Here is a 111100-nt window from a genome sequence, read left to right on the forward strand (position 1 = left end):
TATATACTTCCTGGATTACCGCTCCGGATAAAATGTCCTTCACAGCCCATGCTTACAGTAGGGCGTGAATAGATCGGGTTATCAGGCATGTACATGTATCCTAGTTGTTCGGTGTTCATCATTATTCCGTCATGTAGCTGTAGACAGCGTTAAACAAGGAACACACAAAGTCCTTGGCTATCACACCTTGTTTTATAACATATGACGTCACTTGTGTCGGTCGCCATTTCGTCTAGGTGGCAGGATCAAGGTTACCCCGAATCAATAAGCAAATGTTACAGCCCCTGTATGTAGGAATGTTTGAGCTACATTCGTGTGTTTCGCCCTCAATATAACAGGTACTTCTTACACAACATCAGAAAACTGCCACATTGCTGATTCCTTACCTGTCTCTGAGATGTATGTCGGATCAAACGAAATAGTGCTCAAAGCTCTGTAGCTAAGTACAGAACTGCGCATGTCCGTTTCACCCCGCAGTATTTACTAACAGCATGCATATGACACATATGATATGTCTGGGTAGCCGACCTTGCCTTTTGTATATATTTGTATAGCACGGTGGGGTGTTTTACCTTCGAAAAGATGAATGGGATTTTACGCCAGTGGGATTTTACGTGGCGTTGCAGTATCGTTTTAGCTACATAGCAACGGGAAGTCACCTATGTGTCTGGCAACGCCCCTTTGTCTGGCAACCGGTCTTTGTCCGGACTTATGTATTTGTGCTTGTCAACCGAATTTAACATTAATAATGCACTCCAAATTTGTCAATTCCTGTGTTATTCCCTTCCCCCGAATGATAACGGGGTAATAGGTAGACTCTTTTAAGACGACCCAGACAGATCTTTGAATAGTATTCTGATTGTCATTGACCAGATCAGGGTCCCGATTCACAGAGCGTTCGTAAAGTCACGACAGGTGAACCAGATGAAGCCATTTTGTAAACAAACATTCTTTGCACAATGTTTAGCAGTGTCATCTATGGCCGCGAACCTTCAAACTGTCATTCTTTGAGCTGAAAAAACAAACGAATTATGTTGTCTTTACTTGTGTGTTCTGAACTTCTGCACATAGTACATAACAAGTCGAAGCTAGTGATTTTGCGATTCCGAGCCAAAACCCATGCTCCGTAACGCTAACTTACTTGTTTAATGCATCATGTACTAAAAGCCAATATCATTATGGTTTTGCTTATTCATTAATTATTAAACGAAGTTTGTCGGACTCAGCAGTTATATTTGAAGTTCTTCTTTTCCAGTTTTTATTGGCATCATGGACTTCTGTTAGACTACAAACAATACGTACTCTGTTGGTCTTTCAAGTCTTTGACTTTTCATCATCATTCGAATTTGCCTCTGTATTTCTAATGCAAAGTTCCAAAATGTTCAATTTATTAGTTTTTTGGTCAATATGGACAAGACGTACTATGATGGGTGGGGCTGAATATCGTTGTCAGGATTAGCTGTAGTTGCGTTGCGTTAACGGTCGGGTTGCCAGCGCTGGGGTCTGTAGTGTCATGTTTGCCATCGTCTCGGGTCGGATGTCGATTGAAGCTCGTGGTTTTCCCAACTCCGGTGATATTGTTGCCTTGGTGTTTTCAGAATTGTTCATTACCGCTGGACAGCTCCTTTAATTTTGTATCCATGAACAACTTGAGGATACAATTTGGAACCCTGACAGCAGTAACACATACTTATCTGCAACCCTCATGAAGATAAGTATTCTAACATGTAGAATATGGGTGTCATGAAAGAAATGGGCATTTTTTAGAACCACAACATCACTAGACGTATATACCCATAAATGTACTACCGTGTAACTGCATTTTGTGGTTTAAATACTTGATTGTCTGGTTTGTTTACATTCCGCCGTCATATGGTAAAGGAGGGGGGCGGATGGAGTACGTTTGGCAATAAATACTTACTCCATTATGCCAATTGTGTGAATGACAGGACATGACAATGCAGGACATGCTTACCATTCCATGAACACCTGGTGTCATCACTAATTTTCAGTAGTCCATACATGACTACTACTGCCATGGTTTGTGCGGCGTCGAGCATATGTAACTTTGTGGATGGTAGTCTGTCTCACTGTTCCTGAACCACAGTATTTTCCCTGCTGCCAAACCCTCTCTGCAGTGTTAAATCTCTACATAAAGCAAGTCTAGATTTCCTCAGGTTCTGAATCTCTGGTCTCCCTAGGACTCTTTTTCAATATAAATGGGCTTCTTTGTTACTATCAAAATTATATATATTCAGAGACTAAGCCTTAGTCTATTAGGAGGCATCATCACTCATTTTCAGTTCTCCTTTCATATACTTGTCAGCGCCATTTACCTTTCATATTCCCTATGGCCCCTGTTTCGGCAGACAACCGAAACAAGTAACCTTTATTCTCAAGCGTTGACGTTTTAAATTTGAAAACGAAATCTAACACGTTTCATAATCTTTCATATCCTTTATTCAATAAAACGAAGAAGACACCATTTTAAAAGGGTATTACAAAACATACTTCTATTTTTAAAAAAAGCTCGCATCAACAGAATATTTCTGTGAATTCATTTTGGCAAAATAGTGTTTGGGTCTTGTCGGTGGTCATAGTGATATCTTCGTCAGCCATCATCACCATTGTATGACAAGGGGAAGCAATAATACATGGGTTCTAGGGCTGGGACGGGTAGGAATAAATGGAATCGAGTACCCGCATGTGCTTACCCGAATCGGAATCGAGTACCCGGAAATGTAAGGAATACAGCGCTTCTGTCAACTGTCTGAATATTCAATCACGGGTTGACAGAGATTATTATAGAAACTTGAAAGGTTGGCAATAAGACATTAAAACAGATCTTAGGCTAATTACTTTTCGTCTATTTAACCAATATAAAGAGTATCAGCATTACTTACATTCCTCGTTAAAACACAGAACTTTTCGTTCCCGCCGCTCATGCGTAGATAAATTACAGTCGTTAATAATAACCTTCGGACAATACTAATGTTGTAAATGTGTGTTACGTCAATTATGAAAAAGACAAGTTATTATCTGCCCTTGTCATTACAGAGTTCTCTCCCTTTCCGGGTACTCGATTCCTAGAAATAGGACTCGATTCCAGGTGTACCCGACCCGGATTCGAGTACCCGAGTACCCGTCCCAGCCCTAATGGGTTCAAGGTATTAACTACAAAATACTCATGGAGTAAGTAATACTGGAGTAAGTACAGTAATGCTGGGTGTATTATTACCATAATGCCTTAGCATATACCTAAATAGAGTATACGCGTTCTTGTACATATCCGGGTATATCTACACAACACACACTGCTCGGGTCGTTGCCTGGTGTATTAGTAACAACAAACAACAGGACTTAACGTGGTGTGTTTCCATCACTTCCGGAAGAAGCATGGGCGCTCAGCTGATTGAAGGTGAAAGGCCAAACTGTCATGTTTCGGGAGCGTGACAATGAGGACCTTACGTGTGACACACATTGTCCTGCAGCAGACTTCATAATTTGGTCAGACAGTTCCACAGTATATGCTTACACTATGACTAAGATTTAAAGTTCGGCGTTACCTGTATACACGCTTACATATCGAACAAGGCATACACAAAGCAGTGTATAAATGTACAATAGTACCTCTCCTACGATCACATAAAACACTTTGGCTTGCTCATCAAAGAACAAAGAAACGTACGTGTAAATGTATTAAAACACTCTTGGTTTGTCAATATAGATGTGAGGAAGTATAATGCTGTATTGTCTATTTCAAATGTACGAGAATTGTATTCTCATAAAATGAAATCTAAATATCTACCAACAATGGTGTCTTTGGTTCATCAAGGTCTTTGATACATGCGGTTCGTTCTGACTGGGAGTCTGTCTAAGACGGATTGGGCACAAACTGGGTTTACAATTCTGATACAGGCTTCCTGGAACTATTCTACAACGCACGTTGGGGGTTCATAAGTATTCTAGTCATGTCACTACTTGTCATTGCTTTCAACAAACTGAACAATTTTATCTACAAGTCAGCAGTAAGGTCTAGACAGGAGATTCCCTGCGGTCAAGGTACTCGATGATGGGGTAGGGTTGGTGGCCAATCAGGATGCAGCAGGAAGTCACCGCGACCAGAATCAGCCAATACCCGCACTCGTCTAGTCGTCTCGATATCACGTGACCTCATGTCCCCGCTGTAGCCAATGATAGCGTGTGGAGGTCTCAGAAGAGGAGCCATTGAGCTAGATTCTGAAATGAAAGGTTTTTCTACATACATTTATAGGCAGGCTGTTGTTTTCTGTGCAGCTGAAGTTTTGACAGAAATCACGTTTTCACGGATTACTAAAAATGAATGTACGCGTTGCAATATGTAATTTTAAGCATATATCTTGGGATGAAGTTGCAGTACATATGTAACTATAATTGTAAAAGGGAATTTTAGAAAAATGATGACTCTTTTTTGTTCTCTGATCAGTGACTTGTCAGTCTGTCCGAACACCATACCCGTGGCTCCGGCGTACTTCAGGAACCTGTTGAGTGACGGGTAGGCTGTGTTGGGTCGTGGGGCCATGGACGGTGATGGCTGCAACATTGGTAGATTAACGTAGAATGCGCTTACGTGATATATATCAACATGGAATACAAATAACGTAGAACATCGTGGAGTGTTAGTGAGTGGGGTATTGCGCTGCTTTTAGCAATATTCCAGCAATATCGCGGCGGGAGACACCAGAAATGGGCTTCACACATTGTACCCACCTGCAGAATCGAACACTAGTATTCTGTATAATAGCATAACGCCTTCACCACTACACTACCTTATCTACTATGAAACAGGGTTGAAAAATCACGTAACATATGTCAAGAGTTGTAAAACCTGTGAGCACGGGTATAGGCAGACATACATGTACAACTCTGGATCAGATTGTCTGCCAAGGGAGTACCGTTTAAACCCGTTCAGCATTAATTACAGAAGTGTCACCGTGAAATGTCACACACCTACATACACCTGCAATTATGCAACTCAGTACTGATCAATCATGGGCTGAATTTAAAGCCACTGGAACTGTTTCCATTTTTCAGCAGTGAAATTCTATCAATGTATGACATTCACAGATACTACAAGTACACACAGATATAAGTACAGTGCTACCTGTCTGAGGGCGTCTCTGTTCGCCTGCAAGACTTCCTGTTGACGGTTTCCCTGTACCGCCATCATGACGTCATCCTTGTCTGTCAACACACCGAACCAAAGTCAAATACGAAGTTGTTTTAATGTGTGATTAGTTTTGGTGTTTAATGCCGCACGGAATTGAACATGTATCAGACAAAACTGTGATTGACGTAATCAGCATGAATCTACGCAACTCGTATACGATAACATAAACCAAGTCATAAGCCTCTTACGACCTTCAGGGAATCGTGTGGAATAGCTTGACGTATATATGATATTAAATGGTGTTGACCACAATTGCAGAGTGGCTTCAATATCACCAAATACTGGATAGAGGACGAACAAGACATGATGGTCATTGGAACATCGCCGATTACTTTGTATCAGATTACTGACAGTCAGTAATCAAAGCATGAGTAATACAATAAACATCGGTTATAACGAACTCTGAGGGACCACTAATTTCAGTTCGGTATGTTATTGAAAGAGATTAGAATACTTTAATTCCGTGTATATTACAAACTGGGTTTACTTTACTGTTGCGTTCCTGATACAACCAAAACCTACAGCAAGTGGGTTGGACTAGAAAGTAGTTCGTTATATCCGTCAGTTCGGTATATGCGTGTTCGTTACAAACGTAGGTGATAGTATATAACAATTTATATCCCACCTTTATCATCCGCTATCTTGAGCCACGCCTCCGCTCCCTGGGCGGTAACGGGATCCAGGAAATTCTTCATTCCCTGTGGGATAGAGTGATGGGGTCGTAGAAATTAACAGACTTGCTCATGGAACACTCAACAGCAAAGAGTTTAAGGCGCTGGCAGAGATCACAACAGGCGAAACCACAAAATGTGAAAATGATTCAGAATAGACTATTACACACCCTGGCTGGCATGTACGTACATATTGATCCTTGTATGTGTTGATCAGTGACGTGGATGGGCGGTCGGCGACGTATTTACGCCGTGTCTGACGTCGTTGATACTGCTCTTCCGGCGGGAGACTAGCGTCGACTGCAACACACATTGTACGACTGAAACGCATTTGAATGTAAACATATCTGCAGCATCTGTTACTTAATTATAAAAACAAATTAAAAACCATTGAAACACCATGAAATACGTTTCGATAGCCATTTATCGAAGGCTGTTAGGCAACATCAATGCCTTGACACGTGGTTATTTAAGCTAATGTCGACGTTACTTTGTATTAAACATATGTTAATTTTGTAAAAGATGTACATGTATATGCCACACAGTACCGTGGAATACGTTAATGACACTACATGTAAATGACAACACGCGTTTATGATACCTACCTTAATGACACCACACATTAATGACATCATACGTTAGTGACGCCGTACGTTAATGATGCCGTAAATTAATAGCACCGCACGTTAATGACATCATACGTTATTGACGCCACACGTCAATGGCACCACATGTTAATGACATGATACGTTAGTGACGCCACACGTTAATGGCACCACATGTTAATGACATCATACATTATTGACGCCACACGTTAATGGCATCACATGTTAATGACATCATACGTTAGTGACGCCACACGTCAATGGCACCACATGTTAATGACATCATACGTTAGTGACGCCACACGTCAATGACACCGTAAGTTGATAGCACCACACGTTAATGACATCATACGTTAGTGACGCCACACGTCAATGGCACCACAAGTTAATGCACCACACGTAATGGCACCACATGTTAATGACATCATATGTTAATGACACCACAGATTATTGACGCCGTACGTTAAAGACACCGTATGTTAATAGCACCACACGTTTACTGACACCATACGGTAATGACGTGTTAATGGCAGCTTACTTCTGTAGCACTGTTTCCCCAGCGTCGTGTCCGGGTTGTGGTAGCCTTCAATGTAATGGAGTCGGTTGGTGAGGAAAACTCTGCAACAGTAAAGTAAACTCAAGTTATAATATGCATGGACATAAGATATATGACAGTATTACATCCCCACTTCAATACAACTTTCTGAATAGAGGCTTGAATAAATTGCGAAAGTCTATATAAAAAAGTACCAATACTACCACAAATCACTACATTACCTTATTCATATGAGGCGTCACCCTCCCATACTTCGATTGCCATAATTAATGTAAGTTTGAGTTTATTAGGGTGTAAAGAGTCAGCTACAGTTTTCATTTTAAATTCAACAAGGTTAACCATAGGGTATCAATACCAAAGGGATACAAATACTCTCAAACCGAAGGTAAGCCGAATAAGTAAGTATTCATGCTACTTCATGTTATTATCATTTTCTATGTAGTCAACTCATGAACTTCTAAAAATTACACCACTTCGTATACACGTATGTACTCTGGCACTAGATGTACAGTCGTACACATGCGAGATTCCGGTACAGCATGATCGGCTGTGTGGGGTTTCAAGGCTCTACCTATCACAGACGTTGTGTGTCATTCTCATTCTGATCGGGGGCAAGATATATTAGCCATAATATACCCTCTGTACTATTTGCTAATCCCTCGAGTGTTCTAACAACGGTATCACCCTACTTATCAGGCAGCCGAACAGAGTCTGTGTGTGTTAACACCAGTGATAGAAGATTAACTCAGGGGACGACTTCACGTGAATATAATACAGGTAATATCAACACGCACTGGGCGCTATCTAGAAATACACACCTCTCACGTACAGTTATAGGTTGAAACTTAATATAACTCCATTTCTTCATGGTTAAATAAACAAGCGTTGTCTTTGATTGGCATCTAGATATTGGAAGAACACGAGTTGCGACACATCTATTGATAACGACTTACCATTTCGGGGCTACTTCTGAAAGAGTTATTTATTTAGGACTGTCATTGATCAGTCCTTTTAATTCAAAATATAAATCTGAGTTCACGCATTACAGACCAATAACTCTGAAGATCGCTGTTTTAGCATGAGCATATCCTTTACTATGGAACACTCTGCCGCCGCTTAACCAGAGAATTTCAAAATTTACCTAATTCCAATAACAATTATGTTTTATAGTCTCCAAAAGCGATTGCGAACAGTTAATCTTAGTTAACTAATTACTAGTGCTATATTCATATCTTGATTGTGATTATGATCATTTAATACTTTTATTAATGCTATAATTACCTGCAGATTAAATAGAGGAATGCACCAAAGAGTTTTCGAGTGATCCTAGGCCTAATGTTAAGTGTCAGCTCAGGATCTTTGTCACCTTTACACAGCACAGACACCAAATGGTACTGTCGAGTCGAACCCATCAACAATTATTTCATGGCATATTTCTTTAGCAGTAAATGTTAGTAGACTTACGACGGTGGATGCGGCTTGTTCCTCCTTGTTGGCGATGTAGGTCTGGATCTTGTCTGTTCCTCTGGAGGCAGTTCCTGGCCTGAATGGAAGTGGTTGTAGGTTGTCGGTTCCCTATCCCTCCTCGACCACATATGACGCGCCTGTGCCCGAATTCTGTCGAAATCAAGGTCCCTGAGTTTGTAATTAGCCTCCATCTGCAGCAGAGTGTTACTGTCAAGGGGGTACCCCGTCGAATTCACGCGCCTCAGTCTTGAGACTGGGTCCCCATAGCCGGGCAGAATATGCCCCGTCGCCATTGTCAGTCAGTATCTGTCAAATGTCTCTCGTTAAACCCGTAATGTGATCCACTCCACAGACAAGATCACGGCTGGTTGGTTCAAACAATGACCAACTAACCGCTCTTCAATACGATTTGTTTACAATCGCCAGGCAACGATCGGAAGGAAGCAGGTACGCGAAAGTGTATGGTGCGTGCGCATCGAACACTGAAAGGGGAGTAATCCTGCTTCCGCATTAGATTGAGAACATTATTAATCATGTTTGTTCCGGATTATCGATGAGAAATGAGTAAGTTTGGTCGCTTACATGACGATATTTAATGTTCAACATGTTGAATTGTAGGTATTGTTTTTCGCATTTGTCATGCAGCGAGACCGAATGATAGGATAACAATTACGCATACACTTGAAAAATCGTCTGCAAGTTCGGATGACACTATTGACAGTGCAATGCACTGAGTGGAGTATCGTACTTTAAACAAGATTCATTGTCCAACATGAATTTATGAAAACAACGTACAGGTTCTGTTATAATGGTGTCTTAATGTGATCAGAGCAGGGCTACCGTGTACTGCCATTACTCTCAATCTGTTTAATATTTTAACAGAAACGATCATTCGGCGACAGTCGTGTCTATCTTATTTGCCTTGGCCCAAAGTTTAGGTTTGTTTTCCTGAGGTAAATTAGGTGTTTTCTACAGTCTTGTATAAAACAACATTTATTCACTATTTGGATTTTTGGTGCAGTGTTATGCAAGCTTTAAATGTAAGCTCGGATATAGAGAAAATGGTTTTTATTTATCAATGTGTACATACCATTTGTATACGTACCGTTGGCAAATATGATGCAGTCATGTTCCTTCGAGACACAAGAATGGGTTTCTTGTGTTGCAGTGGTTTGATGATTTTTATGGCTTATGTCTTTGGTGTGGTCTTAATGTTACTAAGCAAGATAGAAAAGAAAAACAAATGATGAATTGACTCTTTGCTAAAATATTTTCAGACGACTATATTTTAGATTTCTGATGAATTGTATGAAACATATGGTATTATCCTGATATAAACCATGTTTGTTCTGATGCAGGTTGATGACACCTGACAATGGCAGCCATTAAACACACACTGAACCGTGACCTTTTCCTTCCAAATGATGAACGGTTGATTGGGCTGATTTACGTGTTTAAAGCCCCAAAGAAAAAGAAAGGGAGTTTCCTCTGTGCTGTCTGTAAGTTGTAGATGATCAGAGATACAGATCAGTGATTGACAGATCATGGAAATGTCTGTGATCCATAATGAGAATGATGCTTTGGAGTCATTCTAAAACTTTCAGCTTGACCTAAATGTTTGTTAAATACATTGAAACTGTGAGTCAGTAATTGTACTAGTCGAGGTGTTTTCAGACTAACTTAGTCCACTGTTTTGACTGAATTTTTTCATTCAGACATTTATGTTCTTAGATTCACTAAACAACATATTTTGTAATAGATTCCACAACATAAGTGTGGACATGTTCCATTGTTTGGTTTCTGTCTAATGTGATAGAGTTTGTTCCTGCAGTGTATGTTGATTTCAGTGAACACCACAGAGAGCCCTGTGCAGGCCCGTGTGTATCAGGTGAAGAAGGCTGACAGAGGAGAGTCGTACAAGAAGAAGCTGTCATGGCTCCTCAGAGACCTCAAGGTGGTTGATGGGAAGAATGCCAACAAAGTAAGGATCTCATTTGGAAAAGCACTGCTTTCTGCTGGGAATACAATTGCTTATACATCATGAAATATGATGTTATAATTATTATAAGTATATCTCTTTCTTTGTAGTAAATGATAGCTACTATGCATTTTATGCACTAAAAAATTCTAATTAACAAGTGATAAGTTTGCCTCCAAACCACAACTTGCTGATATTCAAACATGTTAGATGGTATCTTTTGTTCAGTAGAATATTTAAACTTAAGATTAATATTCTTGTGATGTCATGTCATTTCACTCTTTTGGGAGAAATTATATGTGAACAATTATATTGTAAAGTCTTTGCCTTTAGAGTCACCACAACTTATGCATCTGAATTTGTTCATACATACACATGTTAGTATGTTTAAAACAATTGTTCTGATTCTGTGTGATAACTGATCATCCTCTAGATGACTGATATCTATTTCAGGAGACCGCTGAATTTGACCTGAACTTTGAGAAGCTGTATAAGTGGGTGGCCAGCAGCATAGATGAAAAGGAGTCATTTATTGCCTGCTTGTGGAGGGTACGTAATGACACAGTACGACAGCCGCAGTAGCAGGGAAATAAATTTAACACCTGGGTCTTGTGGGTTTTGCAGAGGTTCTTGATTTTGATGAAATCATTGCAGTTTATTTCACCAAAGTATCACAGTACCACAGCCACAGTACCACAGTATCACAGTACCACAGCCACAGTACCACAGTATCACAGTACCACAGCCACAGTATCACAGTTCCACAGTACCACAGTATCACAGTACCACAGTATCACAGTACCACAGCCACAGTAGCAGGGGAAACATTTAACAGCTGGGTCTTGTGGGTTTTGCAGAGATTCTTGATTTTGATGAAATCATTGCAATTTATTTCACCAAACAGTCAGTAAATGCATTGTAACATACACAGCTGTACATAATTGATCATCACTTCATTCAGTTTTGGTGGTGAGTTTGTTCATCCAATGAAATTTAAAAGATAAGTTATTATTCTGAAATTTGTACATCATGCAGATGGTGAGGTGACTCATTTGTGAGGAAAACAATCTGTTATAGACACCAATAATTCCAGTTATAGTATTCCTAATTGCTTCAACTCTTAAGTTGACATCTCCTGTTAGGTTTTATGCTGGGACAATTCACTGATGCACCGATACATCTAGATAATTTAAGTTTGATACAGCTATCGTATCGTCGACTGGTGTATCGATACAAAATGATACATGACTTTTTTTCAAAACAGTATTATCTTAAACATGTTAACAGTACTTATTTAGAGAAAAATATGCAAGTATGATAGAGTTACTTGTTTGTTTATTACAATAGTGCTATTGTTATACACAAATACCTTGAAATAAATCATTTTAAATCTTAATACTGTGTCATTCTTTCAAGGTGTATGTATTGTGATACATATCGTATCACAGGTAAAATATCGCGATATGTATCGTATCGTGACATAGTGCATCACTCCAGCCCTAATTTTAAAAAAGATTGATTATTCCTTGACCCTCCTGTGAATATTGGGGCGGTGGAGTAGCCTAGTGGTTAAAAAGTTCGTTTTTTGAAGGCCCAGGTTTGATTCTCCACATGGGTACACTGTATGAAGCCCGTTTCTATTGCCCCCTGCCATGATATTGCAGGAATATTGTTAAAAGCAGCGTAAAACTAAACTCACTCACTCTTATGAATATTCCTATTTCAGCTGAGTCAGCGATATCTGATACAGAAGCCAGAGTTTGTCAATGTCCCACCAGGACTGCTTGAAGGTACGCCATTAACAGGAGTAGGTTGATTCATTGTAGAACTGATGCACTGTGGTACCACGTGTGAGCATTATTCTTCTGGGCCAAGCACTGTAATGATTGCATTCATTTCTAAATGGCTAGGATATATGCTGGTACTTAAACTTATTTTTCACTCAAGCGATATAGCTTATGTTAACTTTAATTGCTAAAGTGTTGTGCAATGGAATGGGATACTGATATGGCTTTCCTAGTAGTTATTTTGATGCGATGAGAATTTTGATGTTCACTTATTGAATGAGACCTCAGTTTTACTGCCTTTACTTCTGCAGACATCACCGCCCCTCATGACCAGAACCAGAAGTCTGAGGGTGGGGACGACATCTCCATTGAGGACGAGGACTATCAGGCTCTGTCCTCCAAGGAGGAGTCCGACCTAGAGCTCCTCATGTCCGAGTGCAAGGTGGCCATCAGCAACGCAGAGACCTTCACTGACCAGCTCTCCAGACAGCTGTCCGTCCTGGATGGGGTGAGGTCAACACGTTTCTATTTAAGGGTTTAGAGGAAAATATTCAGCTCCAGATCTATAGCTGATGACAGAATTCCTAAATTTCAACATTTTTCAAATTGGGTTATTGGGTTAACAATGAATGCATCAGTTATGTTATGTGAGTGTGTTCTCTGTCATCATATCCCAACTGGGGCGGTGGGGTAGCCTAGTGGTTAAAGCGTTGGCTCGTCACGCTGAAGACTCGGGTTTGAATCCCCACATGGGTACAATGTGTGAAGCCCATTTCTGGTGTCCCCCGCCGTGATGTTGCTGGAATATTGCTAAAAGCGTCATAAAACCAAACTCAGTCAGTCATATCCCAACTGTAATCCATGCTGTTGACTGCTAGAGTGTCTGGTCCAGACTCAGTTACTAACAGACCTCCAACATATAGCTGGAGTGTTGCATGAAACAACAAACTAATCCTTATTTCCACTTGCACAACAAGTTTCAGATAAAGTGCACATATTTGTAAGTTATGAATTGGCTGTATATGAAGACATTTGAAAAATGTCATTTGACAAATATCTTGACGACATAATTATATCTACATCCGTTTCCCTCCCCTAGGCCAACATCCACTCCATCATGGGGTCGGAGGACCAAGTGCTCAATCTGATGAGGCTGCTTGACGAGGGAATCCAACAGGCCGAGCGGATAGAGCGCAAGCTGGACTCGTATGACAACATACTGCTGGTAGGCTCTGTACCATACAAGATACTGTAGGCAGGAACATTTCAAACATGTGGGAGGCTGTTTAACGAATGAATTTTAAATTCCAAAGTTTTCCGTATAATAAGTCTTCGTGCACCATACTCATGGACTCACCAAAGTAAACATCTAGTAGTTCTACGTACCTACATAACACGATGGTATCTTCCCACTGGAAGGGGGCGGTGGGGTAGCCTAGTGGTTAAAGCGTTGGCTCGTCACGCCGAAGGCCCGGGTTCGATTCCCCACATGGGTACAATTTGTGACGCCCATTTCTGGTGTCCCCCGCCGTGATGTTGCTGGAATATTGCTAAAACGGCGTAAAACCAAACTCAGTCAGTCCCACTGGAAGCTGGTGTGTCATGTATAACTAAATGAAAAAGCACCTCTCCCACTCATCTATGTCAGTCAGACACAGAGACAAAAGTCAAGGAATTATTTGATGTGCAGCTAATATTAACTGTTCTCACCGTATTTGTTGCATTGGTAGGTGTAGAAATACCAGCATGCTAATGAACTATAGATGCAGTTCTCATTTTATGCTTGCTGATATGGCTCGTCACGCCGAAGACCCGGGTTTCGAATCCCCACATGGGTACAATGTGTGAAGCCCATTTCTGGTGTCCCCTGCCGTGATGTTGCTGGAATATTGCTAAAAGCGGCGTAAAACCAAACTCAGTCAGTCAGTGCTTGCTGATAATGTAACCATGTTGCAGAAAGCAAATATCACGTGATAATGATTTCCTGGAACAGACTGATGGTGATGATCTCCTATTCATCTCCATGATTGTATAATAAATTATGCAAGAGAACAGATTGTTTATGGACATATATTATGGCTTCATTACTTGTACAGCATTTATTCAGAAGTGCCAGTTGTAAGAAATTCTTCTCAAATTTATCTATACATAAATAAATACCCTTCCTGAAGAACCAGCTGGGATTGGTTGATGTTGCAGAATGTGAAGGAGCAGATGGAGGTGATGCGGGACAAGGACATGCTGGTGAAGATCAGGAACATCAACCATCAGCAGCTGCTGGAGGAACTGGAGAAAGTGGTGGTGTGTATAGCTTGTATAGCCTGTCTGGAGGGTATAGTGGTGTGTATAGCTTGTATAGCCTGTCTGGAGAGTATAGTGGTGTGTATAGCTTGTATAGCCTGTCTGGAGGGTATAGTGGTGTGTATAGCTTGTATAGCCTGTCTGGAGGGTATAGTGGTGTGTATAGCTTGTATAGCCTGTCTGGAGGGTATAGTGGTGTGTATAGCTTGTATAGCCTGTCTGGAGGGTATAGTGGTGTGTATAGCTTGTATAGCCTGTCTGGGGGGTATAGTGGTGTGTATGTGTATAGCCTGTCTGGAGGGTATAGTGGTGTGTATAGCTTGTATAGCCTGTCTGGAGGGTATAGTGGTGTGTATAGCTTGTATAGCCTGTCTGGAGGGTATAGTGGTGTGTGTTAGCTTGTATAGCCTGTCTGGAGGGTATAGTGGTGTGCATAGCTTGTATAGCCTCTCTGGAGAATATAGTGGTGTGTATAGCTTGTATAGCCTGTCTGGAGGGTATAGTGGTGTGTATAGCTTGTATAGCCTGTCTGGAGGGTATATGTGGTGTGTATAGCTTGTATAGCCTGTCTGGAGAGTATGGTAGTGTGTATAGCTTGTATAGCCTGTCTGGAGAGTATGGTAGTGTGTATAGCTTGTATAGCCTGTCTGGAGAGAATATGGTGGTGTGTATAGCTTGTATAGCCTGTCTGGAGAGTATGGTAGTGTGTATAACTTATATATAGCCTGTCTGGAGGGGTATAATGGTGTGTAGCTTGTATAGCCTGTCTGGAGAATGGTGGTGTGTAGAGCTTGTATAGCCTGTCTGGAGAGTATGGTGGTGTGTATAGCTTGTATATCCTGTCTGTATGGCAGTGTGTATAGCTTGTATAGCCTGTCAATGAGGAGAATATGGTGGTGTGTATAGCTTGTATAGCCTGTCTGGAGAATATGGTAGTGTGTATAGCTTGTATAGCCTGTCTGGAGAGTATGGTGGGGTGTATAGCTTGTATGTGTAGAATATGGTAGTGTGTATAGCTTGTATAGCCTGTCTGGAGAATATGGTAGTGTGTATAGCTTGTATAGCCTGTCTGGAGAATATGGTAGTGTGTATAGCTTGTATAGCCTGTCTGGAGAATATGGTAGTGTGTATAGCTTGTATAGCCTGTCTGGAGAGTATGGTGGTGTGTATAGCTTGTATAGCCTGTCTGGAGAATATGGTAGTGTGTATAGCTTGTATAGCCTGTCTGGAGAGTATAGTTAAGGTAGTCTATGTCTCTGGTTATTTACAGACTGCCATGGTACACATGAACACTGCTGAGTTAGGTAGTCGACAGTAGTACTCTCTGATAGACATTTATGCTGGTGAGGTGGTAGTGTTCATAGAAACATATGAAACACATGTCTGTTACAGAATCAGCTTGACCTTGACGTGAAGCATGTGGACGCCTTAGTGAATGGTGACCTGGCGACACCCACTGGGATCTACGAGTGTACACGGGCAGCACAGGCGTTACTCAAGTGCATGAATGCAGACATACACCAAGGTATGTTTCATGTTGTCAGCCCTGAGTTATGAAGACACCATCTAAAGAGTTGATTTACCAGTGGCGCTTGTTTAAAGCTTGAGCTGTTAATTACAGTATTGTGGTTCAAGATCTCAGCCTGTGTACAAATTGCAACAATCTGTCCACATTTTGTTTGATATTATGTACAGGGGAAATTGATCTATTACAACAAGCTTCAGGTACTGAGAATTCCGAATTCTACACAATACTCAAACACTTTTAAGAGAGGCGTGAACCATAACTCAGTTTCTCAATTGCTTGGTTGTAACTTGTTTTAAGTCATAAGCAGACAGACAAATCAGGTTGCATTTGTCACCAAACGTGTCCTGCCAACCCAGAGTGTGTTATAATGCCTGGTTTTGTCCCTGCCAGCCTTGAAGAGGATGGGTGCAGTGGAGGAACAACAGAAAAGGTTCAGCAAGCTGTCTGTGAGTTTCTCCAAGAGGGTGGCACACCACCTCAACAATCTCTTCATACACCAGGTCAGTCTGCATTATAGTGTACTGTCAAATTTACTTGTAAAATATTGCCATGCAGTTTGGATTTCCATGGATAGGCATTTAAGAAAATGTCAGCTTGATTCAGCTCTGTTTGTATTTAAATATGTCCACTGTGATTTTTCATAGTAAATACTCATGGTCCATGTGACATGTCTAACCCCAGGGTAACGAATTGGGAGAGACACTGAGTCGTTTCTCGGGGGAGCTGAAGATGCCAATCCACGACACGATGCAGAGGGAGTTGGTTGTCTACGCAGACCTGATGCTGTGGTTGAAGAACACTGACATCGCAGTGTTTGAAGAACTGGCCAAGGTAGGTCCACTTGTTTCAGGTGTGGGGAGAGGGCATGAAGAGATCAGGACCCCGATCCTCAAAGCGATCATAGCACTACAACTGTCGTAAGTCAATGTTAAAAAGAGGGAGTTACGATCACCTTAGCGCTACGATCGCTTTGAGGAACAGGGCCCCAGATTAATAAAACCAGACTGTTTTCTAAACAATTTCAGAAAGCAATTTTCTTTCAGTGATTCCATGTAACAGCTTTGTCTTATGACACTCAATGATTGTTCAATGTATGTATGGACATATTCACATGGATTTTAATGAATGCTGTGAGCATACTCATTCGAATAACTATGACTAGAAGAGAAAACAGTTTGCTTCTTGATTCAGAGGTACAGATAAGCTGTGTATCTACGTAAATTGCGCAAATATTTATGCGATAACTATTTATGCGGGTACAATTTATTTGGTTACTCAAAGGAAAATTAGGATACCCAATTAAGATAGACACAAGTGAGTACATAACTCATATTGACCAGGTGTACATGTGTTGTATAACTACTTATAACCCATATTGACCAGGTGACACATGTGTTGTATAACTACCTATAACCCATATTGACCAGGTGACACATGTGTTGTATAACTACCTATAACCCATATTGACCAGGTGTACATGTGTTGTATAACTACCTATAACCCATATTGACCAGGTGATACATGTGTTGTATAACTACTTATAACCCATATTGACCAGGTGACACATGTGTTGTATAACTACCTATAACCCATATTGACCAGGTGACACGTGTTGTATAACTACCTATAACCCATATTGACCAGGTGTACATGTGTTGTATAACTACCTATAACCCATATTGACCAGGTGATACATGTGTTGTATAACTACCTATAACCCATGTTGACCAGGTGTACATGTGTTGTATAACTACCTATAACCCATGTTGACCAGGTGATACATATGTTGTATAACTACCTATAACCCATGTTGACCAGGTGTACATGTGTTGTATAACTACCTATAACCCATATTGACCAGGTGTACATATGTTGTATAACTACCTATAACTCATATTGACCAGGTGATACATATGTTGTATAACTACCTATAACCCATATTGACCAGGTGTACATATGTTGTATAACTACCTATAACCCATATTGACCAGGTGTACATGTGTTGTATAACTACCTATAACCCATATTGACCAGGTGTACATGTGTTGTATAACTACCTATAACTCATATTGACCAGGTGATACATATGTTGTATAATTACCGATAACCCATATTGACCAGGTGTACATGTGTTGTATAACTACCTATAACCCATGTTGACCAGGTGTACATGTGTTGTATAACTACCTATAACTCATATTGACCAGGTCATACATATGTTGTATAATTACCGATCACCCATATTGACCAAGTGTACATGTGTTGTATAACTACCTATAACCCATATTGACCAGGTGTACATGTGCTGTATAACTACCTATAACCCATATTGACCAGGTGTACATGTGTTGTATAACTACCTATAACCCATATTGACCAGGTGATACATGTGTTGTATAACTACCTATAACCCATGTTGACCAGGTGATACATATGTTGTATAACTACCTATAACCCATATTGACCAGGTGCACATGTGTTGTATAACTACCTATAACCCATATTGACCAGGTGATACATATGTTGTATAACTACTTATAACCCATATTGACCAGGTGTACATATGTTGTATAACTACCTATAACTCATATTGACCAGGTGATACATATGTTGTATAATTACCGATAACCCATATTGACCAGGTGTACATGTGTTGTATAACTACCTATAACCCATATTGACCAGGTGTACATGTGCTGTATAACTACCTATAGCCCATATTGACCAGGTGTACATGTGTTGTATAACTACCTATAACCCATATTGACCAGGTGATACATGTGTTGTATAACTACCTATAACCCATATTGACCAGGTGTACATGTGTTGTATAACTACCTATAACCCATATTGACCAGGTGTACATGTGTTGTATAACTACCTATAACCCATATTGACCAGGTGTACATGTGTTGTATAACTACCTATAACCCATATTGACAAGGTGTACATGTGTTGTATAACTACCTATAACCCATGTTGACCAGGTGATACATATGTTGTATAACTACCTATAACCCATGTTGACCAGGTGTACATGTGTTGTATAACTACCTATAACCCATATTGACCAGGTGTACATGTGTTGTATAACTACCTATAACTCATATTGACCAGGTGTACATGTGTTGTATAACTAGCTATAACCCATATTGACCAGGTGTACATGTGTTGTATAACTACCTATAACCCATATTGACCAGGTGTACATGTGTTGTATAACTACCTATAACCCATATTGACCAGGTGTACACAGTCAACATGCAGAAGATGTACACACGGGAATTACAAGACTTCTTGGAGAACGCCAAGCAGAGACTTATGGGAAAATCGGAAAAGGGAAATAAATATGGTTAGTAGTTTATGTTGCATACTATTGTAGGTGTCCACTGCTAAAGACCAGATAGTATCAAGTTTGCAGCTAGGGCTAGACTGGGTATTTGATCATAACACACAACGCTGGTCTTCTGGTAATTTGAGATGTAATGTGAGATAAGAGATAATAGCAAGGTCTCATGGTGTACACAAAAATATCAGGTGAAGTTAAGGAATGTTGAGTGCAGAGGGTCCTGGGATGGGTGACCGTGTTTGGCAGCTTGACTCCTGAGAGTTTCTAGGACTTCAGTCCTGCCCCACAACCAAGCACATGTGATACATGTGTTCTCCCTTTAGGCAAGTGAGTTTGTTCAAAATTGTATCTGTTCACCCAGCATAAATTGGGTAACCGGTGGGATAAAGTCATGTGACTATAACCCTCTAACGGGGTAATAATAATCAAATTGTTTGGGCACTTCGAGCAAGCATTACAGTCAATGGACTACAGTCAGGCCTCGTTAATACGAACACTTCGGTTTCTGTAAAAAAACGTTCGGATAGTGAAACGTTCGTACTGCTGAAACCACAGTATATGCACCGAGTTACTTCCCCTTGATATCAAAGAAATCAAAACAAAACATCAAAGACAATCACTGGATTTATTACACATTGTTTCACTCACACATTTTACTTACGAAAGTAGTCTTTAATGGTGGGCTGCGTCAAAGGTTTTTTTAACGAATTGAGCATGTCCATTGCTTTATCTGCATTTTCGATGTCACCCTGGCACTCGTAGTACGTAATGATGTTGCCGAGGTACAGTCTCATGTCTGTTAAAGACGGAATGGTGACATTGTCTTCTGCTTCCTCTTCTTCACTTTCCAACTGATCATCTGTAGCTGTCACCATCTCTATGATGTTTTCTGAAGTCAGTGAATCACACGTTTCTTCGTTGGCATCGGCATCGATGAAATCATCAGGCGACATGTTTTCATCATCAGACGGGAGGCGTTGAAGTAGCCTTTTCAAGTCGGCAAGCACGATATCATCTTCGAGATCACCAGTTTCATCAATCTGGGATTCTTGACTTGGCAGAATTTCGACATGCTTGAAACAGTTCTTGATCGTCTGACAAGAAACATCTGCCCATGCACTGAGGTTTGTCGTCTTCTGCACATGCGATGAAATGTCTCACTAACGATCGCTTGTAATAAGCTTTAAATGTCCGAATAATACCAGCATCAAGTGGCTGAATCCTGGATGTTGTGTTGGGAGGAAGAAAATGAACTTTGACATTTGTCAATTTCACATGTTTGCAATTGTGGCTGGCTGCATTGTCCATGAGAAGTATCACGCTACGGCCACGTGACCTACACTGTCTGTCAAAAGTTCTCAGCCAATCACTGAACATTTCAGAGGTCATCCACGCCTTCTTGTTAAAACGGTACCGAGCATAGATTTCTGGATTGAAATCTTTACCAAAGCAGCGTGGTCGTCGATATTTCCCTATCATGAAGGGTTTCACTTTGATGGTACCTGTTGCATTGCAGCATAATGCAACTGTCACTCTTTCTTTCGACTTCTTTACACCAGGTGTTTTCTTAGAGGCAAGTGTGTGATTGGGTCCGAGCTTATAAAACAAGCCGGTCTCGTCAGGATTGAAGATGTCGTCTTCGTCGTAGTTTTTCAAGACAGATTTCAATTCTTCTCTACCTTTAATTACTGCATTCTTATCAGCACTGGCAGCTTCTCAGTTAACATTTGGTCATTCACTGAAGCATTTTTTGTGTTCATTTCTGTCATCCAAACATAAAGTGCTTCCTCTAATTTGGCATGTTTAGCATTTCGTTCTCTTGTGAGAGATAGAGAATCTTCCGAAATATTTAGCCACTTGTCCTTACTTTTCCAAATGTCCGAAACAGTAGTTTTGCCGACAGAATGACCGAATTCTTCGCCAAAATGTTTACTTAAGAAATCGAAACTGGCCTTAGGATTTCTTTCTTTGTATAGGCAAATTTCCCTCTTTTGAGACGCAGTAATTTCGAGTTTTACGCATTTAGCAGGTTGGCAAGCCATAGTGAAAATGCATTGATTTGTGAAATGTTTACCCGTACATATTTATAGCGGAAGATTTTAACAACACACATTGACACTTCTCACTCAATATATTTGGAGTAAAAGTTGTTAAAGTGTTAACTGGACTGGTTAAGCTTTGTGATAAAGGGATCAAGGGATCAAAGGGATGAATCGCTAAGTCGCTAAACAAACCACGTGTCACTTGGGGCGGGCCAGTCGGCAGCGCGGTCAACTTCAATCGTTCGGATTAACGCAGCTGTTTACAACTTAATTAGTCCAATCCGTTCCGACTGACCAGCGTTCGGAGGCGGAAGCTGAATCATCGGACTAACGAGGTGTCAATTGTATACAATATATAGGGAGATGGTTTGGTGCCCAGTGAGTATCGTTCGGAAGTCGGGGGATTCGGATTAACGAGGACCGGATTACCGCGGCCTGACTGTATATTTATTTAAATATGTTGCTAGAAAATCTATACTAATGCAGATCTTTCTACAATATTCTCAGGATCAGTACGATGCCTACCACAAATTCTTAATATAGGTACCACTGCATCTGACTGACTCAACAGGGACAATGTATAACAGGTGATACATTGTTGCACAACACTGCCTCATAACACTTTACGTGTTTCTCACCTCTGAATTCTGCTTAAACTGGTGGAGACATCAGTAGACATGTATCCTTCGACTGGAACCATGTCCAGCTCCCACCTTGAACCAAGGTAATGTTGTATGTTCAACTGTGAGCCCCCTCTGCTCTACAGCCACACTTAACATGGGCTCCAAGCTGTCCGGGTCATCCACCAGTCTGGGGAAGATCTCAGAACTCCGGGGCAGATCGTCCTCTATGCAGAGTGTGGACAGAGCATCGCTCGGATCGGATCAGGATCTAGCTCAACGTGGACCCTTTGAACAAGTGAGACTCTGGTGTAGAATAGTGGGAATAGGGATGTGGGATCCCATGGGTCCAACGTAGGGGTCCAACGTGGACCCTTGAATAAGTGAGACTGGTGAAGAATAGTGGGAATAGGGATGTGGGATCCCATGGGTCCAACGTAGGGGTCCAACGTGGACCCTTTGAACAAGTGAGACACTGGTGTAGAATAGTGGGAATAGGGATGTGTGATCCCATGGGTCCAACGTAGGGGTCCAACGTGGACCCTTGAATAAGTGAGACTGGTGTAGAATAGTGGGAATAGGGATGTGGGATCCCATGGGTCCAACGTAGGGGTCCAACGTGGACCCTTGAATAAGTGAGACTGGTGTAGAATAGTGGGAATAGGGATGTCCAAGCGTGAGGGGATGGACCCTTGAATGTGAGATAGAAATAAGGATCCTGTTAAGGAGTTGGAACAGAACTGTGTATCATAGCTGTTCTATTACATTATCTGAGCTGTTCTATTACAGTATCAGAATTGTTCTATTACATTATCTGAGCTGTTCTATTACAGTATCAGAATTGTTCTATTACATTATCAGAATTGTTCTATTACATTATCTGAGCTGTTCTATTACATTATCTGAGCTGTTCTATTACATTATCTGAGCTGTTCTATTACATTAGCTGAGCTGTTCTATTACATTATCTGAGCTCAGACTGAGCTGTTCTATTACATTATCTGAGCTGTTCTATTACATTATCTGAGCTGTTCTATTACATTATCTGAGCTGTTCTATTACATTATCTGAGCTGTCCTATTACATTAGCTGAGCTGTTCTATTACATTACCTGAGCTGTTCTATTACATTATCAGAATTGTTCTATTACATTAGCTGAGCTGTTCTATTACAGTATGTGTTCTATTATCAGAACATTATTAGCTGAGCCGCTTCTATTACATTATCAGAGCTGTTCTATTACATTATCTGAGCTGTTCTATTACAGTATCAGAATTGTTCTATTACATTATCTGAGCTGTTCTATTACAGTATCAGAATTGTTCTATTACATTATCAGAATTGTTCTATTACATTAGCTGAGCTGTTCTATTACATTATCAGAGCTGTTCGATTACATTATCTGAGCTGTTCTATTACAGTATCAGAATTGTTCTATTACATTATCTGAGCTGTTCTATTACAGTATCAGAATTGTTCTATTACATTATCAGAATTGTTCTATTACATTATCTGAGCTGTTCTATTACATTTTCATTATTACATTATCTGAGCTGTTCTATTACATTGTTCCCATTATCAGAATTGTTCTATTACATTATCTGAGCTGTTCTATTACAGTATCAGAATTGTTCTATTCTATTACTATTATCTGAGCTGTTCTATTACAGCTGTATCTGAGCTGTTCTATTAATTGAATTGTTCTATTACATTATCAGAATTGTTCTATTACATTATCTGAGCTGTTCTATTACATTATCTGAGCTGTTCTATTACATTATCTGAGTTCTATTACATTATCTGAGCTGTTCTATCAGAATTGTTCTACATATACATTACATTATCTGAGCTGTTCTATTACATTATCTGAGCTGTTCTATTACATTATCAGAATTGTTCTATTACATTATCTGAATTGTTCTATTACATTATCTGAGCTGTTCTATTACATTATCTGAGCTGTTCTATTACATTATCAGAATTGTTCTATTACAGTATCAGAATTGTTCTATTACATTATCTGAGCTGTTCTATTACATTATCAGAATTGTTCTATTACATTATCTGAATTGTTCTATTACATTATCTGAGCTGTTCTATTACATTATCTGAGCTGTTCTATTACATTATCTGAGCTGTTCTATTACAGTATCAGAACGGAACTACTACATTATGAGAACTGAACTATCACAGTATCAGAAAGGTACTATTGCATCATGCTCACAGATAATGGAATATGTCTTTAAGTGGATAACCTAAGACATACATCTCTCACTAAGTGGTGTTGTTGTAGACCCTGGAGAAAGTGCTGAGTGAGTTGGAGCGTGTGTGTGTAGCGGAGCAGGACTTCTGCTTCAAGTTCTTCCAGCTGGTGGAGAAGACTCCATCAGTGTCAGATGCAAAGGTAAGGCTGTTACTTGATACCTTGATGCACATAGGACTGTCATAGGGCATGTATTGTTATCACAGGTGCTGTCAGATGTGTGTCAGTGTGTGTGATATAACACACCTGAAACCTAGGGTAACACACATGTGATGTAATGTACCTATGACCTACCACTACTGTAATTTTGTTTAACACACCTCACAACCTGTGTAACACCTGATATTCCTTTTGCCACACTTTAGATTCTGTGTAACACACATGAGATTCTGTAACACCCCTGTGATCTAAGTCACAAACCTGTGATCTAAGTCACACAACTGTGATCTAAGTCACACAACTGTGATCTAAGTCACACACCTGTGATCTAAGTCACACACCAGTGATCTAAGTCACACACCAGTGATCTAAGTCGCACAACTGTGATCTAAGTCGCACACCTGTGATCTAAGTCACACCCCTGTGATCTAAGTCACACACCTGTGATCTAAGTCACACCTGTGATCTAAGTCACACACCTGTGATCTAAGTCACACACCTGTGATCTAAATCACACACCAGTGATCTAAGTCGCACACCAGTGATCTAAGCACACCTGTGATCTAAGTCACACCCCTGTGATCTAAGTCACACCCCTGTGATCTAAGTCACACACCTGTGATCTAAGTCACACACCTGTGATCTAAGTCACACACCTGTGATCTAAGTCACACACCTGTGATCTAAGTCGCACACCAGTGATCTAAGTCGCACACCAGTGATCTAAGTCGCACAACTGTGATCTAAGTCGCACACCTGTGATCTAAGTCACACCCCTGTGATCTAAGTCACACACCTGTGATCTAAGTCACACCCCTAAGTCACACACCTGTGATCTAAGTCACACACCAGTGATCTAAGTCACACACCTTAGATTCTATGTAACACACATGGGATTCTGACTACCAGACCTGTGATGTAAGTCACATACCCGAGATTCCATGTGACACACCTTAAATTCTGTTAAATACATGAAATTCTGTAACACACCTGAGATCTAACTTACACACCTGATATTCCGAGTACTAGAGTTACCTGCTTGTGTTCCAGGGATCCCCAGGTCAGCACAATGTAAGTGCTGATGATGACAGTGAGGTGTGGACTCTCAGAAACCCAACTAATGTGGCAGAGTAAGTATGAAGAAGCGGCTGCTGCTTTCTTTAACTGACAGTGTTCTTCTTTCTTCAGACTGATGGATGCCTGCATGTTTACAGCATGGGAATGCCGGGAATGGTTGGCTATGTATAGGTCGAGATAACAGTCATAGTATATGTAGTGGATGACATGGAGGTGCTGTGTGGGGTGGGGTGACATGGAGGTACTGTGTGGGGTGGGGTGACATGGAGGTACTGTGTGGGGTGACATGGAGGTACTGTGTGGGGTGGGGTGACATGGAGGTGCTGTGTGGGGTGGGGTGACATGGAGGTGCTGTGTGGGGTGGGGTGACATGGAGGTACTGTGTGGGGTGGGGTGTGGGGCTGTGTGGGGTGGGGTGACATGGAGGTACTGTGTGGGGTGGGGTGACATGGAGGTGCTGTGTGTGTGGGGTGGGGTGACATGGGAGGTACTGTGTGGGGTGACATGGAGGTGCTGTGTGGGATGGGGTGACATGGAGGTACTGTGTTGGGTGGGGTGACATGGAGGTGCTGTGTGGGGTGACATGGAGGTGCTGTGTGGGGTGACATGGACGTGCTGTGTGGGGTGACATGGAGGTGCTGTGTGGGGTGACATGGAGGTGCTGTGTGGGATGGGGTGACATGGAGGTACTGTGTTGGGTGGGGTGACATGGAGGTGCTGTGTGGGGTGGGGTGACATGGAGGTACTGTGTTGGGTGGGGTGACATGGAGGTACTGTGTGGGGTGGGGTGACATGGAGGTACTGTGTGGGGGGTGACATGGAGGTGCTGTGTGGGATGGGGTGACATGGAGGTACTGTGTTGGGTGGGGTGACATGGAGGTGCTGTGTGGGGGTGGGGTGACATGGAGGTACTGTGTGGGGTGGGGTGACATTGAGGTACTGTGTGGGGTGGGATGACATGAGAGGTACTGTGTGGGGTGGGGTGACATTGAGGTACTGTGTGGGGGTGGGAGTGACTTGGAGGTACTGTGTGGGGTGACATGGAGGTACTGTGTGGGGTGGGGTGGGGTGACATGGAGGTACTGTGTGGGGGTGGGGTGACATGGAGAAGGTACTGTGTGGGGTGGGGGTAACATTGAGGTTCTGTGTGGGGTGACATGGAGGTACTGTGTAGGGTGGGGTGACTTGGAGGTACTGTGTGGGGGTGGGGTGACATTGAGGTACTGTGTGGGGTGGGAGTAACTTGGAGGTACTGTGTGGGGTGACATGGAGGTAATGTTGGGTGGGGTGACATGGAGAGTACTGTGTGGGGTGACATGGAGGTACTGTGTGGGGTGGGGTGACATGGAGGTACTGTGTGGGGTGGGGTGACTTGGAGGTACTGTGTGGGGTGTGGGGTGACATGGAGGTACTGTGTGGGGTGACATGGAGAGTACTGTGTTGGGTGGGGTGACATGGAGGTACTGTGTGGGGTGACATGGAGGTACTGTGTAGGGTGGGGTGACTTGGAGGTACTGTGTGGGGTGGGGTGACATTGAGGTACTGTGTGGGGTGGGGTGACATTGAGGTACTGTGTGTGGGGTGGGGTGACTTGGAGGTACTGTGTGGGGAGTAACATGGAGGTACTGTGTTGGGTGGGGTGACATGGAGTACTGTGTGGGGGTGACATGGAGGTGCTGTGTGTGGGCTGTGACATGGGTACTGTGTGGGTGTGGGGTGACATGGAGGTACTGTGTGTGGGGTGGGGTGACTTGGATAAGTACTGTGGGGTAGGGGTGACATGGAAGTACTGTGTGGGGTGACATGGAGGTACTGTGTGTGGGGTAGAGGTGACATGGAGGTACTGTGTGGGAGGTACTGTATGTTTGACATGGAGAGTACTGTGTGGGGTGGGGTGACATGGAGGGTACTGTGTTGGGTGACTTGGAAGGTACTGTGTGGGGTGGGAGTGACATGGAGGTACTGTGTGGGGGTGAAGGTGACATGGAAAGTACTGTGTGGGGTAGAGGTGACATGGAGGTACTGTGTGGGGTGGGGTGACATGGAGGTGCTGTGTGGGGGTGGGGTGACATGGAGTACTGTGTGTGGGGAGTGTGGGGTGGGGTGACATGGAGATACTGTTAAGGGGTGATATGGAGGTACTGTGTGGGGTGGGGTGACATGGAGGTACTGTGTGGGGTGACATGGAGAGTACTGTGTGGGGAGGGTGACATGGAGGTACTGTGTGTGGGGTGACATGGAGGTACTGTGTGGGGTAGGGTGACATGGAGGTACTGTGTGGGGTGGGGTGACTTGGAGGTACTGTGTGGGGTGGGGTGACATGGAGGTACTGTGTGGGGTGACATGGAGGTACTGTGTTAGGTGAGGGTGACATGGAGGTACTGTGTGGGGTGACATGGAGTACTGTAATGGGGTGGGGGTGACATGGAGGTACTGTGTGGGGTGACTTGGAAGTACTACAAGTGTGGGGTAGGAGTGACATGGAGAGTACTGTGTGGGGTGGGGTGACATGGAAGTACTGTGTGGGGTGGGGGGTGACATGGAAGGTACTGTGTGTGGGGTGGGGGTGACATGGTAGACACTGTGTGGAGTGGGGTGGGGTGACATGTGGAGTGTGGAGTGGGGTGACATGAAGGTACTGTGTGGGGTGGGGTGACATGGAGGTACTGTGTGGGGTGACATGGAGGTACTGTGTGGGAGTATGGGTGGGGTGACATGGAGGTACTGTGTGTGGGGGTGACTTGGAGGTACTGTGTGGGGGTGGGGTGACATGGAGGTACTGTGTGGGGTGGGGTGACATGGAGGTACTGTGTGGGGTGGGGTGACATGGAGGTACTGTGTGGGGGAGTGGGGTGACATGGAGATACTGTGACATGGAGGTGGGGGTGACATGGAGGTACTGTGTGGGGTGACATGGAGGGTACTGTGTGGGGTGAGGGTGACATGGAGGTACTGTGTGGGGTGGGGTGACATGGAGGTACTGTGTGGGGGTGGGGTGACATGGAGGTACTGTGTGGGGTGGATACTGTGTGGGGTGGGGTGACATATGGAGGTACTGTGTAAGGGTGACATGTGTGGGGTGGGGTGACATGGAGGTACTGTGTGGGGTGGGGTGACATGGAGAGGTACTGTGTGGGGGGGGGTGACATGGAGGTACTGTGTGTAGGGTGACATGGAGATTACTGTGTGGGAGTGAGGTGACATGGAGGTACTGTGTGGGGTGGGGTGACATGGAGGTACTGTTGTGGGGTGGGGTGACATGGAGGTACTGTGTGGGGTGGGGTGACATTGAGGTACTGTGTGTGGGGTGGGGTGACATGGAGAGATACACTGTGTGTGGAGTGTGATGGGAATGAGTGACATGGAGGTACTGTGTGGGGTGGGGTGACATGTAGGTACTGTGTGTGGGATGGGGGTACTATGTGGGGTGACATGAAAGGTACTGTGTGTGGTGTGGGGTGGGGTGACATGGGGGTACTGTGTAGGGTGGGGTTGGGTGACATGAAGGTACTGTGTTGGGTGGGGTGGGGTGACATGGTTGTACTGTGTGGAGTGGGTGGGGTGACATGAAGGTACTGTGTGGGGTGGGGTGACATGGAGGTTCTGTGTTGGGTAGGGTGACATGGAGGTACTGTGTGGGGTGGAGGAATGTTTGGCATGGCATGACGATGAGGGTTTTGGACAATTTGTTGCATGTAAGGATGGACATGCTATGAAGTGGTGGAGGTGCATTCATTCAACACACCATATGTACTTTCTGTGTTCAATCATTTAAATATTTGCATAAATCTGGCATAAAACTGTTTTTGTCAGTTTTACTAAACACATTTTCTACTTATAATTTATTTGATTGTGTGCATATGGTGTGTGTGCTGAGGGAATTTGCACAGGGATGAAATAACTCAAGGGTCACAACAATCTGATCAAGTTGTTCAAGAATTATGTTTTCAGTCGGATGTAATTTTAAACATTGCTAAAGTTATTTTCTGCTGAAGTAGGTAAAACATAAAACAGTAGACATGATGAAGTGTTTGAGGAATCAACAACACATATTCACTACAGCGTAATGTCTCGATAAGATCTCAGTTCCAGAATGCAATATTTGCATATTATTGCAAAATCATAACTTGACACTGAATCTTTATGCCATTAAGCATCTAACTCCGTGATTGCCTCTGAGTGAACATGTTATCAAGTTGCTGTGACCCACGGCATGCATAGTTGACATGGTAGTAGGTGAAGGTCTCCAGGCTGTCTTGTGCTAACAAATCACTATTCCAGGGAAGTAGGAAATGTTTTATGTTCAAATATAATTGAATTGGAATGACTTGGAATTCCATCCCATGAAAACCTTTTTTTTTTAATACAATGTTAACACAGAGGTCCTGATAAATTCACTTGCAATATATAAATCTATAAATATTTCACATCTGTAACTACTTGTGAAGAAACCATCACAAAGTTTATTCATTTGGCTCGTTGCTAGTTTCCATGGGTAATGTGACTTCAAGGACAACATGGGTACCATTACAACAGTATTTCTTAAACTAGCTTGGGAAAATATGTTATCGAATATGTGTGAACGTTATGCATTTGACAAGTGCATGAAGATCAGAGTGTGGGACAGACTACTGTTGAAATATTTTAGTTGCATGCCAGTTATGTGCGCTGATGATGTTTGATGTATAACATTGTGTGATGCAAGAATGATCATTCTACTTTATGCATGCATGCATGCAAGCCTCGGGGCAGCTGTACTTTTTCTCCTGTGGTTATGTTACTCATGAAAGCTTTCATAATCCAACTGACCACTGTAATCTTGTGATGTATTTTCTCTGCTTTCTTTAACATCATGAACATCTCTGATAAATATTAATTTAATGTTTATAATCATGATTATAGAAGACTAGTTTGGAAACTGCTTAATTTTCTAACTAATCTTGAAATGTGTTGTTCTGTTAACCATTATTAACATAAGGATTCATATCAATCAGGGCCTAGATTTTCAGTGCTCTCTTAGAGCTAAGGAAGTCGTAAGTTAATGTTAATGTATGGCACTAACAAATATCTTAGAGCTAAGAGAGCTTCGAAAGTCTAGGCCGAGCAGCTTAAAGACAGTTTAGGAGACGTACGTAGTTAAAAATGTTACACATGGTTTATTACGATGCTCCTGATTGATATGGGTTCTGCGAGTACAGTGACACCATGTTGGGAGAACTTTACAAGGAACAACAGCGTGCAACTACAGGAAATATTTCTACAGCCATATTGGGAGTAATCTTCATCAACAAATTCAAATCTTTTTTGTTTAGAGATTGTACTGGTGAATATTTTGTCATTTTTGCCGAACAGAGAAAAAAATAGATTTAGAAGGCTCTTTTTCAACAGTGAAAATCATTTTTGAAAATTTAGGTTTTGGTCCTGTGAAATATTGTACGTCTCAAATATGAAAGTGGGATTTCATTGTCATTTTTATTGTCAAAGCAATCCTTATTATTGCAGACAGAGAAATTGTTTTTGTCACCCTGACATATTTTTTTCTTATTTTTGTATTTTTAAGTTTGGCACACACCTAGCAAAATAAAATGTAATGCAAAGTTCTTTTTTTTTTAAATTCTTTTTATTGTACCGTAAAGGCAAACTTGACAGGTATCTGTTTAGATTACCTGGTACTAACAGTAAAGTGATATTCCCCAGTCAACTGCTCATCGTCTACTGCTGTAAACCATATGGTGTCACTGAACTGTAAGCCTTGATTGTTCCTATCATAAACAATAACATCATTTAACATTGTTACACATTGACTCAATCATGCTGAAGTTGCCTGTTGGTCACGCAGTGTGACAGTTCAGGTCGTCCAAGGTCAAGGTCGTGGTTGTCGTTTTGTAATAAGGGAACTTGGTCATTCTTTTTAGGGATTACTTTATGGAGAATCTAGGGGAAGGGTTGCTGCAAAAACGATCCACAACGCAATTGTAAGTACTGTGTTGTCAGCCTATCTGGTTACCATGGTTACAGTTTGTCCTCCATTTGCTTTTTGGGTGGATTAGAAACATGCAACCCAAACCTCCTACCCAGATTTCAGCAGCACATGTTGTGAGTGTATTCTGTATGAGACTGTGCACAGTGACGAGGGTTTGCCAGCTTTCTTTCATTTTTCGCTTCTTTGTATTTTCCCATTGCAACACAGTTGTGGAGATCCATAAACTTGTCCTTGCATCATACTGACTTTTGTCTGACATTGGCAGATACAGGGGGATTGGAATCACCACCCAACCCATCTTCATACCCCTTGTAGGGCAGTGGAACAGATACACTTAACTGAACAGGACTTTCCTATAGACTAGCTTGGAACTAAACATTAATCTCTGTTAATCTTTTTTAAGGAGGTTGCATACTAAATATCAAGAAATTGCTAAATTTGGTATCATTTTGTAGAAAAATGTGTCCCGAATCTAATTATGTAATAAAAATAGCAAGTCACCATGGTATTTGTTTGACAAGTGGAGCCCCCTTGTGGCACCGTCTGTAAAAAGTGATATGTCAATAAAAGTTCTCTTAAAAGTAAATTGTTTACTTTTATTATTCAATATGTGTTTTTTATAAAGATTTTTCAGTATTGATATGAAATAAAGCTGGAAAATCAATTTTCAAGGCAGTATGTAGGATTTGACACATTAATTAACTTCTGAAAAAACAGGAATTTAAACAAAATATTAAATCATTAATGAAAAAGAGATTTATTTATAATAACACATTTTTTTAAAAAAATTATATAGTAAATTCACACTAGATTAATATTCAAAAATAAAAAAATTATGTTACCAGAGGGTATCAACATTATCTCCAATTAAAACAGCATACCCGAATTAAATTTGATAAGGGGAGATAACTCTTGCCCAGGTTTACATCAGAGGCGTGTTCAGAACCGCGAGCCAGCGCTGAACGCTAGCGAAGCCGATCCTGAACGCTTAGCTGTGCTCGAAGCCGCACAAGACGCGAACCATCCTCACAGGTGCCTCGCCAAGCGAACCAACATGGCGATCATGTTTAATGTCATTCGTCACCACTCGCCCCTTTCCGTAACCTCCAAAAAGAAGGCATGGAGGATATTTTGTTAGGTAATGTTGTCAAATAACATGTATATTTCATCGAAAGTGGTCTGACAAAGTTGATATGTTCACGAAAGTGGCGTAACTATTGACAACATTAACAAAATATATTCTATTTATTATATTTTGATCAATGTTTATAAATGATCGAGACATCGATTTCAGTAGTTAGCGTTTTAGTAGTTCCAGGCAAAAGTGATATTCTACTCAGTGAAAATGAAAATACCATTTTTCTTTTCACCAATGTCAGTAGTTCACCCTTAAGAATATAATAAAGAAGCTATTCGGCTTGTCCCGAACAAGACGAAGTTGGTCACGCGAATGGTTTATTGTAACCAAAGCTCAGTCCGTTCAGGCCAATGCGAAGCGCTTCAGGGAGGCAATCGCGCGGGCGCTCGCGGTTCTGAACACGCCTCAGAATAATGCTTGTGTGGCCAAAATATCATGAAGTATGATTAGATGCAAGATAAAGGGAAATAACTGCGTAACATAAATACACACTCCTACTGTCACATCCCGACGGCATGCGCACAAACCACGGTATCCAACCTCTTTAAATGGATGAATAAATTTGAATGTGTCACCAGAAAGTAGACATTTGTTTGAAAAAGTGGTAAACTATATCTACAAAAGAAAGCCAACAAGAATATGTGTTTTAAAATAACAAGTGATTTGAAGTCCAGATTCTTAGTTTTCATGTCTAAACAGTCTCAAGGCTAGTGCTATTATAGCTAGCCTAATCGGAGATTGTATGTCCTATTGCCATGAGCAATAAGTCAAATTTGACCTGTCATTAGGTTTTGATTTACATGTGTTTTTATGTGTTCAGACTGTACTGAATGCTCATACTCAGATGTTTGTTCCATGCCCCAAGTCTTAAGTTCACCATTGAAAACTAACACCTGGACCCAAATAAAAGAATGAGGTCCCAAATCCACCCTGGATCTGCCTGTACGTGAATGCTGAGTCAGCAATAATCTTCATCACCTCATCATCACACTGCTGACTTGCAATTTCCTATATGTCTTTGTGTCTGTGATAAGTGTAATGTCTGCTTGCTGATATTACTAATATGTATGTATTAACGATGTACATGACCCGTGTGTAGTGTCTGGGGTTATGGATATAGTGTCTGTGCTGGGATTTGATGTGTGTATTGTATACATGAGTATTGCGATGTATGGACATTGTCATCTTTAAAACCTACTCCAGTTTGTACAAACACTAAGCCATGAACACTTGCCCTCTTGTGTCGAAAATATGGTTTGTACTTGCCACATAGATGCATGTAATATGGCTACCTTACCATTGTATAAAGCTACGACATATGTACAATGAACATCAAGGTGTGTTATGGCTGTTTGGTGCTAGAATCATCTGCTATACACCAAGAAGACTTGATGGGTAGAAGTCTGCAAGGCTTCGGGGCCTTTGATGCTGCATGTCTGCCTTGTGTGTTGGGGAAGGGGAGGGGGTATCACTCATATACTTTATGAATTTCTTACATTATGACTTGTGATGCATGTTGATGATACATCTTTGTTCGCCACACTTCCAGCACCGTGCTGCTGATGCTGATTTGTTTTTTCTCTCCATAGTTACCGTTGCTTTAATACTTGGAGGAATAGCTTGTCAATGTTATCAGTATTTGTTGATTGTTATTTTCATTTCTGATTTCTCTTTTTAGTATTTTTTATTTGCTTTTCACTTGTTTAGCTATTTCACTTCCTGCCCAGCATTTATCCACTACACATAGCCTTGCCCTTGTAGCATCAGTTGATTCTCATTGTCAGATTGTTGAATTCTCTTTAAATTTTAGCTTTTGAGATTTGTTTTGAGCAAGAGGATTTTGTTTATTGAACTGTAATGTTATGAGTGTACTGGCCTGGCTGTTGTAGTCTAATGCAGCACGTGGAGGCATTGATTGCCCCACACTGATGGGTGAGGAGACAAGGTAAACCAAGAGTGTGATAGCATGTGGATTCAGTTAATGTCAAGTATTAATGGTATGGTTAAATATGTCAGCCAAATAATATTGATAAATCTTGCGGTGTTAATTAGTGTGATGATCAACTGCTTTGAATTCAAATAAATCCATTTGGGCTGATAATGAATGTTTAAAATGGTGTTATCACTCCGTGATAGTATAGTTGAATATGTCAGCCAAATAATTTTAGTAAATCCTGCGATGTTAATTAATGTGATGATCAACTGCTTTGAATTGAAATAGATCCATTTGGGCTGATAATGAATGTTTAAAATGGAGTTAACTCTCCATTTGCTGAGTGTTCAATACTAAGTTCTGTTTCTGTAATATGAAAGAGATTGTGAAAGATAACATTGCTCTGTGACCAGAATACACACAGACTCTTTTTATTTTTCCAGGAGGCAGATCAATGATGCAGTAAGGTAACTAGTTTATCTTGTTATGGTGTTATCATATAATGATAGTGTTATCACATGGCAGCAGTCTGTAAATAGGACCAGACAGTTCAGTGATCAACAGCATGAGCATCGATCTACACAATCGGGATAGTATGACCTGCCAACCAAGTGATCTATTCTAACCCAAGTTCTTCACGGTTGTAATGGATAGTGGTATCATAAAATGGATAGTGTTATCACATAGTGGATGGCGGTATAAAAGGGACAATGGTATAAAGTGGACTGTATTGTCATACCTTGGATAGTGGTGTTGATAGAATAAGCTAATAAATTTGATATGAAGATAATATGTAAAGTAGTTCATGGGGCAGAGACTATATCTTATATCTGAGCTGCATTCATTGATTCAGTGTCTGTTTGCTCACTAAAATAATGACGTTTCTAATAATTTTTCTAACAATCCAAACTGTGTGGATGATTATGTAAAGATACATGTCCGCTAACTATTTGACACTGTATTATAATTTGTCCGATCTGCTCTAACACTGTATTCATAAGAGGTACTAGTATCTGAAGTCACTTCTTAGAATGACATTATGTCTTAATTGTTGTATTGTATTAATATTCATACTGTTATTTCTGTGACATCTGATGTTGTAGGAGCATGATGGCTGCCCTGTTCCCCACTCTGGAGACGGACCTTGACAACTTCTTCGTCTTCGCTGACCAGAGGGATGGACTGTAAGTGATCTCTGGACACCCTTTAGATACAGCTAAACTTGCTTTTTGTGTCCACAATATCTTCTTTTGTTGCATCGATGATTTCCTTAAAACTGACTTTCGACACACACACCCAATATGACTCACTCACTCACTCACCCCCGTGCCAATATCACTCATGACTATGCCTATGACTCCCTTACCCCATGCCATTATGACTCCCTCGCTCACCCCCATGCCAATATATCACTCACTCACTCATTTCCACATGGCTCTCTCACTCACCCACATGTCCATATGACTCCAGAAACTCCATGTACATGCTGGTGAAACTGAGCGCCCACGTCAACCACTCGCAGGACATGGGGTCCTTCCTCAGCAAGACTTTCGGCAACTGCCTTGTGAAGGTCAAGCGCAACTTCGACAAGTACATTGTAAGTAAAAACAAAGCCTGTTAACAGTTAATCAGTTGTATCTACAGCCATCAAGTGTGGACAGGTTGGTTGATGGAATGCCTGAATTGGCATCTATTGTCAACAGATTAATGAGGATAGGATGATGGCAGGAAGTGAATATTTGTGAATATTTTATGAAATATTGAAAGACTACATGAAGGGTCCACATGTTGTTGTCTGTGTGGAGAGATCGGCCATGTTGACTATGTATGTCATGTGTTTTGGTTTTCAGCAAGTCCAGATTCGGGGAGTGGAGGAGACGAAAGTGTCCAAGAAGAACAGATGTGGGATCATCAGCTTTGTCCACAACTTTGAGGTAGGTCCTGGAGGCTGGTCTGAAAAAGCATGCAGAGAGTCCCTGGGTAGATTCTCAGAAAGACTGATTTGTCTGAAGCCTGAAGTATGAAGTATGTACTCATGCTGCCATAAACTTGTTGGTTCATTGTATGACCTGGCTGGGTGTGTTTCATACTCCCAGATGACGTGGGTCACAGTGATGATATTATTGCTTGATGCATACTCCACGGTAACCTGTTGGTTGCTTGGTTCATTGGTTTGATGTTTAACACCACATTCTAGCTATATATGGCGGCGGTTGGGAAATAATCGAGTCTGGACCAGACAATCCAGTGATCAACAGCAAGAGTATCGATCTACGCAATTGGGATACGATGACATGTGTCAACCAAGTCAGTGCACCTGACCACCCTATCCTGTTAGTTGCGTTTTACAACAAGCATGGATTGCTGAAGACCAATTCTAACTCGGATCTTCACGGTCTAATGGTTTACTGGCTGCCATGAACTAAATGTGTTATGATTCATTGCTGTTATCTACATTAAAGGATTGGTGAATTGGTTGGTTTTGGCACTGCCTTAAAGAATACATTTCAGTTTCACTATGGCGTGTCAGAATGCCAAAGAAATGGGGGAACACTCAAAGACATTCATTTATCTTGTGGCACTTTGTCAGACATGTAGACCTGAGGCTACTACTGTGTTGCAGGACTTTGCCAACCTGGCTGAGCGAATCTTCAAGGGCTCAGATCGCCATGCAGATCTGGAGAAGGCCTACGCTAAACTGGTGCAGGTTATATTTGAGCAGATCGTCCGAGTGGCAACAGAGCAACAGAAGAATCCGAGGGAGGTTGTCATGATGGGTAGGTGTCATCTCATCTGTATCGACAAGACCACAACATGCTACGCATATTGTCAGGGGACCTGGCAGCTTCTCTTTCTTAACCAATGGCTCAGGTCATTTTGAGATTCTTAACTTTTCCCAAAGTGTAAAGAAAAATCTTTGAAGGTTCCGTATAATTTATGCCAATTTGTTTTGTTGATCGTTTTGATTCATCATTTATTCTTTATATTTTCCAGAAAACTTCCACAGAATGTATTGTAAGTATGATAGATTTTGATTTAGTTTTAATCAGATTGGGAGAGATGTTATTGTTATTTGCAGTACCTTCAGTAATGTTAATTAATTTATCAACACAACGATGAACGAAGTGATGACATGGGTGTGAAAACTAGAATGTTATATGGTAACTAAATGTTGGAGTGTTTCTATGGTGTGTCTCAGTTGACCAGATAATGATCTTCCTGTCCCCGCAGCCATCTTGTCCCAGCTGAAGCTGTCCTGTCTGGAGAACGAGCGGAAGGACGCCAAGCAGCGATACTGGGACAACCTTCGGACCTACACCACCACACTGCTGGGTCGCCCCCTAGAGAAACTACATGTGAGTGCCCCACATTACACAGTCATTGTCACTGACATAAAATGTAATGTCATGCTTTGCCACAGTGTCCTCAAATGCCTACACATTACGTTAAACAAGAAGGTTCATGAAGCTAGCTTCAGTTTATGTTAGAATTTTTTTTAGAAGAAATTTATGAATGTGGTTATTCATACTGATTTGAAAATGAATTCAGGTTTATGAAGGATAAATATTTCAGCAATTCAACTGAAAACCACTGGTTCATTGCTTGTTTCAGTGGTGTCTCAGTGTATTCAACAGGACATGAAAACCTGAAACTTGGATCAGTATTTCTTATTGATAGTTAATGCTTGTTTAATGTCCCTTCATCATTTCAACTGATGAAGTGGGATAAAGCAGCTGAAAACGGCTCTGACCAGGCTTTTGTTCTTTGATTTTATGTCGTACCTACTATATGCCAAGCAAAGACTTAATGCTGGTACCTGTGAAGATCCCGGTTAGAATTGATCTTCAGTAAGCCATGCTTGTCGTGAGATGCGACTAAGGGGATCGGGTGGTCAGGATCGCTGACTTAGTTGACACGTCATTGTATCCTAATTGCGTAGATCGATGCTCATGCTGTTGATCACTGGATTTTCTGGACCAGACTCGATTATTTACAGACCGCCACCATATACCTGGAATATTGCTGAGTGCGGCATAAAACTAAACTCACTAACTCACTGACTTAATGCTGGTCAAAGGTTCTTGTGTGCACATATCATGTTTATCTCTGTTACTTGAGGTCAGTATGCTGCTGTCTGTATTGATTTACATTAAGTGCTGTTGTTTCTGCAGATATTTCTCAGAATTGTCAGAATTTGTTCTTCATCAGCCAGAACAGAGAAAGTGTGTGAAAGAGCTTCTATCTGCACCAGGCTAACATGCTCTGTCTCTGCAGATCTTCTTCGAGGGTGTTGAGAAGCGTGTGGCCAGTGGTGTGAAGCCCGAGGAAGTGGGCTTCCAGCTGGCCTTCAGTAAACAGGAGCTGCGTAAAGTCATCAAGGAGTACCCTGGGAAGGAGGTCAGTGGCCCTGGAACTTGATCTGCAAGTCTCCCTCGAACCAGAGACATTCCACAAAAACTCAATGCTATGGCTGTCATAACTTAAATACTTTATAGACTCACTTGTTGTTGTGGGTAAAAAAAATTGTATTTGACCATTATGATAATGGAGGTAAATACTGCCTCCAGATATGCGTGTTTGAACATTTAGATGATTAGGCCTCCTTCTTCCTGGGAGACCATCTTTAATATTGTTATGCAGACATGTAGTATTCACAGATTGGAAAATGAATGTTATTGGATACTTTGACAGTAGATCTAGCACAGAATCTTTCATGTTTTTGTTTTTGTATTATTTTTTGTCCAGGTGAAGAAGAACCTGGAACACCTCAACAAGAAGGTGGAGAAGCAGCTCAGTGAGGAGGAGCACCTGCTAGAGGTATTTGTCTCCCCTTAGGAGAGGTTACTTCCCCTTGAGTTGACTATACATGACTTCTGTTTATCACCCAAAGTTGGCTCTGGACTATCTGATTACCGAACTTCTTGATAAGACTTACTAGGAAGGAAGTTCACTTGAAGTCCTTTAATGACAGTGAAATGATTTTGTTGGACTATATTTTTGTAAAATGTTTACTTACTTCTTTTGATTCAATGAACATATCCCCTGAATAGTGGACTGAGAATGGATATCTATAATGTTTAGCTTCTTATGTAAATATTGTATTGGAGTGTCAGCAGCAGGTGTTTGTAACAGGTGTGTCTGATGGTTCTGTTTGCGTGTAGGTTGTGTGGCGTGAGATGCAGGATGAGTTCATCAAGCAGTACAAGCACTACGACGACCTGAGCAAGAAGTGCTACCCCGACATGCAGATCACCCTGGACTTTAGCATTGATGATGTACTCGAGTTCTTCTCCAGTATAGCTCGGTCACACTAGATGGGTTAGTCCGCTGTAGTCTGTCTGGAGTGGCAGGATTATACTGCAGATCGAAATGTTCAGATATGAAGATGCTCAGACTAGATGGGTAACCCATGCTGGGCTGTATGGTGGGATTATGCTGAGGATTAACACTCTGAAGGTTTAACCCGTTCAGATAAGTCAGGTTAACATTTACTGGGTCTGTTTGGAGTGGTAGGATTTTCTGCAGGTCTGTTACAGAGATTCTCACCTTTAGATGTCCTGTGCATGAAACAAGTAAAGCAACTATATGGACAAACAGCAGATTAATGCATAAAATGCACACCATTGTATTCTAATGGATAAAGGTCCAATTGATTTAGGCTTGAAGTATTCCATCAGTGACCAGTCCGCACATGGATGATTTGCCATTAAGATACTCCTTCAACAGTTAATGGAAGTTAGCCATGGTAGATGATGGATATTTTATGAGTGCTTCCAGTGAAGCTAGTTTTGCTCTGGATAACCATGGTTGTGGGATTATTGATGTGGATCCCGATGATGAAATATAAAGGAACCTTTTGCCATTGTCACTGTTCTATATATGGAATAGTTGTAGGTTTACAATTAACACTGCATCTCAGGTCATGACCTGAATTGTATTTGTTAAAATGCAGCCTAAGCTCTTTCAACCCTGGCCAGATATTGTTTACATTCTTGTGTTACAATGACAAACTACCCTTTATTTGACAAGTCGGTGACTATTAAGTCTCCATGTTAACTTATACATACCCGATTCTCAGTAACTCTAAGTAAGTACTGTCACTTTAAGAAAACATATTCTATCAAAATTGATTCTTATTTTCATAACATCATAGTTATGTTTTGGTGAACAAGGTCGTAAGGCACATCGTCAACTGGACATACAGGATGTTCTTTGAAATATCTTTGCGAAAACATAAATTGTGTGGTGAAGGAAAATTCCAGGGCACCTGTAAGATGTGGATGTATTTTTGTGTAGTGCTCCCAGCCACACATTGTCACCTGCTAGTGCTTGCTTCTGTGTTTTGCCAAATTGTCAGTCACCTATTTGATACGTGCAATATTTTTTGCTGAATTGGTTATCAGTTTCATTATCATGTATGAGAAGATTCATGTAAACATATACACTCTGTTAAATATGAATGCTGTAAATACACCTATTTATATATTGTATCAAAATATGTTTATATGAAGCTTAATAAATGTCAAATATTCTGTCACTTAATATCGCAATATGTTTTTGTGAAATAATATCACTGAATTCACATGGCGTATATGTGTGGAAAAAACAACATGAAGCACCAGCAATAATTCAACACAGGAACAATGGACAGGACACTACAAGAAGTCTGTGTATGCAGCAGTGATGGAGGAGGTGTAGTGAGTGTTAGGGATGAGTGAGTGAGTTATTATTTAACGTCACATCGGCAATATTGCAGCCATATCGTGATTAGGGATGAAGCATTCTGGTCAGCTTCATCATCCAACACATTGGTTAAGAAAAAGAATGTCAATAGTTAAATGGGAAACAGGTTCTGTAGGTTCCATGCACTGCTCCAGGTTGTTGAACTGGGCGCCTGTCTACCCATATGCACAAATGCAATTTTTACTGATTATATAAGACCGACTTGAATACCAATTCATGTATATGAATTTAAAAAAGGAAAGAAAAAATGTGTGAAAGAATTTATGTCCAATACACAAGATACTGAATACAATGATTGACAACAGTATTTCTTAATATGTACACTGGATCTTGGAAAATGTTCATGATGGCTAAAAATAAATTATCAATGAACCTGATATATTTTGATTATGGAATAAACCAATAGTATGATACATCGGAAAGAAAAATACAAACAAGACCCCTTTGTAAAGAAAATGTAACTACATAAGAATGTTAACATGCCTAAGCAAAGTGTTTACATGATCGTAGACCAAATATCATGCATAAACATGGCTTTCTATCAACTAAATATTGTCGGTGTATTATAAAAATGTATTATGAAATATAATAACTAAGTAGGAGAATAAATTTAGTAATATTGTTTATATCAAGCAATACATTTTAAACAGTGCCAGGTAAACAAAGGAAAATGAAACAATCTCCTTACAAGGCCGGAAGTGAGACGACCCGGAAGTGGGCCCTGAAGTTACTGGTGGAGGTGATGGTGGAGCACCACAAGCTTCAGACATCACAGTGTTGTTTCCTGTCTTCACTTCCACGATTGTGAACACTGGGGGCAGGGAAGACTCGAAATAGTGGAACTGTACGCTCTCTATAGCGCCAGAAACATTTCGGTTGAATTTGACGCTAAAAACGTTCGGGTCTTCCTCAACGGGAACATTAGCAAGAGGACCTGTATTATACTGGATAAAGTCCTCGCGATTACCTCCCTTGGCTTTTAAGTATCCGACTAGTAGCTCTCCATATCTGTAAAGAAGGAATGGAATAATTCCTGACACGTTCATACTACACGGCGTTAATTGGAACTGAGTACTAACAACGGTGAGAATGAATGGTGACGCTCACCTATAGCCAAGCAGATGGTCACCGACGTCGTCGTGGAAGATCTCCAGCGTACCGAACGCTGGGTGGTAGTATTTGCCAATATACTCGGTGGTGTTGATGGCGACGCCATTTTCAGGGACGGCAGGGGCTGGAGGTACGGCATCCTCCTGCAACCACGGTGACGGGAAGGAGCAGGCAGTGCTTGAGTTCAACCAGATCTCGTTGCCTTCATCACGAAATATCAGTGTTAATATGTATTTGATGATTGTATAACGCCGCACTCATCAATAATGAATTCGCTCGTCACGCCGAAGAGTCTGGTTCAATTCCACATGGGTACAATGTGTGAAGTCCATTTCTGGTGTCGCCAGCCATGATTTTGCTGGAATATTGCTAAAAGCGGTGTCAAACCAAACTCACTCACTCACACACTCACTCATCAATAATCCTACTATAGTCGAGTCTTGACCAGACGATTCAGGCATCAACCAAGTCTGAACACCCGATACTGTAAGTCGACTCTTGCGACAAGCATGGGTTGCTGAAGACCTATTCTACAGGTAGGTGCTATTCACTAATTGTGTGTGAGATATACGTTTCCATAAGTATTAATTGCAGTGGAAATGTATTAAATGGACTTTAGCTGAATTAGCAATCAAACAAATATGAAATAACTTCGAAACTAAACGTGTCTGTACTATAGTCTGGCAATGCGTAATGAGATGACTTAACCACAGACAACGTGTCCTTCATGACCTAAGACTGAGACATTATGCTCCCTAACATGGGGGTTCTTGTCGACAACTGGTTTGGCTTGACCAGAGAAAATCATTACCAAATAAGCAACTGCATGAAGCACTTGCTGCAGCCAAATTCCGCGAAGATGGCGCCTTTATGCGAACTACTCCACGCCGATGAACAACTTACATTCTGTTAGTACTATTGGAACCACAAATGTGTAGCTCAGGAGTATTGTTGGTATAAAAGGAGTATAGTAGCAGTTTGCTGTTGTTGATTGATCAAGTTTACAAGTTGTTCTTGTAACACTTGATTCCCGGAGAGAATCTGCGTAATAGGTCGTCAGAAACTCTTGATGGTCATTAAAGTGAGTGAGTTGGGTGATACGCCGCTTCTACCAATATTCCAGCGGTATCACGGCTGGGGACACCAGAAATGGGATTTCACACATTTTACCCATGCGGGTAAGCTGACCCGGGCATTCGGTGTGACGAGCGAACGCTTTAGCCACTGGACTACCCAACTGCAACCTGCCATTAAAGCTTATAGTGGGAAAGGTGTAAGAATAGGTACTGAATCCTGAGGGTTGGCCTATGTTTGTGTTTGAAGCCACAAGCATGTTTACAGGTACGTTAGAGTTTGTAAATAGTCATGTAGATACAGGTCGACATTAGGATGCATCTGATCTTCAGGAGTTGGATTTACCCAGCATGAGGTCAAGGCTGTACATGATGACGGTGTTCCTGGCGTCGAAGCCCCTGTGGTTGGCAGCGCCGGAGAGGTGAGCCCATACACCGACGCCGACTTCAGGCAGGAACGTGAGCGTCCCTTGGTAGCCGTTGTAGGCGGCCATGTGGAGATTCTTCTTGTAACCTACAAGATAAGACATTGTAACGTCCTGAACAGAAATTTATACAAAATGAGGATAATTTAAAAGATTTTTATGTAACTTGTTGTTGTTTTAGACAAGATATCAGAATGAATAAATACATAGGTCGAATTTCACGAAGACCTTATACCGCTTGTATCGAAGTTAAGTATCGGATAAATGGCGTTCCTTTAGAGCCAAATAGCAAAACACATCGCGGAGTTTTACTTAACTCCGTCTTAAATTTGCTTGTTAAAGAGGTGTTCAATAAATTCTTAAACATTAACATCTATTAGAGAACGCCCGATGTCATGGGGGACTGTCAGTGGTCCATTCATATAATTTTCACAGTTATTTTATGGTTTTTTTTATCGAAGTGTAATCTACTTCATGGACAGACTGGTTTTCTCTGTCCTTGACATATATATTTATACCTGTCCAGTATCTCGTGTGCTTGGGAGCAGTTACACTTACCTGTATATACATATTATACATTTGTCACGCCATGGTCGGTTGTTAACTATTCATTTGTTCAAAAAAGACGGATTGTACGCCCAAGTTAACTATTATGCAATCAAGAAAAGAAGTATGTTAATTGCTCTGAGAGGAACAAACGCGCAATCGATTTGTGTGTCACTTGACCTCTGTACACGCCGTTCCTCCAGCCCATGGCGTAGGAGTAGATGAGGTCGTCGACGGGGAAGGTGTCCCGGGTGAGGTAAGTGGTATACCAGGCGGTGTTCGGGTGGTAGGTGTCCTGCAGAGCCTGCGCACCGACCACCTGGTGTCCTTGCTCGTTCTGAAATACAACCGAACGTCGGTTACGCCGCACCCAATATTATGGATATATACGGCGAGACAAGCGTGTGTTTAATCAACAGAGAAACACAGCCTGGTCACACGTGACAACAAGACACGTGGTCCCCGTGTAAGTCAGCTCGTGGAACAAGCTCGTTTTGTTTTTAACTACCCTCAGAAGAGACACACCGGGTACTGGGGACTCTCAATGTCGAAGACCTGCGTCGCTTTTCAAAGCGTGCGAGTAGGTATGGTTTTACACCGTATTAAGCAATATTCCAGCAACATCTCGGCGGGGGACACCAGAAATCGGCTTCACACATTGTACCCATGTGGGGAATCGAACCCGGGTCTTCGGCGTGACGATCGAACGCTTTAACCCCTAGGCTACCCCGCTGTCCCACTTTTCAAAAGAGATCACAGTATATTTTGATGAACATTTAAATGTCTGGCAACTTCGATTTGCGCTTTGATGTTGATTTTCAGCTAGCAGAAGTGCTTTCAATGAGCACCTGACAGATAGAAAATCACTGTTTGCTGTTTACATTACAAAAACAACCACAACAACAACACAACAACACGTAAAAGTATCATGCTCCCATTAGAGACACAAACACGCTGTTTGAATTGAATTCAGGAATAAATATATTTTCCTCTCATTTCTTTATGAAGAACAGTTTCTTTTTTTTGTCCGTAAGTATATACCCTGAAATTTTAAATTCTTTTGAATATGGAAAACAACATTTGTGCATGAAAATTGTAAAGTGAGTGAGTGAAGTCTGCGTCAGCGTCAACGAAATTTCAACAACCGTGGTATCCGTTTGTCCGGAGCTTTTCAATCCCAACACCCCGTTGATTCCCCTATCTTGTCGACGGTTACTGCTGGGAAGGACGTATTACTTCCTGACCTTGATTTTGTAACGGGAAATTCGTTCATCCGAACAATGTCAGCTGTATATCTATCATCGGAGTAAACCAGGTTCGATCGTCTGTCGAGTAGCCTTGTAGAAGCCTACCTTTCCCGAGTTGAGATGAAAGCGAAGCCACTTCGCCATGTCCTGGGCGTTACTGTAGACGCCGGCAGCTGGAGCTATCTCCTGGACGATCCTGAAAACACGTTATCCAGCTACTTGTATACTACCCATCAAAAGCTTAGACTCACTAGTGTAAATGTAACCACTTACTTCAGTCAACTGTTCTAAACTGGATTTTGCAAACTTTTCCATACTGTTTAAAGGTACTGTTTATACATGAACTGATGTATTGTAAAACAAATTCGCAGCGTTGTAAAGATTATTGTCGAGTTCAATACATGGTGAAACTAAGTGTAAATTGGCGAATTCTTAACAACACTCAACACCAAAACTAAGCTGTTCACGAGCACGATATTGCACATGCTTTTCAGCAATTTGATACATGATCCTCTTGCAACCCATCTGCATAAGGTTAGCAGTTGTTTCCCCCAAGTAGTAGAGAAATTCACCTTCGACGTAACCATATACATATACATAACATATAGTGAGTTCTGTAAGTGAGTCTAAACTTTTGATGGGTAGTATATAAACAGCGCCCACTTGCACAAGGGCGGTGGTGTAGCCAAGTTGTTAGAGCGTTCGCTCGTCATGCTGAAGGCCTGGGTTCGATTCCCCACATGGGTACAATGTGTGAAGCCCACTCTGGTGTCCCCCGCAGTGATATTGCTGGAATATTGCTACAAGCGGCGTAAAACACAACTCGTTCATTTGCGTAAAACGATCTTAGCGTAGAGTGTATGTTAGAGTATGGGAGCTGCGATTACCGAAGCACCAACACGTGGAAGTACACCCAGCCAGACATCTACTGAAGGATTTTACGACACTTCATGTTAGTAATCTGTATTTTACGCCAACATCACTGTCTTACAATTGCAGCTGCACGTTTGGCATAATGTAAGCATGGTTACTTATAGGATTCGGATATAACATAGGGAATTCCCCTTCGATCAAGAGGGGGTGGAGTGATGTGGTGTGGGTTTGGTAATGGGAGTATCGACAGGTCAGTGAACGGGACAGTGGTTGGGTGGTCGGAGATGTCATCTACTGTACCCACGTGTTAACCACAGTCTTCAATGTGAGAAGTATCGTTTTGGTCACCACGTTTTGTGTAGGTGGCAATATGGTAGAATGTGGAATAAACAGCATGTAGCTTTTCCGTGATGGTCGGACAGTCTGACTTTCGCTACTCACGGTAACAGCGTTGGCTCGTCGAACTGCTCCACCTTGTTGTGGACGATGTCGGCGGAGTAGGCGATGTTGTTCCAGTCGGCGTCCGTTAACCGCGTGCTTAGACGACTTGATGTCATTCCTGCAGTTGCATTTAAGTATGACCAGTGAGTCAAGGTTCGATCGTTATATAGCCCGTTGTCAATTTTGTCTTTGAGGATTTGGAGGTTGTGTTCAGTTTGACTTCATAATGACGTCAAGTGATGTTTTGGGAAGACAGTTTGCAAAGTCTTACTTACATAACTTCTAAATCATCCAGTCAACGGAACAAGTAAGAAATCATGGTCTCACCAAGAGGTTTGAATATTCTGTTTTGGATGGCGGCTTCCCATGTCTCGCACGATGCCGTCTCCACTGCTGCCGCCGCCGCTACATACAGGTAGTTGCTGTAGAGGTAGCGGTCCCGGAAGTCGTACTGAACGGGGAAGTCTTTCATACGTCTGCAGAAACAACAAATCACTTCATGACGTAATTACCGCTCCTGTACCACTACTACTGCTGGTGCTACTGCTACTATTACTGCTACTACTACCACTGGTGCTACTACTAATACTACTATGACTGCTTCTACTACTACTACTACTACTAATTCTACTACTGCTATTACTACTACTACTACCAACGTACTCCAGAATCTGCAGTCTTGTCAGGTTCATCACTGATGTGGAGATGCCCCAGTAGGAAGGCATCCCAAGTCGGTGTGACAGCAGGTCCCGCAAGGACGCTTCCTCAGACCGGAAGTCATCCTGAAGCCGGAAGTTAGGGCCAAGCACCTGCATTGTCAACACAACAGTTATTATTACCTATATCGTTAGCAGAATAAAAGTATAGGAAACCCTAGCGTTACGTATAACCTGTGAATGTCTCATACCCATCGAAGAGAAGTACAGTTGACATAAAAAGAAGGTGAGACGCGCTTCTCAAATGTTGAATTGAGAAAGGTTACCCAGTAGTCAATTCACTGTATAGAGTTACGTCCCTTGGGTACACCAGAAACCTGTGATCGTTGCTTCCAGTTCGCCTCTATTATGTTTTTGGGTGTTAAATCCATGATCCTCAGTAACTTACTCCATATAGGCACCAAAGAGGCATTGTGAGGAATAAATGACAGATAAAGCATAAAATCACTTTTCAGATACACCATGCTTGTCAAATACACAAAGCCACATCCATGTATACATGTCAAGAGAAATTTGGAATACGCAACATGTATTAAATAATATATAGAGGACCTCTCTGAGTGGCGCGTCCCACTTGATCTTCCCTCTTGCAACAGCGTCAGCTGCCACAGTGCTGGTGAACGCCTTGGATTGCGACGCTAGATTGAACAGCGTTTTGTCAGTGACAGCATCGCTTGAGTTGGTCTCGCGGATACCGAAGCCCCCAGTGTACAGAGTTTCGTTATGGCGGACCAATGCTACCCCCATCCCAGGGACGTTACGACATTGTACAACGTTCCGAATAAACTCCTCCAACTTTCCAACCTGCTCGGGACTGAGAGGACTGGCTACGGCGTCGTGCGCCACGCTACACAACACGAGCACTAAACACAGAACACCCGTCATAGTGGACATGGCTGTATGAGGGGACATGGTCTTTATGGATCACGACGACATCTGTGGGGACGCTGCGGGCGTATCTTAACGACACATCAAGCCAGGGTTTGGCAGTGTCGGGCCATTTCTTCAGTCTCACTATCAGCAAGACACCAGGGTAGCTAGGCTGCCGCCCGGTGTCAACCAGGACGATGTCCTAAACAAACGTGACTGTGGATGTTTGTGGGAAGATAAAGTATCCAGCTGGTCACTTCTATACAGATGCTGTGTAAGTATGTGTAGGTGTTGGGAGCGCCAAGTACCGTGGAATCCAAGGCATGGTAGCAACACACGCTTGTAGAAAGAGGCGACTAACGAAGTCCTGGTTTCAGAGATGTACATATATGTTTATTGGATGTAATGGTGTTCAGTTCTGATAAAGTCCCACATGATTAACGCATAGAGAGTTGTTCATCATTTGTAAAGTCCCCGTGTTTGCTGTTACACCCAAATGGTAATACAACTTACAGAGTGCGCCGTTACACCCAAATGGTAATACAACTTACAGAGTGCGCCGTTACACCCAAATGGTAATACAACTTACAGAGTGCGCCGTTACACCCAAATGGTAATACAACTTACAGAGTGCGCCGTTACACCCAAATGGTAATACAACTTACAGAGTGCGCCGTTACACCCAAATGGTAATACAACTTACAGAGTGCGCCGTTACACCCAAATGGTAATACAACTTACAGAGTGCGCCGTTACACCCAAATGGTAATACAACTTACAGAGTGCGCCGTTACACCCAAATGGTAATACAACTTACAGAGTGCGCCGTTACACCCAAATGGTAATACAACTTACAGAGTGCGCCGACATCCATTGTTTGCATACAGCAATCTTCTCCAAAACCTTTAAGAACCGCCCGGCTGGTTGAGCTGAAGTTTCGGTACATGGCCCTGACCATAATGGAACAAAATAATTTTTCAAGAGGTCAACATAAAATGATTCCTTATTTGTTTCTTTTGAAATAGTTGTATATATACTCAGCAGCAAAAAAAAACCGTCAGGACGAATTCAAAATTAGATAGGCACTGTAATCAAATCATTACAGAAAATGGACATAATAAGCGGATCAAAAACATTTTTTGTGTACAATATCTTGACACATCAATGAATAACTCATTTCAAGGCGTTACGTGAACGTTTGCAGTCCATTCAGACTCTTGACTTCAGTATCTAGTGTGAACACCACGAGCGGCAATAACTGCAGCACAGCGTCTATGCATGGAGTGCACCAATCGATTGATGAAGGCCATTTGCACCTGGAACCACACTCTGAGAAAGGCCTGGCGCAATAAATCGGCTGTGTTCGGCCTTGGTATAACATTATTCAGTCTCCTCTGAATTTCATCCCAAAGATGTTCAATTGGGTTTAAATCAGGACTAAGGGCTGGCCACTGCATACTGTTTTGCTGTAGAAAGTCCCGTGTAGCTCTAGCAGTATGGGCCCGGGCGTGATGCCGCCTCCTCTCCCTAGGCCTGGAACAAGGATCTGGAACACAACAGGACCCACTCTCTGGTTCAGGCTTATTCCACCCCATACCATGATGCTTGCACCTCCCCACGAGTCTCTTTCCATAACACACTAGTCTTAGTAACGCTGGCCACGTCGTCGCCATATTCTTGTTCTGCCTTCTGCAGTTGATACGCAGTACCGTCTCTCATCTGTGAACAGAACAGTTCTCCATTGCCTGTATCGCCAGTTTTGGTGTTGTAGGGCAAACTGTAGACGTTCACGCCGATGACGAGGGGTGAGGATAGGTCCACGGTACTTCGGTGTACTTTATCAGTACTGATTGGGCTTCCGTGTGTTCCCACTGTCTGGCGTGCTGTTTCGGATGCCTGCATGAAGGGATTCTGTACATGCTGTCGCACAACATGGCGGCCTTGTCGTCTTGTGGTCACCCTTGGTCTGACAGTTCGGGGGCAATCATTTGTGGTGTGGGGGGCCCGGAAACATTGCTGCAGCCTGTAGATGGTCCGAACGTTGACCTGGAAGTGATTGGCAACGGCTTGTGCAGCGTGGCCAGCTTCAAGTCTTCCTAGCGCCTGGTTCCTCTGAGCTGTCGTGAGTCGCGGCATCCTGCTGACGTTGTAATGTAATGTTTCGACCAGGTTTGGGGGTGCATTTTATAGGGCTTGTCCTTGTGAACAGCACGTGCAGCATGAGTTGCATGAAAAACATGGAGAACACCGTACCATCTCCGAGATCAGGTTGCGTTTTGAGACCATTTCCTGGGTTCCATTCCGAGTTTGGGAAGGAGTGTCTTTGCTCAGGTAAAGTTGGAGATGTTGTTAAAAATATACATTTAAAACATTAACTAAGTTTTCAGTTATCCGTTTCTGCGAAGGAAAATTCGAAACTGACGTTTCTTTTGCTGCTTAGTATATATATATAGAGAGAGAGAGACTGTGAGTAGCTGTGAATATTAATGTATACTTACGAGCTAATGGAAGTATACATTTGAATATTTACCAAACAATTACATAATTATTGTTAACGTTACCAGGCAACGTACAGCCGTCCGACACACAACTGTATTATACCTGTATCAATACATCACCATCAAGTAACGGGTTCTTGTTGGTTTCATTGCCACCCTCCGTTAAACATGGCTGTGGACATTGTCGCACAGTTTGGTCATAAGTGGCGATGGTAGACGATGTTACAAACACGTTTTTTTTCTATTTATTCAAATTCACTTTTCACATTGTTTTCTTCATTACACTTAGCGGTATGTTCCAGCTTGACAGAAGTCAAATACAAAATAGTCCTCAAATACAATGTCATAAAACTGGATCCAAATTGACTTTGGATTATTTCTATCAATGTTCAATACTCCATGGGCATATTTCGACCGGATGAGTCGTCCATCAAATTTTCATCAAAGGGACTAATCTTTCAAAACGTTTTATGGTTTATAAGTGGAGGACATTTGCAAATTTGAAGCATCAGTGAGAATAATCATGTCCGATGCAAATCCCTATTTTGATGTATACCATATATTCCTATGTTTGTTTGAGTGTTTCTAAAGGGGGTGGGATGCAGAAGTCACTTGACTCACTCAAACGTGTTTGTGCTGGCTGCCATGGGCTGGGCTCATGGTGGCAATCACTGAATTGTCTGTCCAGACGCAGTTATTTACAAATCGTCGTCAAATAGCTGGAATATTGCTTAGTGCGGCAGGGGTGGTGGGGGAGCCTAATGGTTAAAGCGTCCGCTCGTCACACCGAAGACCCGGGTTCGATTCCCCACATGGGTACAATGTGTGAAGCCAATCTCAGGTGTCCCCCCGCCGTGATATTGCTGGAATATTGCTAAAAGCGGCGTAAAACCAAACTCACTCACTTACTCAGTGCGGCTTTAAAGAAACAAAACTGACATGAAATAAGGCAAACTCCGTGCGACTTTAGTACGACCCCCATCATTGCGGGATATTGCTATAAAATGTTGAGTAGATGGCGGTGAGGCTAAGTCAAGCGGTGTACGGAGCTGGATGTTATCTGGGCGCTCATTGGTTTAAAGACTCGTTGGCTTCCGTCTCGATGTAATCAGACTTTGCAGAGTTTCATTGAATGTCCGAATCGAAATCATTGAATTTTTAGGCAAGGTGTAAACCTCGCCCTGAGGTTGCGTTTCTTGCTTTCAGATGACGTTTTCACGATCATTGATTCTGATTCTCGTCACTAAAATAAAAATACTCGAAACCCCATCATCATAATTTCCGAATTACAAAGGATATTCAGTTAAAAGAAATCTTCTTACACTGATGAGAACATTGTTATTAATGATCGAAATGTTGATTCTACTGATCCAATAACACAAAACTACAAATTGAATTCATTGATTGCATAATACCACATGGTACACAATCCAGTACTTTGCACAAAGCATAAACACAACAATATCGGATCTACTTCGTCATATCCTTATTACCTGACCAGTAAATGGGCGACACAAACTTTGATCACAGGATCATATCTCAGACATACTTCGATCACAAATTTGACAGTATAGACACAACCACACACAAACTTTCACTTCCAATATCTCTCAAGCATACATTGATACTGTCTAGGATACTAGTCCGATTCATATATAATAATTAACCAGAACAATTCATCTCCATTTAAACACTTTCGGCATTAGGTGTTTATCTTTTGTCGACGTCTAACGTTGAGATAATATTCAAGATCACTCAGATAGTATAAAGAACAGGAAACTATCTCTAGTGCGTGGACTATATTCCAACTCGGTTCTTATCAAAGGCTTATCTATCTGTACCACTCCGTCACCTCTGAACATGGGATATGAAACAGGAACACGTAAGACGGCGTGTCTATACGGGCTACTTACCTTCATCCTGCTGCAGTCGGTAGCCTTTGTCTGCGTCAGTCTGTGGCAAGAATGGCGTCTGGACTACTTCCGGTCCACAATTTCAAGGAAAAGGGAGGCAATCGACCTGTTTGAGGCTGAATGTCAGATGACCCACGTGCAGGTAGGTCTTCAATCACCAGTAGTGAGATTAGTGTCTGACATCTAACCTAACGTGGTAAACAGCTGCCTCAGGTCCTGGTTGTTTTGGTATCATATCTGTGTAGGCTATTTCACAACAATAGCCCCGTTAGAACTACATAATTATAATATATCTATACGTACTCCAGTCTTAAGCCAAGTTTTTTATGTTCGAATTTTCATAAAATATCCGACTTTGAAATTTGATATTTAATTACATAATGCATTAACATTCTAAAATTAGAAACTGTGATATATTTTAACCAGGATAGTACGCCGGAAGCTACCCATGCGCATGTCCGGCGGCAAAGTCCGACAGTTATTGATTTCATGCGGGATTTCCTGTCGACTCAGGTAAATTAAAGTTTGTTTCTGACATGAATCCATGGAATTTGAAATGGTTTGAGAGACAATCCTGACCTCAATCGTCTATGTTATCAATGACATATCTATATAGATACATGTTTGATGGTAAATAAATATGAAGGTAATACTTAATTCTATAATCATATAAGCATTTGACTTTTGATTTTATAATCATATAAGATTTATTTATACACTTGACGTTAACCTCATATTTAATCTCATATATTTGATAATTGTGTTTAACCGTGTCATGTGATAGTACAGTATTTCTTTAGGTACTTTGTTTACCTATATACATTTATGGGGTTTTTCGACTTTTTCTAGGAAATAGCGCTTGAACAAATCTGCACCAAGAGACACGACTTGTGTATTCCGGGTGAGTAATGAGCTGCTCTTGTAACTATGGCTCATCTCAGCACTCAAGATAATACGGTCTGCAAGTAGAATTTCCATTTTCACCTGTGTGGGTGACAATCACACAGTCCTGCAGTCTTGTCCCTTTTATGTGTCTCGATATTAAACTGTTTGCCCAATGCGTATGAATCTTGAGATATGTATTGCGAAAGGAGAAACCGTATACAATAGTCTAATGCTGCTGCCCGGGGTATCAATATATAACGGAATAAGCCGAGTGTTACCGAGTGAATCTACTTCCGTTATGGCTGAGATCACCTACGACCTATGGTTAGCGCGGAAGTGTAATCATGTACGTTTCATGACAGGGTATTTCGCTATTGACTGGTTTGTCGTCTGAACCTGTACCCATGTATGATATCGTTATCTGCGTTGACGTTATTGTTATATCCTGACGCATATCTAAATTGATGTCATAAATATTACGTATAAATTATAACATAATATTTGTCATTTATCTATTATTTACTTACTTTCAGGACCTAAAGGTGTTTCCGGAGACAAAGGTGCCATGGGTAGGTAACCATTAGATGGGTGCCCCTGTAGGTAACCATTAGATGGGTGCCCCTGTAGGTAACACCTGTAAGACTCCGGACTAGAGCAGTTCTTCAGCAATCAATTCTTGTTGCAAGAGGGATCGTGTGGCCATGTTTGTTGACTTGGTTCCTGCATGTCGTCATGTCATAAGATGGCTGCTCACGATGTTAATCACTGGATTGTCTGGTCAAGACATGACGACTATTTTAAGACCATTTTGATAGAGCTGAAATATTACTGTGTCGGGCGTTAACAAACAAATATTTACATAATGTAGAATAACACAGGTGAATTGAACTGTCAAGCTGTCAAAACAGAAACAGTTGTTCATGATTATGATTACTGGTAAACACAAAACATATTTACTTTGAGAACAAGAACAAGTTAATTAAAACGTCAATTCAATAAAGAAACTTCATCTGAAAATATTCGTTGACAACACACAGTCGTGGTGTATGTATGTATTGCAATATTTGGTTTGAAAAATATATGGAATAGAAACGATGTGAAGTTTTGAAAAAGTTGATAGTTATTGACATACAAAACAAACATGTTCTATAGCCTTGTATATCCTATCCACAGGGCCACGTGGGGACCGTGGGGAAATCGGCACCACCGGACTGAAGGGAGACCAAGGTCATGTTGGGGACCAGGGGAGCAGAGGCGACACCGGGGCTAAAGGGGTTAAAGGTCTCCCAGGGAGTGAGGGAACACCGGGTGTTAATGGAACGGATGGTGCCGCAGGTCAGAAAGGCGATGCAGGGCCTAAAGGTGACCCGGGTCTCCCTGGTAACAACGGCACTGATGGTTTAGTGGGAGCAAAGGGTGTCCCTGGCGTCAAGGGACAGGCTGGAACGAAGGGGGCGCCAGGAATCCTCGGCGTGAAGGGGAACCCTGGGTCCAACGGCGTGGCAGGGCAGAAAGGGGACCCTGGGCAACAGGGCCCGGAGGGGAGCTTGCTACATGATGACTGCTTCTGTCTCAGTAAGTGGGTGCCCGTTATGTGGTGTTAATATCACACGGCGGCAGAAGATTGTTAACGTTTGATGGGTATCATATAATGATTTATAGCCTTGCTTTACCAGTTGCAGTGTAAGCAATCATTTTATCTAGCCCGTTAATCATTAATGACCTGGATAAAGGATGATGTATATTGACCTGATCAAGAAGCTTGATGAGTATTGACCTGATGAAGGATGTTTGATGAGTATTGGCCTGATGAAGGATGTTTGATGAGTATTGACCTGATGAAGGGTGTTTGACGAGTATTGACCTGATGAAGGATGCTTGACGAGTATTGACCTGCTGAAGGATGTTTGATGAGTATTGCCCTGATGAAGGATGTTTGATGAGTATTGACCTGATGAAGGCTGCTTGACGAGTATTGACCTGATGAAGGAAGCTTGACGTGTATTGACCTGATGAAGGATGCTTGACGAGTATTGCCCTGATGAAGGGTGCTTGACGTGTATTGACCTGATGAAGGATGTTTGATGAGTATTGCCCTGATGAAGGATGTTTGATGAGTATTGCCCTGATGAAGGGTGTTTGATGAGTATTGACCTGATGAAGGATGCTTGACGAGTATTGACCTGATGAAGGATGTTTGATGACTATGACCTGATGAAGGGTGTTTGATGAGTATTGACCTGATGAAGGGTGTTTGATGAGAATTGACCTGATGAAGGATGTTTGATGAGTATTGACCTGATGAAGGATGTTTGATGAGTATTGACCTGATGAAGGAAGTTTGATGAGTATTGCCCTGATGAAGGGTGTTTGATGAGTATTGACCTGATGAATGGTGTTTGATGAGTATTGACCTGATGAAGGATGCTTGACGTGATTGTGATGAAGGATTGACGAGTATTGATGAAGAGTGCTTGAGTGTATTGCTTGACGAGTATTGACCTGATGAAGTGTATTGACCTGATGAAGGATGTTTGATGAGTATTGACCTGATGAAGGGTGTTTGATGAGTATTGCCCTGATGAAGGGTGTTTGATGAGTATTGACCTGATGAAGGATGCTTGACGAGTATTGACCTGATGAAGGATGTTTGATGACTATTGCCCTGATGAATGGTGTTTGATGAGTATTGCCCTGATGAAGGGTGTTTGATGAGAATTGCCCTGATGAAGGATGTTTGATGAGTTTTTACCTGATGAAGGATGTTTGATGAGTATTGACCTGATGAAGGAAGTTTGATGAGTATTGCCCTGATGAAGGGTGTTTGATGAGTATTGACCTGATGAAGGATGCTTGACGAGTATTGACCTGATGAAGGATGTTTGATGACTATTGCCCTGATGAATGGCGTTTGATGAGTATTGCCCTGATGAAGGGTGTTTGATGAGAATTGCCCTGATGAAGGATGTTTGATGAGTTTTTACCTGATGAAGGATGTTTGATGAGTATTGACCTGATGAAGGAAGTTTGATGAGTATTGCCCTGATGAAGGGTGTTTGATGAGTATTGATCCGATGAATGGTGTTTGATGAGTATTGACCTGATGAAGGGTGTTTGATGAGTATTGACCTGATGAAGGATGTTTGATGAGTATTGCCCTGATGAAGGGTGTTTGATGAGTATTGCCCTGATGAATGGTGTTTGATGAGTATTGCCCTGATGAATGGTGTTTGATGAGTATTGCCCTGATGATGGATGTTTGATGAGTATTGACCTGATGAAGGGTGTTTGATGAGTATTGCCCTGATGATGGATGTTTGATGAGTATTGACCTGATGAATGGTGTTTGATGAGTATTGACCTAATGATGGATGTTTGATGAGTATTGCCCTGATGATGGATGTTTGATGAGTATTGACCTAATGAAGGATGTTTGATGAGTATTGACCTGATGAATGGTGTTTGACGAGTATTGACCTGATGAATGGTGTTTGATGAGTATTGACCTGATGATGGATGTTTGATGAGTATTGATCTGAGCCCTTATTCTCGAAACGTTCGTATCCCTAAACATTCTTAATTTTGATCGTAGGCAATGTGTTAAGAATGGGCTTAAGAAGTTCGTAGGGCTAAGAACGTTTCGAGAATAGCTAGCCTGAGGAATGATGCTTCTCGAGTGTTACGTAATGATGGTTCATTGCACTTAAGAATGCCTATCAAAGACGCTACTCCAAGCAAATGTCTCTTCAAAGGTCTATGTTGACATTCAATGGATCAATATTTTCGTGATGATACGTGAACACAAGAAAACAACAATGCAAGGAGAATATTTGAGATATATTTTGATATACGTAGAAAGTTTCAGTGGTTGGGTAAGACCGTCCTCGTGTGTACTTATGTTGACAATATGGGTAGCCTTATGATAAAAGCGTTCCATCGTCACACCAAAATCCGTAGTTCGAATCTCTTCTTGGTCACAATACCGTAAATCCCATTATTGCTCCTTACGTACAGACTGTAGTTTTTATACACCACTGTTGTCGCTATATAGAGTACTTGTAGACCGAGAATCATTTTATACAAGCGGAACTGCACTTTAGGTGCAAACAGTATATGATACAATATATTTGTTTTTGTAAGTTTAGTAACAAGAGCAGTTTTGATATATCTGCTTGTTATCACAGTTGGATTATTGGTGTGGAAAACGTTTGCGGCATTGATGTCTGTTTATAGACAGTAGCGCAGTAAACCTTGACGTATTTGGTATTGTATTATTATTATAATGCCCAGAACCCATCTCGTGTTACCACACGTACATCCACAGAAGCACACTTAGATTTTATGTGGCGACCCCATCGGAAGTTGAAGGATACCTTTAAGATGACATCTTCATGTGAGGGACATTTTTTCTTTTAAGTCCATCTCCAGAAACTGAAGCAGACTGAACGAAAAGTCATGTTTGATTTTTTTCAGATGAATTCGAAATAACTGGCAATTTCAGTGACACCGTTAATGTGGCCTATGGAGCTCCGCTGTCACTCGGTTGCGACTTCAACACGCTTGATGTTCCGATCACGTGGGTGAAAGACAAAGGACCAATCAGCAAACGTGGCATCGTAACCAGAAACAACCTCAATTTCCAGCAGGTGTTGAAGGAAGATGGCGGGACGTATCGCTGCGTTGGACCCAAGGGCATCTTGGGATACAACTCAAAGTCAACGGATATAGTAGTTGGCAGTAAGTAAAGTTAGATAACGGGAAGTCGCAATCAGTCATTGTCGGAGAACGATGACAGTTGTCGTCCGGTTTGAACCGGTCTTCACCAACCTATGCTTGTTGTAAAGGCGTCTGACGGGATCGAGTGGTGAAGTTCGCGTCTGAGTACCTTAACATGATGGAGTTAATCACTGGATTGTCTAGTCCATACTCGATTATTTAGAAATCACTGTAGGAATATTTCTGTGGGAAGCGTTAAACAAATAAATACAACTGGTTGTGTTGGTCATCATAAACTGGTCTTACTCTCCGAAAAAAGAAACGCATAGGTGTATTGCTAACTTTAAAGTGAGATAACACATGTAATTTGTGATCGGTTGCAGCCACATTTCACAGTATAAAAGATCAAATCTCAGTGAACATGAACAGTTTATTAAAGATCAATAAGTGAAGGCGTCCTTCCCAGTTGGGTGTTGTCTTCAGTATCTGTTGTGGCAACCATGAACCCTCAAAACTGCTCTGCGACGTGTCGGCGTGGACTGAATAAATCTTTAAATTCGATGTTGTGGAATTCTGGCCCATTCCTGCGACAGTTGATCCAACGTCGGTTGACGTTCAAATACGTATCGGGCGATTTGGGAGGCCATGGAAACACTGTAATGGTCTCATTCTGAAGATACTGAATAGTGGCATGTGCTGTGTGAAGCCTGGCATTATCGTGCCCGAACAATCCCCTCTGGCGGTCAATGATCAGAACCATTCGAATCCTTAAGATTTCTTCTCTGTACCGAATAGCAGTTAAATTGCCCTGAAGGCGCACAAAGTTAGATTTCTGCGTGTAGGATATAGCTTCCAACATCATAACACTCTAACCACCATATCGATCAACCTGGGCGATATAATTGTGGGCAAAGCGTTCATTTCGACGTCGACAGACACGGACTCTTCCGTCACGGCACTGAAGCAGAAAGCGTGATTCGTCACTGAACCATACACATATAGCCAGTTTTGTAGATTCCAGAATCGAACGTTATTGTACCACTGGCCCCGTGGACGTCGATGTAGTCGTCACTGCACAGGTCCACAATAGGGTCTTCTGGCTCAATGTCCAGCTTCTCGTAAACGATTACGAATGGTTTGCGCCAAAACACTCCTCAAACCAGGCACAGCACTTGCAGTTGCAGTGACGGTTCGATTCCGCAAATGATGTACATATCCTGCGCTTATAGTGGTCTACCACTTCGGGGCCGATCTTGCTTAGAATTGGTTTGCTGATATCCGTCCCATAAACGACTGATGGTACTCTGGTGAACATTAAGGATGAGAATGCCCAGCATTCAGGCGTCCAATGACCATGGCAGTAGCGAGTCGCGGCATATCGGTAACAATTTCAAATGGAAATGGCGTGCATTAAAGTTTCCGAATATGCGTTTTTGCGCTGTGCATGTACACAAACCACCATTATAATGGCGAAATTGTAACAATCAAAAAATAATTCTGCAAAATATATATGAAATGTCACATACCAATATCACCTATGCGTTTCTTTTTTTTGGGGGAGTATAGTTAAAGGATAGCAAAGAAGCCATTAACCTATCCTTGGGTGGGGAGTTGACGTTCAAGATGGCTGTCATATCGTCATGACGTGGACTATCAATCATAGGTTTAGTCACAGGTTTGTCTGGTTCAGACACGATGACGTAGAGGTCGCCGTGATAATACACTGTATTACAGATACTGGCGTTACACAACACTCGCTCTTGGTGGCCCCCAGCTTGATACTCATGTTGTTTAAGTTCATCGACGTTTTTCATGCAACCAAGAATAGTTGCAAAACCGTTCAGATACTATTCTTCTTGTCAGCGAGGTTTTCTCAGTAGGGCGGTTGTGGTCTCCAGGAAAGTTCTATAAATCTTTGTTAATGTTGAGGATTGTAAAGTTCTGGAAACTTTATTGTGTTGTTTCCTGTATACGTCAGAGATCTACGAGTATGACTGTGACTTCGAGAGTTCCTGTTCCTGGAAGGACGAGACCACTGATGCGATGGACTGGACCCTGAACAAAGGCAGCACCCCGTCTTTGGGAACAGGTCCTGCTAACGACCACACCTTAGAAAACGGTATAATGATGATGATCCTACCTCGCTACACCACACATGTACGCTCTCACCACACCTGCACGCTCTCACCACACTTGTACTCTCTCACCATACATGTACACTCTCACCACACATGTACGCTCTCACCACATCTGTATGCTCTCACCACACCTGCACGCTCTCACACACTTGTACTCTCTCACCATACCTGTACACTCTCACCACATCTGTACGCTCCCACCACACCTGTACGCTCTCACCACACCTGTACACTCTCACCACACCTGTACACTCTCACCACATTTGTACGCTCCCACCACACCTGTACACTCTTACCACACCTGTACACTCCCACCACACCTGACGCTCCCACCACACCTGTACACTTCCACCACACCTGACGCTCCCACCACACCTGTACGCTCTCACCACACCTTTACACTTCCACCACACCTGACGCTCCCACGACACCTGTACACTCTTACCACGCCTGTACGCTCTCACCACGCCTGTACGCTCTCACCACACCTGTACGCTCTCACCACACCTGTACGCTCTCATCACGCCTATACACTCCTACCACACCATCATCCACTCACCGCTCCTACTCAACCTACTCTCCGCGTCTCACCACACTCTTCATTCACTAAATGCCTTTCATGAACAAACCCATACCTGTTCCTTCTTAAATGTTAACATAAACATTTTACATTATCTGTTTCAGCGAACGGCCATTACATATACCTGGAGACATCGTCGGGCACTCTTAACAGTTCCGCGGCCTTCCGTTCCTCTCCTCTCGGCACCAGCCACCACTTCTGTCTGACGTTCTGGTACCACATGTACGGCCAAAGTGTGGGCTATCTTCAGGTCAAAATCATGGTAAGACAGCGACGTGAACTCAACACCGCATTGTTTCAGTCACAGCAGTGCAGAGGAGTTCGTCGGAACGCGCATACACACATTTGTCAAACAGAGTACCAAAGGCAGGGCACGCAATGACCGGATTTGGAATACACATACATAGGCACTCATCTTTTTAGACACAGTGCTTTTAACAAATATAACCACACAATCGATCAATCTTTATTCAATGCACAAATCAGGCATAATCCCTACATCGCAATACCCGTGAAGATCCGGGTCAGAATTGATCTTGGGTAACCCATGCTTGTCATAAGAGGCGACTCACGGGATCGGGTGGTCAGGCTCGCTGACCTGGTTGACACATGTCCCAATTGCGTAGATCGATGCTCATGGTGTTGATCATTGGATTGTCTGATCCAGACTCGATTATTTACAGACCGCGGCCTTATAGCTGGAATATTGCTGAGTGCGTCGTTAAACGCCTAATCACAAGGGGGCACAGATTAGCAGAGTCCTACTGGCAAACAAGGATAAGTTGGACCGGCGCAGAGAACGCGTTTACGAGAAGTAGGCGGTGCACGGCAATGAGCAAACCCATTTGGTTTCTGAAAGGTAGAACAGATGTAGGCTAGTGCACGTGCATTACATGACGATGAAATTTATGTTATAGCTGCAGACGCCTTGCTCTAAGACACAGGCCCCCACTGCGGGTCAGAAAATCGATAAACTAAGCCCTGGTTTACTATCCAGCCCCCCTACTATACGGATTGTAAACCAGGGCTTAGTTTATCGATGCCTGTGCTCTAAGACTCTCTCGTCGGTGCAGCAAGTCGCACTACACTTGATCGCGGACAACCTGGGGCCCTTCGCTAACAATGGCAAGCGCCAGTGGGTGGCACTCATACATGCTAATACGGGTCAATTGTCAGGTCCGTGCTCAACTTACCCTTGTTTGCCAGTATATATAACCTCACCTTGTTCAGCACCACACTGTTGCTGTTGGATTGGCAAAGCTCTGACTCGACTCCGACTCTTCTGTTTAGACTGCACAGAGCACGAGTAGCCCTATATGGATGAGACATGGAAGCCAAGATAACGAGTGGAGGTTGGCTAAAGTTGACCTCCTTCCCCAATCCGTCAACTACTACATCGTTATCAACGGCGTCAGGGGAGATAACTACTTCGGTGACATTGGCATTGACGACATCATCGTCTTGGACGGAGCTTGTCCGTAATGCTTGTGTTTTGGTGTTGGCGATTAAATTAGAATCCGAACGAAAACAAAACTTTTGATATATTGTAAAGGATATTATAAAATTCACCTTCCGTTATTAAAATTGGAGAAAAGGTTTGTAAAATAGCAATAAAAACAAAAAAACCGTACTCGTACTTCCGCCTTTTACGGAAACAGCCGACAGTTAATGACCAGAGGGGGTATCACGTGACATGACGTCACATGTGCCTGTTGGTGATGGCTGCCGCTTTGATTTTATCGCACAACTTAACAGTGTCCATGGATTCTGAAGCAATAAAAGGTGTTCCTGATGTCATTTCTGAAATGGATGTTAGACCGTATCAATACGATCCGATTTTACATCTTGCAAGACAATCTTCCAGTGAAGATGAAGAAGAAGAATCAAGAGAAACGGAGGCACCGCTTGAGTTCAAAATAAATTTTAAAATATACCATATCATTTAACAAGAATACTATTTGACAGCAAAATGTGATACAGTTCCAACCAGCAAACCCACCCCTAAAAATATATGACCAGTCCCTAAGAACTATATATTTTTGCAATGTGATTGCAGTTCCTTTTGTGTCAAATGGGTGACTGTAGGGTGTCTGGGAATTAAAAACACAATAATTATGCTTCAGACGGGGGAAAATAGAAATTATCTGCTACAAAAATTACACTGGAGTTATTTTTTTGACATTTTTTTTAGGATCCTAGTTCTCATTAATAACATAGCAAGTCTCCACACAAAACCAGGCCTGGTCGAGCAGAGATAATATTTGCGACGCAGATAAGTTATTCCCCGAAAACTGGTGAATTATTAAATACTAGTCAGGACAATGTATGTTTCCCCAGTGTTTGGTTATGGAAATAGTTATGGCACTCGGCCATAGCCTTAGAGTGGCATCTTGTCAGCCAATGTGAACACAGAACAACTTTCACGGCGCACACTACTGACAAGTAGCGAGTCTGATGCCGACGTGCGTAATTGGACAAAATGGAAAACAATGAAAGCAACAAGTACTTCAAGATTTGCCGTTGTATTCAGCAATGTTTCGGGTAGTCTGCAGCATTTAGGGCTCTAAACCGAAAAGAACGTCATAGCGAAACATTTTCAAGCTCATGTGAAATCTCTTACTGATTTTGATATCTATCTCATGGGTACCAGTGGAACTGCCCCAGCTACAAAATGCCCCAGCAAATTTGGTCATTCATTCTAATTTGGTCAAATTTATTTAAAATGATTAAATATATGCCGTAAATGCATAGTTTTTGTCAACTTTGATATTATGTTCTTCATACATGTATAAAAGTTATTAAGAAGTAATATTTCTGATAAATGTTCCATCAGTAAACTCATAACTATGTATATACTTTTATATGAAGAACATAATTTCAAAGTTGACAAAACTATGCATTTATTGCCTATATTTAATCATTTTAAATAAATTGGGGCATTTGAACTACCCCCCTGGGGCAATTTGACCAAAACTCCGGGGCAATTTGACCAAATTTGCTGGGGCAATTTGCAGCGGGGGCAATTCGACTGGCAATCGTACTTGATTTAATTTATGTTAAAAATACCACTGACAGTAAGCTGTAACAGGGAATGATGGAGTATAAATGAATCTCGTGGGTAATTCTTCCTTCTTCAGCCTAGCTTTGGGATTTGTATGCCCCATGTGTGCTTGTCTCTTTCATATGCGTCCGACTCGGAATGATCGGACCATTTCTCCTGCCTAATTCTGTCTCTTTACTTAGAAAACGGAAGAAATGGTGGCTTTCCATTGTTCGATGATTCCGTGCATCCCCAGGCAACAGAATACACCATCGTACCATTTACAAAAACGACAGAAACAACACGATTTGTACTACTGTAGCGCTTGGTCTTTGGCAATATGGCGGACTCCAGGCACATTTGACGTCACGAGCGGAAAGGTCACGTGGGTTCCAGCGAAATATGCATAATGGCCGAAGCTGAGATTTACAGAAACTGTTTTCGCGATTAAAACATAATTATACAAAAGTTTTAATTGAAAATTTGGGAATATGTTTCTGATGACTTTATCTTTCACCCAGCAAATTATTGCAATTCACTCGTATTCTCCTTTAATCAGGATACACAGTGTCATTTAGAAAGTGGTAGGGTGTAACATTTGTTTTATATATATTTAGGATTACACGTGCTCAGTGAAGTACAGATTCTAGCACTTGTATTAGGTTGAGTCCCATCCGGGATTCGAAAGAGTGAGGGACAATACAATATCAGGGATCTAACCCACTTTCGGCCGTGGGAGCCGTGCCAATTTACACATGTCAGAGGGGTACACAAAGTACGCGATCTAAACTACCAGTTGTCATACTTCCTTTTTGTGGCTGAGTGGGTTAGATCGCTGAAGAGCGAGAATCCGAAAACGTGAAACTTCTGGAACTCAGGCGAGCAAATCTGCTCCTTTGGATTTGACTGTATTTTGGATACCCCCGACATTCCGAAGTGGTGAAAGTAACCCCCGCCGGTAGGCGTGGTTTAGCTTTTTACTTTCACTGGAAACGGAATGTCATAACACATGACCAGTATCGGTAATGATTTAGCAGGAATTGAGCACAGCGGAAAGTAACATAAATATAAGTTAATGACTGTCAAGCGTTTCGAATATATAATGTGTAAATTAGAAGATGGCGTTTTGTAAGAGAGGGCACCAAATGCAACATAAACGGACTGAGGATATTAATGCCATGACTTCTAAAGACGTGAACAAGAATTACTGTAAGTACCACGGTAACATTCACTTAACATGTGAGTAAACTTCGGTTGTCCCCTACCTGAGCTGGCGACCCAGGTATGGCATATATGTTATCTGGGTTTGAGGGGTGGTGGGAAGTAGGTCGGTTTAACACAGGACATGCCAGTCAACCTCCGTGGGGTCTCGGACTAACACGCTCAACATGTTCCTGGAACTCGCTTCCTTGTTTTGGTACTAGGAGCGTGTTTTGGCCACCTGGAAAGTCCAAAACGTGATGCAGCCACATTCGAAGATCTTGAACGCTACGTCAACGACATCATGAGCTGTCGCGACGTCAAAGGTTTGTCTCTCGCTCTAGTTAATAGGGATGGGAGCGTCTATACGAAGGGGTTTGGACTGAGGGACATCACAACGAACGAGCCGATGACGGAGACAACGTTGCTCAATATCGGGTCGGAGTCGAAGGCGTTCACAGCAACCCTTGCCGCTGATGCCGTTGCTAGGAAGCTAGTCACCTGGGACGAACCTCTCAAGAATATTTTCCCAAGCGGTTTCCGGCTCCAAGACAAGTTCCGGTCGGAGCGGGCGTCTCTCCGGGATCTCCTGTCTCACCGTCTTGGTATGCCGTCCTACTGGGGACTCACCACCGCCGTCATGAACCTCACCATCACGGAGATTGCCGAGTGAGTTGCATTTTGTCACTGAAGTTTTGTTACTTAAATATGTGAGAGAGTGATTTTAGTTTTACGCCGCTTTTAGCAATAGGCTATTCCAGCAATATCACGGCGGGGAACACCAGAAACGGGCTCCACACATTGTGCCCATATGATGAATCGAAGCCTAGTGGGGTAGCCTAGTGGTTAAAGCGTTTGCTCGTCACGCCGAAGGCTCGGGTTCGATTCCCCACACGGGTACAATGTGTGAAGCCCATTTCTAGTGTCACCCGCCGTGATATTGCTGGAATATTGATAAAAGCGGCGTAAAACCATACTCACATACATATGATGATTATAAAAAAATGGGATCAAGGCATTATGCTACACTGGGAGAATTATGTGTGACATAAATTGTAAAAGAAATATAAATGCATACTGGTTGATATATGAACTGCTTTAACATAAAAAAAACCCACACAAAACAACTTTAGACACTATACGAAATCGGTGACATCTGTTTAGCTCAATAAGTCAACACAAGCCCCGCCCACTCGACCATTAGCAAACTCAGGATAAGGAAGTACGCATGTGGGAGTGGCCTAATTCTTATTTTGTAGGTCAATAGTAACATAAACGCACATAATTGGGTGGTTAGTTAATCCAGTGCCAAGGAATCACTTACAATTTATGTATAATGATTTATGTATGATTTAACACTTAGCAATTCCTTGTTCGCATGATGGACAGACGTCTGAAGGACTTTCCTGTTCTGTACGAGTTCCGCCAGCGTTTCCTGTACAGCAATTACCTGTTTGTGGCGGCGGGGGCGGCGGTGGAGACGGCTACTGGCGAGACGTGGGAGGATGGCGTCTACAATCACATCTACAAACCTCTAAGTCAGTGGACTCGATATAAACGACAAAGATATTATACACCCACGATGTTAGCTTAAACTGAAACATGATAATGGATATTCCGCGGTGTGTTTGGTTCGCCTGTCATAGGTGTACCTGTACTGGTTGTGTTTCGGCGATTGTTTTTTGCCATAGTTTTTAATCGCGTTATGAAGTGTAACCTTTTGGTTAATTTAATTTTGATATGTGCACTTTCTTTTGCCCGTAAGTTTACTTTATATGTAGTATACGTTGCTATATAATGCATAGCTACAGACTGTTTTAGTTCAAACACTAACACCCGTGAAGACCGTCAGAATTGGTCTTCAGCAGCTCGTGCTTGTCGTAAGATGCGACTAACGGGATCGGGAGGTCAGGCTCGCTGACATGGTTGACACACGTCATCGTATCCCCATTGCGTAGATGCTGCTGACAAATGGATTGTCTGGTCCAGACTCGATTATTTACAGACCGCCGCCATAAAGCAGTAATATTGCTGAGTGTGGCGTCAAACAACAAAACCACCAATCAAACAGTAACTCTTATCCATGCATTTCCACGACTATGTTTGAAATAGACATCCCACAATGGTTTAGTTTATGGCATAGCTAAGTAACTACACATTCAGTAGTGTTTCGTGACCAAATCCTAGTTGAAGACACGATAATAGAAGTAGGTGTTCAATGTCTGTCCAGATATGACCGGAAGTCGCGTTAGTACGACGTTGACGGAAGCTGATTGGTCCAACACCGCGTATTCCTACACCATCATCAACTCGACGGCTGTACAGAACCCAGAGAAAGCCTTAATGCCGTAAGTTCACCTACTATAGCAGCCAGGTTGGATATATACAGCTTGTTCAGCTTGACCTGATCAAGTGAATAGCTGGGGGCGGTGGTGTAGCCTAATGAAAGAGAAACTGCAGCATGTTTAAAGCGTCGGCTCGTTACGCTGACGACCCGGGTTCGAATCCCCACATGGGCACAATGTGTGAAGCCCATTTCTGGTGTCCCCGCCCCATCCGGATACAATATGTGGAACCTCCGGCGTCCCCATCCTGCCATCATGATGTGGCTGGAATATTGCTGAAAGCAGGGGGAAAGTATTATCGTGTATCTTATTTACTTATCACACATGTATGCTATGCGTACGTACGTATACAACGCGTAAGTGACTACAAAGTAAACATATGGGTATGGTATACATAAGTGCACGTACAGTGTATAAGTGCGTACGTAACCAGTGTGTAAGTGCACGTACAATGTCTTTGTGCGTGAACACTGTGTAAGTGCGCGTACAGTGTGAAAAGGCGTATGATGAGTGCACATATTACGCTAAAGGAGAATACGCAGCCTTCCCAGAGAGCTACACACTACGTCCACTATATATAGTAAAGTATCCCCTACACAGGATGGTGCGGGAGATAAACCCTGCTGCTGGAGTCTACACTAACGCCCTGGACATGGCCAAGTGGATGAAGTTCCACATCAGTGGAGGCAAGGTAACTACACAGTGCGTCTCAACTGATGATTGGGTAGTCACAATGATTCCTCTCGCTGTTTGCATCCCGACCACGTAGGTTTTGATCATGCACCCAGCCACTGGTTTGCTTGACCAACTGACCGGATGACTGCGGCGCAAGCAAACATTCAGTCGCTGTAAGCTGCTTGGTTGCCCATTTGCTATTTCACAAATAAATGTCAGGTGTGTCATAGAAATTAAAGGGTTTCAACATGGGTGCCATGACGGCCATATTGTATTTTCGATCAGGACAATAAAAATATTTCTTTATCGGATCATTGTCCTCCTCGTCCTTGCAAATGAATGTAGAACATATGGAACGTGGACGAAATGTCCCACTACAGTTAACACTTTCAGTATGCCCACAAAATATAACACAATTCCTCCTACGTTCTATTTATTAACGCTAAGTGGGTAAACGTAATTATGACTTATATCGACTATGTGTATTCACCATGGTTATGGTGACATAAGAAATGTAACTGTGCAAGAAGACTAACACCTGACCTGGGCCTAGATTTTCGAAGCTCTCTCAGCGCTAAGATACTCGTAAGTGCCATACATTAACAGTAACTTACGACTATCTTAGCGCTGAGAGAGCTTCGAAAATCTACGGCCCTGAGTATTTCCCCACATACAGGACAACACAGGACGTCAGGTGATAACTGAGTCGGTGCTGAAGGAGACGTACGACGCCTCCATGACGATGGGTCTTGGTGGCATCAGCCGCGACACATTCCCTGTCGACAACCTCAGCTTTGACTACGGCCTTGGATGGATGAAGGGAGTTTTCAATGGTATAGTATTTAATGCAGACATGTTTTAGATCTTTGAGAGGTATTTACGAGGTGCTTGTTCTTATACATTGACCCTTTTGAAGTAAAGGAAAAAAGTAACTCCATACAAAGCCTATTCAGAATACATTCTGAAATTGAAACTAATACATCTTTCAATACATACTCATGAAAAATCATCCACTAAGATATCCATGTACGGTGCACAATTTGGATGTTTGTTGGAAGCATGATATTCACCGACGAAGTTTTTCACCGACGAAATTGTTTCGGTTAGCACATTAACACACCTCTGTTCATCCGTAAATCAGGTTAACGCTCTACCACTGCCGTAGTTACGCTGGACAAGCGCAAAACGAAGTTGCTACCGGGGCGGCATCGTGACGTCACATTGCAGCAGGATCATGCCTGCCATTGCGTCGACCTGTTATAACAAATATCTTGAGGAATCGCTGTACTCCCACGGGCAGCTGTTTGTCCAGAACCCTCACCCAGATAGTTCGATTCCCCTCATGGGTACAATCTGTGAAGCCCATTTCTGGTGTCCTCCGCCGTGATATTGCTAGACTATTGCTGAAAGCGGCGTAAAACCATGTAGTTCACTCGCTCACCGACAAAGCACGTATGGGATGAGATGAGCGTATATTGGTTGGGGAGTTACATCAACCGTCCTGTAGGACTTGTTGTTCTGTCTCCTGTTACCAGGTACAGGTTTGGATAATGCATTTGTCTTGATACAATTTAACCTTCATCCGACAAGTAACCAGTCATCTTGTTACATCGACCGCGTAACATTTACATCACTGAGTATGAAGCACCGTTACTTTCTTCAACAAGTGATGATGTGTTTGAAGAATTCATGCAGCATCACAAAATATCGCTATGTCACGCGGTAGCCAATGTCAAGGACACGTAGCTTCAATAACGCGGATGAACACTGAACATCATTAGTATAAATTGTCAGTCGAATACACAGGGTCCCCATGATCTGTCCGGAGGTGAATTCCTGTTCCAAGGCCACCAAGTATTTGCAATGTCCGAGATCAAGGTACGCGCCTATCAAGTTCGGGAAAACATTTCATTGGATTTCGATCTGGTGATGTGGATTGCCACTGAAGAACATGCATTGAATGACGTCAGTGCAGGGAAATAAGTGTGTGACTCGAGCCTAGTGTGGTCGGTCATTGCCGTGTCTGAAAACGATGAAAGACGAGTCATCACTCAAAACACTCCTCAGTTGTTTTAAGGCCTCCGCTGTTTTCCCATGTACACCAGTTACAAATACACGAATTTTTTTTATTGAATATATTGGTTTGGTAGCTCGAAGTTTGAACAGACACAGATGTGACCTGACAAGCATCAATCATTATGACGTCAAGATATGAATTAAGGGAGGTCAGATGATTTGTATAGGTTTTTACAAGATGACAACTGACCAATCAGATAGCTAGATTCTTTCACGCGTGATAACGTAATAAATACCATGCTCCGTGACGAGTTGTTCTATTGCTGCCAGTTGAGTGATAACGAGACCGTCTGTAGTGTGGACGTCTGTGTTGCAGGGTACGCCAAGACGTTCCACACAGGGGAGTACAGCAGCTACAGCGCCACCCTCACCTTCCTCCCTGAGGTAGGGGTGGGGGTGTGGGTCGGCATCACCGGCAGCAGGAACGGGGAGGGGGACACCGTCCGCGACGTCATCACCATGTACGCCCTCGACGTTTTGCTAGGTACCCTCCGCCTTTGTGGTCATATGTTGAGTGAAGAGAGAAAGAAAGTTTGGCGATACATTATTATCGGTGGATGGAGGCAACGTGAAGGGAAGTAACTCTAAGTTTGTTTTCCGATACAAGGAAGTGGGCCCACATTCGAAAATAAAGCAGCTATGTATTATTAAACAAGTATAATCAGGTATATCTAAGAACATAAATTCAAAACGTTGTGTATTTCTTGAAATAAACGTCTGATGGAAATGTTTTAAGATGAAAACACAATCAAAAGTCAGGGTTGAAACCCCGCGAAGCTTGTCAGATTCAGGACCTCATTGGAATATTAATGAGACAAGCCCCGTCGTGTCATTGGAGAAGCTGTGAGCCAGGCGACGTTCTATTGGCCCAAATAATCGACCTTCGTGGGTCAGGGTCAAAGGTAAGTCTAATTTGCATACTACTGTTCCCGTAGATTTTTACTACGAAGTTATCACTCGTTTTGAAGTTGAAAATAATGGGAAATGGACGAATTCCGTGAGTGTTGCGTTACGAAATATTGTGAAAAACGTTTATTAAAGTGTCCTAAAGAATTTTGGCTCAAAACGAGGTTATCCCCCATTGTGTGTCAAAAAGAAAGATTTTTGCAAAATTTGTGGACTGCCATCTCAAAGAAAGTGATTACATTGAAGATTATCAAGAGGATGAAGCAAATTACAGATTTTATGACACAGGTTTCAGACCACTTTTCCCAGAACATTCAGTTGATGTGCTGTGTTATTTTAAATATACACTGAGACAGAAACGAACCATCAATGGGAAAAGATACAGAAGAAATGTTTTGAATGCTGTCTTTTACATGAATAGTCTGAACTTGAAAATTTTATACATCAGACATTAAGATACCCACCCAGGTCATGCATTAATAGTTACAGTCAGATCCTTGCTTGCAAAATATGTCTCTGGATTCCATGAGAACTATGATGACTTAGGTGCCTGCTTCTCAGGGTGTGTCATACATAATGTGTTTTCAAACATATCCTGAATGAATTAAAAGCAGTGTCTAAAGACCTACGAGCTAAGGAAGGAAGAGTAATTCAGCTTGTACATTGGTGGTCCAAAAAGAAACAGTCATATATAACTCAAATAGGAAGTTTCACAGAAGATAGTATTGCTGAAAACCTGTGTGAGAACTGGTCAAGTATTTCGGAGTTGGAATATGACAATTTCACTTTTCATTTCCTTCCTGGAAAAGTTGATGAAATGTTTGGAAGCTGTTATAACAGATACAAGTTTGCAGTAATTAGACATAATGGATTTGACATTCTGGTGATCAGCAGACTTGATGGTCTTACTTTTGTTGGTAGACTTTACTGGTGGGTCAGTTCCATCTTATCTTCAGGAATTTATTTCAAGCAATACACATGCTGGCTGGCCGATGAGGCATTCAAGCATTTCACAGGATATTCACTGATGTAATTGTGTGTTTAAATCAAAATGGAAGTTACAGTGTTAGATATAGCTTCAATTTGCTATGACTCTGAGAAAACACTTGACTATTTGAAAAGGAACAAATTACTGGCTTCCTCACAAATATGTAGCATATGCAATGTGAATATGTTGTGGCAGAAAGACAAACAGAACGCTGATGGCCATAACTGGCGATGTCCTAAATGTAGAAAAACAAAGTCAGTGAGATTAGGTAGCTTATGGGAAGGACAGAGGCTTAGCCTTGGTACTTTCCTCATGATATTGTATCTGTTTTGCATTGATGTATGTGAGACATCATTGTACAATTGGTACAATTTATACAGAGGCTTAAAGTCTGCGCATTATTAGATGAGCCAGTTACTTTGGGTGGGGTTGGCCATACTGTGGAGATGGATGTAAGCAAATGGGGTAGAAAGAGAAAATACCACATGGGTTCCAGTCAGGGTATTCCTACCTATTGGGTTTTTCGTCTCATAGATAGAGACACTAAAAATGTTCTTTTATTCAGTGTTGAGAACAGAACCACTGAAACATTACTACCCATAGTACTTGCCCATGTTGAAGTTGGCACTCAGATCATAACTGATGAATTCAAATCATATCTTTGCTTAAAGAGAAATGGTTATGAGCACCAAAACGGTTTGCCACAAAAACAATTATGTAGATCCTCATACTGGGGCTCACACCAATACCATTGAAGGGTTTTAGGGTAACGCCAAATCAAAGTTTAAATCCATGCATGGTGTATCCAAAGGGCAGCTTGGTCCGCATCTTGATGAACTTATGTTCCGTTGGAACAACAAGAATGAGTGCATGTTTTCCCTCATGACAGATCTCATTAGGAAATACCACCCCTTTCACTAGTTTTTCTGCTTGGTGTTTATAACTTTACAGAAACAGTATATACTTGTTGGTAAATATTTCCAGGTCTCTGATGTAAAATTATTTCCATCACAGTAATGAGTTTTAATTAACTGTTGTTCTTGTTTCATTATATTCATTATAGTTTCATTTCCCTCAGCATGATTTAAGTGATAATCCTGCATATGGACACACTCAATATTAATCAACCTGATGACGTGTCTAAGGAATTCAACATGTGCGAATACATTCTTGTTCATTGAGGGGAAATCAAAGTTGTTTTAGTTGAATTTCATGCAGTTTGTGTTATATCATAAAAACAAAAAAGCATTTACAGAATACCATGATAAAAAAAGCAAGTTTCTAAATGTGGGCCCACTTATTTTCGGCTCCTATAACGGGTGCTGAAGTGGGCCCACATTTTGAAATGACATTATTTCCGTCATATTATAAAACAAAAGGGCATTACAGAATACCATGATAAAAGCAAGTAAAATGTGGGCCCACTTGTTTCGGCTCCTATAACAGGCGCTGAAGTGGGCCCACATTTTGGAATCACATTATTGCCACTGTATGCACCTGGTTCAACAATATATATGGATGGAAATAATGATGCTACAAAATACTTCCCGATGTATGAACGTTTACAATATCTCATTACTTCGTTCGGTAATTTCAAACTTACCGTGTTGGCACAAGTGGAGCCAAAACAGCAAATACGAAACTAAAGCGCTTAACTCCTAATGCGGGAAACATGCTGAGAGTTACTTCCCTTCATCCAGCGATAATAATGTTTCGCCGAAAGTTTGAATAGTATAATAGGGAAGGCCCAATATAGTATTATATTGACATTATATCATTTCAAGTTATTTTAGACATGCAATTATATTATATTATATTATATTATATTATATTATATTATATTATATTATATTATATTATATTATATTATATTATATTATATTATATTATATTATATTATATTATGTTATATTAATTATTATATTATATTATATTATATTATATTATATTATATTATATTATATTATATTATATATTATATTATATTATATTATATTATATGCACTGAATGAATTAAGTAAAAAATCTTTACAACGTCAATTTACTGGCGCAGATATGGCACTCACTCACATTGTTATCTGTTTCCCCATACAGGTGAAACTCCGTGGCTGGAATTCAACAACAGCGTGCACCTACCCGAGTCCCTGGGACCCCCCGAAACAGCCCCGATACATACGGAACGCTCATGAGGATGACTCAACGTCAGACGACTTTGCCGACATCAGCGACTATGTAGGTGACTACATTCATCCAGCGTTCGGGACTTTCAAGGTGTTTCAAGATGGCGGACAGCTGAAGTATTCGTTCGGCGTGCTGCTGCGCGGTGACCTTAACCTTCAGTCACGTGACCAGTTCAACCAAACGCTGGATTTCCCACTCACGTTTCGAATGGCTGAATATCCCGAGTACCCGAAAGGGTTTCCTGTCTCGTTCTCCAGGAACGACCAGGGCGCCGTGTCCTCAGTTAGAATTCCATATCTGGAGTTCAGTAAACCGCCGGTCTTCAATAGGTCACAAGGTCAATGAAGGGTCATAGCGTATGCACACGCACATAGGTGGAGCAATTTTAAGTTACGGCGTAAATGAAGACAATGAGAAACACCATAAAGCAACATTTGTTCATACTTTTTGTAAAATAAACATGTTGCAAAGATTTCTTGCAAGTCTTGCTCTGTGGTTAAGTGGTCAATTACTACTAGGGCAATATAACGATGTGGTCAAGTCGGACTGTGGAATTGTCAATCTGTGCACCGTTGAATCCGGAAACATCGTCAGTCAGCAGATGATTTTGATCTCTTGAAATCGTAGAAACAAATCCTTTCAGAATAGATACACTAAGATGTACACATTATTTTTAAGGATGTAATTTTGAATGCACCTGATCGATTTGAACCAACTTCTCGTGACTCCTTGTGACTCACAAATACACTCACAAACGACCCTCTTGTATATATGTACATGCACGCAGACGTTAGTTTGCCACGTATTTTGTTTGTTACGATTCTAAGGTGGATGTTGTACCCTGAGTCATTTTTACACGTCCTTGGTAATAACAGCCGCAATAGGATGTGGTTTAGACGGAAATAACATCAAACAGAGCAACAGGATGTGGTTTAGACGGAAATAACATCAGACAGAGCAACAGGATGTAGTTTAGACGGAAATAACATCAGACGGAGCAACAGGATGTGGTTTAGACGGACATAACATCAGACGGAGCAACAGGATGTAGTTTAGACGGAAATAACATCAGACAGAGCAACAGGATGTAGTTTAGACGGAAATAACATCAGACAGAGCAACAGGATGTAGTTTAGACGGAAATAACATCTCAGACAGAGGATGATTGATAGAGACTGATGAACAGGCCTTAACGCCACTTTTAGTACCGGGTATGTCCAAATTCCAGCAGCTGCGATATTATGCCATGACACGCCTCCGAGCTGATGACGTCAAACGTCGGATGACGTTAGGGGCGATTCGCTGCCACTCATCCTGGAGACAATGTTCCAATTGTTGGAGGTTGGCTGGGGGCGCAGGGCGTTTCTGATTTTCCGATTGAGGTGATCCCATATGTGCTCAATGGGATTCAAATCCGGTGAACACGCTGGCCATGACAAAACCTGTATGTTGGCGTTGGCAAGGAAGTTCTGGATCAATCTTGCCGTATGAGGCCCCCAGCGTTATCGTGGTGGAACACGATTCCTCCTGGATGCTGTTGGGCGAATGGCTGCACGACTGGTCGTAAAACCTCATCCTGGTAACGCTGTGCATTCAGGTTCCCCCGAATAATGACGAGCCTCGTTTTCACATCACCGCAGATACTTCCCCGCATCATTACACCTTCGCCTCCAAATGCATGGACTTGCTGGATGCAGTTCGGCGCCAAACGTTCGCGAACTCTTCGGTATACTCGCTGCCGACCATCGTTCTTGTAAAGGCAAAACCGGCTTTCGTCCGAAAACAAGACACGTGCCCAGTTTCGACGTTGCCACCGCCGAACACGCCTGGCCCATATCAATCGGTTGACTCTGTTTTGACGTGTCAGGTAGACTCCGCGGTAGGGGCGACGTGCACGGATACCATGTGCCTGCAGTCTCCTGTAGACGGTTTGTCGACTGATCCGGTGTCCCAGTCCCGTCGCCGCCGTTAACGTCGCAGGAACGAAGCGGTTACGTAGGTGAAGTAACCGGATGTGGTTGTCTTGAATAGGCGTGGTCACCTGGGGTCTCCCGCTTCTCGGCCTGTCTGTTGTTCGGCCTGTTTGACGCAACCGTCGCATTAACCTGGTAACGATTATGCGCGCGCATCCAAACGTTCTTGCTACAGCGGCGTGTGATGCTCCCTGTCGGACCATTCCAACTGCTCTTTCTCTCGATCGCTGTCAAACGTGCCATTTCTTTGTGTACGTTTTACTGCTGTGGGCACAACGTGTCGGACCAGTGGTTTTATACAGTTCATCTGCACGTGCATTTCGTGCTACACGACTTAACGTCATTTTGAGTTTTCGTGCGATTGCTTCTTAAGTGAATAAATGTTACCGGTTTTTTCGATCGAATACGTTTGGTTAGGAACGTGGGATACACAGAAATATGTTTTTTCTCCAAAAAGTATCATTAATTTAAAAACATTGAAAAAAATATTTGGTATCGTTTCTTTTGGACATGAGTTTATTTATATTTATATTATATTATATTATATTATATTGTATTGTATTGTATTGTATTGTATTGTATTGTATTGTATTGTATTGTATTGTATTATATTATATTCACTGGATGAATTAAGTAAAAATCTTTACAACGTCAATTTACTGGCGCAGATATGGCACTCACTCACTCATTATCTGTTTCATACAGGTGAAACTCCGTGGCTGAATTCAACAACAGCGTGCACCTACCCGAGTCCCTGGGACCCCCCGAAACAGCCCCAATACAGACGGAACGCTCATGAGGATGACTCAACGTCAGACGACTTTGCCGACATCAGCGACTATGTAGGTGACTATATTCATCCAGCGTTCGGGACTTTCAAGGTGTTTCAAGATGGCGGACAGCTGAAGTATTCGTTCGGCGTGCTGCTGCGCGGTGACCTTAACCTTCAGTCACGTGACCAGTTCAACCAAACGCTGGATTTCCCACTAACGTTTCGAATGGCTGAATTTCCCGAGTACCCGAAAGGGTTTCCTGTCTCTTTCTCCAGGAACGACCAGGGCGCCGTGTCCTCAGTTAGAATTCCATATCTGGAGTTCAGTAAACCGCCGGTCTTCAATAGGTCACAGGGTCAATGAAGGGTCATAGCGTATGTTCACACGCACATAGGTGGAGCAATTCTGAGTTACGGCGTAAATGAAGACAATGAGAAACACCATAAAGCAACATTTGTTCATACTTTTTGTAAAATAAACATGTTCTTGCAAGTCTTGCTCTGTGGTTAAGTGGTCAATTACTGCTAAGGCAATATAACGATGTGGTCAAGTTGGACTGTGGAATTGTCAATCTGTGCACCGTTGAATCCGGAAACATCATCAGTCAGCATATTATGATCTCTTGAAATCGTAGAAACAAATCTTTTCAGAAAAGATACACTAAGATGTACACAATATTTTTAAGGATGTAATTTTCAATGCACCTGATCGCTTTGAACCAACTTCTCGTGACGCCTTGTGACTCACAAATACACTCACAAACGACCCTCTTGTATATATGTACATGCGCGTAGACGTTAGTTTACCACGTATTTTGTTTGTTACGATTTTAAGGTGGATGTGGTACCCTAAGTCATTTTTACACGTCCTTGAAGTAGCTCCAATCGTGACTTTTCGTACCATTCCTACACTACATTGACACTGTTGAGGGACTGGGATACTTCTGGAGGATGAACTTTAGTCGCAACTCACTGCAAGCTTTCGTTATGCATGCGTGTAACCAGTCTTCAACTAACATTCATCTCATTTTGTTTAAATTTATGTCACGTCAATAAATAATAATGTATAGAAACGTTAATCAAGCTTATCTGATACTTTGAATAAAAAGTTACTAATTATTAATGTCACAACATGAATAATATTGGTTATCATTGGTTACATGAACAATACTGGACCAATTCTGATTGTAGTGAGCGCGTATTATCGTACTGTTCATGTGAAATGCTTGAGCCGTTTATCTTGAATCATCTTTGAAAAGTTTATGAACTTATCAGCTATTGAAAAAATAGGTGAACTTCCATTTTGGGTTGATATTATTTATAACACGTCAGGAACGGCTACGCACAACTGGAATGATGGCAAGTTGGAAACAAAACAAATCATTGTGGCTTTTAACGTTTCACTGTCGGTAATTAGCAGATTACAATTACAATATGGACAGCCAAATTACGTTGATGACAGACGTTGGTCTGGTCGACGAAGGCAGACAAACTGGGGTCAAAGTGCCTCTCAACTATGAAATGAGCTTCACAGAGTTACCACAGAGTTCTAGAGTGAGTGAACAGACCATCCGTGCATGACGTCCACATTTTATCCAGCGACGGACGGAACGTCACACTACTGTAAGACGTCGTTGTGTCAAGAGCAGCAGCGCTGGACCAATCGTCGTTTTTTTGGATTAATCAAGATTTACTTTGGTCATGACAGCCGCAACAGGATGTGGTTTAGACGGAAATAACATCAGACAGAGCAACAGGATGTGGTTTAGACGGAAATAACATCAGACAGAGCAACAGGATGTGGTTTAGACGGAAATAACATCAGACAGAGCAACAGGATGTAGGTTAGACCGAAATAACATCAGACAGAGCAACAGGATGTAGTTTAGACGGAAATAACATCAGACGGAGCAACAAGATGTGGTTTAGACGGCAAATAACATCAGACAGCGATCGTTTAAAAACACTTTTTAGGTGTGGCTCAAGGGTTGGGATCAGTGTGACTGACAGAGCACCTTTACGTGATATTTACGTACGTTTCACTGAACAGTACTACCGTGACGATTTCTTGAAGCCATTTGCTCGCCGACAAGCATGTATGGACGTCATTTGGGGATTCAGGATGACAACGCAAGACTACACAGGCTCCCTCGTACCGTTACTGTGTATCTTCAGCCAGAGAATATAACCATCTTACCATGGCCAGCACTCGTCACCCATCCAACATGTCTTATGACACGTTTTTATTGAATATCCCCTACTTGTTTTAATTATGTATTTTGGAATGGATTCAATTCTCGTGGACATTATATGGTGGGAGAATGTTTATAACTTTTATAGTAATTACACTTTGTCATTATTTAAAAGTGTTAACTTCTCAGTGATTATTTAAAGGTGTTAACTCCACAGTGTAGCTTATATTTAAAGACTTAGCTGTTAATACTTAGTGTAACGCATATTACTGACGTTTACACAATATCTGACAACTGCATCGTAATTAGGGTATTATCCAACAATTATATATGATTTTGTGCACTATGTCTGACTGACTGACTGAGTTTGGTTTTACACCGCTTTGAGCAATATTCCAGCAACATCACGGCGGGGGACGCCAGAAATGGGCTTCACACATTGTACCCATGTGGGGATTCGAACCCGGGTCTTCGGCGTGACGAGCCAACGCTTTAACCACTAGGCTACCCCACCGCCCCGTAGCGCATATTAAAAGTTCTAATTAGTTAGTGTAGCGTATATTTAAGAGTGTTATCCACTTTAGTGTAGCGCATATTAAATTGCTAACTACTTAGTGTAGCGTATATTTAAGAGTGTTATCCACTTTAGTGTACCGCATATTAAATTGCTAACTACTAAGTGTAGCGTATATTTAAAATTGTTAACTACTTTGTGTAGTGCATATTTATAAGTGCTCACTACCTTGTGTAGCTGAGGACTTACACGGTTCTAGTGTACACTATTGAGAATGAAAATGTGTCTTTACTCTCATGGTTGGATTAACCGAGGGAGTCACCATTAGTGTGTCCCCCGTACCTCGCAGAGTGGCTGTATCGAACTCTCGTGAGTCCATGTAGCTCTAAGTCTAGACATTGAAATAAGTGTCAAGTCTGACAATAATACAATGCTACAATGAATTACGTCATAAACTTCAAGTTTGCAAATAGCTAGCGAGTGAGCAAGTTGAATCGTTCTTGCAAAGAGGGACAACTTGTTCAAGCCCAGATCCTTTTCAACCACTGTTCGAGAACTTTCAGCATGGGTTAACATTCACACATAGTTACACCTCTTCTTTGTATCGTTTTATATGGGTCGCGGGAACGGAAAAATATCACTGCATAGTATTTGTTATCCCTGAATGCTCATCGCGCGTTATTGGCTGACACACATTTCCACAACATAACGCTGGAGGAATCTGATATTACTGACACTTAATTTCACTGCAGGAATTCTTGGACTACGACGAAGGAAGCTATTACCTAGAAGTAATCCCCAGAAAGCCGTAGTACAAGTTAACTGTTGGTGATTCTCCTCACGTCGGTCGAAGGCTGAGTGGCGTTATCCGACTTGTATGTTCAGTATCTCAGGTAGCCGAGCGTGGCTTGTCGATCTCGAGGCTATGGACAGCGGTACATCTCACATATCCCCTGGATTTCACATGCATCTGATCGACTTCACGATAATCCTTTAGCAGGCTGTACGATAGGTGTCGTACACGTTAGGCACAGATGTAGCAGCGGCTGACTGTCTCTAAGACGGGACAATGCTGGGCGTGGGGGTTCCTTGTTTGGTGGTAGTTTTCCTTCCAACTGTCTTGTCAACGTTTGGGACAGAAGAGAAGAATTCCTTGGATGAGTTCATCCAAACAGTGATGAAATGTCGTAACGTAACCGGCGTCAGTATTGCGTTGGTCAAAAAGCGGCACATCGTCCACACGGCAGGCTATGGTGTCGCCAACGTTGTTACGGGTGCTCGGATGACGGACCAAACGCTTATCAACATGGCATCTATTACGAAGTCGTTTACAGCAACACTGGCGGCCGACGCCGTGGCGAAGGGACTGACGGATTGGGAGACGCCCATACGGAAGTTGTTAGGTCCGAGGTTCAAACTCCAGAATGAATTCCGCACCAAGCGAACGTCCCTGAAGGACCTATTGTCCCATCGCCTGGGTATGCCGTCGTATTACGGCCTGAGCCAAGCAGTCCTGAACCTGACGATAGAACAGTTGGCCCAGTGAGTACTACGGGTATGCTATCTTGAATTGTGAGGGTAGTTTTGGGGCATTATGATAAACCACTGGTTTGAGTCCTAGGTTCAAAAGAAGCCGACCAGATAGGTACCTAAGGTAGGTGACCTGCGATGTATCGCTCCTATATGTTTGAGTTGCAATAACTTATATTGTTATATTGTATATTGCATTAAAGCGTTATGCATGTCATATAAAACATTTTGATGTGTGTATCCTGTTCACGGTAACAGAGGTGTAGATGAATACAAATAGACCATCTCTGGTTCACACGTTGTTTCACGTAGAAAGGAAGTCACAATCCCTCAACCACTTTATTTCCCCCTCCTCTCAGCCCTTTCTGTAAAGCGAAAGCCCAATGTGAAGCAAGTCTAGATTTCCTCAGGTTTATTTGAATGGCCCCTCTCGCAAGGGCTCCTTTTCAGTTGAAATGGAATTATTTGTCTATATCTAGTTAAAAAGAATTGTTGAAAGGATGTGATTGAAACGACTATCACAGTGCTAGTTCTATTAATTATGGATAAAATATTTAAAGATATGTTAACAGAGTAATGTCACGATCACCTCCAATACCCTGTTTGTTCTGTATACACATGTTGTTTAAAGCAGTTTCAATAAGCTGGGCTTTGTGGTGTTATGCAAGTTGCTGTTTGGTTTTGTTTGTGCTCTATGCATTATCCCATTGTCTGGAACATTAGTCTCTGTGTTGCTTCAACAGTCGCTTGTCAATTGTTCTGTTAACATGTTTTTGAGTATTGTTCTGGATACTATTTGAACAATTTTCTTTGCATTGCTGTTAATTTTTTTGAGCATTAGTTTTTGTATTATTTGATCCTTCGTCTGTCGAAATGTGCTAGCTCGAGTCTCGAGCATTATTCTCTCTATTGCTCTCTTGTTTCCGGCATTGATCTGTGTATTGTTCAATACATACGTATTGCAATCGTTTTGTCCATTAATCAGTACGTACAACGTGCTGGAATATTGCTAAAAGCGGCGTAAAACCAAACTTAGTCAGTCAGTCAGTCCGTCAGTCAGTCCGTCCGTCAGCCAGTCAGTCCTATGGATTGTTATGTTTATTGTTCCATTTGATTTCATGTAAATGTTCTGTGCATTTTTCTATACATTGTTATGTAAATGTTTGCGTGCATTATTTTGCCTATTGCTCTGTACAGTGTTATGTAAATGTTTGCGTGCATTATTTTGCCTATTGCTCTGTACAGCGTTCTGTAATGTTTGCGTGCATTATTTTGCCTATTGCTCTGTACAGTGTTATGTAATGTTTGCGTGCATTATTTTGCTATTGCTCTGTACAGTGTTATGTAAATGTTTGCGTGCATTATTTTGCCTATTGCTCTGTACAGCGTTCTGTAATGTTTGCGTGCATTATTTTGCCTATTGCTCTGTACAGTGTTATGTAATGTTTGCGTGCATTATTTTGCCTATTGCTCTGTACAGTGTTATGTAATGTTTGCGTGCATTATTTTGCCTATTGCTCTGTACAGTGTTATGTAAATGTTTGCGTGCATTATTTTGCCTATTGCTCTGTACAGCGTTATGTAATGTTTGCGTGCATTATTTTGCCTATTGCTCTGTACAGTGTTATGTAAATGTTTGCGTGCATTATTTTGCCTATTGCTCTGTAACAGCGTTATGTAATGTTTGCGTGCATTATTTTGCCTATTGCTCTATACATTGTTATGTAAATGTTTGCGTGCATTATTTTGCCTATTGCTCTGTACAGTGTTATGCAAATGTTTGCGTGCATTATTTTGCCTATTGCTCTGTACAGCGTTATGCAAATGTTTGCGTGCATTATTTTGCCTATTGCTCTGTACAGCGTTATGTAAATGTTTGCGTGCATTATTTTGCCTATTGCTCTGTACAGTGTTATGCAAATGTTCTGCAGATTGTGCTGCCTATTGTTCAATACATTTGGGCGGTGGGGTAGCCTAGTGGTTAAAGCGTCCGCTCGGGTACAATGTGTGAAGCCCATTTCTGGTGTCCCCCGCCGTGATATTGCTGGAATATTGCTAAAAGCGGTGTAAAACTAAACTCACTCACTCACTATTCTATACATTGTTATGTGAATGTTCTGTACACTGTTCTTTTAATTGTCCTTCCCATTGTTCTGCCTATTGTTATGTAAATGCTCTGTACATTGTTCTGTGTACTGTTTCGCCGTGGAGGACGCCGCTAATCTGTTTCCGTCATTGCATTGCCCGACACGTCGCCGCTGTCGTGTAATTATCTGTGTATCAAGTCAGACCGGACAGTCCTCGCATCGGGAATCCGTCAAACACGTGTTTCCATTAGAGGGAGATTTACCCTCTTAAACAACAGCCAGGCCTGAATATCAAGCGTTGGGGTGAGAGCTGCCAGATTTGTCAGAGATGGGCTTTTTAAGCAGACAGTGTTATTGGAGACAATTGAAAGAAATGTGCACTAAATTAAATTGTCTGTCGATTTAGGACAATTACTTCCAAATTAAGACAACTTGATACTGCCACCCACTCCATGTATCACAGTCTGTAGCCACCGCTGTATCCGGTGTATTCGGACAGGTATCATGCAGTCACTACAATGTGGTACTCTTTAAAGATGAAACGTGTGATGGTTTTTCTCTAAGTTTCCCCCGAACGCTAAGACTTGTATTAGATTCATCCATAACTTGGATGGAATTTCCCTGATATTATCAGGAAACATCGAAGTGTGACAAAATGGTTTTCATCGTCTGTTTCATCAGAGAGACTGCTTTGAAGTCTTAGTTCCTTATAAAGACGAAATGAATGCGCTTACTCGGAAATAATTATGCATATTATTAGTTTGTTATAACCCGTGACAAATTATTTCTTACATATAAACCCTGCAGGATTTCTTATCAAACATGACACCTGTATCAGATGCTTGATGTTATAGCCCTTAGTTGAGGATCGGGGGTCATGTCTGCCAAGAAATCTTTGAAAACTGAGGCACTGAATGTTGTAACCCTGATTTGAGCCAGAGGGATTGTCTTTAGGCATCATTATTTAGCATTTGCATATTGTTCGACGTGAAGGGAAAGCTGGCGCCATTGATGTCTCTTGCCATACAATGTTTGGGATAGTGTTTTTACTTCTATTAAGCAAGAATTTGAAACATCATGACACGCGGTGACTCTGGTCTCCTTGGCTGTTTGACGGTGATTATCGAACGATAAACCATGTCCGATTAAATTCCAATACTAGGGATACGATGGTGTGTCAACCAAGTTTAGATCCCTTAGTGTACCATCTAAAGACGATTTAACAAGTCAAGGTGAAGAATTGACTGATGTACGTTATGCATTGTGAGCGGTAAACAAAGTGTTATGTTTATGGTGCGGTGCCACCATAGATGTCCAGAATTGGATACCTATTTCACATTTTTTCTTTTTTCGATACTTTGGAAACCTGTGTAAGGATAAGTCTCGTTACCGAATATTTGATAACAAAGAAAGGTCATTTAAATTCATGAACGATTACATGCCTATTTAGACTTGTACATGGTAAGAAGAGGTGAAGAATTGACTTACGTTTCTGTGATATGGTGCGAGGTGCCACCAAAAATACCCTCACTTGTTCGCAAACACTGGTATCATAGTATTCCATGAACACATACGCGTCGGAATCGAAAGATACGCGTCTGAAAATGTTCTTGTCGGTCTGTTTCAGTCGCCTGCAGTATTTTCCGGTGTTGTACCAGTTCCGTAGTCGCTATATCTACAGCAACTTCCTGTACGTCTTGGCAGGGTTGGTGCTGCAGCGGGCGACGGGGACGATGTGGGGAGACGCCATCGTCAACAACATCTTCAAGCCTCTAGGTACGTACCTAATTTCTTTCGCTGTGACATGCCCAGAATATCGTCGTGCACGTTCATCACAACATGTCAAGCGTGATGTTTCAGTACTTGTCAACCACTGAGTATGTCATGCATTTAGTTGGGCACTTGCCACCAAAGGTCTAGTGTAAAACATAGCATTAGGTAACTTCCACTAAGTCAAACATTGGTACTTGCGACTGCAATATATAAAGCATAATTTGGTAGCTGTACTTTAAAGTAATATCTCAAGCAGCTATAATCAGATATACTTTGCAAGGTTCGTTATTGTCCTTCTGCGAACATACAGACCCGTGCCAGTTATATTCGGACACTTGACGTAATTTCCATAGACTTACATGTTAATTTAGTCTAGCACAAGCATAAATGAATTTAAGTTTCGTAAGATCCAAGTAAACTTTTGCACATTTATGAGGAATCATCTTACCTACGATCACACAATTTCTGTTTACTTTTCCGTGGCTTATTTATCGAATGGCAACAAGTTAATCCACATATGCACAGTGCCGAGAACTCCTTTAACATGGCGGCCTATGAGATTGTGCATTGTGGAACCATACGAAAGTTGATAGATGTGATGTCATTAGTTAAACAGTGGTCGGAAAACTGAACTTAAATTGTGTGCGCAGAGCAGAGATCATTCACATTTGCCTGTCAAATGTTACAAAGATTCATCCTAAACTCACTTCATGAAAAATATTTATGCTACACTGAAATAGCATGTAAGTCTGTGAAAATTACGTCAAGTATCCGAAAATATTTGGCACGGGTCTGTAGCTGAAAACGATGCAGATACCTTCCACCCGCACTGAGTGATCCTTATCGGGATACCAGCAAGTCCTGTATGTCGTCAGACGATGATTGTGTATCAAGACCCAACGAGTGGACAGTTACCCATGCCAGCCGGTGTTCCAGGTAGTGGGACTCTGTTTTAAACCAGGGATACTCTACAACCTTATATAGTCTCCCTGTTTAAACCGACCGGGGATTATGGCTAGACTGGGGTTTACAACTGCACCCACTTCACTCACGTGTGTTCAGTCTGTCGCTTTTAATTCCCTTTGTACAGGGATGGACAACAGTCGCGTGGTGTCCCAGCTCTCTGACACCGACGTCAGGGACATGGCCTACTCCTGCACCATCGTCAACAACACCTGTCTCCACAATGAGGAACGACTCCTACTGCCGTAAGTCTATCATAGCTGGGTTTGGGGAGTAATAGGTGTTGTGGTGTGGGTATGCAAACATCCCCACTCATCGCTATCATCAGAAATGGCGTCTTAACTAAACCTACCTAAAGGGAGACAACCCCTTTGGCGTATTGATCTCCATTGATCTCATCCGTATAAAGTATAGTCCACTCCAATATCAATGGGGTTTTCTCAGGACGAACATTATTCAGCACGTGTAACAAAAAACCCACTGAAGGCAGGAAAATTTTGAATTGCTTCCTGTAATGTAGTACCTGGACTAAAATGGTCTGTATCTCCGTGTGTCATAACCGGAAGCCATATGTATTTCTCATCTCTGCTGTAGAGTGATCCGACAAGCCCATGCAGCTGCTGGGGTGTTCAGCACGGCCAGGGACATGGCCAAGTGGCTCCAGTTTCACCTCAAAGGGGGAAAGGTTTGTTCGTATACTACTCACAATAATTGAGAAGGTGCTTGTCATCCAGTTGTACAGGGAGGCCCAGTGATAGGAGGTGACGTTTCAAAAGTCCTATTGCCGTGCAAGGTTCCGCTAATCATGGGTTGGATTCCCAGATTCGTCCTGAATATAATCATAGGGTACATTGCAGAATATCCTACTGTGTTTTATTCCTTCAAACGGTAAACGGCTAAAGCCGGCGTGAACATATGTTTTTACTTGAGTTAGCCCCAATTCTTTAAGTACTCTAGTTGGTAGTACAAAACAGAGGTCTGTTTGGAAATGGAAACGTTTCTAATACCAGAACTTTGTATTTCTGTATAGTCTGAAGATATTCATATTTAGCTCCGAGCACAAGTTGTGTCACATTTCTATTCTGAATCGTCTGACGCTGACAAACATCCAACGTTTTAGCAAATGTCAGTTGTGGTCAAGTGTACTTTCTACAACCATCAACTGAACGTTATACAACAGACGTGGAGTTAGGACACCTTTCAGAAGAAATCGTTCAAATATGTGATAACACCTACATATTGGTGTATTTTCTCAGAATGCCAAAGGGTACCAGATCTTGAACCGCACTGCTTTGAAGGAGACATACAGGCCTCATATCGTCCTCGAGAGGTCAGGCATCACGCGGGCCCGATTTCCGGTCGTCAACCTCGACTTCACATACGCCCTCGGCTGGATGAACGGAGTTTACAGAGGTATCGGCTGATCCCAAATATAAGTCATTTACGAATCGTGTGAATAAGCCTGTAAATGTTTAAGCCTATTTGTCAAATATTTTTCATGTTGATGATTGTTTGCTCATAAGGAGCGGAAACTCTGTAAGCGTGTACATATTTCAGTGATTCATACAAAGTCAAAATATTCATTATCATATCTACTCATTACATTCTTACAGTATGTTTTACGTCGCGAAATCTGCAGTGTCAGCATTTTTCGAACTGTAAAATCGCAAAAACAAAATACGTTTCCTTACTTTAGTGCTAGGTTTCATTACAACCAATCAGCTACAACTACGTACCAAGTACCTCACGGCACCTTTGAGTATCTTCACCACAAGTACACGAGTTGAGGGGTTCCCAACAATGTGTCTTGCTTGTAGTCGTTGTTTACTAACCGTGTTATAACTGACTGACTGAGTTTTAGTTTTACGCCGCTTTTAGCTATATTCCAGCATTATCACGGCGGGGGACACCAGAAATGGGTTTCACACATTATACCCATGTGGGGAATCGAACCCGGGTCTTCGGCGTGACGAGCCAACGCTTTAACCACTAGGCTACCCCACCTACCCCCGTCTTATAACAGAAATACTGTTCAAAGTGACGTTCCATTCAACTCAAAAAGATCTACCGTGTTCTCGGATTTGTTCCGTCCATCACGGATTTCCTGATCGGCGGGGGGCGGTGGGGTAGCCTAGTGGTTAAAGCGTTCGCTCGTCACGCTGAAGGCCCGGGTTCGATTTACCACATGGGTACAATGTGTGAAGCCTATTTCTGGTGTCTCCCGCCGTGATGTTGCTAAAAGCGGCGTAAAACAATACTCACTCATTTGATCGTCTTTCTCCAGGTTACAAGAAGTTGAGTCACACGGGAGCGTTCAGCGGATACCGCCTGATGCAGACGCTGCTCCCCGAGGAGGGAGTCGGGGTGTGGGTGGCCATCACGAGCTTCGCGCCCAGTCAGCAGACAATTATCAGGGACATCATCACCATGTACAGCCTTGACCTCATGCTGGGTAGGTCCGCTGCGCTCCTTTGTTCTGTAGAACACTTGGTTCAAGTATCTAGTCTCATTTAACAAATAAGTATATCTTACCCTTTCTTATATTTAACCCTTTCTAACAGGCTATCATATGCAAGTATATCGGTATTCTTTTAGAAAGGTAGAACAATGACATGAGGGTGTAAATATGTCGTTACGAAAGTGTAATTTGGCTGAGTTCTACACTCTGAAGAAACATCATGTTCACTATCAAAGGTCAACAGATCCAGTAAAGCACTACGAATGGGCGATTTCACACTCTTGACGGCATGTTTCCATGAAAATAACTGTCACTAAATGAATGTATATATGCTTTAACCAGTCTAAGTAAACTTAGGCTCAGTATTATTCGTTACACTGCTTATACTGAGTCTAACAAACCCTAGTAGAAGGTCGCGTCAGCTAACCTTTTCAATTGACCAATCAGAACACAGCTTATCAAATCGCGAAACATTCCCTTCGTCACCACTCGCCCCTTTCCGTAAACTCCAAGAAGACTCGTCCCCGTCCCGATGCTTGTTATGTGCGAAAATACGACAAACCAATCAGACCGCGCGTAATGAAGGCGATGCTTTGATAAATATACTCCCGAATGCTTAAATCGTTTATGGCATTATGTCATTGTTTAAAAAATCTTGGAAAATATGTATCATCAAATTGAAAGTACAAGGAATGTCGGTAACATAATTGTTTTGGCTCATGTGTAGTTTTTAGTAAAGATATTGCCATGGAAGGTGAGAGATTCAAATCCATGCACGTGCGTTTGTTTACATAACGGCTCTCATGGGTTCAATTGAGTGTATTTCTGACGATCTTGTTGTGGAGATTGTACGTGCGCTTCCAACAGTTTTAGGAAATGTAATCATAAATCGCTTCGAGTTTCAAAACAATTATATTGTATGTAACTTATCAACTTTAATCAACATTGACGAGTCAATGTAACGCTGTCCTCTGCGGACGACCAATCCCACCTCAGACCATCACACTGCCACTGTCGCGCTATATACAGCAACTAGAGCACAACAGGAGTGGATCCTTGTGTTTTCGCCATCTGGAACCTGCTCTGACAAGAAAAGTGCACACATTGCCAGTTAGGACATTTGTCCGCGTTGAATAGGGTGTTCCTAAAGCCGAAACGATGTTGCCTCGTAAATGGCATTCCACTAAATGGCCAATAGGCCCAGATACTAGGCTGTCGAAGTGCGTGACGTGGGGAGTGAAATGTCCAACCGCAGTCTGTTCCGATGCTGTCATAGACAGGAATCTGTTGCGAAGACAGCGGTCCTCGGTGGTAGTTGTGACGCGGGGCTTCTAGTTCTTGGCTTGTCCTACGTTATGCCAGTCATTCTTTAACACTGTCTGAACAGGGTCACAGTCGGTCTTACCAAGCACTGCACCAATGGCTCCACTCGTCCTTCACGAGTAAGATTTGACATGCTCTCGGGTATTTTACTGACGACTGATAATTATCGCTTGTCATGCCACCGTTTATATACGCTTATGTTCACGGATTTCCTGTTTCATGTGCATTGCAAGTTTTCTTGACGTCCAACGCAGCGATATGGGAACTTTCCGTCTAACAATACTGTCTCACCTTAAATTATAAAAAAGAAACTTTGGTATACATGTACTTTCTTATAATCGTTTGATTGGCATTCTAAAGTTGGTGACTTAATAAGGAAATACACAACTTTGTGGAAAACGTTATCAAATTAAAGTAATGTCATAGCTTAGTTACTTCAATCTGCTATTACTTTCACTTGATAACGGTGTACGAATGTACATCGTTACATGTAATAAATAAGTTATGATCAACAAAGTTAACTTATTTCATATGATCGTCTGTTTATTTAAATATTGTTTTACTGGCAATGTGAATTTCAAAAATGTCTTTTGGTTTCATATTCATTGTCATGCTCATTGGTGATAAGAAAGTTCACGCCGTGGCATCCTCTGAAGGGTTTATCAGACCTTGACATAGAGCCCATCGAAGCGGAGTAAAAGATACAAATTAATGCGATTGACAAGGCTTCAAACTTTCGAAGACATTTCAGATGTCTGTATTCATTTCCTGTTCCAGTTCCTGTTTAATTTGCTAATACAAATGTATAAAGTGATATTTAACATATCAAGGACGATGTGCATGGTATCATGGTATCATGGTATCATGGTATAGGAGCGGATGAGGCTGGAAGCGACACCTGGATCTGGTGGCAGGGGTGGGTGCAGAGTTGCGTCCCTTGGCCTGCCAGAGACCCAAGGTCGTGGATAATTTCTCCATGTTTATCAGCACCTGACAGTTTGTGGATTTCAACAAAGTGATAACCTGCTTCAATACATTACATGCTGAAAGAGCTGAAATAATTGTTAATTGTTAATAGCGTGTTTGTTTGGTGTTTAACGCCGTACTTTCAAATATCCCAGCTATATGGCGGCGTTCTGTGTAATAATCTCCCCACATGGGTTCAATGTGTGAAGCCCATTTCTGGTGTCCCCCGCAGTGATATTGCTGGAATATTGCTAAAAGTGGCGTAAAACACAACTAACTCACTCACTCTGTGTAATAATCGAGTCTGGACAATCCAGTGATGAATATCATGAGAATCTATCTACGGACTTGGGATACGTGTCAACCAAGTTAGCGATCCTGATCCCGTTAATCGCCTGATCCCGTTAGACAAGCTTGGGTTGCTGCGGACCAATTCTAACACAGATCTTCACGGGTAAAAGCAATATTAAACACATATTCACACGTGGGTCACAGTTGTTGCAGTGATTATAATGATTGTAGTCTAGACACAGTAACATATCATAAAATGTTTGGTTATTTACTCCAGGCAAAGACCAGTGGCTCGGGACGGCAACCGCCTGCATGTACCCAGAACCTTGGGGAAGAGCTCCTCTCAAAGAGAAGATAACTCGTGCTCCACATCCGGCTGTCAATCAAGATCCAAACTTCATCAACAAGACAGAATATGTGGGCAAATATTTTCATAAAGCGTTTGGGAAGTTTGAAATAATTATCAAAAACGAAACACTTCGTTTCACATTCGGCCTGTTACTTAGAGGAACACTGCAGCCGTCGACGTCACGTGATGTGATGTATCAGCAGCCGGAGGCGCCGTATAACCATTTACCACGTGACGTTGTCCACTTCAGCAAGCCGCTGTACTTTCTCAGACACCATAATGGATCCGTCGCTGCTCTCAAAGTTCCCTTCCTCGAACCCTCCATACCGCCGGTGTTCGTTAAAGATGACCCGGAAGCAGTTGGTTTTCTAGAAGAATCAATGAACATTATTACGCCAAGTCACATCACATCCGGAACTACTTTCACCAACAGCTGCTTCATTCTAGTTATTGTTTCAGCCATGTCCCTGTTCTTAATACATCAGCAGTAACTCGGTTATCCAGCGTAATATGTCAATATTCTATGAAGAATTATAAGCAGGAACACGTCGACATCTGATAGGTCTCGGAGTGATTTCTAATAGTATTTGAGACAGAACCAAACGCCCTTTTATGTAATTGAGAAGTCATTGCTTGTTTAATTAGTGAGAAAACAGTGTTATTTGATTTAAGAGGGTGGACTTTCATAAGTCGATACATAATACGCTGGGTAATCGAGGCTGGTGCTGTCGTTAATAGACTACCATTTATACTTAGCGTCATTCTTGGAGAGGCACTTGGTGTGTAGGGCTTGAGACATTAACATATTCCAATGAGGCCCAAGTAGGTCTGAGCATTTTAACAATGTGAAACAGTTGAACAACATCTTGTTATTGCCTGTGTCGCGATGACTGGATACTATTATTAAACTTAAAACATGGACCAGCTTACTAAACCAATGAAAAGTGCAAAATTTATGATTATTGAAAAAAACACAAAACACACGCCTGAACACAACCCGTACGAGACAAATAACAATAAACGTGTGTTTTTAATGCAGTTCTCATTTGAGAGTCCCCTCAATAATGACGCTAAGTATACTCTGTATATATTCCTGTCAATGCATGTGTTTGGCTTACAGCGGTACTAATGGGATATTCACACACCCATGCTTCAGTGCATGTCATTTGTGCAGCTGTTCGTATTCAGTACATTATAATGACAATCGTTGTTTCTTAAATATATTTATACAAATATTGTAATCAGTATTTTGCTACTTTACTCAATTTTTCAACAAATGTTCGTTCGTGTTTGCCCTGCAAGGCTGGGCTTGCCGTGGGTTCGAATCCCGGTTTCGCCCAATTTATAATCCTAATTGCGCGTGGGTGTTCAGTATCGTGGTAGACGTCGTTGCCTAGCCCACGTTGAGCTTTCCTGAAGAAGGTCCTTATGCCGTGATATAACTGAAATATTGTTCGATGCTAAGTAAAACCGACCCTCATTGTACATATGTGTCTCGTTGTTAACCTGTTGTGTGTCTCAGTGTATGTGTATAGCTGTGGTGTATTCTGAACATATACTTCAATCATTGTCCATATACTAGTATAGCCGTGAACCTAGATATCTGCTGTAGCTCACCTCGACAGACAGTCCGGCCCTGCCATGGGTTTTCCTACAGGGGTTCGAATCATTGTTTGGACAATAATTTGAAAATATAATAATTTGGACTTTTGCAATCATATATTATTTTTATATGTTATGAGTAACATATATTTCCAATTTGACCGAAATTGGTACAGAAATAAAGATTTTAGAAAATTCGCTCATTGTATTTTAATAATGTAATGAGTGAAGCGGTTGAATTTTCTAAAATCTTCGTTTCTTCGCCGATTTCTGTAAAATTTGAAATCTATGTTAATCATAACATATAAAAACAATACATGATTGCAAAAGTCTAGATTGTTATTTTTTTTAAATTATTGTCCTAACAGTGATTCGAACTTTTGGGCTTTGTCCCTACCCGGTCTTGTGAATGTGGAAGTTCGTCACGTGTGGTCAAGTCACGCACGATAGATATGATATGCTATAATTACATGAAGTAATACGGATAATATTTTCAGTAATCTAAATCACAAGATGATCTCCTTGATGTCGCTGCCGCCCCCTAACCCCCACCCTCGCCATTTCCAAGTGTATGTGTTGTACCTTTTCCATATTCAAACTATACGCACACGCATGTGAAACGTACATCGTGTTTGCCGTCTTTGATTGTCGGGGTTTCTGCCCATCAGTAGCAGTACCTGGAGTGCTATACAGTTATATGTACATCCGTCTCGCTAGAAAAGCACTGATACGTCTTATTGAGCATATATCAGTAAGATAATTCATTTGTGATACAGTTCATACCCCTTCCAGGTGATCTGGACTGATGCTTCTAGATTGGTATCAAAGTCATTTACGCAGGTGTCTAGCGTGTCCTAGGTCGGTGTCTAGAGCCGTGGTGTCTAGCGTGTCCTAGGTCGGTGTCTAGAGCCGGGGTGTCTGATGCACGGTGCGTCCTGGACTGGTGTCTGGAGGTGTCTAGAACCTCCCAGATTGGTGTCTATCGCGGCCTGACTGGTGTCTGGAGGTGTCTAGAACCTCCCAGATTGGTGTCTATCGCGGCCTGACTGGTGTCTGGAGGTGTCTAGAACCTCCCAGATTGGTGTCTATCGCGGCCTGACTGGTGTCTGGAGGTGTCTAGAACCTCCCAGATTGGTGTCTATCGCGGCCTGACTTGTGTCTGGTGTGTCCCAGATCGATGTCGAGAACCTACATATATATATATGCCTGTTACATCCTAGACTGGTGTTCCCCAGATTGAAGTCTGTTTCATCCTAGACTGGTGTTCCCCAGATTGAAGTCTGTTTCATCCTAGACTGGTGTTCCCCAGATTGAAGCTTGTTTCATCCTTGACTGGTGTGTCCCAGATCGATGTCCAGAGTGTGTTTCATCCTAGACTGGTATCAGATTGTGTTACATCCTAGACTGGTGTTCCCCAGATTGAAGTCTGTTTCATCCTAGACTGGTGTTCCCCAGATTGAAGTCTGTTTCATCCTAGACTGGTGTTCCCCAGATTGAAGTCTGTTTCATCCTAGACTGGTGTTCCCCAGATTGAAGCCTGTTTCATCCTAGACTGGTGTGTCCCAGATCGATGTCCAGAACCTACATCTATATATATATGCCTGTTACATCCTAGACTGGTGTTCCCCAGATTGAAGTCTGTTTCATCCTAGACTGGTGTTCCCCAGATTGAAGTCTGTTTCATCCTAGACTGGTGTTCCCCAGATTGAAGCCTGTTTCATCCTTGACTGGTGTTCCCCAGATTGAAGCGTGTTTCATCCTTGACTGGTGTGTCCCAGATCGATGTCCAGAACCTACATATATATATATGCCTGTTACATCCTAGACTGGTGTTCCCCAGATTGAAGTCTGTTTCATCCTAGACTGGTGTTCCCCAGATTGAAGTCTGTTTCATCCTAGACTGGTGTTCCCCAGATTGAAGTCTGTTTCATCCTAGACTGGTGTTCCCCAGATTGAAGCTTGTTTCATCCTTGACTGGTGTGTTCCCAGATCGATGTCCCCAGAACCTACAGATTAGTATATAGACTGGTGTTCCCCAGATTGAAGCCTGTTACATCCTAGACTGGTGTTCCCCAGATTGAAGTCTGTTTCATCCTAGACTGGTGTTCCCCAGATTGAAGCTTGTTTCATCCTTGACTGGTGTGTCCCAGATCGATGTCCAGAACCTATATATTATATGCCTGTAACATCCTAGACTGGTGTTCCCCAGATTGAAGCCTGTTTCATCCTAGACTGGTGTTCCCCAGATTGAAGTCTGTTTCATCCTAGACTGGTGTTCCCCAGATTGAAGCCTGTTTCATCCTAGACTGGTGTTCCCCAGATTGAAGTCTGTTTCATCCTAGACTGGTGTTCCCCAGATTGAAGGTGTTTCATCCTAGACTGGTGTGATTCCTGTTTCAGATTGAAGTCTGTTTCATCCTAGACTGGTGTTCCCCAGATTGAAGTCTGTTTCATCCTAGACTGGTGTTCCCCAGATTGAAGTCTGTTTCATCCTAGACTGGTGTTCCCCAGATTAAAGTCTGTTTCATCCTAGACTGGTGTTCCCCAGATTGAAGTCTGTTTCATCCTAGACTGGTGTTCCCCAGATTGAAGTCTGTTTCATCCTAGACTGGTGTTCCCCAGATTGAAGTCTGTTTCATCCTAGACTGGTGTTCCCCAGATTGAAGTCTGTTTCATCCTTGACTGGTGTGTCTTAGGCTGACGTTTGTCTATCCAGCTTACTATGTATTTTTCACACTGATCTCGTGAAGGTGTTTTTCTTCTAACGTACATTTTTATAACGGAGAGACGTATGCTATTTTTGTAGATGGCCTATATGTGAGTGTGTCCCAGGCTTGTGTCTGGCACGTCTTGGACTGGTGTCTACTGGACTTGTCTGGTGTTTTCTAGGCCGGAGTCAGGTGTGTCCTGAACAGGTGTCTGGTGTCGTAGAATGGTGTCTCTGTTACGTCCTAGACTGGTGTTCCCTAATATGACGTCTGGTACGTTCTAGGCTGACGTTCTTTATATTGCTTTCTATTTTCTCACCAATATTGTGATCGTGTTTCCATAGTAACGTACATTTTTATAACGAAGAGAGATGTGTGCTATTTTTGTACGTGGCCTATATGTGACTATTGAATAAATACTTAATGGACAACCTTGACCTCAGCTTGCCCTTCTTGTTTAACGTTGCACCCGGCAATAACCCTATCAACATGACAGTAGCATTTGACAAGGGTCATCTCGAAACGATCTATTCCCCTGGTTTGGTACAGTTCGGAAATGGACTTCGGCTACATAACCACGAGTTTGATACAATACCATTCAGTTTGGAAACATATAGTTGAGTTAAGGAGCAGAATTTAAATCTTGAATCATCAAATGGCACCTAAAGATTGACATTAGAAAATTATTCCCTCCGATATCAACACAGTGTTTCTCTCTTTAGAAAATATAGATACTCATATTTACATCACGACGAACACCAACCAGCAGTGAATAAATGTTTATTCAGCAAGACCATAAAATATCTTGTAAACAAAATAGTAACTTGAAGCTTTTGATGCGACTACCAAGCACTGCCTATATCTGCTGAGATACACTAAAACAAGGTGTAACAGAACAGTAGGCTGGAGTCATGGCACTAAGAAGAGGATGACAGAACAAAACATAACATGATATAAGGATATGGATACAGTAAACAAATTGAAGACACCGAGTTGCAAGCACTAGAGTGAGTGAGTGAGTGAGTTTAACGCTGCCTTTTAGCAATATTGCAGCAATATCGCGGCGGGGGACACCAGAAATGGGCTTCACACATTGTACCCATGTGGGGAATCAAACCTGGGTCTTCGACGTGACGAGTGAACGCTTTAAACCACAAGGCTACCCCACCGCCCCTACTGGCACTAGAACTATGAGAGTATTGAGGGCTAATCTCTGCACCAAGCATACTTGATATATAAGAACAAAGCATGTTGCTTGAAAGCAGTGATCTCAATATTGAGGTATATGCATGTTTAATTCCACACTTGTGAGTATTCCTGCTGTGAAAGGACAAGATTATACAGTGTTCAATACTGTGAGAATGATCAAGGCCACTGTGAGAATGATCAAGCCCACTGTGACAATGATCAAGGCCACTGTGAGAATGATCAAGCCCACTGTGACAATGATCAAGGCCACTGTGAGAATGATCAAGCCCACTGTGACAATGATCAAGGCCACTGTGAGAATGATCAAGCCCACTGTGACAATGATCAAGGGCATTGTGACAATGATCAAGGCCACTGTGACAATGATCAAGCCCACTGTGACAATGATCAAGGGCATTGTGACAATGATCAAGGCCACTGTGACAATGATCAAGCCCACTGTGAGAATGATCAAGCCCACTGTGACAATGATCAAGGCCATTGTGACAATGATCAAGGGCACTGTGACAATGATCAAGGCCACTGTGGCACCTACCAAGCAATCCCCATCAATGTGAGAGGAAAGCAACAAGTAACTAGCTTCTAGGCATCTACCACTCATAGTCACAAGAACAGGTGGAATGCTGACACAAATGTTCATCCCACGGCAACATGAATACCTCACAGAATCCTGGTGGGCCAGAATCCTGGTGGGCCTAAGGGATAGAAGCAGGACCTTTGACTCTGCACAATGAAAGAGGTGTTTTGTACATCTAGCATGGTCCATTACATTGAAACAGAGAACTAGAAGCAGGACCTTTGTATCTAGCATGTCCAGCATGTACCGTAGTTGCAATCTTTGTATCATGTACCGTGGTTGCATCTTTGTATCTAGCATGTCCAGCATCCACCGAAGTTGTTACCGTAGCTTTGTATGCATGTCCAGCATCCACCGAGTTTTGTTGCAATCTTTGTATCTAGCATGTCCAGCATCCACCCAAGTTGTTACCGTGGTTGCAAGTTGTTACCGAGTTGTTAGTTGCAATCTTTGTTGAGTATTAAGGTCACCTTCATCAGTATCACTATGGCAACCATCCAGACAGAGACAGCTTTAAGACAGTTTGAGGCCATGTCATGTCCAGGAAACTCACCATGATGATGTCAGTGTAAACTCCCTCCTGACTACATGAGACAAATGAAATAACATGGAAGTGATGGCACTAGGAGTGTGATGATACAGTGAGGCCAGGATACAATACATATCCCGATAACAGGGGTGTGATGTGATATGTACCAAGATACAGTACTTTATATTCTCTCCCTTTGTGCAGGATTCACAACTCTGAATCATTGTTTTCAAACTTCAGATAATGAGGATGGGAAGTGAGTGAGTTTAGTTTCATGCCACTTTTAGCAATATTCCAGCAATACCATGGCGGGGGACACTACAAATGGGCTTCACACATTGTACCCATGTGGGGAATTGAACCTGGGTTTTGGCATGAGTGAATGCTTTATCCACTGGGCTACTGCACCTCACCCCCCAACAAGGATGGGATATTGGAGGGAGAAACATTAGCTGGGGGTGCAGTGTTCAGATTCTGCTATTTATAGCCAACCAGGATATACTAGAGAATCTGCTTACACTGGTTCTTGAACAATTTCTCTTATCATTCACATGTCTTTACATCGATATATCTTGTAATGTAATGAATTGTATGTATTGCAGTACAGGTGTGTAGTATCATAGCCTTGTACAGTCATATCTTTACACCACCAGACATACTACAGCGAAGGAAAGCTAACAGTAAAAGCATTACAAGCAAGAGGCTGCAGAGGTGATCCACACCAACTATCCCCAACAATGGACACTTCCTGGCCCATCCACACTGCATGCACACAGCCACACACATTCCAAAAAATATACATAATAAACCTCAAGCATACATTACTGGTAATTACTAACTAAACACACAGAGAGCTGACTTAATGCCACTTCCATCATTATTAACGAAAGCCCAAGGGGAAGCACATCAGGGAGCCTGTGTTGTTTTCAGGAGAACACATGATATCATCACTATCTGATAGTGATTCACAAACACACACACTCATGATATACTCGGAATGGTACAATTCTTCTCCTGGCAGAGATTTCTAGAATTATGGACCTGGTTTTGTCAGACTCACAATGTTATCAGAGCTGGTTTAAGTTTCTTTGCAGTAATATTTGTGCACAGGTCAATATCTCTGTCATCGATAACACAGTCCACACACAAACCCTGACCGCCAGTTTTAATCATCTTTCACAAGCATGACCTACGAGAGATCAGTCTTCTTCCAAAGACATTATACAGAATGATGATCATCACACGTTACCAGGAAACACATGAAAAGATGCCACAAATATTCAAAAACTAAATGATCACCCAAAAATATGTTCCTATTGTTTTCACATTCCTAATCAACAAGTAGACCTAAATCTATGCAGTATAAATACAATTTGCATATTTCAATAATGAATTGAAAATTGTCATGTGACTTGACGGGCAACAACATACCATAACAAATGACCACACATCTAAAAATATACAACACGTGCAAGACTGGCTACTTCTGGGTGTGTCAAATGTCCAAATCATTTATACAGAATTGATACGAGTGACTGGTATCAATTGTAAACATAACTTTGAATTATGAGATTCTCTCTCTCTCTCTCTCTGTCTCTTTCTTTCTCTCTCTCTCTGTCTCTCTCTCACACACACACACACACACACACACACAAGCCTTCTGAAAGATGCAAGGTTAAACACTACATTCACACAAAATCTGCATTTTAAAGGCACAAAGTTGAGAACAAATCAATACACATTTTTTCCACAAGACAAATCAAATGATTTAGCAGGCGAGTAATATTGATCTGTACATAAGCATGTAACTCGCTGTTCCCTGTGCTGCTGGGACTTGCTCCAAGAGGATGGACACATTAAAATACATATTTTCATAATGACATGGAAAAATCCAATAGCTGACAAATGTCAAACATCACCAATGTCTTATACACCGGAATCGTCTCTCACAAATTATGGCAGGTGAATTTGATGTTTTTAACCAGCGGAAGATGTAAAACATCACACCATTTGATGTAATTGTCTCACTTCATAAGTTACAGATTACAGACTAATGTCAGGAAACAAATACAGATCCCGGATATGTCCAGGGCCAAGCCAATAGGCAATTCTAGAAAGTTTGATTCAAATTCTTTAAGCACCACTTTGTTGGTCTCACATGGCCAATTTGGACATTAATTCCAAATTGAAGTTTTTTGACAATATTTTGAGAATGACCTAGTATCTGAACACGATACTACTCATACTGGCCACATTCAGTACGGATATTCATAATATCCTAACTTGATAATTATAGTAAGTGACTTGGCAAAACCGAACCCTTTATTCTGGCACTACAGCTTGATGAGACTTGTGAAGATCCAGGTTACAACAGGTCTTCAGCAACCCATGCTTGTCGTAAGAGGCGACTAACAGGATCAGGTGGTCAGGGTCGCTGACTTGGCTGACATATTTCGGTCACATCAGTCACATATGGACGATTCATGTCATCAAGTTTGTTTGTTGTTTAACGCCGCACTCTGCAATATTCCAGCTATATGGTGGTGATCTGTAAATAATTGAGTCTGGACCAGACAATCAACAGCACTTGCATCGATCTACACAATCAGGATACCATGACAGGTGTCAACCAAATCGCTGAGCCTGACCACCCGACCAGCATTGCCTCTTACGACATGCATGGGTTGCTGAAGACAAATTTTAACTCGCAAATCATGTAAAGACAACACTCTGGTGTCTCTGAAAATGTAGCTTGTGTTGTTTTAAGTAATTGTCTGATTATTTGTATGAATTGGGGAAGAAATTGTGTGTTTTTTGTATTTCAGATGCAGTAATGGTACAGTTATTAGCACTGTTAAGGCCCCCCCCCCAAAAATATGTTTGTTTCCGGTAACCCGATCGACCCTATAACCCCCCCGGCCCTAAATCTTTTTTAAATCAAGTCAGTATCATGACTGGAGTGCATTTCAACTCATCATTTTCATCCAAATCGAGTATGATATTTTCATGTTTTTCAGTGTATGTAGGGCTAAAATGGATTGCACATATATTTTTTTGGCCTTATTGCTGCATTGAACAGTATTTGAGTCACCTCACATTTTAGTCACCTCACATTTTAGTCACCACCTATATCTCCTGGATAATTATATGTTTAAGCATGCAATGTATGAAATATGTCAGCACCCTTATCAATCATTGAGTAATATAGTGTATATTTGATGCTTAATAATATCCTTATCTCAAACATTATTTAAAAAAATTACAAACCACCCCAAGTTTAGCAGCTTAGAAATAACCATGAACACAGACTACACAGCAGTGTGAGTAACACGAAAGTATCTTGTTGCGATGCTCCATTGATGCCCAGCAGCTTTTCTGCCTGTTTCTTGGCTATGGCGTCGTTGGGGTTGTCCCCCTCCTCGCTGAACCAAAGGTACATACACGGCTGCCCCTTCTCCATTACCTTCCATGACTCTCCCCACAATCCCTCGCAGAACGTCGTCGAGTCACGATAGATCTCATGGAACGGTCGGCAGGGCTTCCCTTCCGGACATGTGTTGACCCCTGCGGGATGACAAAGGTAGTATGATGATTCCATTAATTACAGGTGGGGGTACAGATATACATAAGATGCATCTGTAGAGCACCGAATGTCCACCTCAAAGATGCTCAGTGGCACCAAGCACAGACAAATTATGCACAAAGCGCAGACAAATTATGCACAAAGCGCAGATATCTTTACACAGTGAATCCAAGCTGTCTGTGAGGCGCCAGAAGGTTAACAGTCATACGACCATTTTATCCCACCGGGTACCCATTCACTGCTGGGTGAACAGAAACAATTTTGTACAAACTAAGTTGCCTGAGGTGAAACCACATGTGTCACATGTGCTTCGTTGTGGGGCTGGAATGAGGTCTTAGGGACTCCAAAGAGTCAAGCTGCCAAACATGGTCCCCTATCCAAAGACTCTCCGTGACCAACTGCCTAACTTCACCTGATTTGTGACCTGGGCTCTATGCATTGACCGGTATCTGCATACACCATGCAGACATGAGAACAGCAAAGCACAAAAAACACAATTTAGCCGGGGGTCTTTTTGCCGAGGAAAATTCTCATGTCTGACCATGTGCATGAACTGGCACCATAACCAGCACCATCATGACATAATACTATTACCTGAAGTTCCCACAAAGATCTGGGTTGGAATTGGCATCCAGGAACCCATACTCTTCTAATCTCAATAATGAATTGTCTAGTCCAGACTCAGTTATTTACAAACCACTGTCTATTTGCTGGAAAATACTGTAGAAATTGGTGTTCAAAAGCAAGAAAAGAAATCACCTGTAGTCCAGTTGAATCCTTTGCTCCAGTTTTTGAGACATGTTGTTTCATTTTTGCAGTCTTCCCACCATGCATCACACTCGCTCCTGCACATCGGCACATGCATGAACCTCTCGTTGCGGATCTTCTTGTTATCCTACAAACACCGAACCAAGGTCAGAGAGAAACAAATGACACGTTTGTCTTTGTAGACTGAAACAGGTTTCTGTGTCCTAAAGCAAAACGGAGCAGCAAACACACTTGGCTAAAACCATACATTTATTTAATCGATTCACTTCTAAAACACATGATATGTACAGATTTATAAGGAACTATATATCTTTTTCCTCTTAACATACACTCCAAACATACAGTACATTCTGAAAAAGACTAGAGACAAGTTGAATGAACAAAATGGGAAACCTAATATACCATACCAAAACTAGCCAAGGCCCAACATTGGGTGAGCACTCGTAGAAACAAAGATCCTGCAGGAAATGGCGCCGACACTGTGGCGACAACCAGCCGCAGTGGTTCCAATCAAAGTTGAGCCAGTTCTCAGAGAGGTGCAGATCTTTGCTGACCTCACTTGTACAACAGGACCTTTTCTTCCATGGAGTGCACTGTAGGACAATAACACATTGACTAGTGTCGATAAAACAAGTTACTGGTACTTTGTGCATTATCCAACAATTGCACCATAATTAGAGCATTATCAAACAATTACACCATAATTTGTGCATTATCAAACAATTACACAATATCTGACAACTGCATCGTATTATCCAACAATTATATATGATTTTGTGCACTATGTAATTATAATATATTCCATGCCTTACACAAGAATTACATGATATTAATATAGTTATACATCAATTATACCTTACTTTGTGTGTTATACAACAATTATACCTCTTTAGTGGGTTATACAACAATTATACCTCTTTAGTGGGTTATACAACAATTATACCTCTTTATTAGTTATATAGAGAATCTCACCCAAGTGTCTACTGATATCAATTATATCTACACGAGTTGATAAAGTTACAAATATCCGAGGCTTGCCGAGGATATTTTTACTTTTATCAACGGGTGTTGATATAACTGATATTAGTAGACACGAGGGTGAGATTGTATTTATCATCAAAAATCACTGTTCGTTAGTTTTCAATGGAAAATGTACATCTCTGAATACCATACTACCACTAGACTTCCAGTGCAGTGATGTCGTAACATTGTGACGTCATCAAGTTCATGATGTCATAGCATTGTCAGGGCATTGAACAAAATCTACTGTCAAAATGATATCTCCCAGGAGATATCGTATGATCTCACACAAGCAATATCTCCTTGCGGAACACAGTTTTGGATGATAAACAACAATTATACCTCTTTATAATTAGTGGGTAATACAACAATTATACTTTATTTAGTCAGTTGTTCAACAATAGCAGTGTCATTATGCTACACATAGCTAGACAACACAACTCTCATGGCAGTACATACACAGATGGTTCTGTATAATAAAATGTTTGCCGACCTGTTGGAACATGGCATCCTCTGGTCCCGGTTCTGACTTGTGATGTCTGCCATCGAGGCAGATGTTGAGGTAGTCGTGGACGGTCGAGAGATAGGCAAGTCGGTTAGCTGAGAATACTACTTGCACAAAAATCGGCACAAGCAATAATGGATTCATCTTCCCTCTGAAACAAAGCATGCGACATGAGGGATGTTGTGGTTCTGACAACTCACAACTCTGCTGCAGCTTGTTTGCCTGAGCTGCTGCAGTCAACAAGATTCCAGCTGCATCATGGCGATATATAAATTATGAAATCTCAGGCGGACAAACCAAATTTCATTGAATCAGGTTTGTTCCTATATTAAGAGATCTCAGTAACTCTATAAGTGAGAGAGTGAGTGAGTGAGTGAGTGAGAGCAATATTACAGCTCTATGGCGGCAGTCTGTAAATAATCAAGTCTGGACCAGACAATCCAGTGATAAACAGTAAGAGCATCAATCTACGCAATTGGGATACGATGACATGTGTCAACCAAGTCAGTCAGTCTGACCCCTACGCCTCCTACGACAAACATGAGTTACCAAAGACCAATTCTAACCCAAATCGTCATGGGTCGAGTGAGTGAGTGAGTCCATTGCATTCCATAAGTTGATGTTCATGATGACACTAAATTGTCTGGTCCTGACAAGATTTTTTAAAGATTCCATCATAAACAAGAATACTGCTGTCCAAGGTGTTAATGGGCGAACGCCATTTTTGTGGAAGCCGTGGTGGCTGAGTGGGTAGGATCACTGACTTTGTGTGCTGGTGACCAGGTGCCTCACTCTGAGGGTGTGGGTTCAAATCCTGGATGGGTTTCTGTATTTTGACTTTGTATAGTGTACACATCTGTATACAGAAACATACCTGGGGTACATATCTGTATACAGAAACATACCTGGGGTACATGTCTGTATACAGAAACATACCTGGGGTACATATCTGTATACAGAAACATATCTGTATACAGAAACTGGGGTACATATCTGTATACAGAAACATACCTGGGGTACATATCTGTATACAGAAACATACCTGGGGTACATATCTGTATACAGAAACATACCTGGGGTACATGTCTGTATACAGAAACATACCTGGGGTACATATCTGTATACAGAAACATCTCTGGGGTACAAGTCTGTATACAGAAACATACCTGGGGTACAAGTCTGTATACAGAAACATACCTGGGGTACATATCTGTATACAGAAACATCTCTGGGGTACATATCTGTATACAGAAACATACCTGGGGTACAAGTCTGTATACAGAAACATACCTGGGGTACATATACAGAAACATACCTGTAGGGAAACATACAGAAACATACCTGGGGTACAAGTCTGTATACAGAAACATACCTAGGGTACATATCTGTATACAGAAACATACCTGGGGTACAAGTCTGTATACAGAAACATACTCTGTATACAGAAACATACCTGGGTACATATCTGTATACAGAAACATACCTGTGGTACATAGTCTGTATACAGAAACATACCTAGGGTACATGTAAGTCTGTCTATATACAGAAACATACCTGGGGTACCTGTATACCTAAACTGTCATACAGAAACATACCTGTACAGTATCCTGGGGTACATATCTGTATACAGAAACATACCTGGGGTACATGTCTGTATACAGAAACATACCTGGGGTACAAGTCTGTATACAGAAACATACCTGGGGTACATGTCTGTACATGTCATACAGAAACATACCTGGGTAGTACCTGTACAAGTCTGTATACAGAAACATACCTAGGGTACATGTCTGTATACAGAAACATACCTGGGGTACAAGTCTGTATACAGAAACATACCTGGGGTACATATCTGTATACAGAAACATACCTGGGGTACAAGTCTGTATACAGAAACATACCTGGGGTACATGTCTGTATACAGAAACATACCTGGGGTACATGTCTGGGGTACATGTCTGTTGTACCTGGGGTACATGTCTGTAGTACCTGTGCTGACAACAACCCCTTCAGGCAGCACAAGTTAGGACAGGGATAGGATCATTTCGAGAATGGGTCTTATCATAACGGTAGGATGTCCTAACTTCTGTCTTAACTACTTAGGATTTGTCTTAGCTGGGACACTTTCGAGAATAGGGGCCCAGCCCTATAAAATGTACCCCCTAACCTGGTTGAAACATTCACATTACAATGTCAGCAGGATGCCGCGACTCATGACAGCTCAGAGGAACCAGGCGCTAGGAAGACTTGAAGCTGGCCACACTGCACAAGCCATTGCCAATCACGTTCGGACCATCTACAGGCTGCAGCAACGTTTCCGGGCCACCCACACCCTAAATGATCGCCCCCGAACTGTCAGACCAAGGGTGACCACAACACGACAAGACCGCCATGTTGTGCGACAGCATGCATGTACAGAATCCCTTCATGCAGGCATCCGAAACAGCACGCCAGACAGTGGGAACACACGTAAGACCAATCAGTACTGATACAGTACGCCAACGTCTTAACAGCGGGAACCTCCATTGCCTTAGACCTTACTGTGGACGTATCCTCACCCCTCGTCATCAGCATGAATGTCTACAGTTTGCCCTACAACACCAAAACTGGCGATACAGGCAATGGAAAACTGTTCTGTTCACAGATGAGAGTCGGTACTGCATATCAACTGCAGATGGCAGTACAAGAATATGGCGACGACGTGGCCAGCGTTACTCAGACCATTGTGTTATGGAAAGAGACTCATGGGGAGGTGCAAGCATCATGGTATGGGCTGGAATAGGCCTCAACCAGAGAGTGGGTCCAGTGGTGTTCCAGAACCTTGGTCCAGGGAGAGGAGGTGGCATCCCAGTGATGCGCTATATCGACCAAGTTCTCTGACCCCACGTCATACCACATTTCACACGTCACTGGAACAACAATTTCCAGCATGATAACGACCGGGCCCATACTGCCAGAGCTACACGGGACTTCCTACAGCACAACGGTGTCAACATTATGCAGTGGCCAGCCCTTAGTCCTGGCCCATTTCTGGTGTCCCCCGCCGTGATGTTGCTGGAATATTGCTAAAAGCGGCGTAAAACCAAACTCAGTCAGTCAGTCAGCCTTAGTCCTGATTTAAACCCAATTGAACATCTTTGGGATGAAATTCAGAGGAGACTGAATAATGTCATACCAAGTCCGAACACAGCCGATTTATTGCGCCAGGCGTTTCTCAGAGTGTGGTTCAAGGTGCCTATGGCCTTCATCAATCGATTGGTGCACTCCATACATAGACACTGTGCTGCAGTTATTGCCGCTTGTGGTGGTCACACTAGACACTGAAGTCAAGGGTCTGAATGGACTGCAAACGTTCACGTAATGTCTTGAAATTGTGCTGAGTTATTCATTGATGTGTCAAGGTATTGTACACAAACAATGTTTTTGATCGGCTTATTATGTCCATTTCTGTAATGATTTGATTACCAGAGCTCCAGATAAGATTTAGCTCATGTGGGTACTGTACCCATTGTATTTTTTGGGAGTGGGTATTATGAATGTTGAGTGGGTATTTCATTTTCTGTTACCCACAGCTTTCAAATATGTGGGTATTTCAGTGATTTTACTCACCTAAGTATAATGTCATTGAGTATGTTTACTAAGCAGGTATGTTCTGCCTTATGTCATACCTAATCAAAACCAACTTAAATATAATGGAAATGATTTCATAAAAAATCACCCGTCCTGTACTGACAGTACAACTTGATAGCAATCGATGTCTTTTTCATTACGCAAGCGATATTTATAAATATATTCCGAACACATTTGTTTTAAACTTTTTGCTATCTAACATTTTAAATGCGTAATTGGTATGCAACAATTATTTTTCAATGCGTAATTGGAAATTTTCTAGGGGTATTTTACCCAGATACGCAGCTTATCTGGGCCTCTGGATTACAGTGCCTATCTAATTTTGAATTCATACTGGCGTTTTTTTTGCTGCTGAGTATATATTGGAGAAAGTACTAGCAACTTGGCTTGTCAAATAAACAGATGTATCACATAGAATCAAATCAAAATGGTAGGAACCATCACAAAAGCAAAAAAAAAGCTATAACAAATTTTCATTTAAAAAGTGGCAATATATGTTACCATATTACTTTTGTTGTTTTCACATGCACATATATATAGAACTATCTGCTTCATAGCATTCATTCATTCACCTATGAAGGAGTAAGAATATACTCTGAAATGTCATGGTCCCCATATTACAGAAGCTGACATTGATAAATTTCCCCTTAATGTGTAAAACTTATAAATACCTTTCAAATACTTTATGACTTAATAGTTTGAGAGTCTGTAGAAGATTCATACAAAGAAACATTCCTGCATATTGTCAATGATCTTGGCTCAAATGAAAAGATCTAATAACACATCCAATACTACAGTTGCAAATGACTTAATGGAACTGGTGTGGGAATAAACTAACCTTGATGACATTTGGAGTATATGCTTTATAAAAACTCATTTAAGTTTACAGTCGGTACGATCAGTTTTCGTTAAAGAACTGAGTCAAACTTTCATAGTAACATTACCGCTCGGGATACGAAATATATGAATGATGCAACGCTAAATTTATATTACACAGATAAATAACAGATGATGTCTTAGTCTCGAAAATTACTTACATTACAGATTCCAACAGCAGGTTGAACTGCCAGCTCGATAAGCACTAAAATCTAACAAACACCGAAGAGCGCTCTCACCGTGTCCCACACAGCTGCCATGTGTGAAAGTAAATGATCAAAAATAAGGAATGGGTTGCGGAACATTTCACCGCTTCAGCACGAAGGTTCTTAAAAATAGATGTACAAACACTAAACAAACATTTAATCACATACACCACCTCTGAATATATAAGTAATTCCCACAAAACAGCACAGTTGCACCAGAGTGCAGTATATGTAGGGGCCTTTATGCTGGATGTTGACGGCCATCATTGGCGACGGGATGACTGTGCCAGTCGGGTACGTAACGTATATTCCTGAGTATAATTACCAGCTAGAGTGTGTCACATATGTTGGAACTATTTTCCATAAAACTAACTTGATTCAACAATAAATGTCAGACTGGCGCATCCCACCAATATTAATTGACAGCTAATTAAACTGATTTTGCTGAAATGGCTGGAATCGATTTAAAGTCCATATGTCACACGTACATGTATTGCCTTGACGCACATTCCCTCCACGCAGAGACAATCACCACCATCCTCAATCTGGAAACTACACGAATAATTCTCCATTTCACATCCTGCCTTTTCACACTTTGAAACCACGTTTCATCTCATTATTCATTCGCACTTTTTTATGGGCACAGCATAATAATAATATACAAAAAGGCCTCTCATCATATATATATGGGTATGTATTGAGAACTATCAAAAGTTCAGTTAGACATTGATACCATTCTTTACGGCAACCCTGCTCTGCCAAATACTATCAATGAAACAATCTTAAGACATGTGCATAAATACATTGTACGAAGTAAGCGCTTCAATTAATCAATAATATGTCTCAATTTTATTATGTCCATCCATTACGTCCAATCATTATTGTTCATTATTGTTCATGTTTCTGATGGGAGCGGGCGGTAATTGGTTACATAACTTGTGCCCAATCCATTTCAACACTGAATAAAATATGTTCAAACAAGTATTGAGAAATGCATTGTACTAGTTGCATCCGTAGGTTTGCACATGTGAGGCGCTGTTTTTCTATTTATTTGCTTCTATATATTGTCAGTAAATAAATTTTCGGTTTCACAAATTCGATTTTCAGAAATAGATTAATTCAATGCAGTTTTATCACTTCTTAAATCAAATTATTTATATAAAAATGACTGCGATGACGCAAATTCGATTTTTCAAAATTACTGGAGTTATTTTAAATACCATAACTTCCAAACGTATATGTCTTATGTAATTTATGATATCAAAATTTAACTATTTGGTTCATAAGAAACGCTTTCTCCATGAAACAGTAAATAGTTATAAGCTACTTGCTAGTGGCTCTTATCCCGAAGACCCGGGTTCGATTCCCAGCATGGGTACAATGTGTGAAGCCCATTTCTGGTGTACCCCCGCCATGATATTGCTGGAATATTGCTAAAAGCGACTTAAATCCATAGTCACTCACTCACTCTTACATTCATACTCACCCACCACCCTTTCTTCAATCCATAACTCGAATTCGTGATATCGGTAAATGAATTAGAATACAATTATAATGTCGTAACTGCGTTCGGGCGTCAGTTGACCCTGTAACAGTCACCTAATCGTATTGCCGTTCCATGTTGCCCTTGGGCGGTGGGGTAGCCTAATGGTTAAAGCGTTCGCTCGTCACGCCGAAGACCCGGGTTCGATTCCCCACATGGGTACATGTGTGAAGCCCATTTCTGGTGTCCCCCGCCGTGATATTGCTAGAATATTGCTAAAAGCGGCGTAAAACCACACTCACTGACTCCATGTTGTCCTATATGTATTTTAAATCTGGGACTCGTCCGTCGAGGGTCGCTA

The 111100-nt window shown here is 41.9% G+C and overlaps 6 protein-coding genes across 9 annotated transcripts; 3 read left to right on the forward strand and 3 right to left on the reverse strand.

Annotated features, from left to right (window-relative positions):
* Positions 1–3164: 3164 nt before the first annotated feature.
* Positions 3165–8939, reverse strand: LOC124272706. The gene is made up of 7 exons (XM_046707890.1): positions 8506–8939; positions 7024–7103; positions 6071–6180; positions 5835–5907; positions 5144–5223; positions 4495–4573; positions 3165–4239 (listed from the first exon to the last, which is right to left on the reverse strand). Exons 1-7 carry the CDS (start codon positions 8799–8801, stop codon positions 4058–4060), a joined length of 900 nt encoding a protein of 299 aa, XP_046563846.1. The 5' UTR covers positions 8802–8939; the 3' UTR covers positions 3165–4057.
* A 45-nt stretch (positions 8940–8984) lies between these two features.
* LOC124272707 (exocyst complex component 1-like) lies at positions 8985–41204 on the forward strand. 2 transcript variants are annotated; one of them, XM_046707891.1, is made up of 26 exons: positions 8985–9072; positions 9867–10007; positions 10356–10489; positions 10940–11035; positions 12213–12276; positions 12585–12781; positions 13373–13498; positions 14473–14574; positions 15967–16099; positions 16493–16602; positions 16784–16933; positions 19349–19454; positions 22260–22411; positions 24407–24517; positions 25586–25665; positions 31528–31587; positions 35110–35133; positions 35770–35850; positions 36137–36263; positions 36517–36600; positions 37290–37443; positions 37661–37681; positions 37898–38022; positions 38942–39064; positions 39413–39484; positions 39829–41204. In XM_046707891.1, exons 2-26 carry the CDS (start codon positions 9884–9886, stop codon positions 39979–39981), a joined length of 2709 nt encoding a protein of 902 aa, XP_046563847.1. In that variant the 5' UTR covers positions 8985–9072; positions 9867–9883; the 3' UTR covers positions 39982–41204. The 2 variants fall into 2 exon arrangements, with proteins under 2 accessions (XP_046563847.1, XP_046563848.1); XM_046707892.1 differs by lacking the exon at positions 31528–31587.
* Positions 41205–42513: 1309 nt separating this feature from the next.
* LOC124272691 lies at positions 42514–47241 on the reverse strand. Its single transcript, XM_046707877.1, has 5 exons — positions 47126–47241; positions 45917–46007; positions 44745–44901; positions 43940–44107; positions 42514–42722 (listed from the first exon to the last, which is right to left on the reverse strand). Exons 1-5 carry the CDS (start codon positions 47239–47241, stop codon positions 42514–42516), a joined length of 741 nt encoding a protein of 246 aa, XP_046563833.1.
* Positions 47242–53035: 5794 nt separating this feature from the next.
* On the forward strand, positions 53036–63238 carry LOC124272709. Its single transcript, XM_046707893.1, has 9 exons — positions 53036–53264; positions 53549–53635; positions 53972–54023; positions 54541–54576; positions 55181–55582; positions 58481–58744; positions 60702–60842; positions 61546–61703; positions 62732–63238. Exons 1-9 carry the CDS (start codon positions 53070–53072, stop codon positions 62921–62923), a joined length of 1527 nt encoding a protein of 508 aa, XP_046563849.1. The 5' UTR covers positions 53036–53069; the 3' UTR covers positions 62924–63238.
* Positions 63239–80979: 17741 nt separating this feature from the next.
* On the forward strand, positions 80980–94952 carry LOC124272710 (beta-lactamase-like protein 3). 2 transcript variants are annotated; one of them, XR_006897407.1, is made up of 8 exons: positions 80980–81845; positions 85548–85696; positions 86784–86901; positions 87251–87341; positions 87913–88069; positions 88941–89108; positions 91972–94598; positions 94758–94952. XR_006897407.1 is itself a non-coding variant. In XM_046707894.1 (7 exons), exons 1-7 carry the CDS (start codon positions 81373–81375, stop codon positions 92532–92534), a joined length of 1719 nt encoding a protein of 572 aa, XP_046563850.1. In that variant the 5' UTR covers positions 80980–81372; the 3' UTR covers positions 92535–94634. The 2 variants fall into 2 exon arrangements, 1 of the variants encoding a protein (XP_046563850.1); XM_046707894.1 differs by lacking the exon at positions 94758–94952 and having other exon boundaries at positions 91972–94634.
* Positions 94953–100243: 5291 nt separating this feature from the next.
* LOC124272711 (folate receptor gamma-like) lies at positions 100244–109553 on the reverse strand. Of its 2 annotated transcripts, none has more exons than XM_046707895.1 (5): positions 109430–109553; positions 104533–104695; positions 103427–103612; positions 103011–103146; positions 100244–102232 (listed from the first exon to the last, which is right to left on the reverse strand). In XM_046707895.1, exons 2-5 carry the CDS (start codon positions 104686–104688, stop codon positions 101946–101948), a joined length of 765 nt encoding a protein of 254 aa, XP_046563851.1. In that variant the 5' UTR covers positions 104689–104695; positions 109430–109553; the 3' UTR covers positions 100244–101945. The 2 variants fall into 2 exon arrangements, with proteins under 2 accessions (XP_046563851.1, XP_046563852.1); XM_046707896.1 differs by lacking the exon at positions 109430–109553 and adding an exon at positions 109212–109313.
* Positions 109554–111100: the final 1547 nt, after the last annotated feature.

Source organism: Haliotis rubra, unplaced genomic scaffold (assembly GCF_003918875.1).
Source record: "Haliotis rubra isolate DU_JTF1 unplaced genomic scaffold, ASM391887v1 Scf172, whole genome shotgun sequence".
Classification (NCBI taxonomy): Eukaryota; Metazoa; Mollusca; class Gastropoda; order Lepetellida; family Haliotidae; genus Haliotis; species Haliotis rubra.

What these genes read in the sequence shown, in the direction of transcription:
- LOC124272710 (XM_046707894.1), top strand. Translation starts at nt 81,373, where the DNA reads ATGCTGGGCGTGGGGGTTCCTTGTTTGGTGGTAGTTTTCCTTCCAACT. An exon ending in ACGATAGAACAGTTGGCCCA is followed by an intron (nt 81,846 to 85,547) that starts GTGAGTACTACG and finishes GGTCTGTTTCAG; the next exon opens with TCGCCTGCAGTATTTTCCGG. An exon ending in TTCACCTCAAAGGGGGAAAG is followed by an intron (nt 87,342 to 87,912) that starts GTTTGTTCGTAT and finishes GTATTTTCTCAG; the next exon opens with AATGCCAAAGGGTACCAGAT.
- LOC124272709 (XM_046707893.1), top strand. Translation starts at nt 53,070, where the DNA reads ATGGGATATGAAACAGGAACACGTAAGACGGCGTGTCTATACGGGCTA. An exon ending in GGGATTTCCTGTCGACTCAG is followed by an intron (nt 53,636 to 53,971) that starts GTAAATTAAAGT and finishes GACTTTTTCTAG; the next exon opens with GAAATAGCGCTTGAACAAAT. An exon ending in CGACCACACCTTAGAAAACG is followed by an intron (nt 60,843 to 61,545) that starts GTATAATGATGA and finishes TATCTGTTTCAG; the next exon opens with CGAACGGCCATTACATATAC.
- LOC124272707 (XM_046707891.1), top strand. Translation starts at nt 9,884, where the DNA reads ATGGCAGCCATTAAACACACACTGAACCGTGACCTTTTCCTTCCAAAT. An exon ending in GAATGCAGACATACACCAAG is followed by an intron (nt 16,100 to 16,492) that starts GTATGTTTCATG and finishes TGTCCCTGCCAG; the next exon opens with CCTTGAAGAGGATGGGTGCA. An exon ending in GGAAAAGGGAAATAAATATG is followed by an intron (nt 19,455 to 22,259) that starts GTTAGTAGTTTA and finishes TCTGCTCTACAG; the next exon opens with CCACACTTAACATGGGCTCC.
- LOC124272711 (XM_046707895.1), bottom strand. Translation starts at nt 104,688, where the DNA reads ATGAATCCATTATTGCTTGTGCCGATTTTTGTGCAAGTAGTATTCTCA. An exon ending in AGGATGCCATGTTCCAACAG is followed by an intron (nt 103,613 to 104,532) that starts GTCGGCAAACAT and finishes ATTGTCCTACAG; the next exon opens with TGCACTCCATGGAAGAAAAG. An exon ending in AGGATTCAACTGGACTACAG is followed by an intron (nt 102,233 to 103,010) that starts GTGATTTCTTTT and finishes GTCATCCCGCAG; the next exon opens with GGGTCAACACATGTCCGGAA.
- LOC124272691 (XM_046707877.1), bottom strand. Translation starts at nt 47,241, where the DNA reads ATGACATCAAGTCGTCTAAGCACGCGGTTAACGGACGCCGACTGGAAC. An exon ending in GAGGAACGGCGTGTACAGAG is followed by an intron (nt 44,108 to 44,744) that starts GTCAAGTGACAC and finishes CTTATCTTGTAG; the next exon opens with GTTACAAGAAGAATCTCCAC. An exon ending in CAGCCTTGACCTCATGCTGG is followed by an intron (nt 42,723 to 43,939) that starts GTAAATCCAACT and finishes TTCGTGATGAAG; the next exon opens with GCAACGAGATCTGGTTGAAC.
- LOC124272706 (XM_046707890.1), bottom strand. Translation starts at nt 8,801, where the DNA reads ATGGCGACGGGGCATATTCTGCCCGGCTATGGGGACCCAGTCTCAAGA. An exon ending in CAAGATAGCGGATGATAAAG is followed by an intron (nt 5,224 to 5,834) that starts GTGGGATATAAA and finishes GTGTGTTGACAG; the next exon opens with ACAAGGATGACGTCATGATG. An exon ending in ACAGAGACGCCCTCAGACAG is followed by an intron (nt 4,574 to 5,143) that starts GTAGCACTGTAC and finishes CCAATGTTGCAG; the next exon opens with CCATCACCGTCCATGGCCCC.